This window comes from Scyliorhinus torazame, chromosome 6, assembly GCF_047496885.1.
Source record: "Scyliorhinus torazame isolate Kashiwa2021f chromosome 6, sScyTor2.1, whole genome shotgun sequence".
Taxonomy (NCBI): domain Eukaryota; kingdom Metazoa; phylum Chordata; class Chondrichthyes; order Carcharhiniformes; family Scyliorhinidae; genus Scyliorhinus; species Scyliorhinus torazame.
In genome coordinates this window covers 313,748,009-313,861,191 of record NC_092712.1, presented here as the reverse complement: position 1 = coordinate 313,861,191, position 113,183 = coordinate 313,748,009, and the positions used below count along the sequence as shown (strand labels likewise).

Here is a 113,183-nt window from a genome sequence, read left to right as displayed (position 1 = left end):
CCGACAGCAGCGCACCCCTTTCCACGGGTTTCCCGGCGGAGTGGGATGGCTTTGATGCCCATTGACAGCGGCGGGAGCAAAGAAGCCCACCACCAACAAACGCATACCACCTGTCCTGGTCCACCCACATCGAAGCTACCACCAAGAAAGCACAACAGCACCTATACTTCCTCAGGAGACAAAGGAAATGCAGTATGTCCGCATTAACTCTTACCAACTTTTACAGATGCACCATAGATAGCATCCTATCAGGCTGCATCACAGCCTGGTATGGCAACTGCTCAGCCCAGGACCGCAAGAAACTTCAGAGAGTCGTGAACACCGCCCAGTCCATCACACAAACCTGCCTCCCACCCATTGACTCCATCTACACCTCCCGCTGCCTGGGGAAAGCGGGCAGCATAATCAAAGATCCCTCCCACCCGGCTTACTCACTCTTCCAACTTCTTCCATCGGGCAGGAGATACAAAAGTCTGAGAACATGCACGAACAGACTCAAAAACAGCTTCTTCCCCACCGTCACCAGACTCCGAAACGACCCTCTTATGGACTGACCTCATTAACACTACACCCTGTATGCTTCATCCGATGCAGGTGTCTATGTAGTTACATTGTGTACCTTGTGTTGCCCTATTATTTATTTTCTTTTATTTCCTTTTCTTTTCATGTACTTGATGATCTGTTGAGCTGCTCGCAGAAAAATACTTTTCACTGTACCTCGGTACACGTGACAATAAACAAAATCCAATCTTGTCATCGAGAAACACGGGGCCGGGAGGCTGGAGAATCTCGCAAACAGTGTCAGGGGAAAATGAAATTTTCAAGACATTGGTAATTTCTTTGCACATTACAAAATGTATAATCATTACATTTTTCATTACTTGCATTTGAATGTGAGGATGTGAAATATAACACGTGAAATTTAGTTTGCTCTTTGTCTAGTTTTCAACAATCTATTTATATCTGCATCCCTCAATGCCTCCACACCGCTGGTTCACTGAGTGCTTTAACATTTACCAACCTTCCCTGTGTGCTACACAACAGTTACCTTCAGTGAATCGTACATGCCACAAATACAGTCACTCACCTAGATTGACAGGACTCAAGCAGGTTGATGAAGCCAAAACCAATACACAGGGCATGGGATATTCCGCTCATGTACAGCCCAAGACCATAAATCCCCGCCCAAGGTCAATGGACCTTTGAATGGTCCAGCAAATCTTTTGCCCCACACGTGATGGGATTCCCCAGAACTTTTCTTTATTGAGAGAGTTTATGGACTTGTTCACTCTCAGAGGTCTCATTCGACTCAACCCAGAGCCCCAGATATCCCTGTTTACGTATGCTCAACGGAAATTTATACCCATCACCAGTTTTTCTTAACCTTAACAGTGTAACTGGCATTGGATTAACAAAAATGAACAATGTAATAGACAAGACTTTATCAACAAATGCAACAAAACCTGGACAATTTCTAGGCTTGGACTGACAAGCAGCAAGTAACGTTCGTGTCATAATATACACCAGTATATCATGGTGCAGACACACACACACTGATGGACATGCAGTGGGGCCAATCAGCATACACAACACCGCAGCCAATCACCAGTGAGAGCACACGCACTGTAAAGACAGGGGACAGGAGAGTTCCCGCTCATTCTAGTAGCAGCCAGCTCGGAGCACAGAGCTCACAGCCTGCAACACAGACATTCACCATGTGCTGAGTGCATCACCTGGTTAGGACTAGGCAAGGGTCAACAGTTAAAGCTGGTATTGCATTTACCCACAGTTCAAGTATGTTAATATAGTTAACCTTATAATAAAATAGAGTTGCACCACTTCCAGTGTTGGCGACCTGTTTGTGATCCAGAACACCCAACACATCAGTTTGTCCCACTCCAGTGCCAGGCAATGACCATCTCCAACAAGAGAGAATCTAACCACCACCCCTTAACATTCAGTGGCATCACCATCACTGAATCCCCCCCAACATCCTGGGGGTTACCATTGCCTAGAAAATGAACTGGACCAGCCATATAAATACTGTGGCTACAAGAGCAGGTCAAAGGACTGGAATCCTGTGGCAGTAGCTTACTTTCTGACTCGCCAAAAGTCTGCCCACCATCCACAAGGCATATTTTAGAAGCGTGGTGGAATACTTTCCACTTGCCTGGTTGAGCACAGCTCCAACAACACTCAAGAAGCTCGACGCCACCCAGTACAAAGCAGCCCCGCTTGATTGCCACCTCGTCCACAAATATTCAAACCCTCCAGTATCAGCACACATTGGTAGCAGGGTATGCCATCCATGAGATGCATTGCAGGAACTCCTTTGACAGCACCTTCCAAACACACAACCACCATCTCTTCGGTTCTAGAAGGGGAAGAGCAGCAAGTGCATGGGAACCCCACCACCTGCAAGTTTCCACTCACCATGCCGACTTGGAATTATATTGCCATTCCTTCACTGTCGCTGGGTCAAAATCCTAATAGCACTGTGGATGTACCTACACCACATGGGCTGCAGTGGTTCAAGAAGGCGGCTGACCGTCATCTTCTCAAGGGGCAATTAGGGATGTGCAATAAATGCTGGGCTAGCCAGCGATGCCAACTTTCCATGATTGAATAAAAAAGAATCTAATATATGTTTGTCCTATCTACAGACTCCTACATTCTTTCTCAGCTTGCAGTATCTCCCAATGTAATATACATACATTTTGATACTATTCGCTCTATGTTCATGTCCAAATCATTCGCACATGCATTGATGTGTACATGTCAACACCATCTTGTTTTGTAAAACAATCTGGAATACATTGCCATTTTTCTATTCCCTTTGTGTGCATCGCAGTCATTCCTTTCACCTTCATTAAACGGTTTCATTCTCTGACTTAAATCATGCTGCCACTTTCCTCCTGCAAGCCTTCAGATGAGGGCCTGAATGCACAGAGGAGCTCGACACATGTTCACCGCCCGCTTCCACTGCCGCCCAGAAGGAAATCGGAGGCTATTTCCACGAGAATCGGGATGAGCCGGCTTGGGTTGGGTTGTGGAGGATATACTCCGTGCGTCACTTAGTCCATTCTCTCACCCACAGATGACAAAACAACCTGAAATGTTGGTGTTCAGGGCTTCCACTGAGCTTGATGAACCTCACTCATTTCCATTGTTGTAGAAATGTCCTTTTACTAAGAAATTGATTTCTAACAGAGTACGCAGCCCCTGAGGAAGCTCGGTGGATTTAATAAGGTGGTTTAGTTCGCTATTTGTAACAGCTGTGTGATTTGTAAAAGTGTCGCTTTGATAAATGGCTCAACAGACCGGTGATATACTCTCTAGAAGTGCCCATTAATAACACACCCTCAGTTAAGTTATAAATAACTTCAAACATTTTAAAAGACTTATCCTACCAACTGCCTTTCTTAATTACACAACATGGTGTTAGCTCACATTAACTTAAATAACTCAAATTATTACCATTGTCAGAACAAGTGGTGAACTCTGGCAGCTTTTCACAAGTCATTGGACAGGAATAATAAAGCACTGGTCACAGAAAGATCAGACTCAACTTTGCCTGGCAGATACATTCCGAGAAACAGAAATAATTAAAAGCCGAGACTAATGCGATCATTCTTTCCCAAACAATATGCAGATCTTAAATAGCATTAACATGGTGTGTTGTGATTGGTCTGTAATGTTCTTGTCGGATGGCCAGATTTATATTACAAGAACGCTTGTAGCTAAAGCTATAAACGATTTATTAACATTCACTGTGGGTAAACTATATGCAAAACAACAGATGAGTAACAGTAAGATCAAGCATAAGCAACCTCTCTCCAGCTTCCTCCAGCCAGTCTGAGGTCAACTGACTCTAACATTCACTTACATTCTAATGGGACCCCTAGTGGCCAGTCAGTGAATTACAACACAACTATGATACCCCTTTTCTTTGAAGGAATAAATTAGACATTATCATCAGTATATTTACATGTGATATCGTTAGCCTGTGAGTCTAACAGTATTAATTTTTTCTTTAAAATTTTTAAAACTGGTTTAACAAATATATATAGGTATGTACACACAAGAACAGCAAGTATAGTCTGTTAAATAGTCCAAATCTACGAATTGAGTCGATCAGGTTTTCTCAGACTCTGGTTGACCTTCCCAAAGTTTGACCTTGCTGCTCAGAACTTGTAGATTCAATGTTCTCCATGACATTCTCATGCTCAGGAACTGCTGAACTATCTGACACTGCAGCTGATGTTGATTCTGACACAGATTCGTCATCCATCATGTTGTTGCGCAAGTCTTCTCTGGTTTTCAAGAGTACGTGACGTTTTCTTCTTAAAACCAACCCTTCCTCTGTCTGTACATTGTCGGAAAGAGGTGCTATTTCTTCAAGCACGATGGCTTTTCTCGACCAATTGCCTGACTCTTCTATTCTCACAAGGTCATCACTACTCAGGGGTGGTAAAGTTCTGGACAGTCTATCATAGAACCGCTTTTGCTTTGCTTTAATGTTTTGCATTTCCTGTAGTACCGCTACATTCTCCTCCTTCTTTCCCAGGTATGGGTGTGGTACGCAACCTTCTATTTCATGAGTAACTCTGCTGGCGATCTACCATGTGACAATGGTAATGCTTTGTAACATGATCTTCCGAGATATGAATCAGATTGTTGTCCAATGATTTCTGTAACGATTGTTTATGTACACCGTTTTAGTTAAGATCTTTGGGATCCATGCCTATGCAAATATCGCCATCATACCGGTACCAAAGAAGAACCAGGCAACGTGCCTCAATGACTACCGACCAGTGGCCCTGACTCCAGTCGTAATGAAGTGCTTCGAGAGGTTGATCATGAAGCGCATCACCTCCATACTCCCAGTACGCCTTGATCCACTGCAATTCGCATACCGCTGCAACCGGTCCACATCAGACACCATTTCCCTGGCCCTACACTCATCCCTAGAGCATCTCGAAAACAAGGACTCCGACATTAGACTCCTATTTATTGACTACAGCTCCGCCTTCAACACCATAATCCCAGCCAAGCTCATATCAAAGCTCCAGAACCTAGGACTTGGCTCCCCACTCTGCAACTGGATCCTCGATTTTCTGACCAACAGACCACAGTCAGTAAGAATGAACAACAACACCTCCTCCACAATAGTCCTCAACACCGGCGCCCCTCAAGGCTGCGTACTTAGCCCCCTACTCTACTCCTTGTACACACACGACTGCGTGGCAAAACTTGGTTCCAACTCCATCTACAAGTTTGCTGACGATACGACCATAGTGGGCCGGATCTCGAATAATGACAAGTCCGAATACAGGAGAGAGATAGAGAACCTAGTGGAGTGGTGTAGCGACAACAATCTCTCCCTCAATGCCAGCAAAACTAAAGAGCTGGTCATTGACTTCAGGAAGCAAAGTACTGTGCACACCCCTGTCAGCATCAACGGGGCCGAGGTGGAGATGGTTAGCAGTTTCAAATTCCTAGGGGTGCACATCTCCAAAAATCTGTCCTGGTCCACCCACGTCGACGCTACCACCAAGAAAGCACAACAGCGCCTATACTTCCTCAGGAAACTAAGGAAATGCAGCATGTCCGCATTAACTCTTACCAACTTTTACAGATGCACCATAGATAGCATCCAATCAGGCTGCATCACAGCCTGGTATGGCAACTGCTCGGCCCAGAACCGCAAGAAACTTCAGAGAGTCGTGAACACCGCCCAGTCCATCACACAAACCTGACTCCATCTACACCTCCCGCTGCCTGGGGAAAGCGGGCAGCATAATCAAAGATCCCTCACACCCGGCTTACTCACTCTTCCAACTTCTTCCATCGGGCAGGAGATACAGAAGTATGAGAACACGCATGAACAGACTCAAAAACAGCTTCTTCCCCACTGTCACCAGACTCCTAAATGACCCTCTTATGGACTGACCTCATTAACACTACACCCTGTATGCTTCATCCGATGCCGGTGCTTATGTAGTTACATTGTATATGTTGTGTTGCCCTATTATGTATTTTCTTTTATTCTCTTGTCTTCTCATGTACTTAAGGATCTGTTGAGCTGCTCGCAGAAAAATACTTTTCACTGTACCTCGGTACACGTGACAATAAACAAATCCAATCCAAATCATTCTTTTTCATTCTGTCCAGCTCCTTTTTGAGGTGATCCCGAAGAGGTGCAGGTACTCTTCTTGGTGCCTGTATCACAGGTCTTGCACCCTCTTTGAGCTGTATCTTGTAGGTGAATGGTAGTGTAACAAAACCTGTGAACACATCGCTGAATTTGCTGATAATGTTCTCAGCAATGTTGGAGTGTTGATCCAATCCTTTGCGGATGCTACATACTAACTGCATCTGACCTAATTCTTCACAGGACTGATCACCGAACAATGAATCCAAGCCCTCAGATACAATATAGAATGGGACAGAATGAACTGTGTTTTTCATCACCACACTCAGGTCACGAACACCATAACATTTAATGCTTGAACCATTCTAATTTCTCGGAGATATTTTGTGATTTCTTCTAATCGGCTGAAATTTTAGATTTTTTAAATCAGTCATGCTGATTAAATTGGCTTTGGCACCAGTGTCTAACTTCAGTGTCTAACAGTTGGACCGCTGGACCGTTCACTTGACGTGGTAGCAGCCATTTGTCCTCATCAACCGCATTTATTTTAAATGCAGTTTCAGTTTGTATTTTTTTTTTTAAGTGCTGGAGAATTTTTTGATGTCTCCAAAATATTCTTCTTCTCTGTTATTGCTCCAACAAACAATGATGTTTCATCACTGGAGACTGTGGCTTCCACTGTGTGCTGACCGATCTGGGGTTGAGCTTTGAGTAACAATTCTGAGCAAAGTGATTTTTTCCATTGCATCTGGAACAAAAGTTGCCAAACGCTGGACACTGCCTTAATTTGTGGCTTTGACCACATCTTTTACACATAAATATTTTGACCTGATCATTAACCTGTTTGTTGGTGTACGAGGAGCTGCAGGAACCTCCCCGCCTTTTTTCAGAAGTTTCCTGCCTTTTTGGAAAAAGGGCGGCAACCGGAGTGCATTCCTCCAAGAAGACGCCGCCATGACTGAGAAACATTTTAGAATGTGTTTGATCTTACTGTTACTCATCTGCTCGCTCGTGAGCCTGACAAATCTTAACTGTTTATTCCAAAGACAGCTCCGATTCCCTCAGCTTATTTTCATTCACACCAAACACAACCTGGTCCCAAATCATGGAAGATTCCACCACAGAACAAATTACAGGTTTTAGCGTTTAACGTTAAGTCCGTGATTAAATGATCTATGTACTCTCCTGTCTTCTGTAAATGTGATCTAAACACATTGCTCATAAATGTCATTCTTTCTGGGGCTGCAATGTGCATCAAATCTTCGAATTACTTTGTTAATATTTTTACTATCTTTACCATTTGCAAATTAAAAGTATTGAATACAGCAATTGCTTCGGGCCCTGCCGCTGTTAGGAGCATCGCTACCTTACACAAATCTGATTGACCTTCTACATTTACTGCAGTAAGAAACAGACGTCAGTTGCTGTCCATGTTACCATGAAATCGGAAACTCATTGGTGGCTTCAACGACTCCATGTGGTCCATTCTTGCAGTCTGCAAAATCTTCATAACTCTTTGGACCTCGTGGCAGGCTGATCGTTTTTTTTTCTGTGTTTCATACCATCCAGCCTTGGTACCATGTAATGTTCTTGTCGGATGGACTGATTTATATTACAGGAACACTTGTAGCTAAAGCTATAAATGATTTATTAACATTAACTGTGGGTAAACTATATGCAAAGCAACAGACGAGTAACAGTAAGATCAAGCACAAGCGACCTCTCTCCAGCTTCCTCCAGCCAGTCTGAGGTCACCTGACTCCAACATTCACTTATGTGCTAATGAGACTCCTAGTGGTCAGTCGGTGATTACAACACAACCATGATATCACCACATGGTCTAAACCGGTGAAGGTAATGGAACTGATTAACTAACCTGTCCCTTTGAAGTAAGAGTGAAGCAATCCCATTCATGAGAGATCACTGCCAGGTTCCGCCACACTATCCAATCAAATTACTAACCTGTGTAAAATCAGAAAATGCTGGATAAGCTCAGCAGGTCTGGCAGGATCGGTGGAGAGAGAAACAAAGTTAACGTTTGAGATCTGAATGATCCGCCTGCAGGACTCGTCGCAGAAAGATCATTCAGATCAGTTCCGTGGAAGGATTATTTTGATCCAAAATGTTAGCTCCCGAACCTGCTGAGTTGCTTGAGGATTTCCTGTTTTTACTTCAGATTTCCAGCATCCGCTGTTCTTCGCATTTAAGTTACACATTCTGTTTTCTTTTTACATTCAACGATCTAAAACCCACTACTCCTACAACATGCACAGATCAACTCGCTGAAATGTGTCCTACCTCCCAATTCAATTGTGTTACATTCTTTATTAACATCAGTTATGGCAGTTAGAAATAAGAGTCGCAGCAGACATCAAGGGAGTGGAAATGATCTGCACCAACAGAGCGATTCGGAGTGAATCAGCAGCCTGTTGTGTTCATGGTGCCAGCTTTTATCGTCCATTCATTGGTTTTTAATTTCAAACCGAGTAAAAAGTGACTGCGAGACAAGTCTCCAAGAAGAGATTGAACTACCGTTCTGCGAACTCCAGTGGAAGGCGACTGTGTGGGATGAGAGCAAACAGCTGTTGATTCGCTCCCAGCCCGTGTGTGGCTCAATCCCACACACACCGCACCTCCCCCCCCCCCCCCACCCACCCCACCCTCATCCCCCACCCCACCCCGTCACCACCAAATTCGATATCTCTGAAATGAGCAGAAGAGGAGGAAGAAAGGTACAGCTGCTAGGCAGATACAACGAAGGCCCCACCCAGCTGGAGAAGGCAGATTGACTCCTGGGAAACAGGTCGGTGCTGAAAGCTGCTGTATTCAAAACCCTGAAAAGGGAGAAGCGCTGATCTGAAGGAAGGTTTTCCTAAACTGGACGATAGTTTACAGGTGGTAACTATATGCTGGGTTTAGCTCATAGAGTTATTTAATATTGGATGTTGCTTGGGAAAGGGGTGTTTTTCAGAGTTTAGGAAGGTAGATAGTTGGGACAGGGGTTAACTGCATGAGTTACTGTGTGTGTGTGTGTAGCCAGTATCGTAATTACGTGTATTGTTTCAGTGCATTGTAGTCTTCCTTGTGTGTTTACATAACTTCATAAACATTCTTTATTAATTGATGACAAGACTTGACTTCCTCACTGGTTTGCGTATCTTTTCTCACATTGCACCAAATTGAAAATATACACCACTAAGAACCGGGGATCCAAGTTATCTTCTGAGTTTTGGGATACCCTCACATTCAACATTACCCCAAGTGGATCAAAACCATGTCATATGACAGACAAGAAGAAAAAGGACTTACATTTATACAGTGCCTTCCACAACCGCCAGATATCCCAAACCATTTTACAGCCGGTGATGTGATTTTTAAAGCATGGTGGATGTTGTGATGATGGAAATGCAGCTGCTGGACTTCCGGGTGCGGCTATGCAGAGCTAGGTCGCCTATTCGGTAGCTCCCGCTTGGAACGGACTTTTGGGCTCTTTTACAGGGCCCCCACGGCATTTGTTTGACATTTCCCGGTGTGGGAAGAAGGCTGCAGCATTCCCCTGACAGTGTCCCCCAGGAATGTTGTGTCTTTTGGCTGCCAGACCCGGCAGAAACAGTAAAGGATTTGGCTTTGGCTGCAGGTTTAGACAAGGGCTCTTCCAGCATGCAGGCGGGGGAAGGGCAAGCTTAAAGCTGCAATCTGACTTGACTTTATCAAAGGTGAATTCTAGCAGCAGAGGGAACAACTGTGAAAGGATCTACCAGGGCCATTGAAGAAGCAGGGACGAGGCTTCCGGTGGCGGCCATGGAGGAGTAGGTCGCGCATTCGGCAGCTCCTGTCTGGAACCGACTCTCAGACCTTTTTCAGGAGTTTCCATGGACTTTTTAAACGGACCAGAGGTGTAACGGCCAAAGGAGCGGCACTGGAGCAACGGGAGAAGCGAGGGAAAGAAAACAAAATGGCGGCGGCCAGGGACAAAGGGGAGCTGCAGGAGTTCATCAAGCGCTGCTTCGAGGAGCAGCGCGAGGAGATGCGCAAGGAGATGTTGGCGCCTATGCTTTCGGCAATTGAAGGACTCGGGATCACCCAGAAGGTCCACGAAGCTAAGATCCAGGAGGTACAGAAAAGAGTCAGTCAGAACGAGGACGAGCTCGTGGGCCTGGCGGTGAGAGTGGAGCAGAACGAGGCGCTACACAAGAGATGGGCGGGAAGACTCGAAGACCTGGAGAACAGGTCGAGGAGAAAGAATCTGCGAATCCTGGGTCTCCCTGAGGGAGTGGAGGGGGCTGATGCCGGGGCATACGCGAGCACGATGCTCAAGGCGATGATGGGCGCGGAGGCCCCTTCGAGGCCGCTGGAGTTGGACGGGGCACATCGGGTGCTGGCGAAGAAGCCCCAGGCAAATGAGCCGCCAAGGACGATGGTGGTGAGGTTCCACCAGTTCACGGACAGAGAGTGGGTCCTGAGATGGGCCAAGAAGGAGCGGAGCAGTAAGTGGGACAATGCAGAGATCCGAATATACCCGGACTGGAGCACGGAGGTTGCAAAGCGGAGAGCGGGTTTCAACCGGGCCAAAGCGGCGTTGTACCGGAAAGGAGTGAAATTTGGAATGCTGCAGCCAGCGCGACTGTGGGTTACATACAAGGGCCAACACTATTACTTCGAAACGCCTGAAGAGGCGTGGACCTTTGTACAAGCCGAAAAGGTGGACTCTAACTGAGGGTTTGTGAGGGTAGGGGGGATGTTTGAGGTTTGATGTGTGATTTCCCGCGCGCGGGAAGAAAGGCGGGAAGGGGAACGAAGGAAAGCATATGGATTGGGAGACTCCCACGCGGGGAGGTCAATGGGACAGCGGGGGAAGCCGGGGTCAGCAGGCGTCAGCTGACTTACGGGAGTGACATGGGGGAGCAAAAAAGCTAGACAGGGGTCTAGCGGGGTGGGGGGGTGGGGGGGGGGGGGAGGGGGGAAGGGGGGGGGGAAAGGGTTGCTGCTGCACTGGCCGAAAGGGAATGGGACACAGAAGAGGTGGTCGGGACGGGGATCCCCCCTCTGGGGGACTGGAGGGTGAGGGAGGCGTGGACACGGGACTGGCCCAGAAAAGGAGATGGCTAGTCGGCGGGGCGTGGGGGGGGTGAGAGCCCCTCCAATCCGGCTGATAACGTGGAATGTGAGGGGCCTGAATGGGCCGGTGAAGAGGGCTCGAGTGTTCGCGCACTTAAAGGGACTGAAGGCGGACGTGGCCATGCTCCAAGAGACACACCTGAAGGTGGCGGACCAGGTCAGGTTAAGAAAGGGATGGGTAGGACAGGTATTCCACTCGGGACTGGACGCGAAGAATAGAGGGGTGGCAATATTGGTGGGAAAGCGGGTGTCATTTGAGGCCAAGACTATTGTAGCGGACAATGGAGGGCGATATGTAATGGTGAGCGGTAGGCTGCAAGGGACGTGGGTGGTGTTGGTAAACGTATACGCCCCGAACTGGGATGATGCAGGATTCATGAAGCGCATGTTGGGGCGCATTCCGGACCTGGAGATAGGAGGCCTGATAATGGGAGGGGACTTCAATACAGTGTTGGATCCAGCACTGGACCGCTCCAAATCAAGGACTGGAAAGAGGCCGGCGGCGGCCAAGGTACTTAGGGGGTTTATGGATCAGATGGGGGGAGTGGACCCATGGCGGTTTGCAAGGCCGCAGGCCAGGGAATTTTCTTTCTTCTCCCATGTACCCAAAGCCTACTCCCGGATAGATTTCTTTGTTCTGGGTAGGGCGCTCATCCCGAGGGTGGAGGGGACGGAGTATTCGGCTATAGCCGTTTCGGACCATGCCCCACACTGGGTGGAACTGGAGCTGGGAGAGGAGAGGGACCAACGCCCATTGTGGCGGCTGGATGTGGGACTGCTGGCGGACGAGGTGGTGTGTGGGAAGGTGAGGGGGTGTATCGAAAGGTACTTGGAGGCCAACGACAACGGGGAGGTGCGGGTAGGGGTGGTATGGGAGGCGTTGAAGGCGGTGATCAGGGGAGAGCTAATTTCCATTAGGGCTCATAGGGAGAAGACAGAGGGTATGGAAAGGGAGAGGTTAGTGGGGGAGATTTTGAGAGTGGACAGGAGATACGCAGAGGCCCCGGAGGAAAGATTACTTGGGGAAAGACGACGGCTCCAGACGGAGTTTGACCTGTTGACCACAGGGAAGGCGGAGGCACAGTGGAGGAAAGGGCAGGGGGTGACCTACGAGTATGGGGAAAAGGCTAGTCGGATGCTGGCACACCAGCTCCGTAAGAAGATGGCAGCGAGGGAAATAGGGGGAGTCAAAGATGGAAGGGGAGCCACGGTTCGGAGTGCGATGAAAATAAACGAGGTATTCAAGGCCTTTTATGAAGAGCTGTACAGATCCCAGCCCCCAGCGGGGGAAGAGGGGATGAGACGATTCCTAGATCAGCTGAGATTCCTGAGGGTGGAGGAGCAAGAGGCGGCTGGTTTGGGGGCACTAATTGGGTTGGAGGAGCTGAGCAAGGGTTTGGGGAGCATGCAGGCGGGGAAGGCCCTGGGACCGGACGGATTCCCGGTGGAGTTCTACAGGAAGTACGCAGACCTGTTGGCCCCGCTACTGGTGAGGACCTTTAATGAGGCAAGAGAGGAGGGGACCCTGCCCCCGACAATGTCGGAAGCGACAATTTCTTTGATCCTAAAGCGGGACAAGGACCCACTGCAATGTGGATCGTACCAGCCGATCTCGCTCCTCAATGTGGATGCAAAGTTGCTGGCAAAAGTGCTGGCCACGAGGATCGAGGACTGTGTCCCGGGGGTAATCCACGAGGACCAGACGGGATTTGTAAAGGGCAGGCAACTAAACACCAATGTGCGGAGGCTCTTAAACGTGATAATGATGCCATCGGAGGAGGGAGAGGCGGAGATAGTGGCAGCTATGGACGCGGAGAAGGCCTTTGACCGAGTAGAGTGGGAGTACCTCTGGTAGGTGCTGCGCAGGTTTGGGTTCGGGGTAGGGTTTATCAATTGGGTTAAGCTCCTTTACAGAGCCCTGATGGCAAGTGTAGTGACGAACCGGCGGAGGTCGGCGTACTTTCGACTGTACCGAGGGACGAGGCAGGGGTGCCCCCTGACCCCCCTGTTGTTCGCATTGGCGATCGAACCATTGGCCATGTCATTGAGGGAGCCTAATAAATGGAAGGGGGTGGTCCGAGGGGGAGAAGAGCATCGGGTGCCGCTATATGCGGATGACCTGCTGCTGTACGTGGCGGATCAAATGGAGGGGATGGTGGAGGTCATGCAGACTCTAAGGGTGTTTGGGGAGTTTTCGGGCTATAAGCTCAATGTAGGGAAGAGTGAGCTCTTTGTATTACAGGTGGGGGACCAAGAAAGAGGGATAGGGGACCTACCGCTGAGGAGGGCGGACTGGAGCTTTCGGTATCTGGAGATCCAGATAGCCAGGAGTTTGGGGGGCCCTACATAAACTGAATCTGACGAGGTTGGTGGAGCAAATGGAGCAGGATTTCAAAAGATGGGACATGTTACCGCTCTCGCTGGCGGGTAGAGTGCAGTCGGTCAAAATGGTGGTCCTTCCGAGGTTTCTGTTTGTGTTTCAGTGCCTTCCCAGCGTGATCACTAAGGCCTTTTTTAAGAGAGTAGGCAGGAGTATTATGGGGTTTGTGTGGGCGAATAAGACCCCGAGAGTAAGGAGAGAGTTCCTGGAACGCAGTAGGGACCGAGGAGGGTTGGCGCTGCCAAACCTGGGGAGCTACTACTGGGCAGCAAATGTGGCGATGATCCGCAAGTGGGTTATGGAGGGAGAGGGGGCGGCATGGAAGAGGATGGAGATGGCGTCCTGTAAAGGAACGAGCCTGGGGGCGTTGGTGACGGCACCGCTGCCGCTCTCGCCGACAAAGTATACCACGAGCCCGGTGGTGGCTGCAACACTAAGGATCTGGGGCCAGTGGAGATGGCACCGGGGTGCAATGGGAGCATCGGTGTGGTCCCCGATCAGGGGTAACCACCGGTTTGTCCCGGGGAAGACTTGTGGCTGTGTGAACCTCTCTATCCCAGCTTGGCCAATTTGCAACCATCTCGCTCCAGGCCTTGGCTTACTAAACTGCAGAGAGATTACAGAATGCTGGAGTGCAGAGAGATATGAGTGTCCTTATGCATGGATCACAAAAAGTTAAAATGCGGGCATAGCAATTAATTACGAAGGCAAATGGAATAATTGACTTTTATTGCAAAGAGGATACAGTATAAAAGTAGGGGATTCATTGTTACCATTGTACAGGATATTGGTGAGACCACACCCAGAGTATTGGGTGCAGCCTTTAGGAGGGACATACTGTCATTGAAGCCACTTCGCAGACGGGTCACTAGGCTGATTTCTGACATGAAGAGCTTGACTTATGAGGAAATGTTGAACAGGTTGGGTCCACACTCACTGGAGTTTAGAAGAATGAGAGGGGCGATCTTATTGAAATACGGAAGATTCTGAGGAGCTTCGCGGGATAGCTGCTGGGGCTCATTCCTCTTTCTTGTGGGGGAATCTAGAACCAGAGAGCAGTTTCAAAGTAAGGGCTCTCCCGTTTAAGGTGGAGTCTGGATCACCGATTTTGCTGCTGTTTCCCAAAAATCTGACCTCATTCCCTCCGCCTCCTTTGTTACCTTAATTAGATCGCCCTCAGTTTTGTGGTTGTTGCCGCCATGTCTATTGATTAGTTTGTGCACCTGCTGTACCTTCACTAATTTCTGAATTCGCCAGCACAGTGCCGATTTATTAAACCCTGCTGCTGCCTTCACTTACCGCTGTACTGATTGATTAGGTGGCTGCTGCTCTGTTGATGTGTTAGTTCAGTGGCGCCCTGTCCAGCAGTCCTGCAAAGTTCACCTTCACTAACATGTTGCGCTCATCTTTTGCTGAACCCCCTCGCCCGTGCTGTTGCTACTGTTCCAATGCCAGCCTCCCTCTTTCCACCGTCCAGAAACTCCGCTTCCCGCGCCCGAAATCGAGCCGAGTCCCATTCACCCATCACACCCGGTGCTCACTGAGCCACCTGACTCCCTGTCTGCCAATTTTTAAATGATCTTTTGTTTTCAAATCCCTCCAGGACCATACCCCTTCCTATCTCTGTAATCTCCTCCAACCAGACAGCGTACTTCAAGTCACCACCCGGGTAAGGCTCTGGGGACCCGGGTTCGAATCCCACCAGGGCAGCTGGTGAAATTTGAATTCAATAGAAATCTGGAATTAAAATGATGACCATGAAACCATTGTCGATTGTCGTAAAGGCCCATCTGGTTCACGAATGTCCGTTAGGGAAGGAAATCTGCCGTCCTTACCTGGTCTGGCCTGCATGTGACTCCAGACCCACAACAACATGCTTGACTCTGAAATGCCCTTTGAAATGGCCGAGCAAACCACTCAATGGCAATTAAGGATGTGCAATAAATGCTGGCCCAGCCGTCGACTCCCACATCCCCTGAATGAATAAAGATCGCTGCGCTTCTCTATTTTAACCACTTTACCATTTGAAACTCTGTTTTCAGCTGCCCAGACCCTAAACTCTGGTATTTCCTCTCTAAACCTCTCTTCCCTTCCTTAACTTGCTCTTTAAAACCTACCTCTTTGATAAAGCTTTTGGTCATCAGTCCTAATATCTTATTATGCGGTTCACTGTCTAACTTTGCTTCATAAAACTCCTGTGCAACACCTTGGGGAAGTTCATTATGCTCCAGATGATAGATAAAAGTAAGTTGTTGTTATATAGCACGGCAGCACAGTGGTTAGCACTGTTGCTTCACAGCCCCAGGGTCCCAGGTTCGATTCCCCACTTGGGTGACTGTGCGGAGTCTGCACGTTCTCCCCGTCTCTGCGTGGGTTTCCTCCGGGCGCTCCGGTTTCCTCCCACAAGTCCCGAAAGACGTGCTTGTTGGGCGAACTGGACATTCTGAATTCTCCCTCAGTGTACCCGAACAGGCGCCGGAATGTGGCGACTAGGGGCTTTTCACAATAACTTCATTGCGGTGTTAATGTAAGCCTACTTGTGACAATAAAGATTATTATGAATGGCGAAATACCTTGTTGGCGCTGCTTTCCATGAGACTAGATTTCCTGTTGAAATTGTACTGTTGTATCTTAAGATTTAGTGTTCATTTCTGTTGAGCTTTAATCCACGTATTATCATATTAGCAGGTTCTGTTGGCCATCGCGTTACAGTATCACACTCTTTGGGAACATCAAAATGACATTTCTCCATAGCGGTCTCAATTCCTCTTGTCAAATTCCATGGGAGATTGACTAAATGCGCAATGACTATGATTGTCCATTTCTGTGATTGGCAGCCTGCGACTTCACTTCAATGGATGAAAAGTGTCAGGCTGGTGAAACTCAGCAGCAGAAAAGTACCTGGATAAAAACTCATGCGTCTCTTTAATATTTACCGCAGGTGCAACAATTACTTTTACTGTCATAGCTACTTCCATCACCATGTTTTTTTCTGTCAAGCCTGGCTGTAACACTAAAAAGAAATCTATTTTTCAATGCCATCTCTTCTATTTATCCCTAATTGGCTCAGTGCATTAGGATCAATCCCAGCTTTTTTCCACACTGATCTTAGCTTCGATGTTGAGACAAGTTGTTTCCTGCAGGTGAGTTTTCACGTATCTGCTTCTTTCTCCCAGTCCAGTTGCTCAGCCCCATTATCTCCACTTTAACTTCTGTTTGCCATTGCTTGCCTCTTTCCTCTCTGTTTCTTTTTCCCACATGGGAAAGCCAAACTTCCCTCATACCAGCAAGAGATCCCTTAATGTGGCCGCGTGGTGCTCAAGCTGGTGAATCCGAAGCTCACTTCATCCGAAGCGACTTAAAAACCGTTTTGAAAAGGGACAGGTTTCCTGTTGGCAAACTGTCTGGTAAGGTGCCAGAAGGAGTCCCCTTTCACCAAATAATCGCCTGGCAGGGATTCTGTTTTACTCCGATGCACCATTTCTCCCTCCACGAGAAATTAAAAGGCTGAGTGAACATTTTCCTTGGCAGCTACATCTAGAGTTTGCAAAAAATAACAGTCAGCCTTCTTCCTGCCCGACAACGCAAATCTCTCGGATGCAGTCTGTCGTGTTCAATTGTTTCATTATTCTGTCTCTGATTGGGAGAGTCTGGTAACTGATCTATGCAGGTTGTGTTTGATTGCTTAAGCCTGGGCGTTGACTCAGAGCCAAAGTAAACAGGCACACCGAAAGACCTAGATGCTGAGCTGGGATGAGCATGAGTGGAGACAATTTGTGAGTGTTGAGATATTTGTAAACCTGCTGTAAAACCTGTTGTAGAATTGGAAACCAGTGTCACCTCTGCGTAGCTCCGAGACATATAAAATATACAAGCCATCGCGCACTCACGCCTCTGCTGTGACCAGCAGATTCTGACCAAGTCAGCTTCGACCCCCCCCCCCCCACTCCCAAATGCATCACAACATTCAAGTTACTTAAGTCAGATGTTAGAAACAGATTTCAATGTAAAGACCGCCTCGCTTTTCAGAAGCTCACCCTCGCATTTCCAGTTTTTAATTGGAGATTTGAGCTTGATATTTTGGAGAAAGATTACATAGCACTTTTCACAAAATGTCTCAAAGTAAGTACTTGATGGCCAATGAAGTGCTTTGGACGTGTATTCAGTGAGGTAAAGTAGGAAATTCTGCAGCTAATCTGTGCACAGCAAGATTTCACAAACTGATAATGACCAGGTCATCTGTTTTTCATAATGTTCTTTCAGGAATAAAGTTACCCAGGAACACCGCGCCTGTTCCTCTTCGAAATACTGCCACGGGATCTTTTATATTCACCGGGCGGGCAGACGAGGTCTCCATTTGATGTCGCGTTGGGAAGGCAGCATCGCCAACAGCGGAGCACTCCCTCAGTACCGCACGGGAGAGTCAGCCTTGATTTCTGCGCCCGAGGCCTGGAGTGGGTCTTGAACCCAGAGCCTTGTGGCTCAGAAGCGAGCGTGCTACCAACCAAGTCACAGCTGACCTCTTTCACACATGTCTTACAATCTTCTCCTCACTAACTGTGCGGATTCTCTGCTTTTCCACCCAGGTACCGTACATTTTCAACGGTCACTTTCACTGCTTTACAGTGAGGAATTAAGATGAACTCCATTTTTGACGCAAGGGGATGACAAGGTTTTTAGAGACACTACTCCAACACCTAATTGTTCAGTGAAAGCCACAAATTAGTGGATGTGTGATTGTAACTGCACAGAGCCATTCCCCTGCCCCCACACACTTCACCCTCGTTACATATGGGCGGGTGGAAAATGAGAGAAAAATACCTGCAGGGCCCGTCGAGCCTGTTCCAATCACATTGATTGCTGCCATGGCAACCCCGCCCACCAGTCGTGGGTCGTCAGCGTCACTGGCAAGGTTTGCATTTGATGCCCATCCCGAACTGCCCTTGAATTGAGTGGCTCGCTCAATCATTTCTGAGGGCGGCTCAGAAGGCAGCCCACCTCGCTGTGGAGTCTGGAGTCACGTGTAGGCCAGACCGGGTAAAGGTGGCAGATTTCCCTCCCCCCTGAAGGGCATTAGCGAGCCAGATGGGTTTTTTTTTTACGACAATTAATGATAGCTGGCATGGTCACCATGACTGAGATGGGCTTTCGATTCCAGATGTTATGAACTGAAATCAAATTCCATCAGCTGCCACGCTCCAGAGCTGGATTACCAGTCCTCGTGTTGCTGGATTCCCAGTCCATTGAAATTAACACTATGTCACCGCCTTCCCAATGGCATTATCAACCTGTAGTCACGTCAAAGGCTTATTTGTCATGGGGAGTCTAATGGCGGGCCCATGTTGGAGCTGGCCGAGTTCTGTTCAACTAAACTAGCTCCACCGAGTTACAGCTGGTGCTCGTGACCTTTCCGCTTCTTCCTCCCCTTCAGGTTCCCTTTTGATCCCGGAGGTAGAGGCCGGGCCCTCATAAGAGCAAGTGGAGGACACAGCACACCGCCAAAGAGACCGGCCCCACCCACAACCTCTCCCCCACCCCATTCCCCGGGCATTCCCGGCAGCAGAGTCCAAGCTTTGGAAGCTCGATGGGTTGCTTCACGGTGTTGCTTGTGGTGTCACATCTCTCAGTGAAGGCCCTCTGACCTCACCAGATGGATAAGGGGGAGGGCCATGTGCCAAGGCTGGAGGCAGCATCCCCTTGGTTCGGAGAAGCTATCCTGTTGTCTGTCCTGGAGGCCTGAAGACTGTGGGTAATCCAAGCGGCCAGTGGCATTGTGGGCTCTGACAGGATAGCTGGCATTCACCCGGAAGAATTTCTTGGTCTGGTCACACACGAACTGCACATTGGTTGAGTGTTAGCTCTTGCGATTGTGGTGTACTCCACACTGACACGTGGTCCTGCAGATCCACACTGGCGCAGTCGGTGAGAAGCCGTCTATCCTAGCAAACCCACGTGTCCCTTTAGCCTGGTCTTTGCTTCTCCGGGAGAAAAGGATGAAGTCACCCCTTCCTCCTGTCGGACATCTCTCTCATCTTCTGGCTGCTTCTGTGGATGGCAAACTGCGACATGCTGCTAATATTGCCTCCTAAACACCCCGGACTGAAGTTGATGGGAAGGAACAGCTTATGGTAATCTACACTGACACTAGGAGAGCTGCCTTCTCCCTGCCATGAGGCCCCAGGTATTCATGGAAAAGGTGACACAACTCCATCCTTAGTAAAGCGAGACTCCCTGAGGCACGGCTCCTGGTTTTTCCCAATATAGGACTGGTACTCCCAGTAGACCCTCGCAGGGTGAGGCCTGCCAAGGAAAGACCTCCTTCTCCTCCCTCCTCACAGAAATGCCCCTCCCTGTCCTGCTTGTACTGCGGAACAATTATCACTGCAATTAGTCTCCCCATACGTATCAAAAAGTGATCTGATCCATTCAGCTTTTCTGTGAACAACAAAGAACAAAGAACAAAGAAAAGTACAGCACAGGAACAGGCCCTTCGGCCCTCCAAGCCCGTGCCGACCATGCAGCCCGTCTAAACTAAAATCTCCTACACTTCCTGGGTCCGTATCCCTCTATTCCCATCCTATTCATGTATTTGTCAAGATGCCCCTTAAATGTCACTATCGTCCCTGCTTCCACCACCTCCTCCGGTAGCGAGTTCCAGGCACCCACTACCCTCTGTGTAAAAAACTTGCCTCGAACATCTACTCTAAACCTTGCCCCTCTGACCTTAAACCTATGCCCCCTAGTAATTGACCCCTCTACCCTGGGGAAAAGCCTCTGACTATACACTCTGTCTATGCCCCTCATAATTTTGTATACCTCTATCAGGTCGCCCCTCAACCTCCGTCGTTCCAGTGAGAACAAACCGAGTTTATTCAACTGCTCCTCATAGCTAATGCCCTCCATACCAGGCAACATCCTGGTAAATCTCTTCTGCACCCTCTCTAAAGCCTCCACATCCTTCTGGTAGTGTGGCGACCAGAATTGAACACTATACTCCAAGTGTGGCCTAACTAAGGTTCTATACAGCTGCAACATGACTTGCCAATTCTTATACTCAATGCCCCGGCCAATGAAGGCAAGCATGCCGTATGCCTTCTTGACTACCTTCTCCACCTGTGTTGCCCCTTTCAGTGACCTGTGGACCTGTACACCTAGATCTCTCTGACTTTCGATACTCTAGAGGGTTCTACCATTCACTGTATATTCCCTACCTGCATTAGACCTTCCAAAATGCATTACCTCACATTTGTCCGGATTAAACTCCATCTGCCATCTCTCCGCCCAAGTCTCCAAACAATCTAAATCCTGCTGTATCCTCTGACAGTCCTCATCGCCATCCGCAATTCCACCTACCTTTGTGTCGTCTGCAAACTGACTAATCAGACCACTTACATTTTCCTCCAAATCATTTATATGTACTACGAACAGCAAAGGTCCCAGCACTGATCCCTGCGGAACACCACTAGTCACAGCCCTCCAATTAGAAAAGCACCCTTCCATTGCTACTCTCTGCCTTCTATGACCTAGTTAGTTCTGTATCCACCTTGCCAGCTCACCCCTGATTCCATGTGACTTCACCTTTTGTACCAGTCTGCCATGAGGGACCTTGTCAAAGGCCTTACTGAGGTCCATTTTGACAACATCCACTGCCCTACCTGCATCAATCATCTTTATGACCTCTTCAAAAAACTCTATCAAGTTAGTGAGACACGACCTCCCCTTCACAAAACCATGCTGCCCCTCACTAATACATCCATTTGCTTCGAAATGGGAGTAGATCCTGTCTCAAAGAATTCTCTCCAGTAATTTTCCTACCACTGACGTAAGGCTCACCGGCCTGTAGTTCTCTGGATTATCCTTGCTACCCTTCTTAAACAAAGGAACAACATTGGCTATTCTCCAGTCCTCCGGGACATCACCTGAAGACAGTGAGGATCCAAAGATTTCTGTCAAGGCCTCAGCAATTTCCTCTCTTGCCTCCTTCAGTATTCTGGGGTAGATCCCATCAGGCCCTGGGGACTTATCTACCTTAATATTTTTCAAGACGCCCAACACCTCATCTTTTTGGATCTCAATGTGACCCAGGCTATCTACACACCCTTCTCCAGACTCAACATCTACCAATTCCTTCTCTTTGGTGAATACTGATGCAAAGTATTCATTTAGTACCTCACCCATTTCCTCTGGCTCCACACAAAGATTCCCTTGCCTATCCTTCAGTGGGCCAACCCTTTCCCTGGCTACCCTCTTGCTTTTTATGTATGTCTAAAAAGCCTTGGGATTTTCCTTAACCCTATTTGCCAATGACGTTTTGTGACATCTTCTAGCCCTCCTGACTCCTTGCTTAAGTTCCTTCCTACTTTCCTTATATTCCACACAGGCTTCGTCTGTTCCCAGCCTTCCAGCCCTGACAAATGCCTCCTTTTTCTTTTTGACGAGGCTTACAATATCTCTCGTTATCCAAGGTTCCCGAAATTTGCTGTATTTATCTTTCTTCCGCACAGGAACATGCCGGTCCTGAATTCCTTTCAACTGACATTTGAAAGCCTCCCACATGTCAGATGTTAATTTACCCTCAAACATCCTCCCCCAGTCTAGGTTCTTCAGTTCCCGCCTAATAGTGTGGTTTGCAGAATCCTTCAAACTCTTCCAGCAACTCACTGCAGTGCTTCCAAAAGCCTGGGCATGAGTCAGTCAAAGTGAGCACCTCAGGTGCAACATGCTGCGTGGCCTTTGATAGAATCCCTGCACGGGGTCCTCCTTGCTTGCTGCCATGTGTTTTAGGAATGAACAAGGAAGATGACACTGTACAGTTGTTGGTCAGTTTGACTAATTGTGCTTTGCCATCACCTCACCCTTTTAATATCTTGTAACATAGGGCAGCACGGTGGCACAGTGGTTAGCACTGCTGCCTCACGGCACCGAGGACCCGGGTTCGACCCCGGCCCCAGCTCACTGTCCGTGTGGAGTTTGCATATTCTCCCCGTGTCTGCGTGAGTCTCACCCCACAACCCAAAAGGATGTGCACGGCAGGTGGATTGGCCCCGTTAAATTGCCCCTTAATTGGCAAAAACAGAATTGGGTGCTCGAAATTTATTAATGATATATATATATATACCTTCGAACAGGAGATTCAGGCCCCCAAGCGCCCACTCCCATTGCCTGATGCTGTGTGGGATGCTGCCAACACCCAGCCCTGTACAACTATCGTGGAGTTGGTCCACCACAGTGCTTGCTACATGATTGAATTTCACACCCAAGGTCTCCAACTCAAATCTCAAGCCACTTGCCCTCTCCCCGGACACTACAGACCCTCTCCTCTGAAGTTGCTGATTCAATCTTACACGGATATTTTGATTTGCATTCCTGTTGTTTTTGTGTGTGTGGTCACATTAAAGTCAAACTAAAAAGAAATGATGTGTTTTAATTGAGGGACTAAAATATTAATCTCACCGTGGAATTGGGCAGGCAACTTTTAATTTATCCTGCCACTGATTTCCAACAATAAAATTCATTAAACAGCCCCTCCCTCGAGGCTCTAAAAGGCTAAATTTCAAAATATTACTAAGTGCTCTTGGCAGAGAAAGCAGTCACCTGCTCAGCAATAAGTTTGGCAAGTTCAACGTTGACCCCCCCACGCCCCTCCCCACAGGATGCGAAGTGTAGCCTTCAGACTAACTGAAATCAGTTCTTGATGAGATTTCAGCAATGCTTTAGTAACTCTGTCTTAATGAAGTGCCTTCAGCAAATCTTTTCTTCTGCACGGAGCAGGACTAGACATTATTTATTTTGAGTTGCCATGAAATCAAATGCAAGCATCTCAATGATGCGTTGCAAACTAAAACAAAAATATTTGATTTGCCCCTCGATTTGCCTTGCCAGGTGATGTCCCCTGTGAAGTATGTTGTTCTATTTGAAAGTGCTGTAAAACAAAATGCAACTTAATCGACTTTAAAATGTCATTTCTACAATGCCTTTTTTTTTCAAATGACATTCTCATTTTAGCCCAAGTAATTCTGGTCTTTAATGAGAAATTAAAGCCATTTTGAATTCTTTTTTGTGCTGTCCTCTTCCATCTCATCCAATCCTCTTCCATCTCATCCAAGCTACTTCCTCCTCCTCACCCTCAAATAGATCTGCATTTTATTTTTCCTGTCTAATCCCACTTGTCTCCTGTTTAATCTGGCCCCAGCATTCTGACAGTTTTTATAAGCTAAGCTCGCTCCTTCTGTCACGCTGAGTGCCAGGAAATACTAGCGTGCGGCCGAGGATATCCCATCGCTCTTAACAATAAATAACTCATCTAGTTCCCCATGCTGGGAATGAGGCAAATGGCAGGCATTCAGACTCTTAATGTCCCCCAACATCATGTTGAATGAGGACACAGTTACCTCATAATGCAGTGTAAAATCTTCCTATAATTGTGCAGGTCAGTACTTACAGCTGTTCAATGCCAAAAGCTTGCTGCCCTTGAATGATTTCAAAATGTAATTCTTCACGCATGGAGTAGGCATAATGGCCGCATCTGTGCAAACCAACATTCAGAAAGGCTTGATCAAACTTAACGCTTTCAGTGTAGACCCAGGACCAAAGGCAAACTGCATCCCTGGGAAAGTGTGTATAATGCTCTGCTGTCTATCACTTTGCTGCCTTTGACACCCCGCTCAGTACATCAACAAAAAGGAAAATGTGATTCAATGCATCTGTGTAACAATCTGTGTACCAATCAAGTAGAAACAGCTTTGAAACAGCAGCAATATGTGGTAGTTTTAATTAAGCACGCCGTGAATTTGGAATCGTCCCCGAGTTTTGCACTTTTGAGAACATTAGAACTGAAGCTACTTCTTTCGAAGTACTCTGTATAGAGAAAAAGATGCAATGGTAAATGGCTGAGAGATGTCCTTCAACATTAAGAGTTAGATTACATCTCTATACGCCATTAAAATTTTAGCAATTGTTGTTTTGAATCGTTAGCTGTGAAAGTAATCTCCCATTTAAATCACAAAACAGCCAAGCTTGCTTAATTGTTTGCAGCATGCAAACTACATTCTAGGAATATGCTGACTGTCCTTTGCCAGGAGAAAAACATTTTCAGTCCAATTACAACTGGAACTTGATTATAGTTCAAAGATCTGCAGGTTAGGTGGATTGGCCATGCTAGATTGCCACTTAGTGTCCAGGGATGGGCGGCACGGTAGCACAGTGGTTAGCATTGTTGCTTCACAGCGCCAGGGTCCCGGGCCCGATTCCTGCTTGGGTCACTGTCTGTGCAGAGTCTGCACGTTCTCCCCGTGTCTGCGTGAGTTTCCTCTGGGTGCTCCGGTTTCCTCTCACAAGTCCAGAAAGATAGTGACCCAAGCCAGGAATCGTACCTGGGACCTTGGAGCTATGAAGCAACTGGGCTCGCCACTGTGCTACCTTGCATGTGTTGGGTTTTTTTAAAAACCGAAAAGGTGTATTTACTGTGTACATTTGTTAGTGGATGGTGCAAAAGTGAAAAATTAAACCATCTTGAAGTTGATGGTTTATTTTTGTTTCTTGGGGGGAGGTGTCATGTGAGTATGCCTTTAAGAAATGGATGTTTATGCAATGTACCTTTAAGAAAATGCAGTGATGTCAGAGTGTGGGTGGAGCTGGGCTTTAGATCAGCCATTTTTGAAGTTTCAGCTTTGAGGAAAAGAGCTTGGTGTGTGTCTGTGTTTTGCAGTGAGCTGGATTTGCTGTGATCTCTGCCATGAAAGACTATCTCTGGATCATTTGGGTGATTTAAACAATTGGGGGCTCGTCCGGGATAAAAGTCTATCTATTGGATTGGCTTTTGTGAACTTAAAAACAGTGAAGGATTGTTGCTTTTCCGGTGTGATATTTTAGTTTAAGTGGGGAGTGTGTTGTGGACAATGGCTTTTTCAGAGGCTCAGACGGTTTTGGGGGTGGAGACTGTCACACGTAGTACTTTATGGACAGAGACGAAAAGCAGACTGTTGTGTATGGCAAAAACATTGCAGTTAACATTACCTGACAAAATGCGAAAAGGTGAGGTAATTATGGCAGTGGTTAAGTATTTAAAGTTGCCTGAGATAGAGTTTGACTCATGGGAAATGGCAAAAATTCAGTTGCAAATTAAACAAATGGAACATGAGAAAGAATTAAAGCGGCTTGAATACGAGAGTGAGAGAGAGGAAAAAGAAAGAGAAAGAGATAGAAAGGAAAAAGAAAAGGAGAGAGAAGAAAGAAACAAAGAAAGAGATAGAGAGGAAAGGGAAAAAGAGAGAGTTTGAACTTCGGAAAATGGCCCTAAAACATGGAAATCAGTTAAAATTGGCAGACGCAAAGGGACACGTACAGTTGGAGGAGATGGATGAGGATAATGAGACAGAGCGTCATAGTCGAAGACGTGGTGGGGATCTATTTAAATACATCCAAGCATTGCCAAGGTTTGACGAGAAGGAGGTAGAAGCCTTTTTCATTTCATTTGAGAAGGTAGCTAAACAAATGCAATGGCCACAGGACATGTGGGTATTACTGATTCAAACAAAGCTGGTAGGTAGGACTAGTGAAGTGTTTGCATCACTACTAGAGGAGGTATCTGGAACGTATGAGGAGGTGAAGAAATCCATCTTAAGTGCATATGAGCTAGTGCCTGAAGCTTACAGACAAAGGTTTAGAAATGTAAGGAAAGAATTTCGTCAAACATACATGGAGTTTGAAAGGCTCAAACAGAGTAATTTTGATAGGTGGATAAGGGCTTTGAAAATAGACCAAATGTATGAAGCTCTCAGAGAAATTATACTTTTGGAGGAGTTTAAAAATTCAATTCCTGATGTAGTGAGAACTCATGTGGAAGAACAGAGGGTTAAAACTGCGAGATTAGCAGCGGAAATGGCAGATGATTATGAATTAGTTCATAAATCAAAGATTAGTTTCTGACATCAGTTTCAGCCGGTGAGGGATAGAAACTGGGGACATGAGAAAATACTCAAGTGGTAAAGGTAAAGGTGATCTGATGGGAGACAATAAAGAGAGATTAAAAAAGAAATCCAGGAGGGTGGAAAAGAAATGAAAAGTTTCTGATGTTTTCACTGTAATAAACTAGGCCATGTAAAGTTACAGTGTTGGTGGTTGAAGAAAAGCACTGGGAAGGCTGATGTGGTAAAACAGGATAAGACAGTGGGGTTTGTTAGAGTGGCAAAGGAAAGCCCAAGTCACTTTCCTTGGCCATACAATTGGACAGGGTCGATTGGTCCCACGGGATGTGAAAACAAAAGTTATTGGGGAGTTTCCGATACCCTCAAGACAAAGGGAAATAATGCGATCTCCTCGCATGAATGAATTTGATCGAACAGTTGTGCAAAAGTTTTATGGCGTGATTACTCCACTGATGGAATTGCTGAAGAAACGTAAAAAATGTCAATGGACAGCGGACTTTCAACAGGCATTTGACTGCCTGAAAGCTGTGATCACCAATGCTCCTGTATTGGAGAATTTCAAGGGGCTCTGTGGTCAGATTGAACTAAATTATCTGATTCTGAAGAGAAATGCCGAGGAGTAGAGGAATGGATGGATCATGCAGAAACTTTGTTCAAAGAGACTGTCAATCGAGAAGGATTTCGGTTGGAGGAAGAAGAACAAAGGAAAATGGACTATATTATTATACCTGTTTGCGTATGTTTTTTTTTTTTAAAATACAAAAAGGTATATTTACTGTGTACATTTGTTAGTGGATGGTGCAAAAGTGAAAAATTAAACCATCTTGAAATTGATGGTTTATTTTTGTTTCTTGGGGGGAGGTGTCATGTGAGAGTGCCTTTAAAAAATGGATGTTTACGCAATGTACCTTTCAGAAAATGCAGTGATGTCAGAGTGTGGGTGGAGCTGGGCTTTAGGTCAGCCAATTTGAAGTTTCAGCTTTGAGGAAAAGAGCTTGGGTGTGTGTCTGTGTTTTGCAGTGAGCTGGATTTGCTGTGATCTCTGCCATGAAAAACTATCTCTGGATCATTTGGGTGATTTAAACTCATAATAGTAAAGCCTTTAACCTGATGTGATTCTGTTTAAAGGTGTTAAGTCTCTTGGAAGTTTGAAGGAACATTTTGAGGAATTATTTACTGTTGTAATATTTTCGGAGTTATCTTTGAAGTAAGGGGTGTTAAGAGATCCAATGTTTATGTAAGATGTTAAGTTGAATTCATGGAATAAACAATGTTTTGTGTTTAAAAACCCATGTGTCCATAATTGTAATCCCACACCTAGGGAACAAGCCATGTGCTAGGAAAAGCAACAAATACATTAAAGGGGGAGGTTGGTTGAACTCTTGATACATTTGGGGTTCTGAAAACCCCTCGCCCATAACATACCATGCTGCTCATACCGACTTGTGACAATAATAAAAATTATTATTATTATGTGCAGGTTAGGTTTTTAATAATTTTAAAAAAATAATCTTTATTGTCACAAGTAGGCTTACATTAACACTGCAATGAAGTTACTGTGAAGAGCCCCTGGTCGCCACATTCCGGCGCCTGTTCGGGTACACAGAGGGAGAATTCAGAATGTCCAAATTACCTAACAACTTGTCTCTCAGAATCTGTAGGAGGAAACCGGAGCACCCGGAGGAAACCCACGCAGACACGGGGAGAACGGGCAGACTCCGCACGGACAGTGACCCAATCCTGGAATCGAACCTGGGACCCTGGTGCTGTGAAGCCACAGTGCTAACCATTGTGCTACTGTGCCACCCTGGGGATACGACGGGTTATTGAGCCTAGATGGGGTGCTCTTTCAGAGGGTCGGTGCAGACTCGATGGGCCACTTAGCCTCCATCTGCACTGTAGATATTCTATGAAATTTATCAATTTCCACGTTTGGGTAACTAAAGGTTGAATGTAAACAAGGAGATGAAGGACAACTCATTTGAGTTTTATAATTTGAATATAAATTTTGTTGAATAAGCAGGTTTAGGTATGAGTTTTTTGAAGGTGTATACCAGATGTGGTAGGAACCAGTTTTCAGTTAATGATATGAGAGCTTGTGGTTTATTTTTTAACAAAGTTTCACTGAAAAACAAATCAACAAGGTATTGAAAGATAATTTTTGAAACAGCTGCCTGGGTAAAATGTAATAAATTACAAACCTTTCAATCATCTTTTTGGGAGGATGTTCTGCAGTGTGTTCAGTTTACAGGCGTCATTCCATGATCCTTTTGGTCTTTGGAAGGCAGGAGAAGAACACAATCCTAGATATTGGCTTAGTTAACAGTCGCCAAACACGTTTATTCAAACAGTCCGCTGGCAGACATTAAAGGACAACAGATTTTGTTTAAAGATTCCTCGCTCAAGATAATTAATATAAAACAGAAGATGCGGTGAATACTCAGCAGGGCAGCCAAGGGGAATTAGTATTCAACCTAAAACGCGGGGTAGAAATGTAGAAGCTGCCAGACCTGCTAAGTATTTCCAACATTTTCTGGTTGCATTTCCAGGATCCACAGAACTTTGTCTTTTGTGATAGAAAATACTTCTTTGATTGCTGTGCTAAGTTACAATGAAAGCGATATTCTTTATTCTTCTCACTGGGCATAGCCCAACATTTTTCTAAGGTTTCGGGCAGATTTGAAAAAGACAGGTTGAAAATGAGCTTTTTAACTGATTTAGAGCAAGCTGGTGTTTCCCCCCCCCCCCCCCCCCCCCCTCCGAATTGACTAAATACACGTTTGCTAAAATTCCAAGAATTGCTTGTATTTGAATGGAGTGGTTTTGTCCCCATTCCTGCACACGATTGGAAGTTAAGCTGGAACATGGGCTCCAAGTGAAATTAGTTCTTAGTGACCCTGATAGAGTCACAGAATTCTAAAACACTGAAGGAGACTAATCAGTCCATCGCGCCACCTTTGAAAGAACAATTCAATTAGCCACAATCCCCACGCTCTTTCCCCATAGCCCTGCCATTTTCCCTTTCAGGTCTTTATCAAGTTCCCGCTTAAAAGTTCTATGAGAATTCTGAATTGTCCCTCTGTGTACCCGAACAGGCGCCTTAATGTGGCGACTAGGGGCTTTTCACAGCAACTTCAATGCAGTGTTAGTGTAAGCCTACTAGTGACAATAAAGATTATTTATTTATTGTGGTGAGTGCTATCACGGTACCCTGCTTCTTGCAGACCAGGTATAGGGGAGGATCCACAACCAAATTAATGAAGGCAACACCATGTTAAATCAGACTTCAATTATGTCATACACTTCTTTTCCTGTAGTCTTAGTTATTTCAAAACTTTAGAATTTCCAAAACTTTGCATGAACAATTTGGACATTGTGCTAATACTTTGTTTTCATTCTTGAATTGTGCCAAGGCTGCATTTGTTGTTCATTCCCACTTACTTGAGGGGCAGGGTCAGCCTTTCCCTGTAATCGCTGCAGTCCATGCAATCTCCGAACTTCCACAATAATGTTAAGAAGGGCATTTGAGGATTATGGCTCAGTGATGAAGATATCCAGGTTAACATGGTGTGATCTGGGAGAGACGTTTCTGCTCTGATCCCTACCAGTGATAGGATTACAGGATAGGGAAATGTTGCTGCAAGGCACCCTTAAGATCATATATACCACAAAGTGTGGCAGTGGCCGATGGTGCTATTGAAGGTCGGAGAAGATGACTGCAACTCGTCTTGTTGGAGTTAATCAATAACACAGCAGTTGGCTACAACGATACTCGAGGACAATAATGAGTCGACTACATTGCTATGAGTCTGGGATGACAAATGGAGGCAGACCAGGTATAGACAGTGGGTTTGCAAACACTGCGGTGACTTGGGGGGGCAATAGTTGGTGTGGTTCAGAATATAGGCAGCAGAGTTTTGGATGAGCTCCAAATTGACGGAGGATGAAAAGGCGGCATGGTAGCACAGTGGGTAGCACAGTTTCCTCACAGCTCCAGGGTCCCAGGTTCAATTCTCGGCTTAGGTCACTGTCTGTGCGGAGTCTACACGGGTCTGCGTAAGTTTCCTCCAGATGCTCCGGTTTCCTCCCAGTCCAAAGATGTGCAAGTTCGGTGGATTGGCCGAGCAAAAATTGCCCTTAGGTTTGGTAGGGTTGCTGGGTTACGGGGAAAGGGTGGAAGTGTGGGCTTAAGCAGGGTGCTCTTTCCAAGAGCTGGTGCAGACTCGATGGGCCAAATGGCCTTCTTCTGCGCTGTAAATTCTATGAAAGAAAGGGGGCCGGCCAGGCGGATATTGAAATAGACACATCTGGAAGTAATAAAGTGTGTGGATTATTTCTGGGCACCGAGGTTTATTGTATCTATGTGAATTTACAATAGCCCAGATTTTGAGGTCAGTAGAGGAACAATGACATTCACTGCCCAAATTTGAACAATCTCCTGGTGTGGATTAACCTTTCCCAACATTAGTTTGAATCTAGTGCCAAGACAAGGGCTGTCCAAGCTTCCATCGACAGTGATGTCATGAAGTAAGGTAAACAACATTGAAGAAATTCTCAAGTCAGCAAACCAGGAAATCCATCACATTTTATAAATTTTAGAATGAAATAAAGATTGGGGCATACACCTTAGAAGCTGAAACGTCAAACACATTTAAAAAATAACTGGAATTATTAGAATGGGATCTGATTACACAAATATAAAGTTAGCTTTTCTGGGCCAGCAGGGTTGTTCAGCAGTAGTTGACTTAGTGTACCATTAACAATCCAATCATACCTCATGAACAAGGCACATTTGTTTTTTTTTTAAGAAAGTGATATTGCAGTGTTAAAAGAGGAAGGTCTCGTCAGTTCAATGATTTCTAATTGGTTTGCATCCGTGGGGACCTCAATCATGCACGCTATGGAAAAGCGCAAAATCAATGACAGCAAGTTCTGAATTTATGTTTAACTGCGCACATGCGTACTCCAAACGTCGTCAGTTTTAGAAGAGTAACGACGGCGAACGGCATGTTTCACTGCTGTTACTACTGCAAAATCCGGGCTATTATATTCAACTAACCTCCAAGTAATCGGAAGCATAATAAAAATACATAAGGACCACAGTTGCTGCATGCCCTGTACTGGACTACGAACAACAGTCCAGGGACGATGCAGCATTGAAGCAATATGCCTTCAAATCCTCTTGTACACAACTTCAAATTATTCAGAACTTTTACAAGACAGCTAATAAAAATTCAACCCTCACATGAAAGGACAGCGGGTGTATATATATTTCCACACTTTAATCGGGTCTCTTATTGTCATCTTGTTCTATTGTAAGGATCCTCCTGTTAGTCCCCCTCCGTCACTGGTTTTTCTATTTCAATTTTTGTACCTGCGAATTAATGGGAGTTATTCCTTTGAGATGGACTTCACTTTTAATTTAAAACAAAGGAAACCCCAGATGAATGTGGTATTTGGTCTGACATTAGTGATGACTCATCTTGATGGACTTGGCAGGCGACCAATGAGCTGTTTCAGATCAGTGGGGATTAGCTGATAATCTATGCTGATTGGCGCTGACCATTCTGGAATGTTCCTTCCATTGTGAGACTGTGTTTCCAGTTTTTAGTTCTGAATTTCTCTCTCCCTGAAAGTGTAAACCTCTCTGACACCTGGTTGGAGACACTGTTTTTTCCTCAGTAAAGCTGGAGGACATTCTAGTGAGACTAGAAACCAAGTAAGATTAAAATGGAGAACTGGGTTTGAGGGGAAACAAAGAAAGTCTTAAGGAAATCCAGGCAAGCCACCAGCTGAAAGTTGTTTCAAAACACTTTTAAACTCATGTGGGGGACTCTGTTCTTATCCCAAAAAGGCTATTGGTCATTCTGATGCAGTTGGAAACAAATTGGAATTACACAGGCTTGAGGCTGTTCTTTCGGAGTGAAGGCCCAGGTTAATAAAAGTTAAGTGACTTCCCCAGAGCAAACCCTGCAGCATGGGAGTTCTGGCTGAGTGCTGCTGCCAGATGACCCTTGTTGGCAATCCAACTGGTAGTTTGAATCACTCTGCACCCTGGGAGGACAGCCTGCTGCTTCAACATCTGAAGCAAGGACACTCGTCTTCCATTTCACATTAATCCTCTTATTTTTACTTTACCCCCTCCCTCTCAGTGTGTCTGTCTTGTGTGCATTTGGGTAGAGGGTGGGCCGGTAAAAGTGTGCGTGTGTGTGTGTGTGTGTGGGGGGGGGGGGGGTGTTGAAGTCAATATTTTCCTGCTTCTTTGACTGTGGTAAAGACTCAACAATAGATTGTTATGGTAAAATAACAAGACTTTATTTACAAAACGACCGCATGCAGTTTTGGCTGAAAGTTGAGGTCAGAGAGCAGTTACTACCACTGCTGATTCCTACTCAAGTCTGCGCTTTTACAGAAAATCAGTTCAGTATTTATACATTATCAAGATTGCGTGACTACAGCTTAGTCAGGAATTCGATCGGAAGTAGAAACGTAAGCAATGTCATAAATCTGCTGACCTGTTGATCTTCTCGGACTCTTTGTCTCATCCCTCATACCATTATCTTGTCCTTCGATAGAACATTAAAAGGTCGGAGGAGACTCATCCATTCCTTATCTTGTCTTATTCATACCGCCCTGGGTTATGACGAGTTAGCCTTATCAGAAATTACAGAGGTCAGGCATTTTGTAATACTTGACCTCTGATCTTATTCATACTTTAGGTTATGCGGAGTCAGCCTTATTGGTCTTACAAAGGGGTCTGGTACATTGAAATGGCTGGGTCAGCTTTTCTTATAGTTGACCAGTTTTCCCATCATGCCATTACTTAATTCGTACAACATCACGGGCCGGGGGGGGGGGGGGGGGGGGTGGTAGTAGATTAGCTGACCGTTATTCTAAATATTGTATGTCTTATCTCTATTTTTGTTATAAATAAAGAGTTGTTGCGTTTCACTCACAAATCCAGGGCCTGTAAGTCATTGGAACAGTCAAGGGCCAGACTTACAGGCACCAGAACCTTTACACTAATTATTGGTTAATTAACTTGTGTTGGGACTCCGGAGCCTGTGGGGCTGGAATTGACCACGCACTCGCCCAGGGGGTCCTAACACTATACAAGTTGAACTAAGTGCACGTGGGCATGGACAAACCACTTGCGACAATATACTTTCTAAATTGGTTGCAAAAGTTAAACCCAAAGTTTAAGGCTCAAAGCAGTTGGCATTGCTGAAGCAGTATGAAATTCAGGAACAGTAGCTCCCAACTTTTCCCCGACACGTTCCCCTTCAAAGCACACTGTGGTTCACCTTCTTTCCACTGTACTGCTGCAATGAAAACAAGTCTGGTGTTTACCATTGAATTCCATCATGTTGTAACATGCGTAGATGGTGATACCCTTGTATGTGAACATGCTAGCAGCAATCAAAGGTGTTCAGTGTTTTCACAGAATTAATATGCTGTCTAATGATAGAGAGCTCGATGGTATGTTGTGATGCATGACATAGCTGAAGGGCGGCTTTGAATGCAGATGAAGCCAACTGCAATTTCAATCATTTTGTCCTCGAGCGATTAGTGAGCACACAAAAAAGGTGTCGAGCCAGAGTTTTCCCCTGATGTCTGATATTACAGAACATAGCAAATCCCCAGTGTACTGCAATAGTTTTAAAATATTTTAAACTACTCAGACCAAAAACACGAGATTATTTTCTACAAATATTTTAATTTATGTACATTTTCTGCCGGAGGCGTCCCCCGCTTTGATACCTGCATTTTAGAAGAACGCCCTGCCACCATATGTAATCGAACTGGATAAAGTGGCAAATTCTGCAGTCCATAACTGGGTTACAAAGAATAATATTGTCACAGTTTGGCAGCACGAGCCTTATTTCTTCTTTCAGAACATCATCCAGCAACTTCCGACAAACCCTGGGTCATCAAGTTAACCCGGTCCACCCTCAAAACCTGAGCTACAAAAGAACACACAGTATTCTTTATTTTAACCATTGTCGCATTTTCAATTCATGGTTAACTCTTTGCTACGTAAACAAATTTTTTTTTTTCCCCTTCCTCAAATCTCACGCAGTAGACCTGCCAATAATACATGGAAATAAAAGCCTCTGGTCAAAATGGACTGGATACGGGGATGTGGGAGACATGATCAGCTGCCAGCAGGACATCTTCGAAAGTGTCAAACATTAGGAGTCAATGATAGAGGGTGCAGTGAATTGGAACACTGCGTCGTCAAACAGGTCGTCCGGCAGCTCTTCATCTCCATCAGCAAAGTAAGTTGGGAACGGTGGATTCTTATTGTCTTCCTGATGGGTAGGCAGTGCGGTGTCATTGACCTGGCACAAAATAGAAAAAAAAATGAAGGCACTGTTTAAAAGAAAAAACACGCACCTTTAAATCAGTCAGTATAATTTAATGTGTTAAACCACCACTGACACAGAATACACATCATTCCAAGGCAATAATAAAACCAATTGGAAAATATCTGATTTGGTGAAGCCCGTTCTATATTTTCATTTGCAGAATAATTTGATCCCTCATCTTTAGAGACAGATGCAGAGCAAGTATGCGATCCCTCGCAAACCCTGTAATGAACTGACCACAACAGTTAATAACATGGAATATAACCCTGGGTCCTGACTAAAGGTCACTGACCGAAAATGCTAACCACATCTATCATTCTCTTTCCACAGATGGCTCCTGAACAGCTGAGTGCTTCCAGCATTTTGTGTTTCTATTTATTAAGCATCTGCAGCGGTTTGCTTTATTGTGTGGACAACTGTTACAAATGCCAAGAAACTGCTCCAGACCCTTGCAAATACTGACATAATCCTGGGTATCTGAAAGAAGGATTGACATTGTTATATATCAGCTTTTCATGGCCTCAGGGAGTTCCAAAGCCACTGAAGTTTAAGTGTTGTCACTGTTGTAATGTGGGAAACACCGCAGCCAATGTGTGTAGAGCGAAGCGATAATTAATCAAATCAAATTTTTTAAAAAAGTTTCTAAAATTTAGAGTACCCAATTCTATTTTTTCCCAATTAAGGGGCAATTTAGCGGGGCCAATCCACCTACCCCGCACATCTTTGGGTTGTGGGGGTGAGGCCCACGTAGACACGGGGAGAATGTGCAAACTCCACACGGACAATGACCCGGGATCAGGATCAAATCCGGGTCCTCGGCAGCGCGAGGCAGCAGTGCACCACTGAGCCGCCCCCGAGCAAAGCGATGACAGATAGCCTGTTTTGCAATGTCGATTGAGGGATTATCATTGATCAGGACCCCAGAGATAACTCCCTTGCTCTTCTTTGAGCTCAGATTCAATTTATAGTTAACCATGTAAACTACAGGCGGTCTAAATTTTACTGCACATTCAAACAAACAAAAAAAAGTCTCAACATTCCAGAAAATAGATCTCATTAAATCACCTCCACCTTTGATGCCTTCCTGGCCAGCAAAATATTTCCTCACTCATATCCTGGTTGTCATTCCTCATTTAGCCCAAAACTTTGCTCCTTCAGGTCTAAAGGGCCTAAACTTTGGTACATCCGGTACACTAGTGGCTTAGCTACCTATCACCAGACCTGACTGGACTATATCAAGCTCTATATTGGACCCTCGGCCGCGCCAAAACCCCTAGTTACTCCTCCTTTAAAACCTACCTCTATGACAACGTTTTTACTCATTGCTCCCAGTGTCTCCTCCTTTGGCAAGGCGTTTTAATGTTTTAGCTACAGATATAAAGATCCCAAATCCAGTAAACTAGATTTTGAAAAGCTAGAAGCCACTGTGTAGTCATTTTAAAATGTGACTCGTTGCCTCAATCCAACCACGGCATTGAAGTCTCAGGTTAGTTGCAGCAGGACAATTCCATGGGATTTGTGTAAATACCTGTGTGTGTTCACCCTTCCACCCACTGGCCTGTTGCATTTCAGTTTCTCATTGGAAAAAAGTGCAAAGCCATGATCAAGCATTTTTCAGGAATATGTACACAAGTCTAGCGTTAAATACAATACCCCTTTCTCCAAGATGTTTCTCTCATTGCTACCCTTTCTCGCCATTTTTCCTTGCGCTGGTCTAACTGTGGCGCAAGTACAGTCGTTGCGGAAAGGGGGGAAAAATTCATTCAATGGAAAACGCTGGTAACTATTTGGAAACTAACACCTCGGAGCCTTGACAATAGTGTAAAAAGGCTCTCTCCCTCCCTACCAGCCTTGTTAACTTGGAAAGCATCCAGGTTCAGTGGAGTTCTAGTATAGCACATCACTCCTACATTCTCGTTAGGTGGAAGAGTAGATTGTCAAGAAGAATGAGCTGCAGAGAATGAGGTGGGTGAGTTAAGCTGTTGGTTTTTCTTGCCAGATAGTATCAGGAGCGAGTCATAAGTTAACTCTGGGATGGGATCTACCGACTATATACAGACCAATTTATACTGGCAAAACAAAGCATAAATGGGATGATTTGACCTCTCACCTCAGAGTGAGCAACCCATCTGTTGCTTAAGACCATGGTGTCAGGGCAATTAATGGATTAAATCCTTGTCACATTGGACTGGTCATAACAGACACAAGGGTCTAAGATTTAGATCATCGGGGCTACGGGCATGCTTGTGAAAATTATTTGTTTTTGCTGAGCAGAGACTCGAGAACCAACTTTCATAATATCGCACCCACTTCCTTTGATCTTTTATCAATAAAACCATTGTGGGAAGTTGGAAATACAGAATATCTGGTAAATAAGCACAAGGGCAACTCTGCCTGACAGACGCAACAGTCTAAAAGTGAATGCCCAATTTTCTATGTTAAATAACTGCAGGTTGGTCATTATCTGGAAAAATAAACATTCCAAATAAAAACAAGGTTTTTAAATTCAATAGGTAAAATGCATGGGTTAATAAATCTAGATATAACAGGAGGATATCGTTGTCACCAAAGAATAGCACATTTCCAAATCTGTTAGTATTGAGATGACATACATAACAGGCACTTGGAAACTACTTCCATCACTTGCCTTCCCATTTTGTAACTAATTTTATTTGCTTAAAAAAACAGCTAGCTCAAATTTCATTTCTTGTACCGCAGTGAAAGATATTTCAGCGGCTCGATGAATAAATGATTCACATTCCGCATTTTTCATCTAACAGGCAAGACTTTGTGCAGCAATCTGTCATAACAAATGTGTTCGTCCCAAGATTTCAGTTATCCAGCCAATAAAGCAGAACAACCGAACCTTGAAAGTGGACAGCACTTTTATTTGGACCCACGCGCTAGACAGATATCGATCCCTCAGATTTGTGGATTACCGTCCGTGCTTCTAGGTCACAAATTTCATTCTTTGGAATTAAGGATGCAAATTGTTCCAATTTTGCCGGTGCTCAAGTTTGCACATACTCTGTGCGGAGTCCGCACGTTCTCCCCGTGTCTGCGTGCGTTTCCTCCAGCTGCTCCGGTTTCCTCCCACAGTGAAAAGACGTAGGTGGGCTGGGTTCAGGGATAGGGCAGGGGAGTGGGCCAAGGTGGGGGCTCTTTCAGAGGGTCGGTGCGAACTCGATGGGCCGAATGGCCTCCTTCTGCACTGTAGGAATTCTATAAGGTGGACGACAACCTGCTTCAAAACCACCAACAATTAAACTGGCCACTCAACTGGAATCGGGTCAGAATCTTTTCTCCCCACTTAAGTCTCAGGTGTTACCAACACTTAAGAGCAACAATTCAAACCTGTGTCATCAACTCTTAAAGAACAAAGAACAAAGAAATGTACAGCACAGGCTTTCCAACAATTATGAAAAATGTATTTTACATTCAGTTCATTGTATCACATCCTCTTGGGCACACATCACAATTATTCAGAACTACGGTGCACCTGAATACACGGTCTTTTTTTTTAAACCAACAGTACTGGTCTTATATTAATCAGAAAGGGCCGAATGGCCTCCTTCTGCACTGTAAATTCTATATGATAAGTAAATGTCAGCCTTGGAACACATTTTCAGGCTGATGGTGACTTGAGATTTCACTTTCAGATGAGTTTCGCTCTGGAACAATGTCAGCACCATCAATGTCAGTAACTGCATCCAGTTTGGTGCAAAACCAGTTGCAATGCTAGTTGTTTAGTAGTACAGAACTTGACTACTGCTGAACAAAAAAAGAGACATGTCAAAGTTTTCCGTCTTGCACTCATCAGAACACTTTGCAAGTAGACCAATATAAGGGGAAAACACAAGTTATACTGTATGAGGAGTGCTGCTTGATTGACAAGTTGACTGGTTGGTGGAGGCATTGCCTTGGAAATTGCACCAGTTGATGGTGGCTGACAGTTAACCTCCAAGCAACGGTCAGTTACCATCAACTGGATAATTCCCCATGGCAGTGCCACAACCAGAGTCCAAGTCCAGAAAGCTCTCGGGCCACAGTAAAGTGTCGAGTGCAGCTTTTGCATGCATCAAATGTTTAAATGTTTTAATCTAATTACTACCTGAGCGAATGGTGGAGATGGACAGCATCTCTCAAGCAGAGGAAGATACAGGGCAATGTGGAAAGAGTTGGGCAATGTAATTAGCACAGCACAAAAGGTCAAAAAACAAGTCTAGTTTTAAAGAATTCCGAAAAGACACATTTTGTCACTATCACCTATCCACAGCAAGTGTTCAGTTTTAGCATAGAAGACGGATAGGTGCTACCACCATACATTTATCAGGGATATAGACTTGTTTTTGTTATTGTGATCAGCCGTCACCAGTTCTGTAGTTTCCTAGATTTCATTAAAGCAACTCCAACAAAATCATTAATTCGTAATTCACTCAATGACTTGCTTTTCTTGCATTTTATTTCTTTGTCACTTTGCCACCTCCTGATGTCCAAGTCTTTTATCTCTCTTCACAGCTCTGTCCTTCATTCATCTGTTTCTATTCTGTGTGTCTATATCCTGATTTAACATGAAGGTAAAAGCAACTTACTGCAGATGCTGGAATCTGAAACGAAAACAGAAAATACTGGACCATCTCAGCAGGTCTGACAGCATCTGTGGAGAGAGAAGGGGAGCTAACGTTTCGAGTCCGGATGCCTCTTTGTCGAAGGTAACGTTTTGACATAGAATCTTCAGCTCCCTTCTCTCTCCACAGATGCTGTCAGACCTGCTGAGATGGTCCAGTATTTTCTGTTTTTGTTCCTGATTTAACATGTTGTCAAGAAAACAAAGGCAGTTTTAAGAAATTTATATTTGTATTGATAAATATTAGAAAATGTAGTTTTAATTTAGCGTTTCTGTGTAAGGAAGGGTAAACCGATAATTAGATTTGCTGGTCAAAGGTGTTTGTATGTGTGGGTGGCTTTGGTTTCAGTTCAAACTGCGCTTTTACTGTGCTTAGAGAGGTTACGGCGTGAACAGTAAAGAAAAGCTTGGAGAAGTAACAGTTGTTGCTTAATAACCGGAAGTCACAATCCAGAGGGAAGCGATTTCCTTTGTTCTGCGTTTAACTGGAAGCTAGGGCAGTTGGGGATAGGACACCGAGGACTGATTGTCTCAACTCTGAGAAAAACTGGACAGCACAAGAGGACTGCAAAAGGCAGACTTTCAAAAGAACCAGATAAAGTCCAGACAACGAGGGAATTGGGGCAAGAAAGAATGTCTTAGGAAGACTGAACTTGAGAACAGAGACCAAGAAGCTGAACAAGGTATTGTTCAGGAGAACATCAAAGGAAAAGCAGATTAAGTGTTCTGTATTGAAGAGATATCTGCAGTAACCAGATTTAAAATGGAATAGTAGGGTTAGGAGGTGTATCAAAAGTTTGGTGTCATCTTAGGGCAGCACGGTAGCACAGTGGGTAGCACTGTTGCTTCACAGTGCCAGGGTCCCAGCTCGAGTCATTGTCTGTGCGGGGTCTGCACGTTCTCCCTGTGTCTGCGTGGGTTTTCCTTCGGGTGCTCTGGTTTCCTCCCACAAGTCCCGAAAGACGCGCTGTTAGGTGAATTGAACATTCTGAATTCTCCCTCCGTATACCCGAACAGGCACCGGAATGTGGCGACTAGGGGATTCTCGCAATAACACCATTGCAGTGTTAATGTAAGCCTTCGAGTGACAACAAATATTATTATTAATAGGCTCTGAGAATTGATAGTCAAAGCAATTGTGCAGGATTAGTGCGACAGTCAAGACAAAGAAATCCTGAAGTGATAGTTGTAAAACCTGGATGCTGGATTCCTTGTTAAAAGTGGAGGGAAGCTTTGTTTTAAAGAGTAGTTTGGAAAACCTGGGGAAGATTTTTCAATACCAAGTGAGAGAAAGCATTGCTTAAAAGATTTCAAAATGTGCATTGTTGAAAACAAAATTTGAAGTCACACGTGAGGAAGCCAGAGGTCAGTGGGAGAAAATGGCTCACTGTATCAGAATCATCGCGCGCGTGCGCGGGGTCAGAGGAGAAATCCACAGAACTTCACTCGGGTTCAGAGTGGAGTGTGTGTCTTATCACAGCCTGCTTGTGTGTTTAAAGGGACTGTGTCTTGCTGAGACCATTAGAGCCCGAGATACACTTTGTAAATTATGGGTGTATATCTGTGAAGCTAAGTGGGGGGGGGGAGGAGAAGTAAAGGTGTCTCATATCATAATTAACCTGGTGTTTAATAAATGGGTTTTTTTTTCTTGTTAAAACAAATTGGCTATCAGATGACTCTGTTCCTCCATGTTTTCTAATAAAAATAGTAAAAGTTACTATCTTTTGAGCCAGCGATCTTTCCGGCCAGTTACTGCATCAACTGGGATCGAAACAGTATTATTTCCATCAATATGCACCATGCTCCAAATATTAAATCAGTAGAACTATACCATCCAAATTTAGAGCTCACTTTCTCTTATTAATGAACATTTAGGTTTGATAGCACAAGTGGGCAAGAATCAGCAGTAGAAAAAAAAATCGAGCTATCAAATGAAAAGGTGTTAATTTTGGGGGGGCTGGGGTGGTTGGTTAACATTAACCTGACAACAGGGACTGACTGGCTTCAAAAGTAAACTCTTAATGATTTGAACTGTCCTCATTTTCAATGCCTTCTTAGATAATGTCCAATGATCAGTTAGCAAGATAAACATGGAACGCTCATCTCACTAAGCACAAACTATTGATTCAAATTATTTCTCTGCGCGTGAAAGAAAATATAATAAGAACTCATTACCGGCGCTGAACAGTTCATAATAGTAATGTCCAGCAGAATGTGGGGAACAAAGGCAATGTAGTGGGGCGGTGGGATTGAGCACATCAGCCTCAGTAAGAATGGTAATAATCACCACCACATTTTCAATCGATGGACAGCTAATTTTCTCTGATAGGCTATTCACCCAGAAGCCTACAAGTAATGACTTCTGATAATGCAGGTGGCATCTCTGAAAAGCATCTGCGGTGGAGACTGGCGCTACAAATTAATTACTGACTCAGAAAAATGTAATTAATGAAGCAAACAGAACTTTCTGGACCAATGACAAGAGTACAAGAAAGTGCAATATTTTACAATTCCATGCAAGACTGAAGATTGCGCGAGTTCATAAACAGAAAAAATGTTACAGCACAGGAGGCCATTCTGCCTGCCACGTGCTGGCTGTCTGCAAAAACATTCCCCGAGTGCCATTCTCCTGCCTTTCCCCCTTTCACATAATGAACTGCCTTTTGATTGACCTGCCTCTGCCACATGCTCAGGCAGTGCACATTCCCAGATCCTAACCACTCGCTGCGTGAAAATGTTTTCCCTGATGTTGCCACACTGTTTCTTTTGAGAATTACCGTAAACCTGTGCCCTCAGGCTCTTGGCCTTCCATCAACAAGAATAGTTTCTCCCCCATCTACTCGGTCCAGGATTCCTCTACCAAATCCCTCAATGTAAAAATCATTTACATTGTACATGGCTCTTAGGTGGCCAACGGTGCAATCTAAATACATGACGTGGACACCTGCAACTGGCATTACATGTCCCAACGTCTTATCTTCATCAGAACTGTGGCAGGTATAGATCAAGTTCACAACCCAGGTTACAAAGTGTGATATCGGACACTTGCTGATGTGTAGTTATAAAGTCTCAGACATCTGTTGATCTTTTCTTTAGAAAATTTTTTTTTTTTTTTTTAAATAGATTAAATATGGTTATTTCTAGATCCGTACAACTAATTGAAAACACCAGTATTCTACATCTTACATAATTACTACTGGCCACTCGGCATTACCTTTAGTAAATGCACAAGCAGAAAATAGGATTGCAACACCACCACGACAGCTGTATTCCTAACCGGTCTGTTAACCAGAGAGATTTATACACAACCTGCCTGAAATATAGCCCTGGGTTTCAATCTCATTACCAAAAAGAAAATGTTGGAAAATCTCAGCAGGTCTGGCAGCATCTGTAGGGTGAGAAAAGAGCTAACGTTTCAAGTCCAGATGAGCAGCTTTGACAAAGGGTCATCTGGACTCGAAACGTCAGCTCTTTTCTCTCCCTACAGATGCTGCCAGAGCTGCTGAGATTTTCCAGCATTTTCTTTTTGGTTTCAGATTCCAGCTTCCGCAGTAATTGGCTTTTTTTTCCAATCTCATTGTAATAGTTCCCCCACTAAGGAAGAGAGGACACGAGGCTGTGGTGTAGTGGTAATGTCACCGCTACCAGTGATCCAGAAACACGTGGCTTCAAATCCCACCACAGATATAAAATTTAAATTCAATTAATAAAATCTGGGATATAAAGTTAGTCTCAGTAACGGTGATCATGAAACTAATGTTAAAAAACCATCTGGTTCACCAATGTCCTATAGGGAAGGAAATCTGCCGCCCTGTTCGCGCACACCCACACTAATGTGGTGGACTCTGAAATGGCCTAGCAATTGTTCAAGGGCAATTAGGAATGGGTAACAAACCCACATTCCATCAAACTAATTTTAAAAACTACCATTGGGTACACATTGGCTGTTGAATGAGCACACGTGGGCTTGGGTAGGGTGCTCTTTCCAAGGGCCGGTGCAGACTTGATGGGCCGAATGGCCTCCTTCTGCACTGTAAATTCTATGATTCTATGATCCACACTCCTGCCTCACGGTAGCTTATTTAAAAGTTCCAGTTCTTAAGAGTCCAAATCTCCACACATTTGACTTATTGACCTCAGCTGTTCCACAGTTAAATCAGAAATCCAGTCGCATTGGCCCATTTCCCAGTGCTTCCCAATCAATGTTTTCCAAGTAGCATTAGCGTCGTGTTCTCAGATTGGAAATGGGGATTGGAGGGCAGGAAGATCAGAAAGAGAAATTACTCAGATTTAATGAACTGAATTCACAGAGCAACTCACATTGACCCGATATTCTAGAATTCCCTGATGAGATATATAGGTGAACAGCATCATTAACATTCAATTACGATTTGGGCTACTAAATCACCCACTGCCTTGTCCTGGTCATTTTTACCTCTTCGACAATCGTACAACAGTTAAAACTAATCACAGTGAAAATGAAATCTCTGTCCCACTGATTGTTCCCATCTCCAGTTTTCCAGCACCATTCTCAAACATCAGTTTGTGTGCTGTAACTTTTGTGAAGCTAATTTAATCATAGAATTTACAGTGCAGAAGGAGGCCATTCGGCCCATCAAGTCTGCACCAGCTCTTGGAAAGAGCACCCTACCCAGGCCCACATCTCCACCCTATCCCCACAATCCAGTAACCCCACTCAACACTAAGGGCAATTTTGGACACTAAGGGCAATTTATCATGGCCAATCCACCTAACCTGCACATCTTTGGACTGTGGGAGGAAACCGGAGCACCCGGAGGAAACCCACGCACACACTAGGAGAACGTGCAGACTCCACACAGACAGTTACCCATGCCGGAATCGAACCTGGGACCCTGGAGCTGTGAAGCAATCGTGCTAACCACCATGCTACCGTGCTGCCCCCTAATCTCCCAACAATTTTATTTTTTCTAGTTGGCTGCCACAGGAGGGACAAAATGCCCCAACTTGGCTTTTCACAGCTTGTTACAGAGCAGCCTTTAGCATCGAATGGGTGGTCCAACGCACAAACACAGCACTGTCAGGACCTCTGTATTAAATAACGTTAAGCATTATGCTTAGTAATTTAATCATCTGCATAAATTTGCTTTTTAATGAGGTACATGATGCTTTTGAACACACTGTAGGCACAGCTGCAAGAACCTCATACATCAGCAGATTTTTATGATTTTCTATTCCCTTTGAACAGGGTACGCTTTTAAAACAGGTGGTCTTTGGCAACCCGCCTTTATTTCCTAAAAGCAGCAGCTGTCACGGTCAAGCAGATTCCACATCAATTCCCATTTATGACTCAAGTTCTTCAGTCGGTCTTGGGACTAGGAAGTGAGAAAACAAAGGCAGTCGCAAAGTCACTGAAGCTAGTCAGTAACAATTGCACGGTAAGAGAATACCAAGCTAGCTTCAGCTAAATAATTAGGAACATATCTGTCAGAGCAACTAGCTGCAGTGTCCGGGTTGAAACAAGGCAGTGTTTGATATAATTCCAGGACGGATACCTCAATGATCAAAGCAATGCTCACTATACTTGACTTGTTATATGAGCTTCTGTGCAGGTGTTTAGGTATAGGCACATTAATGTTTGACTGATGGACTGATTTGGATTTGTTTATTATCACGTGTACCGAGATACTGTGAAAAGTATTGTTCTGCGTGCAGTTCAGACAGATCATTCCGTACATGAAAAGAAAATACATAATAGGGCAAACATAAAATACACAGTGTAAATACATAGACACAGGCATCTGGTGTAGTACTACTCGGCAGAGATGTGTGAAGAGATCAGATCAGTCGATAAGAGGGTCGTTTAGGAGTCTGGTGACAGTGGGGAAGAAGCTGTTTTGGAGTCTGTTCGTGCGTGCTCTCAGACTTCTGTATCTCCTGCCCGATGGACGAAGTTGAAAGAGTGAGTAAGCCGGGTGTGAGGGATCTTTGATTATACTGCCCGCTTTCCCCAGGCAGCGGGAGGTGTAGATGGAGTCAATGGATGGGAGGCAGGTTCGCGTGATGGACTGGGTGGTGTTCACGACTCTCTGAAGTTTCTTGCGGTCCTGGGCCGAGCAGTTGCCATACCAGGCTGTGATGCAGCCTGATAGGTAGCTTTCTATGGTGCATCTGTAAAAGTTGGTAAGAGTCAATGTGGACATGCCAAACTTTCTTAGTTTCCTGAGGAAGTATAGGCGGTGTTGTGCTTTCTTGGTTACAGCGTTGATGTGGGTGGACCAGGACAGATTGTTAGTGATGTGCACACCTAGGAATTTGAAGCTGTTAACCATCTCCACCTCGGCACCATTGATGCTGACATGGGTGTGTACAGTACTTTGCTTCCTGAAGTCACTGACCAGCTCTTTAGTTTTGCTTATATTGTCAAATTCAATAATATTTCCAAAATCAATTAACCACACGGGCCACTGTAAACAAAGCAAGCACTGCATATGGTGAGGATGCTCCTCATTATTTAATTAAGTTTTTCAACCTCTGAATCACAAGGCTGTATAAACCCCTCTCCTATTTTTAAACGGGCAGGAAGAAGCAGATTTGAAGATGCAGATTTAGACATCGGATTGATATTATAGCTTTTTTTATTAAACGGTGTAGTATATTAACCTGATCAGTAACACTGCTTATAAAGTAAACTATCAGATTTTATTAAAGTAACTGGATGTGATGGGTGATGAAGCAGCAAAGGACCATAATTTTTTGATTTCAGTATTCTGAAGTGGCACTATCGAGAGAGCGCCAGCTTGGCAAACACATCCACTGGAATTAAATCCACTTTTTGTTTTGTTTCCTTTGATAACCAAACATTAAATTATATTTTTCTTTAATTTGTGAAATCACAGCGAGGGTGACGGTTTATAGTTCCAGGTATCACACGTGATAATCATGGGCAGCACGGTAGCATTGTGGATAGCACAATTGCTTCACAGCTCCAGGGTCCCAGGTTCGATTCCGGCTTGGGTCACTGTCTATGCGGAGTCTGCACATCCTCCCCGTGTGTGCGTGGGTTTCCTCCGGGTGCTCCGGTTTCCTCCCACAGTCCACCAAAGATGTGCAGGTTAGGTGGATTGGCCACGATAAATTGCCCTTTGTGTCCAAAATTGCCCTTAGTGTTGGGTGGGGTTACTGGGTTATGGGGATAGGGTGGAGGTGTTGACCTTGGGTAGGGTGCTCTTTCTAAGAGCCGGTGCAGACTCGATGTGTCGAATGGTCTCCTTCTGCACTGTAAATTCTATGTATGAAGGCTGAAGAGAGGAAAAGTACATGAGGAAACGGTGAAGTCAGGTTTGAGGTTCAAACGCCTGCAGCTCATTAGTGGAAAGATTGACGGAAAGTACCGGAATGTGCTACAATTTAAAAACTCTGCGAATACACAAGTTACAGCAGAAAAACATTCAAAGAAACTTGCTTTCAACACTGTGATATTAGCAAAGTAAAATTACAGGGAATGGAGGATGAAGCAAAGTCTATTTGAAGGTTAGCAAGCAGAAAGGAATTTTTAGAAATATTGCCATGGAATTCAGGTTCACTGCAGAGCTGTTGCTGCATCGCGAGAGGCTAGTAAAGAGGAAAATGCCCTCCCACAAATGGACTTGACATGGGTAGACAATGACCAATCGACAATAAGCAAAATTCAGCCACATTATGCCGCAGGAAACCGCCAGTCCATTGACAGCTCTCTGTAGAGCAGTCCAGTCCGTCCCATTCCCCCCAATCCCTCCCTGTCGCCCCTCAAGTTTATTTCCCTCAAGCACCCATCCTTTTCAAAATTTCCTTTTGAAATCATTGATAGTCTCTGCTTCGGTGGCGAATTCCAGGTCACTACCGCTCGCTGCACTAAAATAGTTTCCCTCACATCTCCCTCTGCCCAGAATCCTTAAATCGGTGTCCCCTGGGCCTTGTACTATCAACTAATGGGAACAGCTATTCTTTGTCTCTGATCTAACCTGTCAATCCTCCAATGCAGCGATCAGCTCTTTCTTTAGTCAGTTCAGACTGAACGGTTGCGAACATTAGAGTGACCTGCTGATAATTACTTTGCTAATTTCCAAAAATACAACTGAACTGGTTTCTTGTACAATTTTTTCACGACCAAACAAAAGTGAAGCACTTTGAATGGAGATTAAAAAAAAAAAAATCACGATGTACAAATGCCTGCCCCCCCGCCACCCCCCCCTCAGCTTGCTTCTTCTCTGGATCTGTTCCTCATAAAGAAGTGTCAATCACTATTATCGTCAGACAGAAACCACATCAGTGCGACAGAATTGCAGGAGATGGTGGTGCATTGGCAATGTCACAGAGGCCCAGGCTAATGCTCTGGGACATGGGTTCAAGTCCCATCACGGCAGCTGGGGGAATTTTAATTCAGCTAATAAATTCTGGAATATAATGCAGCAATGGTGACCATGACAACTGTAGCCACCTAAATTGGCCAACTCACGATTTAAAATGGCGAACGGCAAAGGCTGATGGGAAAGTCAGCCAACATAGACAGAAACCAGCAGCTGCAGGTTTGCTGTGTATTTACCTCTGCAAAGGCCAGACAACATCGATACCAGCGACCATCAGCATAACACAGTAGCAGCCATCTGCATACTGTTGAGCAATCCCCGGGAACAATAAGTAACATTTAGACACACAAAGCAAAGCCAGACTCCTCGGCGCCAGCAGGAGCCAACACAAAGGAGGTGAACGAGCACCTCAAGACCGCCCATCGATCAGGGAACCGCTCCAGTATTGGAGAAAATTGAACCAAGCGATTGGGACAAAGTCCAATCACTTGGGACAAAGTACAGGGTCCGTCCCGAAAGGCGGGAAGCCCCTGGGGACTATAAGAGTTAAGCTCCAAGTTCAAATCGCTCTCTTCACTCTTCAGCAGCTCCTCTTCAGCTCTTCTTCCTGCCCGGGTCACCCAGCAACACGAACCAACATTGACCGTGACCGGTGCAGTGAAGACCGACAATTGTAAGTCTTAATTCAACGCTCGCTACGAGATAGGCGCTCCTAGCTACCAATCCGTACCAACTTCGAATCCTGCAGGCTCAGAACCCGAACGAAAGGCCATTTGTTCCCCTGACCTGGTGGGCCAGTCCAAAGTTAAGTATAGGCCTGTTAGTTGTAGAAGTAGCTTAGACGTAGAATTTGTGCATGAGTAGCGATTACTGTGTATAATAAATGTGCTTTGATTTAAATCTTACTAATCGATGTATTGGATTATTGATCATTACTCGGACTTGAACCTCGTGGCGGTATCATAAAGATACCTGGCGACTCGAGAGCAAAGGTAATAAAACAGAGCAATTGAACCAAGGAGAAAATCAGCAACACAACGAACACAGATCAATGTAAAAACCCATCTGGTTTCCCTTTGGGGAAGAAAATCTGTCGGCCTTACCCGGTCATGTGACTCCAGACGCACAGCAACATTGGCCCTCAACTGTCCTCTGAAATGGCAGGACAAGCCATTCCGATAAACGGTAATTAGAGGTAGGTGATAAACGCTGGCCTTGGACATAAATGCGACACCACATCCCATGAAATAAAACAATAAAAAAAGAACTCTATATATCCAGATCCTGTTTAGGTTTTAGTATCCCAACGGTAAGACTGCGTGGTTCCATATCAACCAGCTGAAGGCATACGGAACACAGTCTAACCACACAAACCACGTCATGCTCTACGCAGCACACCACGCCCCGCCCACAGCCAACGTAACCCTACCACCCCCCAACACGTCCAGCCCAGCCACAGACTAGACCTCAAGTCCACCCCCGAAATATACACTCCGCCCCGGAACGCCCACAGACTGCAGCAGCAGAGACAGTGACTGTGACTCGGATGATAGCCACAGCATGCCTCCCTACTATCCCCATGCAACAGGACCCACACCCAGCCATTCCGACTACGATCCGAGTGATCCCTTCATGATCACTTTCCTAAATAAACCCCACCACCGAACTACACTGACGACCCCGATTCTATCCCCACACAGCTAGACACCAACTATTGGCACAGAGACAATTCGATCCGACTCGTCCGCAATGATGAGAGCGACCCCACCTCACACCATGCAGCCTTTTCAGCCCTGATACACTCAGAGTTTGGCACCCGGGGGAAGATGACGACCTTGGGTCTGACTCCCAAACCGATAACCCCTTTGCGACCCTGTTCGCAACTGAGAACTGCGGTGTCCAGATGATGTTTTAAAGAAACCGCTTGGGAGAAGTGGTGTCCTTTCTGATGGGAACCTGCAGCATGTTTTACGTTGTTTGTAAGTTTGTTGTTTGTCAGACCGAAAAAAAAAATTGTTGTTTGTCAGACCGGGAAAAAAAATTTCCACGGCCCCACGCCCTTTCAGCAGAAACCTCTGAGGACTTGCCCACAGAGACTTACGATTGGCCAGATGCTAGTTCAGCAGAACTAGTTTGTCTGCAGAGACTTGTTAAGGTCCCAGACGCCAGTTCAGTGGAACTCGTCTGTCGACGGAAACCCAGACCCCCGTTCATAACTGCTCTTCTGGTTCAAGGAAGGAACCACTACGACAGCCCCCCACGATGACTACATTTCTTGCCCATTCTTGTCGGTTGCTCAGGCAGTGGAGAAACAGCTTGGGACCCGCCCTGCCTGGGAACCCCCCCTCTGGTCAACTACGCTCGGGTAGGGGAGACACGACATTGGTAGCCGTCCTACCCGGGGACTCCATCCAACTCTTACCCGTCGCGGCCCATACGCACCTCATTTTGGAAATTTTAGTTCAAAAAGTTGTGTTTTGTTTCAGGTAACCCTTAGGTTGCCAACCACATGCTATTTACATCCTGAAACATTTTGATGGTAAATTGCACAGTCTGCGAGACGGCTCGCACTGGTTCATTATTTGGAAATGTGTCATCCTAAAATTTGGTTTTTGTAAAAAAAAAAGAGGGAATCACAAATAGTGACCAATTATAAAGGGAGTAATTGGCACTAAAGGACAGACAGACTATCGTACGAGATGTTAAACCAAGATAGTTACAGACACTATGCTGGTTTCGACAGAAAAATCCAGAAGCTCCAGGACCGGAGAAAAGAAGCAGCACCATGAGGATATCCTGCGGATGGCTCATCTTTATGGACATTTGGTTGCGCGTGAACGCGAACCCCATGACTTCAAGCCCCCTAGCCGTTAATATTTCACTTCCCCACAGTACCCAGAGCCCAGTCACCAGCGACACCACACCATCTTGGTGTGCCAGGTTTATAACCTGGTACTCTCTGTAATATGTAATAGAAACCTTACTGGTATTGGCGATACTCTGCTGCATCGTACAGACTATGCGTCTAAGAAAATGGAGAAGGAGAGCCTACCGCGCTCAAACCCGGGTTTATAGGATCAGATCCCCTATTTTCAGATACGACCAGACCCCCGCGATCTATAATAAAGAGCATTCATTTGCGGTTTTATTGTAAATAAAGAAATGTAAAGAAATGTTCATGAGCAATTGTACGCTCCTGAGCTTGACGGCCAAGCCAGGAAAAATGTGTATAAACTGCTATGATTTTGTTTGTATGGTTGAGGAAGTTCGAGTGATGAAATGTTTAAGTGAGAGGAGTGTATGAAGAACAGTTAGAGGTTCCCATTTTTTTGTTTTGTAATGCATGTCCCTGTTTGACATAGCGCCCCTTAGAATTGTCAGTTAAATTTTTTTTTGCATAGTTATGGTCAGTGTAGAGGCCATGAAAGAAGTGCTCCCCAGGTCAGGGAATGGAAAGCAACGTAGTTATGTGATCCTTCACGCTTCGCGTTAGGGTCACAAGGAGGGGGTGTAGCCACCTAAATTGGCCAACTCCCGATTTAAAATGGCGAACGGCAAAGGCTGATGGGAAAGTCAGCCAACATAGACAGAAACCAGCAGCTGAAGGTTTGCTGTGTATTTACCCCTGCAAAGGCCAGACAACATCGATACCAGCGACCATCAGCATAACAAAGTAGCAGCCATCTGCATACTGATGAGCAATCCCCGGGAACAATAAGTAACATTTCTGACACACAAAGCAAAGTCAGACTCCTCGGCACCAGCAGGAGCCAACACAAAGGAGGTGAACGAGCACCTCAAGACCGCCCATCGATCAGGGAACCGCTCCAGTATTGGAGAAAATCGAACCAAGCGATTGGGACAAAGTCCAATCACTTGGAACCAGGTACAGGGTCCGCCCCGAAAGGCGGGAAGCCCCTGGGGACTATAAGAGTTGAACCCCAAATTCAAATTGCTCCCTCTTCACTCTTGAGCAGCTCCTCTTCAGCTCTTCTTCCTGCCCGGGTCACCCAGCAACAACGAACTAACATTGACCGTGACCGGTGCAGTGAAGACCGGCACTCGTAAGTCTTAATTCAACACTCGCTACAAGATAGGCCCTCCTAGCTACCACTCCGTACCAATTTAGAATCCCGCAGGACCCGAACGAAAGGCCATTTGTTCCCCTGACCTGGTGGGCCAATCCAAAGTTAAGTATAGGCCTGTTAGTTGTAGAGTAGCTTAGACGTAGAATTTGTGCATGAGTAGCGATTACTGTGTATAATAAATGTGCTTTGATTTAAATCTTACTAATCGATGTATTGGATTATTGATCATTACTCGGACTTGAACCTCGTGGCGGTATCATAAAGATACCTGGCGACTCGAGAGCAAAGGTAATAAAACAGAGCAATTGAACCAAGGAGAAAATCAGCAACACAACAAACACAGATCAATGTAAAAACCCATCTGGTTTCCCTTTGGGGAAGAAAATCTGTCGGCCTTACCCGGTCATGTGACTCCAGACCCACAGCAACATTGGCTCTTAACTGTCCTCTGAAATGGCAGAACAAGCCATTCCGATAAAGGGTAATTCGGGGTAGGTGATAAACGCTGGCCTTGGACATAAATGCGACACCACATCCCATGAAATAAAGCAATAAAAAAGAACTATATATATCCAGATCCTGTTTAGGTTTTAGTGGAATTCTATTACTTTAAATGTTGCAAGGTACATATTTTCTCACACACTAGAACTCCAACACTACTTCACATAGTTTTGTATGCAGCTTAGAGGAAGGTAGAGTCTTTGAATCCTTACCGAGCAGATACTAATTCCTTTGCCATCACGTGGAGGCGGGTTAAAGATGCAACTTATTAAAAAAACAACGGCAAAATCTTTTGTGAATTGATACCAGATTAATGTATGATTAATGCATTTCTGCATCTTCCAATCAGTACTTTTTAAATCTCTTCTGTGAGATTGTCATCAAAAAAAGTCATACGTTTCCAAAATAATTATTCCACTTTCAAACCAAACACAGTTCAAATAACGCAGGCTCCATTTTGCTACTTTACCCTTCTTTTCTGATGAATAGGATTACCTAAACCACAAAGAAATGCACTAAAACTTCTTAGTAGGAATTACTCTATTCATTCTCCCAGAAAAACCCACCCACCGGTAAAACCATTACCACAAGTTGCACATCTCTCGTGCTGTGGACTTGAGAAAATATCCTCAAGAATTTCATAGTTAAATGGAAAACGGGACAGTGAACAGGGGAGATATTTGGAGGAGATGACAAAAGGTTTGCTCAAAGAGATGGGTTGCAAGGAGGTTCTTAAAAGGAGGTCGGGACATTGGTGGTGGTTCAGGAAGTGAGAGCTTTCTTTTCATTCACAGGATGTTGGTGTCACTGGCTAGGTCACCATTTATTGCCCTTGAAATAAATGTCTCACAATGGGTGCAGGAGCCTTTTTCACAGATCAGATGGGGAGATAGGATGGTGCATCTTAGGGGAGAACTGGAGGAGCTGACACTTAAAGAGGGCGAACTTGAGGAGCATTGGAGGTGAAAAACCATGCATCACGGTTTCACTGGTACACAAAGTAAAGGACAAGAGGGGCAGCACGGTGACACAGTGGTCGAGACCCAAGTTCAATTCCGGCCTTGGGTGGCTGTGTGGAGTTTGCACATTCTCTCCGTTTCTGCGTGGGTTTCCTCCCAAAAAAGTGGTTAGGTGGATTGGCCATGATCGATACACGGAGTTACAGGGATAGGGCGGGGGAGTGGGCCTAGGTAGAGTGCTCTTTTGGAGAGTCAGTGCAGACGTCATGGGGCGAATGGTCTCCTTCTGCACTGTAGGGATTCGAAAAGGCTGCAGTGTTAAAAGGTGGAAGTAGGTGAAGAATATAATAGAGCTGGAATCTCAGCTCTGGCTTGAACTGGATGCCATACATGCAAAGTATTCGGAGTTAGTGACCAGAAAGTGGCACGGAGCTTGTGAGATTGAGCTGGCGTTTTCCCAATATTTATCTGGAGATTATGGTTTATTCAAGACTGGATGTGGGACAAGAAGTTAGAAAGCACAGAGGTGGTGGATGAGGGTCAGAAGTGATGGTGAAGTGATGGAGTTAGGTGTTTTCAGCATTACTGTGTAACGATGATCTTATGTTCATGGATGGTGATGCTGCCAAGGAGCAGCATCAGATCAAGAGGAAGTGACGACCAAAGATGGATTCGTGAAAGACTTTCGAAAGTGAGCACGAGAAATGGAAGAGAAGCTCGAGCTACTTCGGCTATAATCAGAAAGACAAGAGTGGAGTTAACAAGAACAGTCTCACGTTAATGTCACTTGAAGCTGGAACTAAAGCAACAGTAGGAGTTGATGCTTCCTCGGTGTTCCCCATTTTATGCCTTTCCTTAAAATGTTTTTTTGACAGTCAGATTCGTAATGCAGCGAGGAGGGTACAAAGCTTTCCAGAAAATGTGGGCGAGACAGATAGAGAAAAGGAGAGGTTCAGTGAGAAAATCGCAGACCACAGGCTTATTAAAAAGTCTGAAAATATAATTTCCACCTGCAATGGAGGGAATAGCTGCTTGATTTGTTTGAGAGATAAGTTATTCCACTCCCCTAACAACACTACAGCACCATTGCTACAAATTCTTATTGAAATATATTGTAGTTTATAATCTTCTTACCTTCACAAAGCAGTTTTTGTGACCTGGGACAGATCCGTGAACATAAAGGATGTTCTCTTTTGTATTCACTCTCCAAACCTATGAATGCATAAATACCTTGCCAATAAATGAATTTGCAGTGGAACTGGGGGAAAAGTAAGGAGACGTTGCAGACAGCATACATGCGCAAAACATATTTCATCAAGACATGAAATGGACAATTCTGCACGACCACAAAGCACACAGGAACCCACACCTTTCAGCTTACAGATCAAAAACATTTAAGGTGCACACCGTGACTTTCCTTATAGTATTTGCCTTGTTACCACCCACGTTACACTACCTAAGGCTTTAAAAAAAATTCCAATGTATAAACTTGAAATAGAAATTGCAACTTACACTGCCCTTTATTCAATTAACATCAAAACTGAGCTCATTAAAATGCCTTGACTATCCTTCTCTAGCAAGGAAATTCAGACATTAATTGGGACTCATTATGTACAAAAAAAGAATTAGCATTTACATAGCACCTATCACAACCTGGTGATGCCCCCAAAGTGCTCCACATCTGATAGAACAGATTTGCAGTGTAGTCAATGTTGGAACGTATGAAAACACAGCAGCCAATTTGCAAATAGCCATCCAAACACTGCAAACAAAACTATAATTATAGTTGAGTAAACCAAGTACTACTGTTCGCCGGAATACATAGACATTGTCTAAACATACAGCAGAGACAAACAACCTGTCTTGCAATATGCTTCCACAAGTTGTGAGGCAAGTATGGAGCTTGCAATAGAACGCATGTGACTAAAGCAAGAAGCAGTCAAGTGTTTTGCCTAAAATTTAAGCAAATGTTATTCTTCATCGAGTGCTGTTGTGGAATTCAAGTCTCGTGAATGAAGAGTTAAAGTTCCGGCAAAGCTCTTAAAATCACCTCAGCATCAACTTCACTGCAGCATATAATTCAATGCTACACAATGACTCCCAACAGTTTATAGTGGTTTCAATTGTTCAAAAAATAGCTCTGAAACTATGTTCAAAGTATGACCATTATCTTTATTCAGTCACATAAAGTAGGTATATAAGGCACCCCCCGGGTTTGACAAAAAGGATGAAGGCGTTTCAATCGAAATGAAAGTAGTACAACGATCCTCCTCCCTCTGCACCCCGCCCGCTCTGACCCCAGGTTTAATCACAACTGGGCACATTTGTTAAATCTAACCTTTAGCCCATATGACGTTCTGTAGATGTTCCCCATTTTTCCAGGCATTTTCTTCCCAGGAAAAACACGAGCAGGGTCCTGCAATCAAGATGACAAGAAATGCCTCATGACACAACGGATGAGATACAAACTCAAGGCAACATATTGCTTTGCATATTGTGACTTGGATTTAGTCCATTTTCAGTATTAAAGCTTATAATCACCTTGCTGATCCCACTGATCCAAATGTTTCGGTTATTGGATTATATTTGCATAAATATATTACCTGTAAAATTCTAATATTCCATAAGCAATTTGAGGAGGAAAACAAATTCAATGGGCGCGATCTATCTGTGCCTGAAGGTCAGCGTGCCGTGTCGCATCGTGGCTAGTAAATGCCGGGAGAACCCACTCGGATCTACCCGGCACACCACACGAGATCTGACTCGATCTCGCAAGATGTTTAGACGTGAAACCCGCCCACTGAGGGCTGGATCAGTTTTTGGCAAATCTGCACATTAGAGCGAGACAGCTAGGCCCATTTTAATGTGCTGTTCCCCGAGATGACCAAGGCGTTGGGATCTGTCCCCTTCACCTTGGAGACCTCGGGCGAGCGCCGTTCAGTACGGGTCTCCACGAACGGGGACCACTGGAAGAGAACTCATGGGGCTCTCCCAGGGGATCGAGCTTGCCCACTGGGCAGGATGGCGCCCTGACACTGCTTCTGCCAGCCTGGCACCCCTGGCAGTGCCACCTGCAAGCCACTCCTTAGAGGCGAGTTGGGACTTATGGGGGTCGTGTCCGGGAAGGAGGAAACAAGAGATCAGGACGCCATTTTTAAATGGCATCCCGATCTCTCCCTGCACTGAGGAGTTTTGTCGAGCAGGTCCCCAAGTGTAGGAAATGGGACTAAGTGCAGCCTTGGCCGCACGTTCCCCGCTGAGGCCCCGTATCTAAACGGAGTCGCGTTAGATAGCGTTGTGTTTCTTAGTGATGGGAGCACCGGGAAACATGCAGCTAAATGCTCTCGCTGTGGGACGTAGTTGCCATTTGGTTCGACCGCACCCAATGCCTTAATTGTTTATTGTCATTCACATTGAGTTTAAGACACAGATTAAAATTGAGGCACAGAAGTGCAAAATGGTAATAGACTGAAATGCGACTGAAATGCGAGGGAGATGTCAGAACTCAAAATAATAAACCTATCACACCCCATATTTGATTTATTTGTCGTACAAAGCAATCACCCAGAAGCTCTGAAACTATTATTGAAGTTGATGTGGTGTGATGAGTTGCAATTTCTGAAATTGTGTGTTTTCAAAAGCAAATAACAACATCTGAATCATTGTCAAAGCCACTTCAGCTATTGCTGGCTGGAAGAACTGCAATGATTCTGGAGCCTCAACCACCCACCCGAGTGATCTGAACACAATAGCAAACCGTGCTGCGGCAGAACGGATCAGCTCAAAGCCTTGAACATTCTATGGTGCACAGTGGAATTGGAAGAGCTACTTTCATAAAGAACAGAATAAACACTTACACCCCCAGGGCCTGAAGCTCCTGGCCTCCTATGGGTTTTGGTCTGCCCGTGAGTTGCAGGTTGGCCTTTAAATCCCCACCTCTTCATAACTCCCTGAAAACCTTTGCCAATTCTGCAAGAGATTCGCAGGATTAGAAATATATTTTCAATTTGCAATGACAAGTTTCAAAGTTGCAGATCATAATTCCCCCAGGGGGGCTTTTCAACAGACTGAAAGACAAAAGTAATCAAAACTTTGAACTTGTGCCGTGGGTGATATGTAGATTCACTTTGAGGGAAAATCATGAATCATTCCTGAAAGGGTGGTGGAGGCAGATTTAATCGAGGTATTCAAGAGGGAATTGGACTGTTGTCTGAAAAGGAAGGATGTGCCGGGTTACGGGGAGAAGACGGGGAGTTGCGCTCGGTGAATTATTCAATTGGAGATCTAGTGCAGATATGAGCAGCCAAATCACTGCTGCCTGTGCTGTAACCATTCTGCGACTGTAGAGAGCATTCTAACACAATCACAACTGTATACTAATGAAATGAAAGCAAATGAAATGAAAATCGCTTATTGTTAAGAGTAGGGCTTCAAATGAAGTTACTGTGAAAAGCCCCTAGTCACCACATTCCGGCGCCTGTTCGGGGAGGCTGGTACGGGAATTGAACCGTGCTGCTGGCCTGCCTTGGTCTGCTTTCAAAGCCAGCGATTTGGCCCGGTGCTAAACCAGTCCCGGCCAGTAACCAGACATTACTAAGTGCAATGTCTGCATTTTATCTGCACGTTGTTTTCTTCTCATTTGAGTTTTCACTGGGTTTCAAACAAAGTTTACTTCTACGTGCAGCGGAGACTGTTAATTCTGCAAAGAGCTGCGGTGGAGGTTTGGGGAAAGTTTAAGTATCCTAATCCACCGATTGAAAATCCCGCGTAACGTTTGATCCACTGGTGACTCAGCTCTGCAGGTAACGTTACCGTGGAAACCTTCATGTTCTGGGCTGCTGACATTTCGCTTCCATCGCTGGGTCTTAGCACATTTACATGTATGAGAAAAGCAGGATGAGGTTAGGTGGTTCCCTACAATTGAAAGGCCCACGGGCCAAGCAATCAGCAGTTAATGCAGTCACAGCAGCTTCGCCCCAGGTGGAAAGTATTAAAGCCTGGGGCCCAGACACCAAGAAGAGGTGTAGCTTGGGAAACCACCACCGTTCAAAAGGTAAAACAACATGCATAGGTTTGAGGAAATTAGAAGAGATTTCTTTGATCCATACCATGTAGTACCTAACGTGTGTAAAGTTACGTTTATTTTTCCCCCTCAAATCTGCCTACTTTCCCTCAGTGACGAGCTCAGGCTCACCGGATTTAGTGATTTAGAACTGAAACATCCAAGACGTTTGAATTTTGAATACTCGAAAATCAGGCAGTTTCTCCGTCACTGATTTTGATAAAGCAAGCTGCAAGGCAAAACTGTGCGCTGCTTTTTATACATGCTCGGTTCTATCTCTGAACAGCATAAATGCTGTGCTGTCACCTCTGCAGGTTACTTATCCTTTTGGTTCTGCAGTGAACTCTTCTCTGCGCTCCCCTCCAACAACCGAGGTTGGCACTGTTGTTTCACAGCGCCAGGGTCCTGGATTCGATTCCCGCTTGTGACACCGAGTGCTGAATTTGGTGCATTTGAGTGCTATAGTGAGAGTTTGGTGACTGAGGGATATAAAGGCTTCATTTTTATCTAAAGTCTAGTCTTTCTTTTATTTAGTTAATTAACTTAAAAGTTGCTGTTTGGTTTAGAAGGTGAATTTTCAATCAGCTTTAAACAAAGGTTCTACTTGTAGGTACTTGCAGCTGGAACTTGTTAATTAGTTAATTGGATTAGGCCAGTTTTCAGTTTTCACAGTATAAAAGTGATCCCCCTACAGTGCAGACTTTGTTTGCACTGAGTGCTGAATTTGGTGCATTTGAGTGCTATAGTGAGAGTTTGGTGACTGAGGGAGTGCTGAATTTGGTGCATTTGAGTGCTATAATGAGAGTTTGGTGACTGAGGGAGTGCTGAATTTGGTGCATTTGAGTGCTATAATGAGAGTTTGGTGACTGAAGGAGTTAGGTGAGGAGGGAGTACGGTGCTTTTTTCATTTCATTTCCTCAAAGAGCGAGAAGGGAGCCAGTTTACGGAGAGTGCAGCTGACTGGGAGCAGAGTCGGAGGGCGGAGGTCCAGTGGGTCCACAGGGCAGCTATATTCTGTAAGGTAAGAGGGGGTGGAGGCTAGGCCAGTTGCATGCTCCTCCTGTAGGATGTGGGTGGTGAGGGATACCACCGGTGTCCCCGCTGACTATACCTGCGGGAAGTGCACCCAACTCCAGCTCCTCAAGAGACCGTGTTAGGGAACTGGAGCTGGATGAACCTCGGATCATCCGGGAGGCAGAGGGGGTTATAGAGAAGAGTTACAGGGAGGTAACCCAAGGTACAGGTCAAGAGTAGCTGAGTTACAGTCAGGGGAAAGAAAACAAACAGGCAGACAGTGCAGGGATCCCTCGTGGCCGTTCCCCTTCAAAACAAGTATACTGTTTTGGATGCTGTTGGGGGAGGGGGATGGGGGGGTGACCTACCGGGGGAAGGCCCTAGTGGCCAGGTCTCTGGCACTGAGTCTGGCTCTGGGGCTCAGCAGGGAAGGGGGAGAATAGAAAAGCAATAGTAATAGGAGATTCAATGGTTAGGGGAATAGATAGGAGATTCTGTGGTCCCGAGCGAGACACCCGGAAGGTATGTTGCCTCCCGGGTGCCAAGGCCAGGGATGTCTCGGATCATGTCTTCAGGATCCTTAAGGGGGAGGGGGAGCAGCCAGAAGTCGTGGTGCACATTGGTACCAACGACGTAGGTAGGAAAAGGGGTGTGGAGATAATAAACAAGTTGAGGGAGTTAGGCTGGAAGTTAAAAGCCAGGACAGACAGAGTTATCTCTGGTTTGTTGCCGGTGCCACGTGATAGCGAGGCTAGGAATAGGGAGGGAGTACAGTTGAACACGTGGCTGCAGGAATGGTGTAGGAGGGAGGGCTTCAGGTATTTGGATAATTGGAGCGAATTCTGGGACCTGTACAAGCAGGACGAGTTGCATCTGAACCAGAGGGGCACCAATATCCTGGGAGGGAGGTTTTCTTGTACTCTTCGGGAGGGTTTAAACTAATTTGGAGGGGAATGGGAACCGGATTTGTAGTCCAGCAACTAAGGTAGCCGATATTCAGGATGCCAAAGCGTGTAGTGAGGCAGTGGGGAAGGGAACACTGACAAAGAAGAGTACTTGCAGGCACGGAGATGGGTTGAAGTGTGTATACTTCAACGCAAGAAGCATCAGGAATAAGGTGGGTGAACTTAAGGCATGGATCGGTACTTGGGACTACGATGTGGTGGCCATCACGGAAACTTGGATAGAAGAGGGGCAGAAATGGTTGTTGGGGGTCCCTGGTTATAGATGTTTCAATAAGATTAGGGAGGGTGGTAAGAGAGGTTGGGGGGGGGGTGACGTTGTTAATTAGAGATAGTATAACAGCTGCAGAAAGGCAGTTCGAGGAGTATCTGCCTACTGAGGTAATATGGGTTGAAGTCAGAAATAGGAAAGGAGCAGTCACCTTGTTGGGAGTTTTCTGTAGGCCTCCCAATAGTAGCAGAAATGTGGAGGAACAGATTGGGAAACAGATTTTGGAAAGGTGCGGAAGTCACAGGATAGTATTCATGGGTGACTTCAACTTCCCAAACATTGAGTGGAAACTCTTTAGATCAAATAGTTTGGATGGGGTGGTGTTTGTGCAGTGTGTCCAGGAAGCTTTTCCAACACAGTATGTAGATTGTCTGACCAGAGGGGAGGCCATATTGGATTTGGTACTTGGTAATGAACCAGGGCAAGTGATAGATTTGTTAGTGGGGGAGCATTTTGGAGATAGTGATCAGAATTCTGTGACTTTCACTTTAGTAATGGAGAGGGATAGGTGCGTGCAACAGGGCAAGGTTTACAATTGGGGGAAGGGTAAATACGATGTTGTCAGACAAGAATTGAAGTGCATAAGTTGGGAACATAGGCTGTCAGGGAAGGACACAAGTGAAATGTGGAACTTGTTCAAGGAACAGGTACTACGTGTCCTTGATATGTATGTCCCTCTCAGGCAGGGAAGAGATGGTCGAGTGAGGGAACCATGGTTGACAAGAGAGGTTGAATGTCTTGTTAAGAGGAAGAAGGAGACTTGTGTAAGGCTGAGGAAACAAGGTTCAGACAGGGCGCTGGAGGGATACAAGATAGCCAGGAGGGAACTGAAGAAAGGGATTAGGAGAGCTAAGAGAGGGCATGAACAATCCTTGGTGGGTAGGATCAAGGAAAACCCCAAGGCCTTTTACACATGAAAGAAATATGAGAATGACTAGAGCGAGGGTAGGTCCGATCAAGGACAGTAGCGGGAGATTGTGTATCGAGTCTGAAGAGATAGGAGAGGTCTTGAACGAGTACTTTTCTTCAGTATTTACAAATGAGAGGGGCCATATTGTTGGAGAGGACAGTGTGAAACAGACTGGTAAGCTCGAGGAAATACTTATTAGGAAGGAAGATGTGTTGGGCATTTTGAAAAACTTGAGGATAGACAAGTCCCCCGGGCCTGACGGGATATATCCAAGGATTCTATGGGAAGCAAGAGATGAAATTGCAGAGCCGTTGGCAATGATCTTTTTGTCCTCACTGTCAACAGGGGTGGTACCAGGGGATTGGAGAGTGGCGAATGTCGTGCCCCGGTTCAAAAAAGGGAATAGGGATAACCCTGGGAATTACAGGCCAGTTAGTCTTACTTCGGTGGTAGGCAAAGTAATGGAAACGGTACTGAGGGATAGGATTTCTGAGCATCTGGAAAGACACTGTTTGATTAGGGATAGTCAGCACGGATGTGTGAGGGGTAGGTCTTGCCTTACAAATCTTATTGAATTCTTTGAGGAGGTGACCAAGCATGTGGATGAAGGTAAAGCAGTGGATGTAGTGTACGTGGATTTTATAAGGCATTTGATAAGGTTCCCCATGGTAGGCTTATGCAGAAAGTAAGGAGGCATGGGATAGTGGGAAATTTGGCCAGTAGGATAACGAACTGGCTAACCGATAGAAGTCCGAGAGTGGTGGTGGATGGCAAATATTCAGCCTGGATCCCAGTTACCAGTGGCGTACCGCAGGGATCAGTTCTGGGTCCTCTGCTGTTTGTGATTTTCATTAATGACTTGGATGAGGGAGTTGAAGGGTGGGTCAGTAAATTTGCAGGTGATACGAAGATTAGAGGAGTTGTGGATAGTGAGGGCTGTTGTCGGCTGCAAAGAGACATAGATAGGATGCAGAGCTGGGCTGAGAAGGGACAGATGGAGTTTAACCCTGAAAAGTGTGAGGTTGTCCATTTTGGAAGGACAAAAATGAATGCGGAATACAAACAAAGAACAAAGAAATGTACAGCACAGGAACAGGCCCTTCGGCCCTCCAAGCCCGTGCCGACCATACTGCCCGACTAAACTACAATCTTCTACACTTCCTGGGTCCGTATCCTTCTATTCCCATCCTATTCATATATTTGTCAAGATGCCCCTTAAATGTCCCTATCGTCCCTGCCTCCACTACCTCCTCCGGTAGTGAGTTCCAGGCACCCACTACCCTCTGCGTAAAAAACTTGCCTCGTACATCTACTCTAAACTTTGCCCCTCTCACCTTAAACCTATGCCCCCTAGTAATTGACCCCTCTACCCTGGGGAAAAGCCTCTGACTATCCACTCTGTCTATGCCCCTCATAATTTTGTATACCTCTATCAGGTCGCCCCTCAACCTCCTTCGTTCCAGTGAGAACAAACCGAGTTTATTCAATCGCTCCTCATAGCTTATGCCCTCCATACCAGGCAACATTCTGGTAAATCTCTTCTGCACCCTCTCTAAAGCCTCCACATCCTTCTGGTAGTGTGGCGACCAGAATTGAACACTATACTCCAAGTGTGGCCTAACTAAGGTTCTATACAGCTGCAACATGACTTGCCAATTCTTATACTCAATGCCCCGGCCAATGAAGGCAAGCATGCCGTATGCCTTCTTGACTACCTTCTCCACCTGTGTAGCCCCTTTCAGTGATCTGTGGACCTGTACTCCTAGATCTCTTTGACTTTCAATACTCTTGAGGGTTCTACCATTCACTGTATATTCCCTACCTGCATTAGCCCTTCCAAAATGCATTACCTCACATTTGTCCAGGTTAAACTCCATCTGCCATCTCTCCGCCCAAGTCTCCAGACAATCTAAATCCTGCTGTATCCTCAGACAGTCCTCATCGCTATCCGCAATTCCACCAACCTTTGTGTCGTCTGCAAACTTACTAATCAGACCAGTTACATTTTCCTCCAAATCATTTATATATACTACAAAGAGCAAAGGTCCCAGCACTGATCCCTGTGGAACACCACTGGTCACAGCCCTCCAATTAGAAAAGCATCCCTCCATTGCTACCCTCTGCCTTCTATGGCCTAGCCAGTTCTGTATCCACCTTGCCAGTTCACCCCTGATCCCGTGTGACTTCACCTTTTGTACTAGTCTACCATGAGGGACCTTGTCAAAGGCCTTACTGAAGTCCATATAGACAACATCTACTGCCCTACCTGCATCAATCATCTTAGTGACCTCCTCGAAAAACTCTATCAAGTTAGTGAGACACGACCTCCCCTTCACAAAACCGTGCTGCCTCTCACTAATACGTCCATTTGCTTCCAAATGGGAGTAGATCCTGTCTCGAAGAATTCTCTCCAGTAATTTCCCTACCACTGAAGTAAGGCTCACCGGCCTGTAGTTCCCGGGATTATCCCTGCCACCCTTCTTAAACAGAGGAACAACATTGGCTATTCTCCAGTCCTCCGGGACATCCCCTGAAGACAGCGAGGATCCAAAGATTTCTGTCAAGGCCTCAGCAATTTCCTCTCCAGCCTCCTTCAGTATTCTGGGGTAGATCCCATCCGGCCCTGGGGACTTATCTACCTTAATATTTTTTAAGACACCCAACACCTCGTCTTTTTGGATCACAATGTGACCCAGGCTATCTACACCCCCTTCTCCAGACTCAACATCTACCAATTCCTTCTCTTTGGTGAATACTGATGCAAAGTATTCATTTAGTACCTCGCCCATTTCCTCTGGCTCCACACATAGATTCCCTTGCCTATCCTTCAGTGGGCCAACCCTTTCCCTGGCTACCCTCTTGCTTTTTATGTAAGTGTAAAAAGCCTTGGGATTTTCCTTAACCCTATTTGCCAATGACTTTTCATGACCCCTTCTAGCCCTCCTGACTCCCTGCTTAAGTTCCTTCCTACTTTCCTTATATGCCACACAGGCTTCGTCTGTTCCCAGCCTTTTAGCCCTGACAAATGCCTCCTTTTTCTTTTTGACGAGGCCTACAATATCATTCGTCATCCAAGGTTCCCGAAAATTGCCGTATTTATCTTTCTTCCTCACAGGAACATGCCTGTCCTGTATTCCTATCAACTGACACTTGAAAGCCTCCCACATGTCAGATGTTGATTTGCCCTCAAACATCCGCCCCCAATCTATGTTCTTCAGTTCCCGCCTAATATTGTTATAATTAGCCTTCCCCCAATTTAGCACATTCATCCTCGGACCACTCTTATCCTTGTCCACCAGTACTTTAAAACTTACTGAATTGTGGTCACTGTTACCGAAATGCTCCCCTACTGAAACATCTACCACCTGGCCGGGCTCATTCCCCAATACCAGGTCCAGTACCGCCTCTTCCCTAGTTGGACTGTTTACATATTGTTTTAAGAAGCCCTCCTGGATGCTCCTTACAAACTCTGCCCCGTCTAAGCCCCTGGCACTAAGTGAGTCCCAGTCAATATTGGGGAAGTTGAAGTCTCCCATCACCACAACCCTGTTGTTTTTACTCTTTTCCAAAATCTGTCTACCTATCTGCTCCTCTATCTCCCGCTGGCTGTTGGGAGGCCTGTAGTATACCCCCAACATTGTGACTGCACCCTTCTTATTCCTGATCTCTACCCATATAGCCTCACTGCCCTCTGAGGTGTCCTCTCGCTGTATAGCTGTGATACTCTCCTGAACAAGTAGCGCAACTCCGCCTCCCCTTTTACATCCCCCTCTATCCCGCCTGAAACATCTAAATCCTGGAACGTTTAGCTGCCAATCCTGCCCTTCCCTCAACCAGGTCTCTGTAATGGCAACAACATCATAGTTCCAAGTAGTAATCCAAGCTCTAAGTTCATCTGCCTTACCCGTAATGCTCCTTGCATTAAAACATATGCACTTCAGGCCACCAGACCCGCTGTGTTCAGCAACTTCTCCCCATCTGCTCTGCCTCAGAGCCACACTGTCCCTATTCCCTAGTTCTCCCTCAACGCTCTCACCTTCTGACCTATTGCTCCCGTGCCCACCCCCCTGCCATACTAGTTTAAACCCTCCCGTGTGACACTAGCAAATCTCGCAGCCAGGATATTTATGCCTCTCCGGTTTAGATGCAACCCGTCCATCTTATACAGGTCACACCTGCCCCGGAAGAGCTCCCAGTGGTCCAGATAACAGAAACCCTCCCTCCTACACCAGCTGTTTAGCCACGTGTTTGTCTGCTCTATCTTCCTATTTCTAGCCTCACTGGCACGTGGCACAGGGAGTAATCCCGAGATTACAACCCTCGAGGTCCTGTCTTTTAACTTTCTGCCTAGCTCCCTGAACTCCTGCTGCAGGACCTCATGCCCCTTCCTGCCTATGTCGTTAGTACCAATATGTACAACGACCTCTACCTGTTTGCCCTCCCCCTTCAGGATTCCCTCTACCCGTTCGGAGACATCCTGGACCCTGGCACCAGGGAGGCAACATACCATCCTGGAGTCTCTTTCACGTCCACAGAAGCGCCTATCTGTTCCCCTGACTATAGAGTCCCCTATAACTATTACTCTTCTGCGCTTTGACCCTCCCTTCTGAACATCAGAGCCAGCCGTGGTGCCACTGCTCTGGCTGCTGCTGTTTTCCCCTAACAGGATTAACTGTAGAGTTCTTGGCAATGTGGAGGAGCAGAGAGATCTTGGGGTCTATGTTCATACATCTTTGAAAGTTGCCACTCAAGTGGATAGAGCTGTGAAGAAGGCCTATGGTGTGCCAGGGTTCATTAACAGAGGGATTGAATTTAAGAGCCGTGAGGTGATGATGTAGCTGTACAAAACCTTGGTAAGGCCACATTTGGAATACTGTGTACAGTTCTGGTCGGCTCATTTTAGGAAGGATGTGGAAGCTTTGGAAAAGGTGCAAAGGAGATTTACCAGGATGTTGCCTGGAATGGAGAGTAGGTCTTACAAGGAAAGGTTGAGGGTGCTAGGCCTTTTCTCATTGGAACAGAGAAGGATGAGGGGCGACTTGACAGAGGTTTATAAAATGATCAGGGGAGTAGACAGTCAGAGATTTTTTCCCCGGGTGGAACAAACCATTACAAGGGGACATAAATTTAAGGTGAATGGTGGAAGATATAGGGGGCATGTCAGAGGTAGGTTCTTTACCCAGAGAGTAGTGGGGGCATGGAATGCACTGCCTGTGGAAGTAGTTGAGTCGGAAACATTAGGGACCTTCAAACAGCTATTGGATACGTACATGGATCACGGTAGAATGATACAGAGTAGATTAATTTGTTCTTAAAGGCAGCATGGTAGCATTGTGGATAGCACAATTGCTTCACAGCTCCAGGGTCCCAGGTTCGATTCCGGCTTGGGTCACTGTCTGTGCGGAGTCTGCACATCCTCCCAGTGTGTGCGTGGGTTTCCTCCGGGTGCTCCGGTTTCCTCCCACAGTCCACCAAAGATGTGCAGGTTAGGTGGATTGGCCATGATAAATTGCCCTTAGTGTCCAAAATTGCCCTTCGTGTTGGGTGGGGTTACTGGGTTATGGGGATGGGGTGGAGGTGTTGACCTTGGGTAGGGTGCTCTTATCAAGAGCCGGTGCAGACTTGATGGGCCGAATGGCCTCCTTCTGCATTGTAAATTCTATGATTAATCTAGGGCAAAGGTTTGGCACAAAATCGTGGGCCGAAGGGCCTGTTCTGTATTTTTCTATGTTCTATGTCTGTGCAGAGTCTGCACGTTCTCCCCGTGTCTTTGTGGGTTTCCTTCCACAAGTGACGAAAGACGTGCTTGTTAGATCATTTTGATATTCTGAAACCTCCCTCAGTGTACCTGAACAGGCGCCGTCGTGTGGCGACTCGGGGACTTTCACAGTAACTTCAATGCAGTGTTAATGTAAACCTACTTGTGACAATAAAGATTATTAAAAAGAGCTGGGAAAGCACATCAGCAAGAATGTCAACGGCAGGAAACAAAATCTCATAAAACTGAAATCGCAATCCTATTTTTCTGAAGAAGTAAAAAGGTAAGTACCAATCGTTTCTTTCCCCGCTTAAATCAATCAGATGCAGCTTTGTTACCGAGTCTTAACACATGATACTTGGGAAACCCAGACTCTTTGATACTGGCAAAGACTATGAAGTAAGGTTGCTCAACTAAAACGATGATCCGACCGAGATTAAAGGATGAAGAAAATGGTTAAATAGAAAATGCGGACCGTTTAAAAATAATGCAGAATTACACAAATGTTTCTTTACTAAATGTAAACACTGCAGGCATATATTCTTATTTTAACGGGGACAGGAACTAGTCTGATGCTGGTTGTTCAGCCATAGGTATGGCTATGGTGACACCATTGTAGTCGCGTACACCGTCTTTAGTACAAAACACTGTACATGCACTTGCACACTACAAGTAAATGTAGCTTTCGTTGAATATCCAAAGGAGTAACGCTGTCACGGCAATCAAAACAGTCGCACGCTCTGTCAGCGTATGACCATTTTACCAACAAATGCACAGAAATGTTGCAATACACATGCATGCATCATGGGTATTACGATCAAATGTTCAGCAAAAAGTGCTTTTACTCACGTCATAATTTACTAATCCGAAGCAATGAGTCCCAATTAGTCATGTGTGACTAGCGATCTCTCTATTGGACTACATAAAGGTCGAAAAGGAAAACCTGACCACCTGGGTGGAGAATCACGATTTGCAATCACACTGGTTTTAAAGCTAATTGCACATTAAACAGAAATGACGACTGGAATAGGTCCCGATACTCCTCATTTCTATTATGGTGATCCATTGTCACAGATATTACCATGCTGGAGATTTTGCACTGGACAGCATGCCCTCTTCCAGGTTACTGAATCAAATTGCAATATATTTAATACAGTAATTAAATAAAGCCAAATATGCCTGTGACTCACTTGGGAGCGCGTGTACGTGGTCAGAAGGTTGTGGGTTCAAGTCTCCCTCCTGGGTCTGTATAGTCACAAATTTACTGTTGGAGTTTCTGTCTTTCAGATTAAATATTTAATCTTGGGTCGGATCAAAAGATTCCTTCACACTATTTCATAACAGGAGCAAGGGGAGTTTTTCTAAGTGAAATGGCCAATATTTATCCCTCAATCAAGATCATAATCTGGTCATTATCACAGTACTGTTCGCAGAAATGAAATGAAAATCACTTGTCACAAGTAGGCTTCAAATAAAGTTACTGTGAAAAGTCCCTAGTCGCCACGTTCCGGCGCCTGTTCGGGGAGGCTGGTACGGGAATCGAACCGTGTTGCTGGCCTGCCTTGGTCTGCTTTCAAAGCCAGCGATTTAGCCCTGTGCTAAACAGCCCAGTTTGCTGTGTGCCTATTGACTGCCATGTTTGGTATATTACAACAGTGATTACATTTCAGAAGTTCTTTATTGGCTGTGAAATACTTTGGCTCATGAAATGTGGGATATAAATGCCTGTAATTACTTTCCTTTATATTGGGGCGGCACGGTGGAACAGTGGTTAGCACTGCTGCCTCACAGCGCCAGGGACCCGGGTTCAATTCCAACATCGAGTGACTGTCTGTGTGGAGTTTGCACTCTCTCCCTGTGCGAGCGCTCCGGGTTCCTTCCACAGATGTGCAGATTAGGTGGATTGGCCATACTAAATTGCCCCTTAGTGTCCAGATGGTTAAGTGGGTTACTGGGTGGGAGCATGGGTCTTGGTAGGGTGCTCTTTCCCTGGGTCGGTGCAGATCTGTTGGGCCAAAAGGCCTCTTTCTGCACTGTAGGGAATCTATGATTCCATTCTGTGATTATATCTCAGACAGTGGCCAGAACTAACTGGTGGGTCAACTATTCCCGAGTTACCACACAAGCCTACTCAGGAAATACGAATAATGTCCCAAAGGTTACCAACATGCTCAAAGACAACTAACTTCTGGTAAAGCTCACCTTCTCTAGAGATTTAACCCATCATCCTAGAAATGCAAATACTTAGCAACTCAAACCTCAGTGGGATATACACTGCTAAATATACAAGGAAATTCAGACATGTTTGTGTGTTTTTTCTTCCTTGTGGTTTCTTTAAATGTAATGTTTTATTGCCCCAACAATCATAGAATGGTTACATTGTAGAAGGAGGCCATTATATCCCTGCCAGCTTTCTCTAAAAGCTATTCACCTAGTCCCATCCCCCTTTCCCTGTAGTCCTACTAGTTTTTGCTCTTTGAGTAATTGTCCAATTCTCTTTTGAAAGCCATGATTGAGTTTGCTTTCATCGCACTCTCGGGCAGTATGTTCCAGGTCCTAACCATCCGCTATGTGAAAAGGGTTTTCCTCGTGTTGCCATTGCTTCTTTGTCAATCATATTAAATTGCTGCCCTCTCATTCTTGATCCTTCTGCTAACATCAATGGTTTCTCCCCATCCACTCTGGCCAGACCCCTCATGATTTTGAACAACTTTATCAAATGTCCCCTCAATTCTGTCTTCTCCAAAGACAACAGTTCCAAATTCTCATCCGTGGAATCGTTCTCTCAAATCTTTTCTGCACCCTCGCTAATGCTTCACCTGAACTGGGCACAATACCCCAGTTGAGGCCGAACGGGTGTTTTATCCCTAACCTCCTCCTTTTCGGACTCATGTCCTTATTTATAATAAACGTCGTCCAGTTCAGACATGTTTGGCTTATTAACACTTTCTATCCCCTGAATTACATAGGATATATGGCACAGAAACAGGCCATTCAGCACAACGAGCCCGTGCCATGCTACAAATCAAGCTTGCTCCAGTCTTTTCTCAGTGAAAAGCACAAACATAACCATCTACTCCCCTCTCCCGGCAATGTTTGCTTAGCTTCCCATGAAACATCTGTACAATTGCTTTACCCACTCCCTGTGCTAGTCAGAGTTCCACCCCATGTGAGCCTCTCCCACATTCTATAAAACAGGGGACGGGATTCACCGTCCCGCCAGCCCCATTTACCGGCACGACGCACCCCTGCCAGCAGCGGGATTCTCCGTTTCTGCAGCCGGCCAATGAGGTTTCCTATTGTGGCCACCCCCACGGCATTGGGAAACCAGCGGGCCTGGGGGCGCTGCTGGTGAAGTGGAGTAGCCCGCCGACGGAGAGTCCTGCAGAGTAGCTTTGTAGGTTAAGTGTCGATATAACTGGCAATGCAGAAATACTTCAGCACATTTTGTGACTCTAGCTGCATTGTATCTGCTGCCTGGGGTTTAACGTGAAGTTCAATCGTGTCACTCGAGCTTGCTGGCTGGAAATTCCTGGGATTTTCTCCCCTCTCGCCGGCAGCACTTTGGTAGAATCGTGGCACAAACCTCATTTGCATGAGTTTACCCTGCAATTCTGGTGAAATATGAAGAACGCGGTACGAGCTAATACATAGAATTTGCAGGTTGTTACGACGGTGGAAGCAACTAAAGGGCAAGGAAAGTTCGAGCCTCCCGCCACTCGTGGTTGGGAACGTGACTGGACACACAACGGACAACCCTCTGAACACGGGGAGCAGTGTGAGTCAGCGCCTGACAGTTTGGAGTCAGGGAAAGGGAGTAATAAATTGTTAGTTGTTCTGGAGGCGGTAACATAAAAGTTTAATTATTTTCTGCAAACGCTGAGGGCCCGTGGGTGCGGTTGCTGTTGCCAATTTATTTCTTCATTTATGATAAGCAGCAACAATAAATCTAAGCAAGAGAAAAAAGAAACTTTGCAAAAAATTGCTGGATCAGCCACAGGATTTTACATGGAGGCCATTTATCTACCGCCCCTGAACATCATGGGGACCCAAGGACTTTGATATAGGGACCACTGGGTCCCCATGAGAAAAGCAAGTGCTCCACCGAACTCTGGGCAAAGGGCATCTCAATATATTCTTGAAGTAGAATTGAGAGCACAGACTTGTGCTGTTGATGTATTTGTGCTGGCCCCCTGTAGAGGCCAGAATTGCTGACCCTGAGGCCGTGTTGACGCCGTCGAGAAACGCAACGGCGTTTCCGACAGCGTCAACACTTAGGAACACAGAATCCCGCCCTTGATACTTGTTAGGAACTGGCTTGATAGGCCATAATCATTTAAAGAATATAGCACGTGGGAGAACCCAGAGTAAAGAAATAAGCAGCAGTACTCCTAGATTAAATTGAAACATCCAAAGAATCTTGACTTGAACAAAACAAATACAAGCAATAATGACTAAATAGATACATTGAGCAAATAGGAGAATGATTCTAAACAATACCTTAAGCTCAATCCAATGGCGTCACCCAGCTTAACCTTTTTATTGTGGCTTTCATACTGATAGGCTTTTAAACGTACTCATACTCTGGAACTGGCTACACAGGTCACAGTTCAGGTCTATGGTATATTCCTACCAATATGACCTCCTGATCCAAGTATAGACGTCGCTGACAGTCGCCCACCCTGACCCACCAGACACACAAACATTTCCTGGGCGTCCGTTTCATAGCTGAACATCTCTCAATTCTCAGCCCACTGAGCTTAGCCAAATTCAACTGGTTGGATGTTTGCAGCCTCCAGGTCAGCTCCTCTTAACACTTACATTTTTCGTTAAAAAAAATAAAACCACTAGTTTCCCTTTTAAAGCACAGCTCCACTCAACAATGCTCTCCATAGTAAAAACAATGCTCTCCACAATAACCCCAGAGTTTTCTTGCTTCTAAAAGCCTTGCAGCTGGATGAAAAGTTCAAGCATGCTTTGTAAACACAGACAGGCATACGAAACCAAAGCAAAAGTAAACACTCCCAATTTTTAAACTGGATCTAAAACTCTACATGCTTAACCCTTAATGTAATCCACAATAGAGTTATCACACCGTGTAAATCTTAAATTTGATTCCACAACACCTACCCAATCTTCAAGGTTCATACAAAACCACTGATGTTTCAACATCCATTTTCCAAGCCCTGTAACACGACTGAGAACAAGACACACTTAAAATACTCTCAGAGATTGCGTTTTGCCCCAAGATTCATCTCGTAGTTTTCATAAACTCAAGAATAAATAAATGGAGCTTCAAGATGACCACTAAGTTTAATAACTTTGAAGTTGATGGATTCAAGACACGATTTTATTTCAAAGAGCATTTTTTGCAGACGTTGAAGAGAGACGTTTGTAAATGGAACGCAGTTCTGGCAATATCCAATTATTGGAGTATCTGCTGCAACAGCGATTCGAGCACATGCAATCACCTTGCAAAAATTAAATCAGTACCACCTCAGTAAATAATCAAGCAGCAAAACAATACCAGAATTGGCAGGTTCTCCAGTCATTATTCAACCAATACAACTTGTCTTCAGATTTTATTCTAATCACTTTAGGTATGGCACTTGGTGATCCATCATGCACGGGGACAATGTCAAGCATCACAGGCTCACTGTTTTATCTTCAATTAATTTGCAGGGCAAGTCCTCGGCTTAATGGTTAAAAAAATATTCTCGGAAGTCAGTGTCCATTTAACAATTAAAAAAATTTACAAGGCAGTCACAGCACCGAGGTTTAGGAGTTAATAGGCCAAAGGTGCGGAGTAATTCTTGAATCAATTTACTGGCGAATATTAATCAGGTGTCTGTTTTAAGAATTACTGCCAATATTTTAGCAACCGCAGCACCACCCCCCCTCCGCCCCCCATCTCACTTTTAAACAATCTCACAGTAGCCACCCAAACTAGCAGACAATAAATCTTAGAACGACAGTGACTTTACTCAACAGTTTCATAGAACAGTACAGCACAGTACAGGCCCTTCAGCCCACGATGTTGTGCCGACCATTTATCCTAATCTAAGATCAACCTGCTGTTTACTGCTGTCCATGTGCCTGTCAGCGTCGCTCAAATGACCCTAATGACTCTGACTCCACCACCTCTGGACACACCCACCACTCGCTGTGTGAAGAACCTTCCTCTGACATCTCCCCTATACCTTCCTCAAATCACCGTAAAATTATGTCCCCTCGCGACAGCCATTTCTACCCTGGGGAAAAGTCTCTGGCTATCTACTCTATCCATGCCTCTCATCACCTTGTACACCTTTATCAAGTCACCTCTCTGCCTTCTTCGCTTCAGTGAGAAAAGCCCTAGTTACCTCAACCTTTCTTCATAAGACATGCCCTCCAGTCCAGGAAGCATCCTGGTAAATCTCCTCTGTACCCTCTCCAAAGCAACCACATCCTTCCTATGAGGCGACCAGAACTGGATACAATATTTCAAGTGTGGTCTAACTAGAGTTTTATAAAGCTGCAGCAAAACCTCGCGGCTCTTAAACTCAATCCCCCTGTTAATGAAAGCCAACACGCCATACGCCTTAACAACCCTATCAACCTGGGAGGCAACTTTGAGAGATCTATGTAAGTGGACACCAAGATCCCTCTGTTCCTCCACATTTCCAAGAATCCTGCCTTTAACCTTGTATTCAGCATTCAAATTTGACCTTCCAAAATGAATCACTTCACATTTATCAAGGTTGAACTCCATCTGCCACTTCTCAGCCCAGCTCTGCATCCTGTCAATGTCCTGTTGTAACCTGCAACAACCCTCAACACTATCTACAACTCCCCCAACCTTTGTGTCATCGGCAAACTTACTAACCCACCCTTCCACTTCCTCATCCAAGTAATTTATAAAAACCACAAAGAGCAGAGGTCCCAGAACAGATCCTTGCGGGACACCACTGGTCACTGACCTCCAGGCGGAATACTTTCCATCCACTACCACTCGTTGTCTTCTTTCGGCCAGCCAATTCTGTATCCAGACAGCCAAATTTCCCTGTATCCCATGCCCCCTAACTTTCTGAATGAGTCTACCATGGGGAACCTTATCAAATGCCTTACTGAAATCCATATACACCACATCCACTGCCCGACCTTCATCAATATGTCTCGTCCCATCCTCAAAGAATTCAATGAGGCTTGCGAGGCATGACCTGCCCCTCACAAAGCCATGCTGACTATCTTTAATCAAACTATGGTTTTCTAAATAATCATAAATCCTATCTCTCAGAATCCTTTCCCATATTTTGCTCACCACAGACGCAAGACCGATGGGTCTGTAATTCCCAGGGATTTCCCTATTCCCTTTATTGAATAGGGGAACAACATTCGCCTCCCTCCAGTCATCCGGTACTATTCCAGTGGAGAGTGAGGACGCAAAGATCATCGCCAACCGCGCAGCAATCTCCTCCCTCGCTTCCCGTAGTAACCTTGGGTATATCCCAAGGGACTTATCTATGCTGATGCTTTTCAAATTCTTCAGCACATCCTTCTTCTTAATATCAACCTGTTCGAGTCTATTAACCTGGTTCACACTGTTCTCATGGGCAACAAGGTCCCTCTCTCTAGTGAATACTGAAGCAAAGTTTCAATTTGATTCTTTTTCAGATTACAAAACCAAAGCCTTCAAATGTGTGTTACCAGGAACATAAGTGGAATGTAAACTGGGAGAAATAAGACTCACTCTCTATTGACCATATTAGTAGATACATATCTAGCAAGGAGTCGGTGGTCAATGAACAGGAAATGTGCAAATACTTGCACAAATACACATTACACATCAAGATGAAAATTGGCAAATGGCGAAAGATGCTGAGAGGCAACTTATTAAAAATGAACATTTTCAAGTCAGATATCAGTGTACGTTTCTCGCATCTCCGCCTCATTCAAATTTACGGATCAACAAACACCATCAGTGAAATATTCAGGCAATCCCGAGAGCTGTAAACCACCAATATAGCATGGCAGATAGGAATGCCATCACCCACGTGTCGGGGGCGTTCACAGGTTTTGTCCTTTTAATGTGGGGTTGGAAGGACCATTCCGCCTTCTCCCGGCTCCACGTTCAGTAAAACTACTCATCTTCTTCGTTGGGCCGAGTAGACCGGCCCTTGGCCTTGCTGCCTGACACAGCCGACACCAGTTCTAATAATAATAATAATCTTTATGTTATAAGTAGGCTTACATTAACACTGCAATGAAGTTACTATGAAAAGCCCCGAGTCGCCACATTCCGGCGCCTGTTTGGGTACACGGAGGGGGAATTCAGAACGCCCAATTCACCTAACAAGCACGTCTTTCGGGACTTGTGGGAGGAAACTCACGCAGACACGGGGAGGACGTGCAGACTCCACACAGACAGTGACCCAAGCTGGGAATCGAACCCGAGACCCTGGCGCTGTGAAGCAACAGTGCTAACCACTGTGCTACCGTGCCGCCCATCTTAAGGCCAAACTAATGACAAAATGTGTGTGTGTTTGGGGGGGGGGGGGGGGGGGGGGGGGGGAAGAGAGGCCCTCATCTGCAAAGGGCTTATTGCCTGCTTCAGGAGTGAACAAAGGGTGGTTTCATTTATGCCTTCGCTTATTATGCTGGGCAGCAGGCACACATCCAGCTGGAAAGATGCACCAGTTTGCTGGCTCCTTTGATTCGGGCCAAATAGCAGCCAAAATGCTGACCTGGCTCCTAGGTAGTTAGGAAGTGAATTGCTAACTGCGATGCTGGTGCCTCATAGTTGATCAACAATTTGTTAGCCCACCACAGCAATGAAAAAACACCACACAACCATTGTGTCGATAAAATCTTTCATTCTTTTGTTTTGGCTGAGTAGAGGCTGGCAGAGAGGCCTTTTGGTTGTGTCTCTTGGCAGAGCACTTAAAAGAAAGTCGGCTCAAAATAGTCTGGACACAATATTCACAAGAAGTGCTGATATCTATATTCTGAAGCCTCCTGCAATAGCAGTAATATTTTATTACTTTCCAAAAGATGTAGCTACCTGGGTTGGCCACTTCCCGACTTAAAATGGAGATCCGCAAAGACTACAGGGAAATTCAGCCAAGCCAGGAAAAACTAGCAAGTGCAAAGTCCCCTGTGTATTAGAACTTGCAGAAACCCAGACAGCACTGAAACTCACAGCCATCTGCATACTAATGAGCGATCCCCGGGAACAATCGAAACATTTAAGGCGAATAAGGCCAAGCCAGACTCCTCGGCGCCAGCAGGAACCAAGACAAAAGGAAGGCCAACGGACACGCAGGGACCACCCAGCGATCAGGGAACAGCTCCAGTATTGATAAATCGATCCAAGTGATCAAAACTTAGTCCAATCACTTGGAACCAGGGGTGGGAAGCCCTTGGGGACTATAAAATAGAGTCCCCAAGTTCAAATCGTCCTTCTTGGCAGGGTCACTCAGCAACTCGAATCAACCCTTGAGTGAACTGATAAAGCTGTCGCATCAACCAAGTAAGTCTCCAGTCAACGCACGCTACGAGATAGGCGCTTCTAGCTACCAGTCCATACCAGTTTTTGAATCCTGCAGACTCAGATCGAACGAAAGGCCATTTGTTCCCCACACCTGGTGGGCCAATTCCGAAGCTAAGTATAGGCCTTTTAGTGATAGAGAATAGTTTAGAAAGTAGAGTTTATGCATGAGTAGTGATTTACTGTGTATAATAAATGTGTTTTGATTTGAATCTTACTAATTGGTGTGTTGAGTTATTGATCAGTACTTGAACTTGAACCTCGTGGCGGTATCATAAAGATACCTGACGACTCTAGAGCAAAGGTTATAGAAACAGAGCAAATTCAGTAAAGACCCAACGGGCAACGAATTAAGAGCCAACCAAAAATTAGCAACAGTAATTCCTAAACCATCATTAATAATATTACACAGGGTTTTATTGAGAGTGGAATTTGCTTTACCCAGCTGACAACATATGTTATTATGCTGCGATTAATTTTAAATGAACATCTGAGTGATTTTATGCCTGATAAACACGGTGATGAAATCCAGAGAACAGCAAAGTCTGAAAGCAAGTAATTAAACCACATTTCAAGGTTTGGCCCCTAACCACCTCTCCTGCCAGTCCAGTTCTTTAATATCACAGTTCTCTTGCTCATTAAACTGCAATTAAATGTAATTTCACAACTGTATTTTCAAAAGGCAGCAACAACACAGTTCAGCATCCGGCAACATTTAGCTCCAGAGGAATAATGAAGTGCCAGTAAAGAGTTACCATTAATTTTCCACAGGATATGGTGCATAGTTATTAAACAGTTTAAGACCACAATAAGTTTTGTGCATCATTTCAATTTGTTCCTAGTACACCACATTCAAAACAAACACAATATGTGTATGAATCAAGAGGAATCTTCCATGTGTATATAATGTTGGTGACACAGTTGGAAATTGGAAACTTATATGCGTGAAGGATATTTACTCCAGTGGGTTTCTCTGTATCTAATCTGTGCACAATGGTTTACCAGGTTCACTTTGCTGACAACTTGTATTAATAGAGCATTTTTAATGTAATAAAATGCATTGAGACAAAATTTGACACAAGTGACATAAGGAGATATTAGGGTAAATAATCAAAAGCTTGTGTCATGATATACAGACAGGCAGCGAATGAACACAGAGAACAGGATATGACCAATAAGCAGGCAGGACACTCCGGGGCACGAGGCACTCACACTCCGCCTCTTTTCACTGATGAACATCTAGAGTGAGTCAGGGTGTATGTACAGTATCACACCTCCAGCACGTGGCTAAGAGCTAGTCTGGTTCAGTCAGACAGAGTAACCACACTTAGGTTAGCAGAGAGTCGAACTCATAGAGAACTGTGCTAACTGTACTACTGGTTCAGTAAATCAGATTGAACTAACTTCAAGATCTGGAGTATCTTTTGGTTAAAGCTGCATCCAGTTGCAGCCTGTATTATCCCAGAGTACATAGCACATCAGCTTGGTTAAAGAGGAAGATATTAAAGAACGTCTTAAAGGAGACAAGCAAAGTAGGAAGGCGGAGAGCTTTAGGGAGGGAATTCCAGAACTTCGTGCCCAGGCAGCTGAAGGTACAGCTACCAGCAATTGAGTGATTAAAGTGAGACGGCCAGAATTAGAGGTGGCAGATATCTCTCGCAGGGTTGCGGGGCTGGAGGAGATTACAGAGACAGGAAGGGGATGAGGTCATGGAAGGATTTGAAAATAAGTAGGAGAACTTTAAAAATAAATTTTTAAATGTTGCTTAACTAGGAGCCAATGTCGGCCAGCGAGCACCGGGGTGAATGGGACTTGGTACAAGTTAGGATGCGGGCAGTAGATTTTTGGATGACCTCAAGCTCGAAGATGGTCAAGTGTAGGAGACTGGCCAGGAGTGTTAGGTAAGTCTACTTCAGAGGTAACAAAGGCATGGATGGCTGAAGGTTTCAGCAGCCGACAGTTGGGATAGAGTTGGACAACTTTATTGAGGTGGAAATAGGTGGCCTTAATGATGGTGTTGAAAGTTGATCTTACGGTCTGATACTTCTTCAAAGTTGCAGAACAGTACAGTGCAGACTCAGTTATTTGCAGAGAGAGAGATGCAGTCAGTAGCTGGGAGCAGAGTTTGCTGCAGGGACTGAAAAGAATGGCTTCAGTCTTCCCAATATGGGAGGATATTTCAGCTCACATAGTACTGACTGTATGGAGTTTGCATTCTCTTCCCATGTCTCTTCATGGGTTTCCTCTGGGTGCTCTGGTTTCCTCCCACTGTCCAAAGATGTGCAGGTTAGATGGATTGGCCAAAACATTTGGTAGGGTTACTAGAATAGGGTGGGGGCGTGGGCCTAGGTATGGTGCTCTTTTGGAGGGTCGGTGCAGACACAATGGGCCGAATGGTCTCCTTCTACACCAAAGGGATTCTATGATTCTACTGTAATTTGGAGAGTGTGGCAAGTTATGGAGGGGTCAAGAAAGGTGATGGCAAAATAGAACTGGCTGTCACAACGTACATATGGAAAATAACAAGTGCGGCAGTTTATTAAAGTTCTGTTTTATACATTTCTGAAGAGACAGGAATGAAGTTTTTCATCTGGCACTCATCCGGACAAATGCAAGAATACCAAATTTCAAATAATCGCAACAGTTTATATTACAGGAGAAAGGGCGCTGATTGGTTGGCAACTCTACGCTGACAGGTCAAAGATAGGGAAGCTATAGACTTAGGTTAAGTCACTGGAATAGAGTTTGAAGCCGTGACCTTCTGACACGAAACAAAAGATTGCCACTGTGGAGCCACAGTTAACACCTTGAGCATAAAGACAGACATGCAGTCACAAGGTGGTTCCAAAATAGTGACTCACAATTAAGCCTTTCCAAATGAGGAGCATAGCATGACCATTTAGCAAGTAGATTGCCCGGTTCAAATGCAGTCATCGGCCTAAGGAGGTTCGCAGCACTTAATGAGCTTCTGTTGAAAAGCTTAAAAGAAGTCAGTACTCATTAATTTGAGTGCCTGTAATCCTCACCATGTGGCAGGCATCGAAGATTCATTTTTATTCAGATCTGGTCTTTTCAATGCATTAACTCTGAAGCACGGAGATTTAAGAGCTTCCAGCTTCACCATCTGAGGCAATTCATTACTAAAGTGTATGGAAATGCTGTTAAAGAGGGAACACAAACAGCAAATGTGTTCTGTAAATGGATCTCCATAACGCACTGTTACAATGCAGGTTCGCAGTAACAGACCCAGCAAGCAAAGGATGATTAAAGTGTCAGTCAAAGCTCAGCCCCCAGCACAAAATGCTGCGGTATTGCGAGATGCTCCTTTTGATGAATGATTACGGGTTGTACCTCTTGCTTCAAATTCAAGCAGTTGTTCCAAGATATGGCACTTACGTTTTTGCTGTGACATCCACGTACTGTCCCGGCCGAAAATGAGCAGCATACAACGGAGTACCTTGAATGAATTCAAATTCAAATTAAAGCCAGCCAACTCTTGCAAATTAATCAAACATCAAATTTAGGATGATTTAAAGGGATGAATCACAAAGGCTGCGGGGATTTTCGAAATATATGCCATTTTTTACATTCAAACGTTTCCTGGTTTCGGTCCCTAATTTTCACAATCCAATTCCTTAGTCGATTAAATCAGAGACATGGAGGTCAACTGTAGACACTGAGCATTAGCTCTACAGACCGCAATCAAAGCCGACAGCTAAAAGGCCAATATTCCTGTGCCCTTCAACACAATGCCAGTGTATAAGGTGTTAAGCAGCAGAAAATTAACTCTGACGTATTTTATCTCCAGCAGGGGAGCTAGTACTTTGTTGTTCGAGCTCCATTTAAAGAAAAAAGGCAGATAAGCTCACTAGGCTTACAAGCGGGCCACGGTAAAAGTGCCATACACAACACGAGGCTGGAGCAGTGCAGGCTACACCTCTTGATAAATGATTACGAGTTCTGCCTTTTGTTCCAATTTCAAGCACATGCTGCAAGATATTGTCAGCTGTTAATGCAGCGCGTAGCTGAGCAATTGAGACTTGGAAGGCCCCATGTTCGATTGCAGTATGTGCTGAGTTAATCAAAATAGGCAGAAGCATGCATGTTATATACAAACAACGAGACCGCTCCCGTTGTTTTCCACCTGGTGGCCATTCAAAGAGTATCCATGGAAACTTTAAATAAAAAGTCCAGCCCAATAGCGTCACATTGGAGGCTTCTAAAGGAAAGGTGGGAGGACGTTTAAGTGGAGCATAGACACCAGCATGGACTAGCTGGGCTGAGTGGCCTGTTTCTGTGTTCTACTCCTATGCAATCCTGTGGGCTGATGGGAAAGAAGGAATGTATTTAACCACAATATCCCAGAAAGTGGTTCTGTGCCGAGCTCACCTATTAAGTGCACTACAACGGCACAGAGAGGGAGGAAGGGGAAACCTTCCGGGATTTCCCTCTCCCAACCTACTAACTCCTGCTGAAACCAAGTGCACAAACTGAGTAGGGACAGCATGGACCAGGTTTGAAATCAGGCCAGTTTCAGAATGGATTTTTAAAGAGAAGTATGTTTACATTTCCTGCACATCCTTAGTTACCATTGCAAGCAGAACTGATTTTACAAATAGCTAGAAATTAACTCCCTGGGCCCAAAAAGGCTGAAAGTACCAATCAAAACCTAAATGAATCAAATTTGTCATTATTTACTTAGACGGTGCACGTGTTGCGATTTGGCTATTTTCAATGGGTGATGAGCTATACTATACAAAAATCTAATCAGTAATTATGTTGATTCTACTAACATGGCTGGAACGTTTACATTCTGCTTATTCCAGAAAGGCAGCGAATGCTTTAATGCAAATGCCACCTGACGAGAATAAATAATAGACGTAGAAAATCTTTTAGACCAACGTACTGTTTAGCGTTACTAAGAAGGGAGAATGCAGTGTGTTTTTTTTAATCCTTATCGGCAATCTCCTGCAATCCTGAAACTGCCTTTGTAACAACACTGTGGGTGTATCTACACCAAATGGGACTGCAGCGGTTCAAGAAGGCTGCTCACCACCACTTACTCAGGGGAAATTAGGAGTGGACAATAAATGCTGGCCCAGCCAGTAACACCCACATCCTGTGAAAGAACGAAAGAAAAACCTTGATTGAATGCCGATAGGTTTGTCAGTTTTTTTTCACATCTCAAAACAAATGCACACGAACAGTTCTGTTTAAAGCATTACCTGGTTTAATAAGGGCGTTTTCAGACACCCTGAAAACTGTTATTTTCTGTTTTGGGGGTATCCCCGCAAGCCTGTACTTTTCCATAACAGACTCTGGTTTCTGAAAAACAAGTCAATCCACAATTCAGCAGCAGCCTGTTGTTTACATCGCGGCTTTGAAGAATACAATATGCACCAGAGGAATGTCAAACAAGATCTAATACTGCATCACTGAAAACAGATGACCAAATGCTTGCTCTCAGAGGTAGACCTTACAGAGTGTCTTAAAGTAGGAAAGCAAAGAATAGAGTCGGAGGTGTTGCAGGAGGGAATTCCAATTCAAGGTAATCGAAGGCATGGCCTCCAATGGAGCAATTAAAATCAGTAACGTGCAAGAGGCCAGAATTAAGGGCTGGTTTAGCACAGTGGGCTAAACAGCTGGCTTGTAATGCAGATCAATGCCAGCAGCGCGGATTCAATTCCCGTACCGGCCTACCCAAACAGGTGCCGGAATGTGGCGACTAGGGGCTTTTCACAGTAACTTCATTGAAGCCTACTTGTGACAATAAGCAATTATTATATTAAATTAGGGGCGTGCAGAGAACTCAAGAAGGTTGTGGGGTTGGAGGAGAGTACAGAGATAGGGAGGGGCGAGGCCGTGGAGGAAACAAAAACAAGCTTCAGGCACTGCTTAACAGAACAAATCAGTGAACGCAAAGTGATGATGGGCCCACAGGGCTGGGTGCGAGTCAGGATGTGGACTACAGAATCTTGGACGAGTTAACGATTTATGGAGTCAGAAATGCGTTGGAATAATCAAGTCTGGAGATAAAAAGACCCATGAGGATGATTGTGGGTGGAGAAATCGGGCAATGTTATGGAGTGGAAATAGGATGTCTTAGCAACAAATTTCTGGTCAGAAGCTCATCTTGAGGTCAAATGTGACAACATGAAGCAAATGATGGATCGCACATCGATCGGGTATTTCCTGTTTGCACTTACTAGTTCACTGGCTGACTAGGTTCACAACGTTTTGGGCATTATGAAACTATTATTCAGTATTGCGCTGCTCATTGATAGACCTGCTATGATTTACATGAAATTGCATCATTCCTGATAACCCTATTCACAGAAAAGACTGGGGTATAGCAGAAAATTAGGTTAATTCAATCAGAATACCAAAAGCATCATGTTCAAATCAGGCTGTAGCCCCGAAATGGAAAACAAGCACCAACTCAGTTGTCAAAAGAAATGCAGTTTACTGGGACTAGATTATATTAAATACAGAGATGGAATTTACTGGGACTAGATTGCATTAAATGCAGAGATGGAATAAAAATGACAACGTTCCCTTATTTCAGGCTTTCAGCTTCTGCAGTACTGCTTAGTGTTACAGTATTCCCTCTTGTACTTAAAGAAAGCACTCATGAATAATGATTGCTTAGGTGAGAGACTGGAGGACTGCTAGCAACCATGAAACTACATCAAGCTGTGATGAAAGCACATTGCATCCTGTGTTAAATAGGAATATTTTCTAGAATTCAAATGGAGGCTACCTTCCCTTACAAAACTTCAAAATGGCAAAAGGGATTGAACTGACTGATCTACTAATTACTCAGTTAAGGAAGCTTTGAGAAGTTCAAAATGTGCATTGTTTAAGGGTTTGACACGTGACAGACCCAGATGGTGCCTGTCATGTTCCTCATTAGTTTGCCATACACTAATGGTCATATAACATCTCTGATTTTGAATGAATGTTGAAAATCATAGCATTCCATAAGCTCAAAATTCTGCTGCCCATATCCTATCTCGCAGCCAGCCCTGCGGACATATTGTTTGTAATCTTTAGTTTAATATAAATACAATTGAGCCGTGTGTGTTAAGTAGCCTTTTCCACATACAGCTTTGCATCCGCAAGTAACTATTTTAGCCACAAAATCTTTCAGGTTTTTGGACTGAGAAGGGAGCTTTTAATACCTTGAAATTTGACTCCAAATTGATTTTAAATCATAATTTTCTGTGCCTTACTGCTGCGATGCATGAACTTAACTATGCAAAATACCGCAAGTAAATGAATCTGCATTAATCCAAATGTAAAAGCTCACAGTGTGGTATCTATCATCTCTCAGGGCAGGCACCAGAATGTGGCGAGCACTGCTCAATCTCCCTCTTGAAATACACCTGTTAAGGTGTATTTATTAGTCTCATGGCATTGAAGGCACAGTAAGAAGTCTTACAACACCAGGTTAAAGTCCAACAGGTTTATCTGGAATCGCTAGCTTTCAGAGCGCAGCTCCTTCATCACGGAGCTACACTCCGAAAGCTAGTGATTCCAAATAAACCTGTTGGGCTTTAACCTGGTGTTGTAAGATTTCTTACTGTGACCATCCCAATCCAACGCCGGCATCACCACATCATTACACTGAAGGATTCACAGATTTAGACAATTATGAAAACTATCCTTTTGAGAAGAGAGCAAAATAAAAAATAGAAAGGAAGGTTTGAGTAGCATCACCAGCAAGAACCTCCACTTTTAAAAGTGTAAGGGAGAAGTGAGAAAGGAAAATAAGCACAATTGATTGGCTGCGCTCCTCCATGCATTCCTAACTTGTTCATCGGAAAACTGACAGTGTCACTGAAGCAGGATAGATGAGAATCTCCATGATAACTGCCATACCTCCAGCTGTATAATGAGCAGCGCTGTTGAAAACATCACCCTCGTCAGCTTTATAGTTTGGAAGAATTTCTTTGTACTTCAAACTTAAAAATAGTGCCTTTCACAACTTCAAGCTGCCACAAGGGGCTGGTTTAGCACAGGGCTAAATCACTGGCTTTGAAAGCAGACCAAGGCAGGCCAGCAGCGCGGGTTCAATTCCCATAACAGCCTCCCCGAACAGGCGCCGGAATGTGGCAACTTGGGGCTTCTCACAGTAATTTCATTTGAAGCCTACTTGTGACAATAAGCGATTTTCATTTTTCACAAGGCACTTTACAACCTATGAAGTGGTTTTGAAGTTTAGGTTGTAATGTAGGGCATGCAGCAACAGGCTCCCACTAACAGCAATGTGCTAATTACCGGATAATCTGCTTCATAGATGTTGATTGAGGAATAAATATTGACAAGGACAGTGGGGATAACTCCTTCAAATAGTACTGTGGATTTTTTTTTTGCCAATGGAGGGGACAGCTGGGGCCTTGCTTAAACATCTCTTCTGAATGACAATACCTGTGGCAGTGCAGCACACCCTCAGTACTGCACCTGAATGTTAGTCAAGATTTTTGTGCTGAGGTTCCTGGAATAGGACTTGAACCCACAACTTTGAGTCAGGGGCAAGGCGAGTTACATACAATATATTACTTTTTCTTATTTCTCCACCAATTGTAAAATCTAACGAGTCTCAAAAGCAGTCAAGAATTGCCTGGTGATTCTGTATTTGTTTATGAAGAAATAAAATGCTGCACAACGTAAGACTGAGTATCTCCCTTGAATGACCTTAAGGACCCATGTGGAGCATAACTTGGGGCATTCAAAAAAGCACAAGAATTTACATGGAAGGCAACATACGATAAATGAAGCTTCCATATTGTTCACTGCTGTTTTGAAAAACAATGCAGAATAAAGTATTGAAAACCTGCAACGGATTTCAATCTGGAACTGCCCAGAAAGAGTATGGGGAAAACAAATTCAAGAAAAATGCTTGCTGATGCCAAAACATGCTGCTGGTGAACTGGGACTCCTTAAGAGCTGATCATTTCTTCTGAAAACAAGTTTGACCAGAATGATGTTCTCCACTTAGTGCCAGCCAGATGTGAAGGACATGGGCCGAACAAGGTCGACAAGAGGAAAATACGGATGAACAGTCAGTTGGCAGTCCAGAACTTGAATATTGCCAAGAGACAAATTGTTGAAGCTTTTCATCTTAAACTCATTGGGACAAACACAAGAATCCAAAATTTCAAACAAACAATCACAACAATTTATACTACATGAATAAAAGGTGCTGACTGGTTGGCAAATCGACTGACTGGCCAGAGGAGAAAGCATAGGAAGAATAGCTTCTCTAACAATCAATTTCAGGTAATCACTCAAGCTCATAACGTAACTCATTTACACTTGCTAGAAGTGGCATACATTCATACACAGGGACCAGCTCTCTGCAAACAAAAGGAATACGTTCAAGCTTGTTGATTGATTTTTATTGTCACATGTACCGAAATACAGTGAAAAGTATTTTTCCGTGGCCAAGGGAATGTACACAGTACGTACATAGTAGACAAAAGAATAGTCGACAGAGTACATGGACAATGGTACATCAACAAATAGAGATTGGTTACAGTGCGGAACAAGGGCCAAACATGAGCAGCACAGGGCGTTATGAATAATGTTCTTACAGGGAACAGATCAGTCCAAGGGGGAGTCGCTGAGGCTTGTGCCTTTTCAAAAGATTATCCGGGAGTTTAGGGAGCTTATAGTGCCCTTTTATTTTCTCCATGGCAACCAGCTAGGCCAATCATTTGACTTGCAAACCAAACAGCACCCTTTTCTCCTGCAGTATGACTTATTGCGATCGTTCGAAATTTGGCATTCTTGAGTTTGTCCTGATGAGTGCAAGATGAAAAGTTGGAAACCTGTCTCTCTTTTCATCAGTATCCAAACCATAGATACCATGAAGATCAACACACTCCAATCCTAGCCTAGACTGACAGTAAAAACAGACAGTAGGTGGTTTTGAATAATGGAAAAGGGATTAAACTTGATCATTGGTTTAGCCTTTTTTCCCCCTTCCTGTCAACCTTTCTCGTAGAAGATTGGGAAAATTTAAGAATATTGCATTGCTCGATATGGCAGGACATAGCTACCCATTAGAATGGGACATGTAAATTCTACATTTACCCGAATGCTTGAAGTAAACTGGTCTGCTGATGACCCTGGGCTGATGATCTGTAGCTGCTTGCGTGGCTGATGATAAACTGGTTGTCAATGATGTGGACATATTTTTGACCACATTACTGTTGCATGTAAACATTTCTGAAGTGAGATTCATACATGTGGAGAAACAGAAGTTCATAAGATAGAGGAGCAGAATTAGGCTATTTGCCCCATCAAGTCTGCCCTGCTGTTTGATCATGGCTGATCATGAACATGATGCAAATAAACAATTATTCTTTGGACTAATTTTTTCATTGACGTGCTTTGAGCCCAAAACATGACTCTAGTCGGCTAGAGATAGCAGTAGGTAACGAGTTACTCGAGATAGAGGTTTGCAGTTCCCAATCTTGGCTGTTGTAACACAGCAGATTATTCAGTGACAGCATATGTTGTGGGAGTCTATTAGCAGGCAAGGGGTTGCTCTGAACTCTGTCCTGACAGGAGACTCCCAGGAGGATAGCTGAAATTTTTTAGGGATGTCCTCAAAGCATCCCTGAAGAGGCCAAATATTCCGGCCAACTCACGGGAGATCCTGGCTTGTGACGGACCAAAATGGAGAGGGTTCAGTTGGGAAGGCACTGGACACGTCGAGAGGCTTTGTCAGGAATGTGCAGAGGTAAAGTCCAGGCCTCGGAAGGAGCACACAAACCTCCAAACAACCCGCCTAACCGACCATTCAAGCATCACCTGCCCCACATATGACACACAATCTGCAGATCACGCACTGGACACATCAGCCTTCTCAGGGTGCATCAAACCTGAGTGGAAGTAAGTCATCCTCGATCGTGAGATACTGCCTAAGGAAAAAGGAAAATGTTGGGAGGAAAAAATATCTGCTGTTGAGAAGTTGGGACCCTCCATATCACAAAGGGAACACAATCATAATAACTAAATCAATGGAAGTATCAACTTCAAGTTTCGACAGGAATATATTTTGTCTTCAATATCTGTATTCGGAGTTGCATTTTAAAAACTCCTTGTTAGCAATTCCTCTGCCTTAATGTACTGTACCATAAAATCACCACTTATGATTAGTTTTTGCATGAATCTCTAACCATAGGTATCTAAATTGATCTGCTCTTCAAGGTCGATTGCTTCTAATGACTATATTTTACACGTCAGTCTCATGGGTACTTGAGCAGACAGAATTTTTCAAATGTAATAAAAGACAATGCTCATTCTGTGACGATTCTGGCAAAGTAATCTTTGCCCCATTCGTGAGAACATGTTACTGCGACTGCTGCCCCTCGCTCTTCACACAAAAGATCTTACTGCAAAAGCATTCCCCCCCCCCAAAAAAAAAGATAGCATAGAATAGCACAGCATGGTAGCACAGTGGTTAGCAGTTTCTTCACAGCTCCAGGGTCTCAGGTTCGATTCACGGCTTGGGTCACTGTCTGTGCGGAGTCTGCACGTTCTCCCCATGTCTGCTCCGGTTTCGTCCGGGTGCTCCGGTTTCCTCACACGGTCCAAGATATGCAGGTTAGGTAGATTGGCCACGATAAATTGCCCTTGGTGCCCAAAGGAAAAAAAAGGTTGGCTGGGGTTGCTGGAATGGGGTGGAGGCGTGGGCTTGGGTAGGGTGCTCTTTTCAAGGGCCGGCTCAGACTCGATGGGCCGAATGGCCTCCTTCTGCACAGTAAATTCCATGATTTTATGAAATAAAACGCTGCTAAACAGAAGCAACAACAATTGAAACGTTCTATCGGCAGAGACTGTCTATTCACTATGCCTTACTAAAGACAGATTATGGAGATATTTCCATTAATTTGGCCAATCTAGATGGCATTTTCAATCAATTACTGATCATTTGGAAGTTAACTGATCACACTGTACTGGGAATTATACAAACCTTCTCAAGCTACTTGATGAACCACTTTAAAAAGTCGTAACAATTTCAGTAATTACTAAAAGCGTTTCGAAGTGGTAATAAGTGGGTATAAGAAATATTTGTGCATCATTGTACTACAATGAATTGCACCACGAGAAGACAATACTTTCATCTCTGTGGCTACAGCAGGATTTTCAATCTTAAAAACAAAATCACGAGCTAAAACTGCACTGATTTTTCAATAATTGTTAACAGCAAATCTTTGGCACAGAGAAATCTATAGCTCAATATGCTGATAGAAATTAGTCTAACTTTGCATGGCCAGTGTCTGGTGGTTATCCATACACAGTATGGCTTTACTAAAACATACCTCACTCAGCCCAGTTAGTATTTTGGAGACATTTTCAGGCAATCCAGGATGTTGGCTGCATCAATTTCCTCCCTCCAAATGAAGAGGGACAGGAAAATTTGGAAAGACCTGGTTAGATAGCTCACAAGGGGAGATTTTCCTGGGTCTGTGCCCTGGTGATGCTCAATGGAGTTTAAGAGTGAGGAGTGATCTTCTTGAAACATGTAAGAATCTGAGGGGGCTTGAGATAGATGCCGAAAGGGGGGCTTCGTTGTGTGGGGGCATCTAGAAGCATTGTTTCAAAATAAGGGGTCTCCAAACGAAAAAGGCACATTGCAGAATAGTAACACAACATGATGCAAGGCATCATCGGATTCCATCTTAAACATTTTCTTTGGATCAAACGTTTCTTCATTGCAATCGTTGTATCCATTTATAGCACACGTGAAGACATGGTTCCAAAAATAGGGATCACTCACTGCACAGTTAGCAAGGAAATCCAATCATCTAAAACAGCCCGTTTACCTCAGTTAGCAGATAGTGGGACTCTTAATCCCAAGGTTGGGGTTTTGAGCCCCACATTAATTGATGATCATGGGGTTTAGTTAGGTCAATTGGTTAGATGGCTAGAGTGTGGTGCAGAATGATGCCAACAGTGCAGATTCAATCCCTGTATCAGCTGTGGTAGTTCATGAGGGCTGTTTGATGCGGTGGCATCTCTCAAGCCAGATATAACCACTTGTCTCTCTCAGTTGGAGAGAGGTCTATGATCCTTCATGGATTGTGGTTAACTATCAAATAACTTCCAAATACCAATAATCTGAGTGTATTGCAGTAGTGAAACCTCTGCAAATATCCAATTTATTACCCATCCCTAATTGCCCTCGAGAAGGTGGTGGTGAGCTGCCTTCTTGAACCGCTGCAGTCCCTGTGGTGTAGGTACACCCACTGTGCCGTTAGGGAGGGAGTTCCAGGATTTTGACCCAGCGACAATGAAGGAACGGCGATATATTTCAAAGTCAAGGGTGGTGAGTGATTTGGAGGGGAACCTCCAGGTGGTGGCGTTCCCAGGTATCTGCACCTCTTGTCCTTCTAGATGATAGTAGTTGTGAGTTTGGAAGATGCTGCCTAAGGAGCCTTGGTGAGTTCCTGTAGTACATCTTGTAGACGGTAATCACAGCTGCTACTGTGCGTCGGTGGTGAAGGGTTTGAATGTTTGTGGATGGGGTGCCAATCAAGCGGGGCTGCTTTGTCCTGGATGGTGCCGAGCTTCTCGAGTGTTGCTGGAACTGCACTCATCCAGGCAAGTGTAGAGTATTCCATCACACACCTGACTTGTCGATGGTGGACAGGCTTCGAGGAGTCAGGAGGGTAGTTACTCACCACAGGATTCCTAGCCTCTGACCTGCTCTTTTTTGATAACCCCCAAGATTTACTCACGATGCGCTTCTCAGTGACATTCTCCAGACACTGGATTACAAGCCATCCTGCTGTCTCTACCACTTCTTTTATCTCCTCTGTCCCGACTGACACCAAACATGGGACAAAGGAATTACCTCACACTGAAAATGACAATAAACACAACCAAACACATCACCGCACTATTGTTAACCGCCCCTCCCCCACCACTAGGCAACCAATCAACCCCCTCTCACCATCACCATAAACCCCAGTCTTTCGCTACTAACTTTTTAATTTCCCATCTCAGATATTTGCTCAAAACAAACCAGACCATGAAGAAAGATAATTGATCTGAAATGTTAACTCTGTTTTCCTGTCTCTGCCTAGCTGCCAGACTGGAGTACGACCAGCATTTTCTTATTTCAGACCATGTGAAATCTTGGTATCCTTTTAGATCGAAAGCCAAGCTTCAAACATTAAGACCTGTACACCATCAAAAGCCCTCACCCCGCAACATTGCCTCTGCCTCAATCTCGACCCCACTGCCAGTGACACTCGCCTGTGATTTTATCGCTGTTAATTTCTCCAATAATGGCCTTCTGACCACTAAACAATGTAAACGGGTCTAAATGCACTGTCCTACACCCATTTGCCCATTACTCTTGTCCTTACCGAGCCATGCTGAATTTCAAATCCGTAACCATGACTTCAAATCCGACAGTCACGCCCCACCCTCTCTGCAAACTTGCATATCCTTCAACCGCCTAACTCCAGCTTTCTGGAAACATCCCTTCCTTCAGTCGCTTCAACCATACTCTTTGGAAATCTCTTCCTAGACTCCGCATCTCTCTCAGCTTAGAAACACCTACTCAAAACCTAACTTATTTTGTCAAAACGTTGTCATCCTTAACTCTTACATAAAAAAAAACATCAAAAATCCGTTCCTGTTCAAGTTTAATCTACATTTCCCACCACCCTTTACCCCAATAAAGTGCCTCTGGACACTTTCCACATGAATAAACAAATGGTTAAATACAATTAATCTCCTGCACAAAGACGTTGTATGTTTAAAAAGACAATTTTGTCAGTGGTTCCAATAGAATTAGGATCGGACTATAGAGAATGTCACCACCTCAACCTGCGCCTCGGGTGAAATAAATAAAAAGAGCAGAGATGACTCTCTTACAAGACTCAGCATTTCAGGCTTCCCTATCCTTTCCCACAGGGCGTCTTTTCTTCTTTTTAGAATGTACAGCAGTGTGCTCTTCCCCAAGACTCTGATGGCAAACCTAGCTTCATAAAATCCATAGATGCAGGAGGAGGCCATTCGGCCCATCGAGTCTACACCAACCCTCTAAAAGAGCACTCTATCTATGCCCCCCCAACCCCCCCCCCCCCCCGCCCAGCCTGCACACCTTTGGACACTAAGGGGCAGCTGAGCATGGCCAATCCACCTAAACTTTTTTTTAAATATTCGTTCTCGGGATGTGGGAGTCGCTGGCTTGGCCACCATTTGTTGCCCATCCCTAATTGCCCTTGAACGGAGTGGCTTGCTGGGTCATTTCAGTGAGGAGCAGTTAAGAGTCAACCACATCACTGTGTGGATCTGGAGTCACATTTTCACAGTGACGTCATTGCAGTGTTAATGCAAGTCTACTTGTGACACTAATAAAGATTCTGTAGGCCAGACTGGGTCAGGACAGCAGATTTCCTGCCCTGAAGGACATTCATGAACCAGATGGGTTTTTACGACAATCGACAATGGTTCCATGGTCACCATTAGACTTTTAATTCCAGATTTTTATTGAATTCAGATTTCACCAGCTGCGGTGGTGGGATTTGAACCTGGGACCCAGAGCATTACCAGCCTGGGTGGCTAGATTACTAGTCAAGTGACAATACCACTATATCATCGTCTCCTGAGAATCTGGTGAACTGGTGTGACGACAATAATCTCTCCCTCAATGTGAACAAAACGGAGGAGATGGTCATCAACTTCAGGAAGCGTAGTGGAGAACATGCCCCTGTCTACATCAATGGGAACGAAGTAGAAAGGGTCGAGAGCTTCATGTTTTTAGGCGTCCAGATCACCAACAACCTGTCCTGGTCCCCCCATGCCGACACTATAGTTAAGAAAGCCCACCAACGACTCTACTTTCTTAGAAGACTAAGGAAATTTGGCATGTCACCTACGACTCTCACCAACTTCTACAGATGCACCTTAGAAAGCATTCTTTCTGGTTGTATCACAGCTTGGTATGGAGCCTGCTCTGCCCAAAACCGCAGGAAATTACAAAAGGTCGTGAATGTAGCCCAATCCATCACGCAAACCAGCCTCTCATCCATTGACTCTGTCTACAACTCCCGCTGTCTCGGAGAGACACCCACGCAATCGGGAGATACTCTCTTCCACCTTCTTCCGTCAGGAAAAAGACACCAAAGTTTGAGGTCACGTACCAACTGACTCAAGAACAGCTTCTTCCCTACTGCCATCACACATTTGAATGGACCTACCTCATATTAAGTTGATCTTTTCTCTACACCTTGCTATAACTGTAACATTATATTTTGCAGTCTCTCCTTCCTTCCCTATGTACAGCATGCGTTTGCACAGCATGCAAGAAACAATACTTTTCACTGTATACTAATACATGTGACAATAATAAATCAAATCAAATCAAATCCCCTAAACTGTACATCTTTGGACTGGGAGAGGAACCCGGAGGAAACCCACGCAGACACAGGGAGAACGTGCAAATGACACAGTCACTCGAGGCCGGAATCAAACCCAGGTCCCTGGTGCTGAGAAAGCAGTGCTAACCACCATGCCGCCCATGGATATCGCCTCTAATTAGCTTATCTTTTCTAATAGCTGTAACAATTGCCCACAATTACCCTAATTTCCGGAACAGAACTGAAACCGGGAGCAGCTATGTCAAGTGATAGGCAAATTTTGGCTTGACAATTTCAACATTTGCATCTAAGTTTGGATTTATGATGAGCTGTGGTCTATTTTGCTTGTTGCTCTGCTTGCTCCACTACACCAATCTTACCCACAAAACCTTCCGCACATGTCAAACCTTAATCCCCCAAATTATTTCACAGAAAACAAATGCAAGGCATAAAACATACTTTGCGACACATGCTCGGCACACAGTTTGCATTAGAATCACAAAACAATACAGCGCACAAGGAGGCCTTTTGGCCTGTGCTGGCTCTTTAGTTGAGCTTTCCAGTTAATAGCACTCCTTATTCCCTCATATTCGTGGAAATGCTTTTATTTCAAGCATTTATCTAATCTGCTTTTGAAAGGTCACAACATTCCAGATCATAAAATGACTGGATATGCAACAAAAATCGTGTCGCCTCTGATTCTTCTGCTAATAGCCTTAAATCGGCATCTCTGCCACTGACTCTACCTAAACTCTTTAGGATTTTGAACACCCCTATCAAGATTCCTTTAACCTTCTCTGCTCGAAGGGGAACAATCCAAGCTTCGCCAATCTCTCCATGTAAATGAAGCCCCCATCCCTTTTCTCAGGCCTGGACATCCATTCATGTGTGGTACCCTGAGGCACTGCTCAAAAATGTCATCCTCACACTACAAGCTAGATCCAAAAGAAATAATTTCTTAGTTTAAAGGTTGAGCGAGCTGCTTTTTTTTTGGTTCACTACCGCAATGGGAAAGTAAACAGAAGCTGTTTAAAACAGGGGAAAATTCAGAGTTTGGAATAGTCGCAAAATTGAGCAACCCAACACCCTTCCATTTATGTGCTTCAGTCTCCCACAGCTTATTTACTTACTTAACAATATTTTACTGTTAATGAATCAAACCAAATAATGAAGCGTACGTAAAAACACTTCCTTACATTGAACGGAGATGTATTCTTTCCACCCACTGCCAAAGCAGACCTCTTGCCATCGTATCCCTCTTTAGATGTACACGATACAACATGACAGTCCTGCACCTAGAAGAAACACACACATTCTTTTTATTGAGGTAGTCACTAGGTTTATTTCTTAGCATCGTATCATGATAGTGAGAAAATCACATGTAAGCCACTATCTTTTGAGAGACCTTCGCAAGGGCAATCGGGAACGGACAATAAATGCTGACCCAGCTAGCAGTGCCCACATAGAAATCCTACAGTGCAGAAGACGGCCATTCGGCCCATTGAGTCTACACCCACCCTGTGTCCAACCCCCTGTGCTATCCCCGTAACCCCACCTGACCTTTGGACACCAAGGAGCAGCAATTTAGCATGGCCAATCCTCCTAACCTGCATATCTCGTGAACAAATTAAAAGAGACATTTCCGCTTCTTTTAATTATATCCCAACCCCAGTGATTTATCGCATTGTTTTTAAGTTGCCACTTTTGGGGGAAACGTTTATATGAGCATGTGCCATCTTCATAAAACACAAAGATGTGGAAACCACTGTTACAGATTTTGTCCTTAAAACTTCATTTGAAATTGGAAACAAGTATCTTGTAGTAGTATTTTTGAACTGAAATGCCTGCACAATCTATTTTTTTATTAATATTCCAACTTGTCCAAGTAGTACATTTGTCTAAATATCTGGGTTATTTTCTTTTAACGATCAAAAAGTATTTACATTGAATACTTTTGTTCTGTAGACACCGTCGTAAGTATCCCATTCCATGTATTCTCTTCTTCTAAAATCATAAAAGCTAAACTGACCTGGCGAATAACAGTACTCTATCTTAACGCCATATTTTTACCTGAAGTAATGTGACTGCATGTTTATCACCCGATTTGGTCCACAAAGGCATCATCCCCAACTTCACTGCAACCAGTCCGACCCTACGGGTGCCTGCAAAAGGGAGAAAGGCAAGACATGACTCACTTTTAACCAGGGGCGTTTCTGAGTCACCATTTCTTTAACCACACTAGACAACTATTTGGGCAATGCTTTTATTATGTACAATATAAAATTAAAGCACTACCACAATCTGAAATACCCTAACTCCTCGCATAGAGCATAGGCCACCTTACAAAATTGTGCAACTTGACCACAAAAGCACATTTGGACACACGCTTCCCTTAACTTTCTATTGGCAATATTAATTGTTGAGAAATCATGAGACTGTGCATCTAAACTCCCAATATTACAATCTCCAAAGTCAATGCTCTTCCCATCGGGAATTCAATTCCTCAAAATTCACTTTTAAACGTCCCTTAAGAATGATAACAGAATAGGTTTCTCAATCATCCGGCATTAAATATTCAGATGTTAGTTAATGGGTCAGATAATACATTAACTAAACTCAGACGAGTTCAAATATTTTCAGGCAGAATTCAACCTAATATTTCTCGTACTTCACCGTATCCAACTATCCAAAATATTGGCAAATTTGCCAAAAAGAAAATTTGCAAAGTTAATGCTCACATTGATCTCATTCACTTTTCACTCAACTGCCTCTCCGCTCCTTTGGCATTGCTTCACAGTTTTATCTTTCCTCTCCTCACTTTCTCTTTTGTCCAATCCTCATTCCTTTGCTTCTGTTTTTACTATAATCTCCACAACATTGCCACCTCTAATTGCTGCATTGACCATATTGATATATGTGGAGAGATTGCAGTAGTGGGGAGAGAGCCGGCAAAGGCAGAGATATATCAGGAGTCGGGTAGGTAGCAGCAAGAGATTCCTCAGCAAAACACTCAACGCATCCCCAAAGGGGCTGGTTTAGCACAAGGCTAAATCGCTGGCTTTGAAAGCAGACCAAGGCAGGCCAGCAGCACGGTTCAATTCCCGTACCAGCCTCCCCGAACAGGCGCCGGAATGTGGCGACTAGGGGCTTTTCACAGTAACTTCATTTGAAGCCTACTTGTGACAATAAGCGATTTTCTTTTTCTTTTTTTTTTCATCAAACAGCCTAGCACTGCTGGATTGACCAGTTATAAGTTTTCCTCATGTAGAACCCTGTATGGTATATATATCCACTATATATTCTAGTCACACAAGAAAATACATTTTTATTTTGTGTTGAGGATTTATTTCTCCCACATAATTACAAAGGCACATAACCGCTTTCAAATTCCTGAAAGAACCACTAAGACTGTCAGAAATAGGGGTAGGAGTAGGTACATGGCTACTCAAGCCTGCTCCACTATTCATAAAATAGAATGTACACTGCAGAAAGAGGTTATTCGGCCCATCGAGTCTACACCGGTTCTTGGAGCGAGCACCCTACTCAAGCCCACGCCTCCACCCTATCCCTGTAACCCAGTAACCCCATCTAACCTTTTTGGACACTAAGGGCAATTTATCATGGCCAATCCACCTAACCTGCACCTCTTTGGATTGTGGGAGGAAACCGGAGCACCCGGAGCAAACCCAAGCAGACACGGGGAGAACGTGCAGACTCCGCACAGACAGTGACCCAAGCCGGGAATCGAACCCTGGGACCATGGAGCTGTGAAGCAACTGTGCTAATCAATGTGCTACCCTGCTGCCCCGTGGCTGATCTGATCTTGGATTTGTCTTCACTTTCCTGCCCGTTCTACATAACCCCAGTTCAAGAGTCTGTCTCTATTAGCCTTGAATATATTCAATGACTCAGTTTCTACAATCTCTGGGGTAGAGAATTCCAAAGATTCATGATATTCTGAGCGAAGCGGCACGGTGGCACAGTGGTTAGCACCGCTGCCTCACAGCGTCAGAGAACCGGGTTCAGTGCTGGCCTTGGGTGACTGTGTGGAGTTTGCACTTTCTCCCCACATTTGCATGGGTTTGCTCAGAGTGCTCCAGTTTCCTCCCACAGCCAAAAGTGTGCAGGTTCGGTGGATTGGCCATGCTAAATTGCCCCTTGGTGTCCATGGATGTGCAGGGTAGATGGGGATAGGGCGGGGAGCGGACCTAGGTAAGGTGCTCTTTCAGAGGGTCGGGCTGACCCGATGGTCTGAATTGTCTCCTTCTGCACCGTAGGAGCTCTATGGCTCTCACCTCCACTTTGATATAATCTCCATTAGAGATAAGAGGACAGATTTTGTGCGTTTGCTTAGATATTGTACAATCCCAATTTTTACCAAATAGGCCATCAGCTACTCTGCATGTCTGCAGTCCTCTCATCAGCTTTGTTTGCGTACATATTCTTGTCACCTTATATAGTCTACGTGTTAACTGAATTTTGTACAACTTCAATAATACCGTGTGCGTTTGAGTTTTGTAATAGCACTCACCTTGCAATAATAATGCCACAACATTGTGGCAGTGAAGTGAGAGACCATTGGGTGCAATAACCACTAACAATACTATATTTAATGCCCATTGTACTATTTATGTAAAATAATGTTTTTTAAATAAAAGGATAAAATGGATGACGACAACAAGAAGCTCATGTTCAGGTTTCAAAGATACCTTTGTAAATGCAGTCTGCAGATATCTCCACTAATATTCTATAAAACTGGACACAGTTTTAACTAACCTGGCTCCCAAGGTAACCTGGGCCATGGCTCATCTTTTAATGGGCAAGATTTGCTGGCGGTCAATGATTTATATTCTTCAGGAACCAATTTTCTTAAATGAGTAACGTTTTCCTCGGAGAGATGCTCATGCCACCAGGTGCTCTCTGTGTTTGTCCTGATGAACATGAAGAATGGGCATCTAGAAGAAACAACACGGGACAATCATGTATTTTTAACTACATAATTTAAGGTACGTTTGCATTGGCTGCATCCTAAGGAATATTCTTTCAAGTATTACTAATGCCAAATAGCTTTTCCTGATAAGTGGAGATGTGGCAGCGAGTTGGGAGGCTGCAATTGATGGATTCAGCTGATTTCACCAATAGATAAATTTGTATTTCAAGTGCTTTAGTTATACTGAAGCACAAGTATAATTTTGCACTCTTATTATGCTCCCTGGTGTGATGTTCAACTCTTCCAATTTCAATTATAAATACTCGTGTCCACATTCATAATGGAAACTACATATAAATCTGATTGCAGAGGAATAACAGGCAAGTCAGTAACAAGCAGACAGGCCGGAGTTTCTACAGCTGCCGAATGCCACACAACTGAAGCAAAGTCTGGAGATTTGGAATCCATGGAAGAGGTAGACAGGCCGAGAACCTGGGTGCACACCTCGGGCTAAGTGGAAAAATGTCACTGAATTTGCAACAACTCTCATTTACACTTGGCCTTTAGCAGAGGACAACATCCTCCGATGCCTCTCGGAATCACATCATCAGTCAAAAAGTGAGGCTGAGCCACAGGAGGCGGCATTAGGAGCAATGACCAAAAGCTTAGGTACAGGGTGGTTGATTTTAACGAGGGCCGGAAATAGAGAGAATTAGCTTAGGGCCTAAACAACAGAGGGCACAGCTGTCAATGGTAGGGAGGAGGAGGATATGCAATAGGCAATGGATAATAGATCTGGATAGTGTAACAGACCAGTATGGAAGCAGTTAATTGGGCCAGCAACAGATTTCCTGAGGTTCATTTGATTGATCTGGGAAAACTGTGAATTTAGCATTACTAATGAAAGAGAGACACATTTGACCAGAAACACTAACTCTACTTCTCTCGCTGCAGATGCTGCCAAACTGGCTGAGCATTTACAGCATGTTCTGGGGGGAGGGTTCCAGCATCTGCTGCATTTGCTTTTATGCTAGTTTAGCATTGCTAAGCTTTGTTTTATACAAATATAAATTTTAGCTTTTGTCAAATGCGAGAAAGTGATCCTTCAGCAAAGGTGCCTTAATCTAACTAATCAGTGAGTAATTGTTGTTTGTAGCTGTTTGTAAGGATATGTGTAAGGAAATTGTTTAAACAAGATGGGTTTTGAGTGGGTGAATGAATAAGGAAGTGGAATCTGTGATTAGATGTTACAGTGCTGGACAATCAAGTCTTTGTACTTAAATGGCGTATTACAGGTTGAGATAGCAGGCGTAGGTGACAGGTTTCAAAGAATAACCAGACTTATGATTAGGAGAGCCACACTACTGAGCAAAAGTTGACCAAAGGAAGAATGAGCTACATAACTGGATAACTGATATTGAGAATCATTAAAAGATTCCGCACTGAGGGCCATTTGACTTGTTCCTGAGTCAGCAGATTTCAATTAGTGTCCACTCTCCTGCTCTTTTTCCATAGCCATCCAACCTTCCCTCCTCAAGTCTTTATCTAATCCCCTTCTGAAACATACTATTGAATCGGCTTCCACAGCCCTTTAGGCAGTGCGTTCTAGATCACAACAATTTGCTGCATAACAGGAATTCTCAACTTGACTCTGGCTCATTTGTCACTTACCAGAAATCTGCACCCTCTGGTGATCGACTGTTCTCCTTATTAACTCTTATCAAAACCCATTATGATTTTGAACAAGTCTATCAAATCACCTCTTAACCTTCATTGCTCTAAGGGAATCTCAGCATCTCCACATAACTGAAATCCAACAGCCCTAGGATCATCCTGATAAACCCCCAGCACAACCTCTAGAAGGCCTCGACATCTCCTTCCGAAAATGTGTTGCTGTGAGGCCTAACCAGTGTTTTATAAAGATTTCATAGTACTTCCCTGTTTTTGCATTGCTGTGTCTCTGGCTGTTATAGTGACACAAATTGCAAAGATATTAAAGTGGTAATTCAACAAAAAATATTTCCTTAAATATGATACTCTTTCTCCCTGTACTAACTCTTTCTCCCTGTACTAAATCTAAGACATTGGTGGTGGAGCGAGATATTGGAACAGTGATAAGAAAATATATACCATAGATGTTGGCATAAAAATGGATATCAGAAGCCTCAAAAAATCCCTCCAAAAAGAAAAAGGGGACTTACATGCTGAGCGTACAAGTGAACCGTGGGGAAGGTGGTCATCATTTTGAAATGTCATTGACATCCAATGTAAAGAGTGGGTATGTCCACTCCTGCATATTTTCGCAACAAAGCCCATGTCTCCTGCTTGATCCTTTTTGCCCAGTTTAAGGCAATTTGTGAAGTTTTAAACTGAATTTGTTAGGAGAAAAATTGAGGCTGACTACGAATGTGAGTATAGCATGCCATGATTGGAAAGGTGGTCGATCAACATATTTGCTGAGTATACGCAAAAACATGATTATTGGGGCCAGGAACTTGGGGCTGTCTTATACACCAGATCAACTTACCGTGACTTATAGTAAATGATGAGAGAAAGTTCTGCATCTAAACTGGGAATCCTCTGCAGCAGAAACATCTTGGCTGGCATGAACATAGAAAATACAGCACAGAACAGGCCCTTCGGCCCACGATGTTGTGCCGAACCTTTGTCCTAGATTTATCATAGATTATCATTGAATTTACAGTGCAGAAGGAGGCCATTCAGCCCTTTGAGTCTGCACCGGCTCTTGGAAAGAGCACCCTACCCAAACTCAACACCTCCACCCAACACCAAGGGCAATTTGGACATTAAGGGCAATTTATCATTGGCCAATTCACCTAACCCGCACATCTTTGGACTGTGGGAGGAAACCCACGCAGACACGGGGAGGACGTGCAGACTCCGCACAGACAGTGACCCAAGCCGGAATCGAACCTGGGACCCTGGAGCTGTGAAGCAATTGTGCTATCCACAATGCTACCGTGCTGCCCTTGAGAACAAATAAATCTACACTATATCATTTTACCGTAATCCATGTACCTATCCAATAGCTGCTTGAAGGTCCCTAATGTTTCCGACTCAACTACTTCCACAGGCAGTGCATTCCATGCCCCCACTACTCTCTGGGTAAAGAACCTACCTCTGATATCCCTCCTATATCTTCCACCTTTCACCTTAAATTTATGTCCCCTTGTAATGGTTTGTTCCACCCGGGGAAAAAGTCTCTGACTGTCTACTCTATTCCCCTGATCATCTTATAAACCTCTATCAAGTCGCCCCTCATCCTTCTCCGTTCTAATGAGAAAAGGCCTAGCACCCTCAACCTTTCCTCGTAAGACCTACTCTCCATTCCAGGCAACATCCTGGTCAATCTTCTTTGCACCTTTTCCAAAGCTTCCTCATCCTTCCTAAAATGAGGCGACCAAAACTGTACACAGTACATGGCTGCCAGAATGAAGACCATTACTTGGTCGCAATCGGTAAGGGTTGCCTCATAGCAGCATGACCCACAACTACCACAGCAAATGTTAGTTTGTATGATGTTAACGTATACATAGATCTATTCATGCCTTATTGAAAAAGCCTCAATTCATGGTTATCTGACAGGTCAGAACCGGAGAAAGTGTTCTTTAAGGGTTCTGGATCTGGTGGAGGAAACAGGGATCAGGTGGGGTAGGAGCATGTAACGATTTGAATGCAAAGCTGAGAGTTTTAAATTGTACAGCATTTTTGGACCAGGAGCAATGTAAGACAGTGAACGCAAGGTATGGATGGGTGAACAGAACTTGGTGAGAGTTCAGATATTGTCAACAGTTTTGAGAGCAGTGGAATAATTAAATCTAGAGATGGATAAAATGACTTTCATAGAACAAGGGCTGAGATTGGGATGAGGACAAAAAGCATCAGAGGTGGAAGTGCTCATTGTAATGGAGAAGATATAGGGTCACAAGTTCATCTCAAGATCAAATAGAACACCGAGGATGTGAATCACGTGTTTTAGCCTGAAATAGTGACCAAAACAGGGATGGACTCAGTGGTGGGGAATGGAGTTTGTGGCAGTACTTCATTCACACTGAGAACAGAAAATACAGCACATCCAGGATTGAACATCAGACAAGCACACTGACAATACGGAGGCTGTGAAGAGAATCATATAGACATAGAACATACAGTGCAGAAGGAGGCCATTCAGCCCATCGAGTCTGCACCGGCCCACTTAGCCCTCACTTCCACCCTATCCACGTAACCCAATAACCCCTCCTAACCTTTTTTTTTGGTCACTAAGGGCAATTTATCATGGCCAATCCACCTAACCTGCACGTCTTTGGATTGTGGGAGGAAACCGGAGCACCCAGAGGAAACCCACGCACACACGGGGAGAACATGCAGACTCCGCACAGGCAGTGAGCCAGCGGGGAATCGAACCTGGGACCCTGGAGCTGTGAAGTCAGAGTGCTAATCACTTGTGCTACCGTGCTGCCCAATGAAATGAAATGAAAATCACTTATTGTCACAAGTAGGCTTCAAATGAAGTTACTGTGAAAAGCCCCTAGTCGCCAGCGCCTGTTTGGGGTGGGATGACACATCTTCAAAAGATGTAACATATAGATAAAGAACAAAAGTGGTTCAAATAATGCGGATGCAGGAAAAGAATCCATCACAGATTTTCTGGCTTTGGTTGTATAGTTAAGAGTGAAACAAAACAAGGGTAGACTCGCTCACAAGAGAAAGGTGTCAGGGGAGGATGGATGGATTGGTCAACTGTGCTCAAGGCTGCATAGAGGTCTGGAAGAATGAGATGGGATTGCGCACCATTGCCAATTAGAAACTTGAAAGGCATCAGCTACTTCAGTGCTGTACTAAGGTTGAAACATTATTTGAGAGGTTCAAACACAGAGTATTGAAAAAGAGGAGCACAACTCTACGAGGCAAACAAACTTGAAATTTGAAGTACAACAAGTAGTTGGCAAGGGCAGAAGGGTCAAGGATAACATGTTTGAGAAGGAAGGGGATGACAGCTGTTTTGAAAGCCAACAGGGAAAGTATTTAAGAAAAGGGAAGAATTTACTATGTCAGGTAGCCAGTTGGATTCCATAAAATCCCTAGTGCAGGAGGCCATTCGGCCCATTGAGTCTACACTGACTCTCTGAAAGAGCACCCTACCTAAGCCCAGTCCCCCATAGTGTCTCCCCAAGGGGAGATGCGGGCGTTCCAGGAGCCCTTACGTAACCAAGACATCTTTGGACACTAAGGGGCAATTTAGCATGGCCAATCCACCGAACCAGCACATCCTTGGACTGTAGGAGGAAACCGGAGCACCCGGAGGAAACCCACGCAGACACGGGGAGAACAGACACTCCACACGCACAGTCACCTGCAGTCGGAATCGAACCCGGGTCCCCGGCACCGTGAGGCAGGAGTGCTGGGCCACAGCGGTTACCGAGAGTCGGGTTGAGAGAGCAGGAATGGGTCTGGCGGACATGATGGGGGTGGGTAAGGAAGGTAACGAGAGAAAGAATCAGAGGCATTAAATGATTTCAAGAAGGAGCCAGATATATTTCTGATTTAAAAAGCGGGTTAAAGGGAATTGGGGGGGGGGGGATGTGGCAGAGGCAGCTGGTCTCAATCTCAGTCCAAAAGGAGGGGGGGGTTTATTGGGGAGGTGGGAGATAGGGGTTTAAGGAGATAGTCGGTGTTGCTTGGCTGGGGGCTGGACTGGGGGGGGGGGACTAGACTGAGGGCAGGGGACCGGGGGCATGGGATGCTGGACTGGGGCCTCGGGGGCAGGGGACTGGGGGCAGGGGTCTCGGGGGCAGGGGCCCGGGGGGGCTGGGGGGAGGGGCCCGGGACTGGGGGGGGCAGGGGACGGGGATGGGGGGGCAGGGGACGGGGGGGGGGGGGGACGGGCAGGGGACTGGGACGGCGGGGGGACTGGGGGGGCGGGGGGACTGGGGCTGGGGGGCGGGGGGACTGGGGCTGGGGGGCGGGGGGACTGGGGCTGGGGGGACTGGGGCTGGGGGGGACTGGGGCTGGGGGGGACTGGGGCTGGGGGGCGGGGGGACTGGGGCTGGGGGCGGGGGGACTGGGGCTGGGGGGCGGGGGGACTGGGGCTGGGGGGCGGGGGGACTGGGGCTGGGGGGCGGGGGGACTGGGGCTGGGGGGCGGGGGGACTGGGGCTGGGGGGCGGGGGGACTGGGGCTGGGGGGACTGGGGCTGGGGGGGCGGGGGGACTGGGGCTGGGGGGGGCAGGGGGACTGGGGCTGGGGGGCGGGGGGACTGGGGCTGGGGGGCGGGGGGGACTGGGGCTCTGGGGCTGGGGGGACTGGGGCTGGGGGGGCGGGGGGACTGGGGCTGGGGGGGGCGGGGGGACTGGGGCTGGGGGGCGGGGGGACTGGGGCTGGGGGGCGGGGGGACTGGGGCTCGGGGGGCGGGGGGACTGGGGCTCGGGGGGACTGGGGCTCGGGGGGACTGGGGCTCGGGGGGACTGGGGCTCGGGGGGACTGGGGCTCGGGGGGCGGGGGGACTGGGGCTCGGGGGGCGGGGGGACTGGGGCTCGGGGGGCGGGGGGACTGGGGCTCGGGGGGCGGGGGGACTGGGGCTCGGGGGGCGGGGGGGACTGGGGCTCGGGGGGCGGGGGGACTGGGGCCCGGGGGGCGGGGGGACTGGGGCCCGGGGGGCGGGGGGACTGGGGCCCGGGGGGCGGGGGGACTGGGGCCCGGGGGGCGGGGGGACTGGGGCTCGGGGGGCGGGGGGACTGGGGCTCGGGGGGCGGGGGGACTGGGGCTCGGGGGGCGGGGGGACTGGGGCTCGGGGGGCGGGGGGACTGGGGCTCGGGGGGCGGGGGGACTGGGGCTCGGGGGGCGGGGGGACTGGGGCTCGGGGGGCGGGGGGACTGGGGCTCGGGGGGCGGGGGGACTGGGGCTCGGGGGGCGGGGGGACTGGGGCTCGGGGGGCGGGGGGACTGGGGCTCGGGGGGCGGGGGGACTGGGGCTCGGGGGGCGGGGGGACTGGGGCTCGGGGGGCGGGGGGACTGGGGCTCGGGGGGCGGGGGGACTGGGGCTCGGGGGGCGGGGGGACTGGGGCTCGGGGGGCGGGGGGACTGGGGCTCGGGGGGCGGGGGGACTGGGGCTCGGGGGGCGGGGGGACTGGGGCTCGGGGGGCGGGGGGCCTGGGGCTCGGGGGGCGGGGGGCCTGGGGCTCGGGGGGCGGGGGGCCTGGGGGCGGGGGGCCTGGGGCTCGGGGGGCGGGGGGCCTGGGGCTCGGGGGGCGGGGGGCCTGGGGCTCGGATGGCGGGGGGACTGGGGCTCGGGGGGCGGGGGGACTGGGGCTCGGGGGGCGGGGGGACTGGGGCTCGGGGGGCGGGGGGACTGGGGCTCGGGGGGCGGGGGGACTGGGGCTCGGGGGGACTGGGGCTCGGGGGGGCGGGGGGACTGGGGCTCGGGGGGACTGGGGCTCGGGGGGACTGGGGCTCGGGGGGACTGGGGCTCGGGGGGACTGGGGCTCGGGGGGACTGGGGCTCGGGGGGACTGGGGCTCGGGGGGACTGGGGCTCGGGGGGACTGGGGCTCGGGGGGACTGGGGCTCGGGGGGACTGGGGCTCGGGGGGACTGGGGCTCGGGGGGACTGGGGCTCGGGGGGACTGGGGCTCGGGGGGACTGGGGCTCGGGGGGACTGGGGCTCGGGGGGACTGGGGCTCGGGGGGACTGGGGCTCGGGGGGACTGGGGCTCGGGGGGACTGGGGCTCGGGGGGACTGGGGCTCGGGGGGACTGGGGCTCGGGGGGACTGGGGCTCGGGGGGACTGGGACGCGGGGGGACTGGGGCTCGGGGGGACTGGGGCTCGGGGGGACTGGGGCTCGGGGGGGCGGGGGGACTGGGGCTCGGGGGGACTGGGGCTCGGGGGGCGGGGGGACTGGGGCTCGGGGGGACTGGGGCTCGGGGGGCGGGGGGACTGGGGCTCGGGGGGACTGGGGCTCGGGGGGCGGGGGGACTGGGGCTCGGGGGGCGGGGGGACTGGGGCTGGGGGGGGCGGGGGGACTGGGGCTGGGGGGGGCGGGGGGACTGGGGCTGGGGGGGGCGGGGGGACTGGGGCTGGGGGGGGCGGGGGGACTGGGGCTGGGGGGGCGGGGGGACTGGGGCTGGGGGGGGCGGGGGGACTGGGGCTGGGGGGGGGCGGGGGGACTGGGGCTGGGGGGGGCGGGGGGACTGGGGCTGGGGGGGGCGGGGGGACTGGGGCTGGGGGGGGCGGGGGGACTGGGGCTGGGGGGGGCGGGGGGACTGGGGCTGGGGGGGGCGGGGGGACTGGGGCTGGGGGGCGGGGGGACTGGGGCTGGGGGACTGGGGCTCGGGGGGCCGGGGGACTGGGGCTGGGGGGCGGGGGGACTGGGGCTGGGGGACTGGGGCTCGGGGGGCCGGGGGGACTGGGGCTGGGGGGGGCGGGGGACTGGGGCTGGGGGGGGCGGGGGGACTGGGGCTGGGGGACTGGGGCTCGGGGGGCCGGGGGACTGGGGCTGGGGGGACTGGGGCTGGGGGACTGGGGCTCGGGGGCCGGGGGGCCGGGGGACTGGGGCTGGGGGGCGGGGGGACTGGGGCTGGGGGACTGGGGCTCGGGGGGCCGGGGGGACTGGGGCTCGGGGGGCGGGGGGGACTGGGGCTCGGGGGGGCGGGGGGACTGGGGCTCGGGGGGGCGGGGGGACTGGGGCTCGGGGGGGCGGGGGGACTGGGGCTCGGGGGGGCGGGGGGACTGGGGCTCGGGGGGGCGGGGGGACTGGGGCTCGGGGGGGCGGGGGGACTGGGGCTCGGGGGGCGGGGGGACTGGGGCTCGGGGGGCGGGGGGACTGGGGCTCGGGGGGGCGGGGGGACTGGGGCTCGGGGGGGCGGGGGGACTGGGGCTCGGGGGGGCGGGGGGACTGGGGCTCGGGGGGGCGGGGGGACTGGGGCTCGGGGGGGCGGGGGGACTGGGGCTCGGGGGGGCGGGGGGACTGGGGCTCGGGGGGGCGGGGGGACTGGGGCTCGGGGGGGCGGGGGACTGGGGCTCGGGGGGGCGGGGGGACTGGGGCTCGGGGGGGCGGGGGGGACTGGGGCTCGGGGGGGCGGGGGGACTGGGGCTCGGGGGGGGCGGGGGGACTGGGGCTCGGGGGGGGCGGGGGGACTGGGGCTCGGGGGGACTGGGGCTCGGGGGGGGCGGGGGGACTGGGGCTCGGGGGGGGCGGGGGGACTGGGGCTCGGGGGGGGCGGGGGGACTGGGCTCGGGGGGGGCGGGGGGGACTGGGGCTCGGGGGGGGCGGGGGGACTGGGGCTCGGGGGGGGCGGGGGACTGGGGCTCGGGGGGGGCGGGGGGACTGGGGCTCGGGGGGGGGCGGGGGGACTGGGGCTCGGGGGGGGCGGGGGGACTGGGGCTCGGGGGGGGCGGGGGGACTGGGGCTCGGGGGGGGCGGGGGGACTGGGGCTCGGGGGGGGCGGGGGGACTGGGGCTCGGGGGGGGCGGGGGGACTGGGGCTCGGGGGGGGCGGGGGGACTGGGGCTCGGGGGGGGCGGGGGGACTGGGGCTCGGGGGGGACGGGGGGACTGGGGCTCGGGGGGGGCGGGGGGGACTGGGGCTCGGGGGGGGCGGGGGGACTGGGGCTCGGGGGGGGCGGGGGGACTGGGGCTCGGGGGGGGGCGGGGGGACTGGGGCTCGGGGGGGGCGGGGGGACTGGGGCTCGGGGGGGCGGGGGGACTGGGGCTCGGGGGGGCGGGGGGACTGGGGCTCGGGGGGGCGGGGGGACTGGGGCTCGGGGGGGCGGGGGGACTGGGGCTCGGGGGGGCGGGGGCTCGGGGGGGCGGGGGGACTGGGGCTCGGGGGGGCGGGGGGACTGGGGCTCGGGGGGGCGGGGGGACTGGGGCTCGGGGGGGCGGGGGGACTGGGGCTCGGGGGGGCGGGGGGACTGGGGCTCGGGGGGGCGGGGGGACTGGGGCTCGGGGGGGCGGGGGGACTGGGGCTCGGGGGGGCGGGGGGGACTGGGGCTCGGGGGGGCGGGGGGACTGGGGCTCGGGGGGGCGGGGGGACTGGGGCTCGGGGGGGCGGGGGGACTGGGGCTCGGGGGGGCGGGGGGACTGGGGCTCGGGGGGGCGGGGGGACTGGGGCTCGGGGGGGCGGGGGGACTGGGGCTCGGGGGGGCGGGGGGACTGGGGCTCGGGGGGGCGGGGGGACTGGGGCTCGGGGGGGCGGGGGGACTGGGGCTCGGGGGGGCGGGGGGACTGGGGCTCGGGGGGGCGGGGGACTGGGGCTCGGGGGGGCGGGGGGACTGGGGCTCGGGGGGGCGGGGGGACTGGGGCTCGGGGGGGCGGGGGGACTGGGGCTCGGGGGGGCGGGGGGACTGGGGCTCGGGGGGGCGGGGGGACTGGGGCTCGGGGGGGCGGGGGGACTGGGGCTCGGGGGGGCGGGGGGGACTGGGGCTCGGGGGGGCGGGGGGACTGGGGCTCGGGGGGGCGGGGGGACTGGGGCTCGGGGGGGCGGGGGGACTGGGGCTCGGGGGGGCGGGGGGACTGGGGCTCGGGGGGGCGGGGGGACTGGGGCTCGGGGGGGCGGGGGGACTGGGGCTCGGGGGGGCGGGGGGACTGGGGCTCGGGGGGGCGGGGGGACTGGGGCTCGGGGGGGCGGGGGGACTGGGGCTCGGGGGGGCGGGGGGACTGGGGCTCGGGGGGGCGGGGGACTGGGGCTCGGGGGGGCGGGGGGGACTGGGGCTCGGGGGGACTGGGGCCTCGGGGGGGCGGGGGGACTGGGGCTCGGGGGGGCGGGGGGACTGGGGCTCGGGGGGGCGGGGGGACTGGGGCTCGGGGGGGCGGGGGGACTGGGGCTCGGGGGGGCGGGGGGACTGGGGCTCGGGGGGGCGGGGGGACTGGGGCTCGGGGGGGCGGGGGGACTGGGGCTCGGGGGGGCGGGGGGGACTGGGGCTCGGGGGGGCGGGGGGACTGGGGCTCGGGGGGGCGGGGGGACTGGGGCTCGGGGGGGCGGGGGGACTGGGGCTCGGGGGGGCGGGGGGACTGGGGCTCGGGGGGGCGGGGGGACTGGGGCTCGGGGGGGCGGGGGGACTGGGGCTCGGGGGGGCGGGGGGGCTCGGGGGGGCGGGGGGACTGGGGCTCGGGGGGGCGGGGGGACTGGGGCTCGGGGGGGCGGGGGGACTGGGGCTCGGGGGGGCGGGGGGACTGGGGCTCGGGGGGGCGGGGGGACTGGGGCTCGGGGGGGCGGGGGGACTGGGGCTCGGGGGGGCGGGGGGACTGGGGCTCGGGGGGGCGGGGGGACTGGGGCTCGGGGGGGCGGGGGGGACTGGGGCTCGGGGGGGCGGGGGGACTGGGGCTCGGGGGGGCGGGGGGACTGGGGCTCGGGGGGGGCGGGGGACTGGGGCTCGGGGGGGCGGGGGGACTGGGGCTCGGGGGGGCGGGGGGACTGGGGCTCGGGGGGGCGGGGGGACTGGGGCTCGGGGGGGCGGGGGGACTGGGGCTCGGGGGGGCGGGGGGACTGGGGCTCGGGGGGGGCGGGGGGGACTGGGGCTCGGGGGGGCGGGGGGACTGGGGCTCGGGGGGGCGGGGGGATTGGGGCTCGGGGGGGCGGGGGGACTGGGGCTCGGGGGGACTGGGGCTCGGGGGGGCGGGGGGACTGGGGCTCGGGGGGGCGGGGGGACTGGGGCTCGGGGGGACTGGGGCTCGGGGGGGCGGGGGGACTGGGGCTCGGGGGGGACTGGGGCTCGGGGGGGCGGGGGGACTGGGGCTCGGGGGGGCGGGGGGACTGGGGCTCGGGGGGGCGGGGGGACTGGGGCTCGGGGGGGCGGGGGGACTGGGGCTCGGGGGGACTGGGGCTTGGGGGGACTGGGGCTCGGGGGGCGGGGGGATTGGGGCTCGGGGGGCGGGGGGATTGGGGCTCGGGGGGCGGGGGGATTGGGGCTCGGGGGGCGGGGGGATTGGGGCTCGGGGGGCGGGGGGATTGGGGCTCGGGGGGGCGGGGGGATTGGGGCTCGGGGGGATTGGGGCTCGGGGGGATTGGGGCTCGGGGGGATTGGGGCTCGGGGGGCGGGGGGATTGGGGCTCGGGGGGCGGGGGGATTGGGGCTCGGGGGGCGGGGGGATTGGGGCTCGGGGGGCGGGGGGATTGGGGCTCGGGGGGCGGCGGGACGGGGGCTGGGGGACCGGGGGACTGGGGGCTCCTGGAAGGCCCGCATCTCCCCCTGGATTCCCAGCGCCAGTCACCGGCCTCAGCTCCTCCTGGCGGCGCCGCCGCCGCCGAATTAAACTTCCCGCCGCAACTTTAAAATCGAAAATCTCCATCTTCCGGGACCAAACCTGTGAGCGCCGCCGGCCCCTCCGCCCGCAGCTTTCACCCCCGACAGCAGCCGCCAAACTCCCGCTGCCGCCATGTCGCCCACTGTCCGTCACCATTCAAACCCCCCACCCGGTCAACTTCCGGCGGTCCGCCCACCCGCGCCTTCCCCCCGGCCACAGCCCAGCGCCTCCGTTCCGCTTTCCCCTGACAACAGCAGCCCCCCCAATCACCTCTTCATCACACTTCATCCCACACAGAGATATCCAACATTAAATTAACGGAGGCAGATTGATTCACAGCCAGGCTGGTCACACAGAGCTCAAAAAAAAATTTTTCTCAGAAATTTAAAATTAAAGCAAGAGGGAAAGCCAATTAAACTTGGAAATGAAGGGCAGACTTGATGGGCCGAATGGCCTCCTTCTGCACTGTAAATGCTATGGTACCAGTAAAAACTGGCCTTGCATACCTTAAACCGGAATTCCAGTATTACCTGTGCCAGCACGACTGTTTCTACTGGGATTTGAACATTATAAGTGGGCTTTTCCTTCCTTGAAAGCTGGAACGGGTCAGCTGGTCTGGCAACTGAGGTGATATGCATCACTGTAAATACACAAGGGGTCAATGTAAATACACTACAACTAAGTAAACACTAGAGGGAGCACCAGAGACGTCATGACATGCAGACATACAGCTAATGAACACATAGAATAGGACACGACCAATGGGTAGTCAAGACACCCAGAGGTGACACTACCACAAGGGGGCATTACACAACCCATATAAAAGGACATGGCACACATGCTCTTTCTCTTTCCACAGGCGACACTTAGATAGAAGGACAGGGGCAGATCAGAAGCATCACACCCACCACGTGGCTTAGAGCAGACTGGTTAGTTAGATTGAGTTACTATAGCAAGATTAGCAGGAGAGTCGAACTCAAGTAGGAGAATTGTTAACTGTTCAATAAATGTGTTAAACCTATCTCCAAGTGTGAACCTTCCTTTGTCAGAGCATACATCAAGGAAGCAGCTTATGCGACATGAAGAAGCATAACACAACAGTAACATCTGTGGAGGGAGAAGCAGGTCCCCCAGTCGCGTGCTTCTCGTCTGCGATCCATTCACTGGCGGCGGGTTTCTATCCTCTCACTGCTTGTCAATGGGATTCCCCATTGAAACCACCCCATGCTACCGGGAACCCAGCTGGCTGCGCTGCCAGCGGGAAAAGAGCTTGCCAACGATCGGAGAATTTCGGCCGGCATTCCAGGCCAAGCATCTTTCACCAGAATCATGTTGTGCATTCGGGAATGAGATTTTTTTCTTTTCCAGGATGCAGCTTGTTGGCTCTCTCTTAAATCTATCATTGTATCGGGGCCAACATCCCAAACTCTCTCGCTCTCTTTATATATATATATATATATGTATTCATTTGGCTAATTTCCAAAATTTAGGGGTGACATGGTGGCACAGTGGTTAGCACTACTGCCTCATGGCGCTGAGGACCCGGGTTTGATCCCAGCCCCGGGTCACTGTCCGTGTGGAGTTTGCACATTCTCCCTGTGTCTGCATGGGTCTCACCCCACAACCCAAAGATGTGCAGGGTAGGTGGATTGGCCACGCTAAATTGCCCCTTAATTTGCAAAAAAAGAATTGGATACTTTAATTTAAAAATAAATTCTAAAATATGAAAACTGGACAACATCCTTTTAAAATAGCTGAAGCCATTTGTGATCTTTGAGCAATAGAAGCCAATCTGGCAGCATCGGGAAATTCACACCTCATTATCTCTGAAGAGACGCACGATAGGTAGCACAGTGGTTAGCACTGTTGCTTCACAGCGCCAGGGTCCCGGGTTCGATTCCCGGCTTGGGTCACAGTGCGGAGTCTGTAGGATCTCCCCGTGTCTGCGTGGGTTTCCTCCGGGGGCTCCGGTTTCCTCCCACAAGTCCCGAAAGACGTGCTTGTTAGGTGAATTAGACATTCTGAATTCTCCCTCTGTGTACCCCAACAGGAGCCGGAATGTGGCGATGAGGATATTTTCACAGTAACTTCATTGCAGTGTTAATGTAAGCCTACTTGTGACAATAATAAAGATTATTAGATTATCATTAAAACCTCGGGCGGTAGAGACTAAATTCAAAGGGAACAATACCAAGGGCATCTACATTTCAGAACCCAGGTTGGTCAACTGGTATCTAATAGTCTGCTCGGAGAAAGAAACCCGCAACCTTCCCTTCAAATTCCTAATGTTTGGAACACTAACAATCTCAGAAACCCATAAAAAGGGATATACACCCGTGTCAAACCCAAATTGGAGAAGTTGGAAGTCATGTGACATGACTCACCCCAGCTGATGGAGCCCATAATATTGCTTAGTGAAGCTGCAAAATGGAGTCTGTCAATTTTCTATCTACCCAGCAGCAGCACAGCAAAGGGGCACTGTCAGGCTGAGTATCCGACCCCCATCTAGACTGTTTCTACTAAACCTTCTGTACCATTGCCTGCAAGACAAATTAATCTCTGTATGTCTACTTCATTGCAAAAGTCATCTCTACTGGAAAAGTGATTTATCCAGCATCAGTTTTTAGCCTGCCAACCTCTGTGAAGGAATACACCATTG

The 113,183-nt window shown here is 47.2% G+C and overlaps 1 protein-coding gene across 2 annotated transcripts; it reads right to left on the bottom strand.

The window, feature by feature from the left end:
* Window positions 1–34,275: 34,275 nt before the first annotated feature.
* Window positions 34,276–110,708, bottom strand: mrpl3 (mitochondrial ribosomal protein L3). 2 transcript variants are annotated; one of them, XM_072510099.1, is made up of 11 exons: window positions 110,585–110,708; window positions 98,117–98,295; window positions 95,411–95,502; window positions 94,537–94,635; window positions 82,178–82,277; window positions 80,349–80,409; window positions 57,307–57,418; window positions 55,788–55,865; window positions 54,584–54,661; window positions 52,389–52,499; window positions 34,276–34,920 (listed from the first exon to the last, which is right to left on the bottom strand). In XM_072510099.1, the coding sequence occupies exons 1-11, from the start codon at window positions 110,656–110,658 to the stop codon at window positions 34,771–34,773; spliced, it is 1,134 nt and encodes a 377-aa protein (XP_072366200.1). In that variant the 5' UTR covers window positions 110,659–110,708; the 3' UTR covers window positions 34,276–34,770. The 2 variants fall into 2 exon arrangements, with proteins under 2 accessions (XP_072366200.1, XP_072366201.1); XM_072510100.1 differs by lacking the exon at window positions 52,389–52,499.
* Between the last annotated feature and the right edge of the window lie 2,475 nt (window positions 110,709–113,183).

Bases quoted from the DNA above. Each gene is read 5' to 3' on its own strand.
- mrpl3 (XM_072510099.1), bottom strand. From the start codon at position 110,658: ATGGCGGCAGCGGGAGTTTGGCGGCTGCTGTCGGGGGTGAAAGCTGCG. The intron at 82,278-94,536 runs GTAAGGAAGTGT...CTTGTTTTTCAG, and splicing joins AGAATACATCTCCGTTCAAT to AAACCAGAGTCTGTTATGGA. The intron at 54,662-55,787 runs GTTAGATTTAAC...ATGCATTCATAG, and splicing joins GAACGTCATATGGGCTAAAG to GTTTGGAGAGTGAATACAAA.